Here is a 144,179-nt window from a genome sequence, read left to right as displayed (position 1 = left end):
TGATTGTGTACAGTCGGGTATTTTAACCTTTTCTTACCCGCTTTTTACCAACTATGGTCAGACATTTACACCTTCTTACAGCGGAACACCTCCGCTCCCTCTTTTGATGGTCTATGTTCAGGCATTCGAACCTTTTCTTACCCGCTTTTTACAAACAATGGTCGGACATTCAAACTTTCTTGTAGCCGAACACATCCACTCCTGCTTTTGATGATGTATGGTTGGGCATTTTCACCTTTTCTTACCCATTTTTCAGTAATTATGGGTGGACATTCACACCTTCTTGCAGCTGAACAACTCCTCTCCCGCTTATGATCATGTGCGGTTTGATATTCGAAAATTTTCTTTCATGTTTTAAAGCAATTATTGATGGACATTCAAATCTTCTTGTAGCCGAACACATCCACTCCTGCTTTTGATGATGTATGGTAACCTTTTCTTACCCGCTTTTTACAAACTATGGTCGGACATTCAAACCTTCTTGTAGCCAAAACCCTCCGCTCCCTCTTTTGATCTTACATTGTCGGGCATTCGCACCTTATCTTACCCGCTTTTTACAAACTATAGTCAGACATTCACACCTTGCAGCTGAACCACCTCCGCTCCCTGTTTTGATCATGTATGGTCTGGCAATACTACCTTTTCTTACCCGTTTGTGAGTAATTAATCCCAAAATATTGAGCATAAAATAAGTCTTTATGCTGATGATGTATTACTTTTCCTTCACAACTCACAGACGTCTCTCAGTCACACGATCACACTCATAAATAAATTCTCAGCACTTTCTGACTACTCTATCAACTGGTCTAAGACCACAGTTCTGCCCATTAACTGTAGGGTCCATAATATACCTGCGATCACTTTACAGTCAGGAAATATTAGATATTTAGGCATAAACATTTCCTCCAGGCTCTCAGAGCTAACAAAGCTAAATTATGTGCAATTATTAAAGACAGTAGAGGACAATCTCTCGTTGGAAGTCCTTACCTATATCACTTATGGGGAGAGTTACATCCATTAAAATGATGATACTACCAAAAGTTAACTATTTGTTCTCAATGATCCCCATAAAACCATCTGCTACTTGGTTTAAGTCACTAGATTCATGCATCTCCAAATTTCTGTGGAAAAACAAACCACCACGTATTAGTTTAAAAACCCTACAGAAGACCAAGGACAGTGGTGGATTAGATTTACCTCATTTTCAGCACTATTCCTTAGACAATAGGTTACAATATATATCAAAATGGTTTAAACCTTGTTGTTGTCACAGTTCCCAGAGACGTTGTAATCGTTGAGGATTCTATATTCACCCCCTCATTAGAGGCACGTAATGCAGATTGATGACACTGAATCTTCTTCTCTGTTCATTGCTGGCATCATTCCCAGCATCGTAAGTGTTCGTGGCATTGTTAGCCTCTTCTTCTGGATCTTGATATCGAGAATCCTTTTGTATTTCTGGTTTGTCAGTCCTCTGTCTTCGTTCACCGGAGTCTTTGTCTTTTTGTCTTTGAGTTTGGTGATTTTTTCTTCTTTTGATGCCTTGACACAATGTGACAGGTGATACCACGTGGGAGATCCTGTAACTTGGACTGCTGTCCCTGTGCTGCGAAATGGCTGTGCTGCTCAAATGGTCTGTCCTTCATCATGGTTACATGCTGCCATTCCGACATCTCGCCATTCCGACATGGGTCTCCAATTGTCGGAATGGCGACACTTAATTTTTTATCAAACGTCCCACCATTCCGACACTTTTTTCCTCCTATGGTCGGAATGGCGGTATGTTTTTTGTTTTTTTTAACATACCGCCATTCCGACAGTTCCTTTTAATAGCCTATTTTTTACCCAAAACATTTTGCACTAATGATATGCCGGCGCAAATACACCCTAAAGTTTGGCGCACAAGCTTTGCACATGCAGAGGCCACAGCCTCGCAAACAAACTTTAATAATCTATTATCAAAATCCCCTGAATTTCAAATATAAAAATACAGATATTAATGTAACTCTGGCGAGACTGAAACTGATTAAGCAGAAATACAGTGTCAGTGAGCTGTCACAGCAGCCAACTGGAGCGGAGCTCTCCACAGAGCCCATGCGTCTTTTGCACGCTGTCATCATATGCAAAAGTAATAATTGCAATTACAGATATCACGGCTACTGCACAGGACACAGTTGCGAGCACTCTGCCTTGCCTTGCCAATAGGAGAAGAGAGAAATGACAGCATAGAACGTATAAAACACAACAAAATGCAGTAAAAACGTTTATTCATGTTATTCACGTGATTTATGAGTACTCACTCCAATTTTGGGAAGCGCGGATGTGTTTTGCGCATTTGGCACAAACACACAGCCGCAACGGTTGTAGCTTTATACAGCCTGTTGATATCTTAAGGACCTAACTGGTCACACCTGGGCCTAAATGTCATGTAGAGATTGTTTTTACATGACATTACAGCTGAACATATAGCTTTCATCCACAAACCAACGTGGGAGAGCCCGAAGACGCATGTGCCAGACGCACATAGGCATGCGTAAAACCAATTTTGACCACTTCATACTGTTTATTTGCTTTCTTTTAGTTAACTTTCGTTTCTTTTGGATTCTTGTGCGTGTTATGGAGCCGTTTTGGTCCATGTTTGTAAGCCTTTTTTTTTCTGGATTAAATTTTCGGAAGTTGAAACAAGTGGCATTGGAGTGTGTGATTGAAAACCACCGCGGACTGCTTCTCCTCCTCCAGTTGCCGAGACTTTGTGTTTTTAATAACGCTTGTCTATAAACATGTTAAACATATAAATTGCATGAACAGAAAGAAGGGACTCACCTGTTGAGTAACACACATTTCCTTATACGGAAAGCCTTGTCGGAATGGTGGGACATTTGAACGTCAGAATAGCGGGATGTCGCAATGGTGGGATGTCGAAATGGTGGGACGTTTGCATGTCGGAATGGTGGTATGTCGGAATGGTGGTATGTCGGAATGGTGGGATGTCGGAATAGCGGGATGTCGGAATGGCGGGATTTCGGAATGGGTGTTGCAACCCCCTTCATCATATACACAGTTATTTATACATCACCTTCCACCATGAAGCGTTGTCCCTTTTTGTTTCTCTCTTTGATCTTAAAATGCTGTTATACATGTCTAAACCAATCCATTAAATTAGATCATTTTGGCAGTAAAGCGATCTACAATGTGCTTGGTCGCAAAGCTGCTCATCTGTGGTAAACAGCTCTTCAGAAAGGCATTCTTCAATTGATTTCACTAATTCTATGTAATAATTTTGTGATTTCCTACAAAACTACACTTCTTCTCCCATCTGTCTGAGTATTTAATATTGTCTGGGTCCCGTTAAAACATGTATTTTTCCCATCTAATTCCTTGTTTGCTTTAAAACAAGTATTCCCCATTTTCTATCCCTTCAGTAGCCAACCAGTTTGTATGGAGTACACTGGAGCAACTTGACTGATCAGTAAAACACTGCTTTTGTTGTCACCGCAAGGCTTCCCCCGTCGGTTGTTTCACTGAGACACTACTGAGTAACTATAACTCAACACAGTTTATACACATAACATTCATATACATACTAACAAACAAACAAACAATTATTTATCGCAATTTTCTCATCTCTGTTTGAACGTACACCCAGGTAAATATTCCTGTAGTCTTCTCATACCGACTATGGACCCATTCATTGTTTAACTTCACTGTTTTGCAAATCCTAATTGAATATTACACATTGACATTGAACTTTACTTGATAAGCAGGTCTTCATTGCATTCAGCAGCCTATATGTGAGCATCTATGTGTAAGCTGTTCTTCTTTGCATTTATCAGCAGCAAGCAATTCTTCATTGCACATGCATATGAAAATAGTAAAACAATTCCAATGCGTTAGCGAAACCTTCTATATCAGGAGTGTCCATCATGATGCTGGGAATAGAACCTCTTTCCCAGAATAGTTCAACCTTCATTACTCAACTGATCATAACTCCGCAATGAGCACATTTCAAAGTATCATTCCTCTACATATATTCAAAAATCTATGTGTAAATGTTTAATATTTCTTATATTTGTTGATGTCATTCTGTGTGCATGTGGCCTAAACCCAATCTCTGTGTGGCAATTTTAATTTAAACAAGTTGAACTCTGCCTCTGATCATTTAAAAAAGGTGTGTACCAATATCAACCTTTCTCAGGTAATTACTGATCCTACAAAACCAAAGAGATCCTTCAAGGTTGTCCCTGATTGGCTCAATCTTAACAAATCAAAGGTAGAAAATCCGCAGTATCTGAACTTGGTGTTAGTTATCACTGCTCAATAGCCTGTATCAGAATTGCAAAAATGAAAACATTAGGTCCACGCTTGGTATCCAGATCCTGAAACATCTCCATGAGCAGGCTTTTTTTTAACTGATCTGTTGAATAGTTATATGACACTGTTAAAATCCCAGATGAAGATCTAGCACTTGACCATTTTTGTAAATCTTCTAATTCCATAGTTGATAAACACGCCCCTTTTAAAAAGTATAGAACTTAGAACAGGTCTAGTCCCTGGCTTTCGGCAGAACTGTCTTATTTACTTTTTTTTCCCCTTGTCCTGTTCAGCATTATGTCAGAAGAATTGTAGTCTGAATACCTTTGATGCCAAACAGATTTGTTTTGCCAAGGGAAGTTTTATAAATGTAAAGCTCCCCTTGATGCCCATTTATTTATTTCTGTTTACAATATATGACATGAACTGAACTGAACCGGACCGGGGGACAAGGAAAGAAGAAGAGGAAAGAAGAGGAAACAGAAAAAAAATAGAAACAAAAACCAGACAACCAGCTGCTACACCTGTAAAAAACAAAACAGACAACAATCCATGGCCTATGAAGGGAATCCAGCCTTAGCGCCAAGAGGAGCACCTGAAAGCAGACAAGCAGAGAAAAAACAAACACACAAACAAACAAAAACAAGCACAAGAAGCGGCAATCGCATACAACACAGCTGTGGATATAGATGACCTGAGACGACATGATAATACATCAACTGCTTAGTGACCATGCTACTGGACTAATGAATGTGTGTGTGTGTGTGTGAGAACATGCAACACCCATGGCACAGGACCTACATGATAACCGTGCTTAGTTATGAGTGTATAAGCGTACAGGGCCACAATCCACAGCCCCCCCCCAAGCAATCAGAAGCAGGCAGAGAGGGCCACAAGACCCAGGCCACCAGCAGCCCCCACAGAGCACAGAACCCAGGCAGCCCACCGCAGGGACAACCACGCATCCACCCAGAAGACTGCAGAGGAAGCCCCCGGAAAGAGCCCCCATAAGCATAGGGCAGAGGCACTCCGGGAACCAGGGGCAACAGCCCACCGACCCCGCCAGGCCCCAGCCGCCCAGACATGGGCCGTGCACTGGACCTGGGCCCCAGGAGCCCGAGCGCCCCCAAACCCCCCGGCAGAGGCCCCACCCAATACCCAGGAGGGCCAAGCGCCCCAGACAGCCACAAAGTGGGTCAGCGCCTGCCCCAGCGCCCCTGGCCAAGTGCCCTGGGAGTCAAGACGTGCCCACAGGTGGGTGAAGTCGCGAGCAGTGGGGAGAGGCAACGCTGATGCCCCATCGGGAGAAACACAGGCAGGCCAGGCGACAGCAAGTCCCAGATCCAGGCCCAATCATTACCACACACACTTTCACGTCCCATACATTCACACATCCACACATCCTACCTCCCTCGACTCTGCTGGGGTGTAGTGCAGCGGGCACACCAGGAGGCCAGCAACCCCCCAGCCACCACAGACCCCGAACCAGCAGAACAATTAATTAATCCTCCTGGCCCCTCCTGCCCCGAGCAGACACCAGGAAGCAGGGGTGTGCGAAGAAGACCCCTCCCCTCACCCTTCTGGCTCTTCAATATTTTGTAATAGTGAGCAATTAAAATTGAGGGGCAGCCAAACTTGTAGAACTGGGAGCGCGGCACTCTGGGCAGCCTACATACCCAAAGAGCCCCGCCCACCAGATGCCACTCAGTGTAACCACCCCCCAAGACCTAATGTGTGTGTGTGAGTGTGTTTGATAAGTAGTAATGTCTAAGGTGTAATTAAAACAGGGGCAGGGAACTGCAGAGTGCAACCAAAGGGGACCACCTACGTGGCCCCATCCACTACACCCCACCGAACACACACGCCCCCAAAACCCTTCATGTGTGAGTGTGTGCTGTGTACAGGAGCCAGAAGGGAGAGGGGTATGGGGATATATACCGGGGGAGCTACTCTCCCCCAGAGAGGGCAGCCAGGGACTGGCTGTAATAGGCATCCCCGCTACCTGGGAGCCAACAATGGGCAGGAAGGCCTGATGTCCACCAGGCTCGGGGCCTGCAGCGACCATATTCCGGGAGCTACTGTACCCCCAGAAGGTACCCATCCCGCCCCACCCCACTCAACCCAACCCCACCCCGGAGGACCTTGGGCGAACTCCCATGCACACTCCAGGATCCTGCCGAGGGTATAGAGCTGGTCCACTGTTCCACGGCCAGGACGAAAGCCACACTGCATCTCCTGAATCCGAGGCTCGATTATCCGACGGATCCTCCTCTCCAATACCCCCGAATAGACCTTACCAGGGAGGCTGAGGAGTGTGATACCCCTATAGTTGGAACACACCCTCCGGTCCCCCTTTTTAAAGAGGGGGACCACCACCCCAATCTGCCAGTCCAGAGGCACTGTCCCCGATGTCCACGCGATACTGCAGAGGCGTGTCAGCCAAGACAGCCCTACAACATCCAGAGCCTTGAGAAACTCAGGACGGACCTCATCCACCCCCGGGGCCTTGCCACCGAGGAACTTTTTAACCACCTCGGCAACCTCAGCCCCAGAAATGGGAGGCCCCGTCTCCGAGCTCTCCGACTCTGCCTCTTCCGAGCACGTGTTGGTAGGATTGAGGAGTTCCTCGAAGTACTCCCCCCACCGACTCACAACATCCCTAGTTGAGGTCAGCAAAGCCCCGTCCGCACTGTAAACAGTGTTGACTGTGAGCCGCTTCCCCCCCCTGAGACGCCGGATGGTGGACCAGAATCTTTTCGAGGCCGTCCGGAAATCGTTCTCCATGGTCTCACCGAACTCCTCCCAGGCCCGAGTTTTTGCCTCAGCAACCGCCGAAGCCGTGGCCCGTCTGGCCCGTCGGTACCTATCAGCTTCTTCCAGGGTCCCACTGGCCAAAAAGGCCCGATAGGACTCCTTCTTCAGCTTGACGGCTTCCCTCACCACTGGTGTCCACCAGCAGGTTCGAGGGTTGCCGCCACGACAGGCACCGACCACCTTACGGCCACAACTCCGACCAGCTGCCTCGGCAATGGAGTCACGGAACATGGCCCATTCAATGTCCCCCACCTCAAATATGGTTGAAGCTCTGCCGGAGGTGGGAGTTAAAGCTCCTTCTGACGGGGGATTCTGACAAACGCTCCCAGCAGACCCTCACAATACGTTTGGGCCTGCCAGGTCTGATCGGCATCCTCCCCCACCAGCGGAGCCAACTCACCACCAGGTGGTGATCAGTTGACAGCTCCGCCCCTCTCTTCACCCGAGTGTCCAGGACATACGGCCGCAAGTCCGATGATACAACCACAAAGTCGATCATCGAACTGCGGCCAAGGGTGTCCTGGTGCCAAGTGCACATATGGACACCCTTATGCCTGAACATGGTGTTCGTTATGGACAGTCTATGACTGGCACAGAAGTCCAACAACATAACACCACTCTGATTCAGATCGGGGGGGTCGTTCCTCCCAATCACACCCCTCCAGGTCTCACTGTCATTGCCCACGTGAGCATTGAAGTCCCCCAGCAGAATGAGGGAGTCTCCGGTAGGAGCATTCTCCAGTGCCTCCCCCAGAGACTCCAAAAAGGGTAGGTACTCTGAACTGCTGTTTGGCGCATAGGCACAAACAACAGTCAGGACTCGTCCCCCCACCCAAGGCGGAGGGAGGCTACCCTCTCGTTCACTGGGGTAAACCCCAATGTACTGGCACACAGCCGGGGGGCAATAAGTATGCCCACACCTGCTCTGCACCTCTCACGACGGGCAACTCCAGAGTGTGAGAGAGTCCAACCCCTCTCAAGAGTACTGGTTCCAGATCCCAAGCCGTGCGTCGAGGTGAGTCCGACTATATATAACGGTCTGATGAAGTTTCAACAATAAACAACAAACTTTGTATTATGAGAAAGAACCAGACTCATTCTTTAGGAATCCGAAAATAAGCTCTATTTTACGAGTTATGCACGAATTCGGATTCTCCTATAAAACGAATTCCTTAACTCAAACCAAGTTAAGACTGCTTTGTCCTTCATATTTATTCATGTCTAATCAAGTTTCAATGATAAACAACGTTGTACTTTGTAGAATGAGAAAGAACTTCTTCAGCAATAAGCATCTCTCGACAAATGACGAAATACAGATTTTGCTATAAAATTAATTGCTATCAGCCTGACTTAAAACTGTTTGTCTTCCTTATTTATCCACTTCAAATCAAGTTTCAACAATTAAAAAAATTTTGTAGTTTGAGAAAGAACAACTTAATCTTGAGCAATCAGTATAAAAAGAAGGTAAGCAAAGGTGCGAATGTCAAACCATACATGATCAAAACAGGGAGCGGAGGTGTTTGGCTGAGACAAGGTGTGAATGTCCACCCATAATTAATGAAAAGCGGGCAACAAGTAGGTTCGAATGCCCAACCATACATCATCAAAAGCAGTAGTGGATATGTTCGGCTACAAGAAGGTTTGAATGTCCGAGCATAGTTTGTAAAAAGCGGGTAAGAAAAGGTTCGAATGCCCAAACATACACCATCAAAAGAGGGAGCGGAGGTGTTCCGCTGTAAGAAGGTGTGAATGTCCGACCATAGTTGGTAAAAAGTGGGTAAGAAAAGGTTAAAATACCCGACTGTACACAATCAATAGGGGGAGCGGAGTTGTTCGGCTACAAGAAGGTGTGAAAGTCCAACCATGGTTTGTAAAAAGCTGGTAAGAAAAGGTTCGAATGCCCGAATATATACCATCAAAAGCGGAAGCGGAGGTGTTCGGCTGCAAGAAGGTGTGAACGTACGACCAAAGTTTGTAAAAAGCAGTTAAGAAAAGGTTCGAATATCCAACCAAACAAAATCAAAAGCGGGAGCAGAGCTGTTCGACTGCAAGTAGGTGTGAATGTCCAGCCATAATTACTCACAAACGGGTAAGAAAAGGTAGTATTGCCAGACCATACATGATCAAAACAGGGAGCTGAGGTGGTTCAGCACCAAGGTGTGAATGTCTGACTATAGTTTGTAAAAAGCGGGTACGATAAGGTGCGAATGCCCGACAATGTATAATCAAAAGAGGGAGCAGAGGTTTTCGGCTACAAGAAGGTTTGAATGTCCGACCATAGTTTGTAAAAAGCGGGTAAGAAAAGGTTCAAATGCCTGACTATACACCATCAAAAGCGGGAGCGGAGATGTTCCGCTGTAAGACGGTGTGAATGTCCGACCATAGTTGGTAAAAAGCGGGTAAGAAAAGGTTAAAATACCCGACTGTACACAATCAATAGCGGGAGCGGAGTTGTTCGGCTACAAGAAGGTGTGAAAGTCCAACCATCGTTTGTAAAAAGCTGGTAAGAAAAGGTTCGAATGCCCGAATATATACCATCAAAAGCGGAAGTGGAGGTGTTCGGCTGCAAGAAGGTGTGAACGTCCGATAAAAGTTTGTAAAAAGCATTTAAAAGGTTCCAATATCCAACCAAACATAATCAAAAGCGGGAGCAGAGCTGTTCGACTGCAAGTAGGTGTGAATGTCAGATCATAATTTGCAAAAAGCTGATGAAAAAGGGTGAGAATGCCCGACTATACACCATCAAAAGCAAGAGCGGAGGTGTTCAGCTGCAAGAATGTCTGAATGTCCACCAATAATTACTGAAAAATGGTTAAGAAAAGGTGCGAATGCCCAACCATACGTCATCAAAAGCAGGAGTGGAGTTGTTCGGCTACAAGAAGGTTTGAATGTCCGACCATAGTTTGTAAAAGGGGGGTAAGAAAAGCTTCGAATGCCTTAACATACACCATCAAAAGAGGAAGCGGAGGTGTTCCGCTTTTAAGAAGGTGTGAATGTCCGACCATAGTTTGTAAGAGCGGGTAAGAAAAGGTTCGAATGCCCGAACATACACCATCAAAAGAGGGAGCGGAGGTGTTCCGCTGTAAGAAGGTGTGAATGTCAGACCATAGTTGGTAAAAAGCGGGTAAGAAAAGGTTAAAATACCCAACTGTACACAATCAATACCGGGAGCGGAGTTTTTAGGCTACTAAAAGATGTGAAAGTCCGACCCTGGTTTGTAAAAAGCAGGTAAGAAAACCTGCGAAGGCCCGACAATGTATGATTAAAAGAGGGAGCGGAGGTTTTCGGCTGCAAGAAGGTCTGAATGTCCAACCATAATTTGTAAAAACCGGGGAAGAAAAGGCTCGAAAGCCTGACTATACACCATCAAAAGCGGAAGCGGAAGTGTTCAGCTGAAAGAAGGTCTGAATGTCCATCAATAATTGCTAGAAAACATGAAATAAAATTTTCGAATATCAAACCACACATGATCAAAAGCGGAAGAGGAGGTGTTCGGCTGCAAGAAGGTGTGAATGTCGGACCATAGTTGGTAAAAAGCGGGTAAGAAAAGGTTAAAATACCCAACTGTACACAATCAATAGCGGGAGCGGAGTTGTTCGGCTACAAGAAGGTGTGAAAGTCCGACCATGGTTTGTAAAAGGCGTGTAAGAAAAGGTTCGAATGCCCAAATATATACCATCAAAAGTGGAAGAGGAGGTGTTCGGCTGCAAGAAGGTGTGAACGTCCGACCAAAGTTTGTAAAAAGCAGTTAAGAAAAGGTTCGAATATCCAACCAAACATAATCAAAAGCGGGAGCAGAGCTGTTCGACTGCAAGTAGGTGTGAATGTCAGATCATAATTTGCAAAAAGCTCATGAGAAAGGGTGAGAATGCCCGACTAAACACAATCAAATGCGGGAGCAGAGGTGTTCGTCTGTGAGTAGGTGTGAATGTCTGACCATAAATGCTGAAAAATGTTTTAGAAAAGGTAAGAATGCCGGACCATACATCATCAAAAGCGGGAGCAGAGCTGTTCGACTGCAAGTAGGTGTGAATGTCAGATCATTATTTGCAAAAAGCTGATGAGAAAGGGTGAGAATGCCCGACTATACACCATCAAATGCAGGAGCGGTACTGTTCGGCTGTGAGTAGGTTTGAATGTCCGACCATAATTGCTGAAAAATGTGTTAGAAAAGGTAGTATTGCCAGACCATACATTATCAAAACAGGGAGCGGAGGTGGTTCAGCTGCAAGGTTTGAATGTCTGACTAAAGTTTGTAAAAAGCGGGTAAGACAAGGTGCGAATGCGCGACAATGTATGATCAAAAGCGGGAGCGGAGGTTTTCGGCTGCAAGGTCTGAATGTCCAACCATAATTTGTAAAAACCGGGGAAGAAAAGGCTCGAAAGCCCGACTATACACCATCAAAAGAGGGAGCGGTGGTTTTCGGCTGCAAGAAAGTCTGAATGACCACCGATAATTCCTGAAAAATGGATAAAAAAAAGGGTGCGATTACCAACCATACATCATCAAAAGCAGGAGTGGATGTGTTCGGCTACAAGTTTTGAATGTCCGAGCATAGTTTGTAAAAGGCGGGTAAGAAAAGGTTCAAATGCCTGAACATACACCATCAAAAGAGGGAGCGGAGGCGTTCCGCTGTAAGAAGGTGTGAATGTCCGACCATAGTTGGTAAAAAGTGGGTAAGAAGAGGTGAAAATACCCGAGTGTACACAATCAAAAGAGGGAGCGGAGTTGTTCAGCTACAAGAAGGTGTGAAAGTCCGACCATGGTTTGTAAAAAGCGGTTTAGAAAAGGTGCCAATTCCCGACAATGTATGATCAAAAGAGGGAGCGAAGGATTTCGGCTACAAGAAGGTTTGAATGTCCGACCATAGTTTGTAAAAAGCGGGTAAGAAAAAGGTTCGAATACCTGAAAATACACCATCAAAAGCGGGAGCGGAGGTGTTCCGCTGTAAGACGGTGTGAATGTCCGACCATAGATGGTAAAAAGCGGGTAAGAAAAGGTTAAAATACCCGACTGTACACAATCAATAGCGGGAGCGGAGTTGTTCGGCTACAAGGTGTGAACGTCCGACCAAAGTTTGTAAAAAGCAGTTAAGAAAAGGTTAGATCGCCTTCAACAAAGAACACCATTGGACTTTGCAGTAGAAGAAGTTGAAATCGATCTAGATATTGATAAATATGAAGGACAAAGCAGTTTCCACTTGGTTTGAGTGAAGAAATGAATTTTATAGCAAAATCAGAAATCACGCATAACTCCTTCAAAGGAACGTATTGCTCAACCAAAGGGATGCTTCTTTCTCATTCAGGGTAATTCGAGGAACTTTATGCTTGATACATTTTTAGACATGGATAACTATGAAGGACAAAGCAATTTTAACTTGGTTTGAGCAAAGCAATTCATTTTATAGGAAAATCCGAAATCGTGCAGAACTCATGAAAATAAGCTTATTCTCGGATTCCTGATCCTTCAGTGTATCTCTTTCTTCTACTGCAAAATCCAATGTTGTTCTTTGTTGAAGTCGATCTAGACATTGATAAATATGAAGGACAAAGCAGTTTTAACTTGGTTTGAGTGAAGGAATTCATTTTATACATAAAATCCCAAATCATGCAGAACGTATGAAAAGAAGCTTATTCTCGGATTCCTGATCCTTCAGTGTTAGTCTTTCTTCTACTGCAAAATCCAATGTTGTTCTTTGTTGAAAGTCGATCTAGACATTGATAAATATGAAGGACAAAGCAGTTTTAACATAGTTTGAGTGAAGGAAATCATTTTATAGCAAAATCCCAAATCATGTAGAACGTATGAAAAGAAGCTTATTCTCGGATTCCTGATCCTTCAGTGTTTCTCTTTCTTCTACTGCAAAATCCAATGTTGTTCTTTGTTGAAGTCGATCTAGACATTGATAAATATGAAGTTAAAAGTAGTTTTAACATGGTTTGAGTGAAGGAATTCATTTTATACATAAAATCCCAAATCATGCAGAACTCATGAAAATAAGCTTATTCTCGGATTCCTAAAACTTTTGATTTGCTCTTTCTTTTACTGCAAAGTACAACGTTGTTTTTTTTTGTTTAAATCTATCTAGACAATGATAAATATGAACGTAAAAGCCGTTTTAACATAGTTTGAGTGAAGGAATTAATTTTATAGATAAAATCCCAAATCATGCAGAACTCCTCAAAAGGGGCTTATAGCTTAATCACAAGTGTGGTTCTTTCTCATCCAGGGTAATATGAGGAAGTTTATGATTGAAATATATGTAGAAATGGGTACATATGAAGGACAAAGCTGTTTTAACATAGTTTGAGTGAAGGAATTCATTTTAAAACAAAATCCCAACTAATGCAGAACTCATGAAAAGCTTATTCTCGGATTCCTGAAACTTTACATTTGCTCTTTCTTTTACTGCAATGTACAACGTTGTTTTTTGTTGAAATCTATCTAGACATTGATAAATACCGGCCGAACATCTCTGCTGCCGCTTTTGACAATTTATGGTTTGGCATTCTTACCTTTTCTTACCCGCTTTTTACAAATTTTGATCTGACATTCACACCTACTTGCAGTCGAACACCTTCTCTCCCGCTTATGATCATGAGCGGTTTGACATTCGAAAATTTTCTTTCATGTTTTCTAGCAATTACTGATGGACATTCAGACCTTCTTGCAGCCGAACACCTCCGCTCCCGCTTTTGATGGTGTATATTCGGGCATACAAAACTTTTCTTACCCGCTTTTTACAAACCATGCTCGGACATTCACACTTTGTTGCTGAACTACTCCGCTCCCTCTTTTGATTGTGTACAGTCGGGTATTTTCACATTATCTTACCAGCTTTTTACCAACTACGGTCGGACATTCACACCTTCTTACAGCGGAACACCTCCGCTCCCTCTTTTGATGGTGTATGTTCAGGCATTCGACCCTTTTCTTACCTGCCTTTTACAAACTATAGTCGGACATTCAAACCTTCTTGTATCCAAACACACCCCCTCCTGCTTTTTATGATGTATGGTTGGGCTTTCGCACCTTTTCTTAACCATTTTTCAGTAATTATTGGTGGACATTCAGACCTTCTTGCAGCTGAACACCTCCGCTCCCGCTTTTGATGGTGTATAGTCGGGCTTTCGAGCCTTTTCTTCCCTGGTTTTTACAAATTATGGTTGGACATTCAGACCTTGCAGCCGAAAACCTATGCTCCCTCTTTTGATCATACATTGTCAGGCATTCGCACCTTGTCTTACCCGCTTTTTACAAACTTTAGTCAGACATTCACACCTTGCAGCTGAACCATCTCCGTTCCCTGTTTTGATCATGTATGGTCTGGCAATACTGCCTTTTCTTACCCGTTTGTGAGTAATTATGGCTTGACATTCACACCTACTTGCAGCCGAACACCACTTCTCCCGCTTTTGATGATGTATGGTCCGGCATTCTAGTCTTTTCTAACACATTTTTCAGTAGTTATGGGTGGACATTAACACCTGCTTAAAGCTGAATAACTCCTCTCCCGCTTATGATCATATGCAGTTTGACATTCGAAAATTTTCTTTCATGTTTTCTAGAAATTACTGATGGACATTCAGACCTTCTTGCAGCTGAACACCTCCACTCCCGCTTTTGATCGTGTATAGTCGGGCTTTCGAGTCTTTTCTTCCCCGGTTGTTACATATTATGGTTGGACATTCAGACCTTCTTGCAGCCGAAAACCTCCTCTCCCTCTTTTGATCATACAATGTCGGGTTTTCACACCTTTTCTTACCCGCTTTTTACAAACCATGGTCGGACTTTCACACCTTTTAGTAGCCGAACAACTCCGCTCCCGCTATTGATTGTGTACAGTCGGGTATTTTAACCTTTTCTTACCCGCTTTTTAAAAACTATGGTCGGACATTCACACCTTCTTGCAGCCGAACACCTCCGCTTCCGCTTTTGATGGTGTATATTTGGGCATACAAACCTTTTGTTACCCGCTTTTTATAAACTTTAGTGGGACATTCACACCTTCTTGCAGCTGAGCCACCTCCGTTCCCTGTTTTGATCATGTATGGTCTGGCAATACTGCCTTTTCTTACCCGTTTGTGAGTAATTATGGCTGGACATTCACACCTACTTGCAGCCGAACACCACCTCTCCCGCTTTTGATGATGTATGGACCGGCATTCTTACATTTTCTAACACATTTTTAAGCAATTATGGTTGGAGATTCACACCTACTCACAGCCGAACAACTCCGCTCCCGCATTTGTTGGTGTATAGTCGGGCATTCTCACCCTTTCTAATCAGCTTTTTGCAAATTATGATCTGACATTCACACCTACTTGCAGTCGAACAGCTCTGCTCCCGCTTTTGATTATGTTTGGTTGAATATTCGAACCTTTTCTTAACTGCTTTTTACAAACCATGGTCGGACTTTCACACCTTCTTGTAGCTGAACTACTCCGCTCCCTCTTTTGATTGTGTACAGTTGGGTATTTTAACCTTTTCTTACCCGCTTTTTATAAACTATGGTCGAACATTCACACCTTCTTACAGCGGAACACCTCCGCTCCCTCTTTTGATGGTGTATGTTCGAGCATTCGAACCTTTTCTTACCCGCCTTTTAGAAACTATAGTCGGACATTCAAACCTTCTTGTAGCCAAACACATCCCTTCCTGCTTTTGATGATGTATGGTTGGGCATTCGCACCTTTTCTTAACCATTTTTTAGTAATTATTGGTGGACATTCAGACCTTCTTGCAGCTGAACACCTCCGCTCTTGCTTTTGATGGTGTATAGTCGGGCTTTTGAGCCTTTTCTTCCCCTGTTTTTACAAATTATGGTTGGACATTCAGACCTTCTTGCAGCCGAAAACCTCTGCTCCCTCTTTTGATCATACATTGTCGGGCATTCGCACCTTTTCTTACCCGCTTTTTACAAACCATGGTCGGACTTTCACACCTTTTAGTAGCCGAACAACTCCGCTCCCGTTATTGATTGTGTACAGTTGGGTATTTTAACCTTTTCTTACCCGCTTTTTATCAACTATGGTCGGACATTCACACCTTCTTACAGCGGAACACCTCCGCTCCCTCTTTTGATGGTGTATGTTCGGGCATTCGAACCTTTTCTTTCCCGCTCTTTACAAACTATGGTCAGACATTCAAACCTTCTTGTAGCTGAACACATCCACTGCTGCTTTTGATCATGTATGGTTGGGCATTCGAACCTACTTGTTTCCCGCTTTTCATTAATTATGGGTGGACATTCACACCTTGTCGCAGCCAAACACCTACGCTAACTGTTTTGATCATGTATGGTTTGACATTCGCACCTTTTCTCACCCGCTTTTTACTATGGTTGGCCATTCACAGCTTCCTCTCCACCATACTTGTATGGTGGGATATTCACACCCACTTGCATCCGAAGACCTCCGCCCCCACTTTTGTTGATATTTAGTCGGTCATTCTCACCTTACCCGCTTTTGGCAAACTATGGCCTTCATGCAGCCAAACACCTCTGATCTCGCTTTTGATGATGTAAGGTTGGGCATTCAGACCTTGCTTCACCTGCTTTTCACCAAATATAGTCGGACATTCACACCTTCTTGCAGCCGAACACTTCCGCTCCACCTTTTAGTGTTCTATGGGGTATTCACACCTTTTTTTCACCGTATTTTATAGATTATGGTTGGAAATTCTCACCCACTCTCATCCGAACACCTCTCCTCCCGCTTTTGTTAATATATAGTCGGGCATTCGAACCTTTTCTTACCCGCTTTTTACAAACTATGGTCGAACATTCACACCTACTTGCAGCCGAATACTTCCGCTCCACCTTTTAGTGATGTATGGTTGGCATTTGCATCTTTTCTTACCCTCTTTTTATACTGATTGCTGAAGATTAAGTTGTTCTTTCTCAAACTACAAATTTTTTTTAATTGTTGAAACTTGATTTGAAGTGGATAAGTAAGGAGGACAAACAGTTTTAAGTCAGGCTGATAGAAGGAATTAATTTTATAGCAAAATCTGTATTTCATCATATGTCGAGAGATGCTTATTGCTGAAGAAGTTCTTTCTCATTCTACAAAGTGCAACGATGTTTATCGGTGAAACCTGATTAGACATGAATAAATATGAAGGACAAAGCAGTCTTAACTTGGTTTGAGTTAAGGAATTCGTTTTATAGGAGAATCTGAATTTGTGCATAACTCGTAAAATAGAGCTTATTTTCGGATTCCTGAAGAATGAGTCTGGTTCTTTCTCATGATACAAAGAAGTGAAGAAATAAGGACAAACCGTTTTAAGTCAGTTTGATAGAAGGATTTAATTCTATAGAAAAATCTGTATTCCTTCATATCTCCTCGAGAGAAGCTTATTGCTGAAAATTAGGTCTGGTTCTTTTTCATACTACAAAATACAGTGTTGTTTATTGTTGAAACTAGATTAGAAGTAGATAAATATGAAGGACAAAGCAGTTTGAACTTGGTTTGAGAGAAGGAATTAATTTTATTGCAAAATCCGAATTCATGCATAATTCGTCAAATAGATAGTGATGTGTTGTTCGTGAGCGATTTGTTCGATATGAACTAATTTTTTATATGACTCGGGAGTAACGAGTTGTCTCAGTGAGTGATTCGTTCATTTTCATGCAGTACCCTTCCTCACCCCATGGCAGGCGGCAGCTTCATAAGCTCAGTCAGCAGGACAGGAAACAGTATTGATTCGTTCACGACTCAACTCCTCGGGTGACTTTTTGCTATTTTCATCAAACCTTTAGCAGCTTCTGTCAGACAAGATAGAAATATTAAAGGCATCCAATCCCAAAATATTGAGCATAAAATAAGTCTTTATGCTGATGATGTATTACTTTTCCTTCAGAACTCACAGACGTCTCTCACTCACACGATCACACTCATAAATAAATTCTCAGCACTTTCTGACTACTCTATCAACTGGTCTAAGACCACAGTTCTGCCCATTAACTGCAGGGTCCAGAATATACCTGCGATCACTTTACAGTCAGGAAATATTAGATATTTAGGCATAAACATTTCCTCCAGGCTCTCAGAGTTAACAAAGCTAAATTATGTGCAATTATTAAAGACTTATTAAAGAAAGTAGAGGACGATCTCTCTCGTTGGAAGTCCTTACATATATCACTTATGGGGAGAGTTACAACCATTAAAATGATGATACTACCAAAAGTTAACTATTTGTTCTCAATGATCCCCATAAAACCATCTGCTACTTGGTTTAAGTCACTAGATTCATGCATCTCCAAATTTCTGTGGAAAAACAAACCACCACGTATTAGTTTAAAAACCCTACAGAAGACCAAGGACTGTGGTGGATTAGATTTACCTCATTTTCAGCACTATTCCTTAGCCAATAGGTTACAGTATATATCAAAATGGTTTAAACCTAGCCCAATAGATGAACCATGGATAAATATAGAACAAGCATTGTGTGATAATCTGGAAATCTCTGACCTGCCACTTATTAGTCAAAACGTAAAAAATCACAAATGTTTCAAAAGCATTAACATCATCACCTCTCTGACAGCCTGGTTGGAATTTCTTAAAATAACAAAGTCCTCACTTGTCTCGTGTAAGCTTACACCCATCTGGAACCATCCCCACATACTGCAAAACAAAAAAATGCTAAACTTTCCTCTGTGGAAGATCAAAGGAATCAAACATCTGGAACATATAATCCAAAATGGAAATTTTATTTCATTTGATGAGCTCATATCACAACATGAGATAAGCAGCAATAAATTCCTAGAATATCAACAACTTAAGTCTATAATAACAAAGAAATATATCCTCCACCAACCAGACTTACAACTCCTGACTAGGGTAGCAGAATTTCTAAGCATCTGCACCCCAAAACTACTATCAAAAATATATAAATTATTGTCTAAGATAGATGACACAATGTCTCTTCCATCCTCAAAATGGGAGGCAGATTTATCCATCAGTTCTAGTCGTAGCTTCTGGCCACAAATATGTTTGAACACCTTCAGAATGACTCGAAATCCTAATTTACAGCTCATACAATACAAAATCCTTCATAGAACACACTATACAGGACAAAGGATGTTCAGGATGGGTCTAACACACTCAAACATCTGCTCACATTGCACAGATAACACACCTGATGATTATGCACATGCTTTGTCGTTTTGTGCGCCTGTCCAGTTCTGGAAGTTCTGGCTTGAAGTCTGTGAGGACCTATCAACATGGCTAAAGTGTAGCATCCCTGCATGCCCCACACTGTGCATACTGGGTGACTTAGACAACATCAACATGGAAATGAACTCAGCACACATGGTTCTCACAGTGTTATGTATCGCAAAGAAAACTATTTTCATGAACTGGAAAGCGAAAAACAATATGTGTATTAACCAGTTTAGAAATTTTCTTTTAGATTATATTAGCATGGAAACAATGTCTGCCTCCTCAAAACATCAATTGGCTGAATTTCATTCTCTCTGGTCCCCTCTGATTAGCTTTATCACATAGTGGTGGTGGTGGGTTGCTGTCCCGTCGCTCTGGGCGGTTGGGTGTGTGCTGGGGGGGGCTGTGTGGCTTCGGGCGTCTGGTGGTCTCTCGGGTCGTGGGGACCGGGTTGGTCGTTGCTGGGGGGGACTGTGTGTCGGGCTTGGAGGGCAGTTTTGGGGGCTTGCGGGTGGGGCTGTCTTGCGGTGTGGGGCGGGGTCCCTTAGGGGGCTTTTCGCTTGGGTGATGGTGGGTCTCAGGCCTGGGCTGCTGCGACTGGTGTGACCGGGTGGTTTGTTTGTTTGTTTTTTGTTGTTGTTTGTTTGTTTTTTGTAGAGGTCCTCCAGGGTGGGGTTGGGTTGAGTGGGGTGGGGCGGGATGGGTACCTTCTGGGGATAGAGTAGCTCCCGGAATATGGTCGCTGCAGGCCCCGAGCCTGGTGGACATCAGGCCCTCCTGCCCTGTGTTGGCTCCCAGGTAGCGGGGATGCCTATTGCAGCCAGTCCCTGGCTGCCCTCTCTGGGGGAGAGTAGCTCCCCCGGTGTATATCCCCATACCCCTCTCCCTTCTGGCTCCTGTACACAGCACACACTCACACATGAAGGGTTTTGGGGGCGTGTGTGTTCGGTGGTGTGTAGTGGATGGGGCCACGTAGGTGGTGTCCTTTTGTTGCACTTTGCAGTTCCCCGCCCCTGTGTTAGACATTACTACTTATCAAACACACTCACACACACACATTAGGTCTTGGGGAGTGGTTACACTGAGTGGCATCTGGTGGGCGGGGCTCTTTGGGTATGTAGGCTGCCCAGAGGGCTGCGCTCCCAGTTCTATAAGTTTGGCTGCCCCTCAATTTTAATTGCTCACTATTAGAAAATAACGTCTTGACTCCCAGGGCACTTGGCCAGGGGCGCTGGGGCAGGCGCTGACCCACTGTATGGCTGTCTGGGGCGCTTGGCCCTCCTGGGTATTGGGTGGGGCCTCTGCCGGGGGGTTTGGGGGCGCTCGGGCTCCTGGGGCCCGGGTCCAGTGCACGGCCCATGTCTGGGCGGCCGGGACCTGGCGGGGTCGGTGGGCTGTTGCCCCTGGCTCCCGGAGGGCCTCTGCCCTATGCTTATGGGGGCTCTTTCCGGGGGCTACCTCTGCAGTCTTCTGGGTGGATGCGTGGTTGCCCCTGCGGTGGGCTTCCTGGGTTCTGTGCTCTGTGGGGGCTGCTGGTGGCCTGGGTCTTGTGGCCCTCTCTGTCTGCTTTTGATTGCTTGGGGGGGCTGTGGATTGTGGCCCTGTACGCTTATACACTCATAACTTAGCACGGTTATCATGTAGGTCCTGTGCCATGGGTGTTGCATGTTCTCACACACACACACACACATTCATTAGTCCAGTAGCATGGTCACTAAGCAGTTGATGTATTATCATGTCGTCTCAGGTCATCTATATCCACAGCTGTGTTGTATGCGATTGCCACTTCTTGTGCTTGTTTTTCTTTGTTTGTGTGTTTTTTTTTCTCTGCTTGTCTGCTTTCAGGTGCTCCTGGTGGCGCTAAGGCTGTATTCCCCTCGGAGGCCATGGATTGCTGTCTGTTTTGTTTTTTACAAGTGTAGCAGCTGGTTGTCTGGTTTTTGTTTCTATTTTTTTTCTATTTCTGTTTCCTCTTCTTTCCTCTTCTTCTTTCCTTGTCCCCCGGTCCGGTTCAGTTCTATTACATGTCATATATTGTAAACAGAAATAAATAAATGGGCATCAAAGGGAGCTTTACATTTATAAAACTTCCCTTGGCAAAGCAAATCATTTTGGCATCAAAGGTATTCAAAAAAAAAAAAAAGTAAAGAAGACTGTTCTGCCGAAAGCCAGGGACTAGACCTGTTCTAAGTTCTATACTTTTTAAAAGGGGTGTGTTTATCAACTATGGAATTAGAAGATTTACAAAAATGGTCAAGTGCTAGATCTTCATCTGGGATTTTAACAGTGTCATGAGTATAACTATTCAACAGATCAGTTTAAAAAAAAGCCTGCTCATAGAGATGTTTCAGGATCTGGATACCAAGCGTGGACCTAATGTTTTCATTTTTGCAATTCTGATACAGGCTATTGAGCAGCGATAACTAACACCAAGTTCAGACACTGCGGATTTTCTACCTTTGATTTGTTAAGATTGAGCCAATCAGGGACAACCTTGAAGGATCTCTTAAGTTTGGTTTTGTAGGATCAGTAATTACCTGAGAAAGGTTGATATCGGTACACACCTTTTTTTAAATGATCAGAGGCAGAGTTAAACTTGTTTAAATTAAAATTGCCACACAGAGATTGGGTTTAGGCCACATGCACACAGAATGACATCAACAAATATAAGAAATATTAAACATTTATACATAGATTTTTGAATACATGTAGAGGAATGATACTTTGAAATGTGCTCATTGCGGAGTTATGATCAGTTGAGTAAGAAGGTTGAACTATTCTGGGAAAGAGGTTCTATTCCCAGCATCATGATGGACACTCCTGATATAGAAGGTTTCGCTAACGCATTGGAATTGTTTTACTATTTTCATATCAATTTGCAATGAAGAATTGCTTGCTGGTGATAAATGCAAAGAAGAACAGCTTACACATAGATGCTCACATATAGGCTGCTGAATGCAATGAAGACCTGCTTATCCAGTAAAGTTCAATGTCAATGTGTAATATTCAATTAGAATTTGCAAAACAGTGAAGTTAAACAATGAATGGGTCCATAGTCGGTATGAGAAGACTACAGTAATATTTACCTGGGTGTACGTTCAAACAGAGATGAGAAAATTGCGATAAATAATTGCTTGTTTGTTTGTTAGTATGTATATGAATGTTATGTGTATAAACTGTGTTGAGTTATAGTTACTCAGTAGTGTCTCAGTGAAACAACCGACGGGGGAAGCCTTGCGGTGACAACAAAAGCAGTGTTTTACTGATCAGTCAAGTTGCTCCAGCGTACTCCATACAAACTGGTTGGCTACTGAAGGGATAGAAAATGGGGAATACTTGTTTTAAAGCAAACAAGGAATTAGATGGGAAAAATACATGTTTTAACGGGACCCAGACAATATTAAATACTCAGACAGATGGGAGAAGAAGTGTAGTTTTGTATGAAATCACAAAATTATTACATAAAATTAGTGAAATCAATTGAAGAATGCCTTTCTGAAGAGCTGTTTACCACAGATGAGCAGCTCTGCGACCAAGCACATTGTAGATCGCTTTACTGCCAAAATGATCTAATTTCATGGATTGGTTTAGACATGCATAACAGCATTTTAAGAACAAAGAGAGAAACAAAAAGAGACATAGCTTCATGGTGGAAGGTGATGTATAAATAACTGTGTATATGATGAAGGAGAGACCATTTGAGCAGCACAGCCATTTCGCAGCACAGGGACAGCAGTCCAAGTTAAAGGATCTCCCACGTGGTATCACCTGTCACACTGTGTCAAGGCATCAAAAGAAGAAAAAATCACCAAACTCAAGGACAAAGACACGAAGACTCCGGTGAACGAAGAGAGAGGACTGACAAATCAGAAATACAAAAGAATGCTGTAGCCTATTGGCTAAGGAATAGTGCTGAAAATGAGGTAAATCTAATCCACCACTGTCCTTGGTCTTCTGTAGGATTTTTAAACTAATACGTGGTGGTTTGTTTTTCCACAGAAATTTGGAGATGCATGAATCTAGTGACTTAAACCAAGTAGCAGATGGTTTTATGGGGATCATTGAGAACAAATAGTTAACTTTTGGTAGTATCATCATTTTAATGGTTGTAACTCTCCCCATAAGTGATATAGGTAAGGACTTCCAACGAGAGAGATCGTCCTCTACTCTCTTTAATAATTGCACATAATTTAGCTTTGTTAGCTCTGAGAGCCTGGAGGAAATGTTTATGCCTAAATATCTAATATTTCCTGACTGTAAAGTGATCGCAGGTATATTCTGGACCCTACAGTTAATGGGCAGAACTGTGGTCTTAGACCAGTTGATAGAGTAGTCAGAAAGTGCTGAGAATTTATTTATGAGTGTGATTGTGTGAGTGAGAGACGTCTGTGAGTTCTGAAGGAAAAGTAATACATCATCAGCATAAAGACTTATTTTATGCTCAATACTTTGGGATTGGATGTCTTTGATATTTCTATCTTGTCTGATAGAAGCTGCTAAAGGTTTGATGAAAATAGCAAAAAGTGAGGGAGAAAGTGGGCAACCCTGTCTTATACCTCTCTGCAGACTGAAGGTTGGAGAAGTTTGATCATTTGTCCTGACACTTGCATTTGGGGAGCTATATAATATCCTTATCCGGTTGATGAAGTGTGACCCAAACCCAAATTTGTTTAATGCTGTGAATAAAAATTTCCAGTTCACTCGATCAAATGCTTTTTCTGCATCTAGAGAGTCGATTGTGGTTTCCAAGTTTTTGATGGTAGAATAGTCTATGAGATTAATGATCCGGTTTGTGAACGAACTGTTGTGCCTACTGCTCTTCAGCCTGTCAAATGAAACGTAGAATTTGAAACGTGACAAATGAACGAAGACCCAAGGAGTTGAGTCGTAAACAAATCAATACTTTTTCCTGTGCGAGGACCCGTCAGCCGAGGAGTTGAGTCATGAATGAATCAATACTGTTTCCTGTGCGAGGACCCGTCACCCGAGGAGTTGAGTCGTGAACGAATCAATACTGTTCCCTGTCCTGCTGACTGAGCTTATGAAGCTGCCGCCTGCCATGTGGTGAGTAAGGGTACTGCATGAAAATGAACGAATCACTCACTGAGACAACTCGTTACTCCCGAGTCATATAAAAAATTAGTTCATATCGAACGAATCGCTCACGAACGACACATCACTATCTATTTGACGAGTTATGCATGAATTCGGATTTTGCAATAAAATTAATTCCTTCTCTCAAACCAAGTTCAAACTGCTTTGTCCTTCATATTTATCTACTTCTAATCTAGTTTCAACAATAAACAACACTGTATTTTGTAGTATGAAAAAGAACCACACCTAATTTTCAGCAATAAGCTTCTCTCGAGGAGATATGAAAGAATACAGATTTTGCTATAAAATGAAATCCTTCTATCAAACTTACTTAAAACGGTTTGTCCTTATTTCTTCACTTCTGATGAAGTTTCAACAATAAACAACAAACTTTGTATTATGAGAAAGAACCAGACTCATTCTTCAGGAATCCGAAAATAAGCTCTATTTTACAAGTTATGCACGAATTCGGATTCTCCTATAAAACGAATTCCTTAACTCAAACCAAGTTAAGACTGCTTTTTCCTTCATATTTATTCATGTCTAATCAAGTTTCAACGATAAACAACGTTGTACTTTGTAGAATGAGAAAGAACTTCTTCAGCAATAAGCATCTCTCGACATATGACGAAATACAGATTTTGCTATAAAATTAATTCCTTCTATCAGCCTGACTTAAAACTGTTTGTCCTCCTTATTTATCCACTTCAAATCAAGTTTCAACAATTAAAAAAAAATTGTAGTTTGAGAAAGAACAACTTAATCTTCAGCAATCAGTATAAAAAGAGGGTAAGAAAAGGTGCAAATGCCAACCATACATAACTAAAAGGTGGAGCGGAAGTATTCGGCTGCAAGTAGGTGTGAATGTTCGACCATAATTTGTAAAAAGGGGGTAAGAAAAGGATCGAATGCCCGACTATATATTAACAAAAGTGGGAGGAGAGGTCTTCGGATGAGAGTGGGTGAGAATTTCCAACCATAATCTATAAAATGCGGTGAAAAAAAAGGTGTGAATACCCCATAGAACACTAAAAGGTGAAGCGGAAGTGTTCGGCTGCAAGAAGGTGTGAATGTCCGACTATATTTGGTGAAAAGCAGGTGAAGCAAGGTCTGAATGCCCAACCTTACATCATCAAAAGCGAGATCAGAGGTGTTTTGCTGCAAGAAGGCCATAGTTTGCCAAAAGCGGGTAAGGTGCGAATGACCGATTATACACCATCAACAAAAGTGGGGGCGGAGGTGTTCAGCTGCAAGAAGGTCTGAATGTCCAACAATAATTGCTAGAAAACATGAAAGAGAATTTTCGAATAACAAACCGCACATGATCATAAGCGGGAGAGGAGGTGTGCAGCTGCAAGAAGGTGTGAGTGTCCAACCATAATTACTGAAAAATGGGTAAGAAAAGGGGTGAATGCCCAACCATGCATCATCAAATGCAGGAGTGGATGTGTTCGGCTGCAAGAAGGTCTGAATGTCCAACCATAATTTGTAAAAACCGGGGAAGAAAAGGCTCGAAAGCCCGACTATGCACCATCAAAAGCGGAAGCGGAGGTGTTCAGCTGAAAGAAGGTCTGAATGTCCATCAATAATTGCTAGAAAACATGAAAGGAAATTTTCGAATATCAAACCACACATGATCAAAAGTGGGAGAGGAGGTGTTCAGCTGCAAGAAGGTGTGAATGTCCACCCATAATTACTGAAAAATGGGTAAGAAAAGGGGCGAATGCCCAACCATGCATCATCAAAAGCAGGAGTGGATGTGTTCGGCTACAAGAAGGTTTGAATGTCCGACCATAGTTTGTAAAAAGCGGGTAAGAAAAGTTCGAATGCCCGAACATACACCATCGAAAGAGGGAGCGGAGCTGTTCCGATGTAAGACGGTGTGAATGTCCGACCATAGTTGGTAAAAAGCGGGTAAGAAAAGGTTAAAATACCTGACTGTACACAATCAAAAGAGGGAGCGGAGTTGTTCAGCTACAAGAAGGTGTGAAAGTCCGACCATGGTTTGTAAAAAGCGGGTAAGAAAAGGTTCGTATGCCCGAATATACACATGATCAAAAGCGGAAGAGGAGGCGTTCGGCTGCAAGAAGGTGTGAATGTCGGACCATATTTGGTAAAAAGCGGGTAAGAAAAGGTTAAAATACCCAACTGTACACAATCAATAGCGGGAGCGGAGTTGTTCGGCTACAAGAAGTTGTGAAAGTCCGACCATGGTTTGTAAAAGGCGTGTAAGAAAAGGTTCGAATGCCCAAATATATACCATCAAAAGTGGAAGAGGAGGTGTTCGGCTGCAAGAAGGTGTGAACGTCCGACCAAAGTTTGTAAAAAGCAGTTAAGAAAAGGTTAGAATATCCAACCAAACATAATCAAAAGCGGGAGCAGAGCTGTTCGACTGCAAGTAGGTGTGAATGTCAGATCATAATTTGCAAAAAGCTGATGAGAAAGGGTGAGAATGCCCGACTAAACACAATCAAATGCGGGAGCGGAGGTGTTCGTCTGTGAGTAGGTGTGAATGTCCGACCATAAATGCTGAAAAATGTTTTAGAAAAGGTAAGAATGCCGGACCATACATCATCAAAAGCGGGAGTAGAGCTGTTCGACTGTGAGTAGGTGTGAATGTCAGATCATTATTTGCAAAAAGCTGATGAGAAAGGGTGAGAATGCCCGACTATACACCATCAAATGCGGGAGCGGTACTGTTCGGCTGTGAGTAGGTTTGAATGTCCGACCATAATTGCTGAAAAATGTGTTAGAAAAGACTAGAATGCCGGACAATACATCATCAAGAGCGGGAGAGGTGGTGTTCGGCTGCAAGTAGGTGTGAATGTCCAGCCATAATTACTCACAAACGGGTAAGAAAAGGTAGTATTGCCAGACCTCACATTATCAAAACAGGGAGCGGAGGTGGTTCAGCTGCAAGGTGTGAATGTCTGACTAAAGTTTGTAAAAAGCGGGTAAGACAAGGTGCGAATGCGCGACAATGTATGATCAAAAGAGGGAGCGGAGGTTTTCGGCTGCAAGGTCTGAATGTCCAACCATAATTTGTAAAAACCGGGGAAGAAAAGGCTCGAAAGCCCGACTATACACCATCAAAAGAGGGAGCGGTGGTTTTCGGCTGCAAGAAAGTCTGAATGTCCACCGATAATTCCTGAAAAATGGATAAAAAAAGGGTGCGAATGCCCAACCATACATCATCAAAAGCAGGAGTAGATGTGTTCGGCTACAAGTTTTGAATATCCGAGCATAGTTTGTAAAAGGCGGGTAAGAAAAAGTTCGAATGCCCGAACATACACCATCAAAAGAGGGAGCGGAGGCGTTCCGCTGTAAGAAGGTGTGAATGTCCGACCATAGTTGGTAAAAAGTGGGTAAGAAAAGGATAAAATACCCGACTGTACACAATCAAAAGAGGGAGCGGAATTGTTCAGCTACAAGAAGGTGTGAAAGTTAGACCATGGTTTGTAAAAAGCGGGTAAGAAAAGGTTCGTATGCCCGAATATACACCATCGAAAGCGGAAGCGGAGGTGTTCGGCTGCAAGAAGGTGTGAACGTCCGACCAAAGTTTGTAAAAAGCAGTTAAGAAAAGGTTTTAATATCTAACCAAACATAATCAAAAGCGGGAGCAAAGCTGTTCAACTGCAAATAGGTGTGAATGTCAGATCATAATTTTCTAAAAGCTGAAGAGAAAGGGTGAGAATGCCCGACTATACACCATCAAATGCGGTAGCGGAGTTGTTCGGCTGTGAGTAGGTGTGAATCTCCGACCATAATTGCTGAAAAATGTGTTAGAAAAGGTAAGAATGCCGGTCCATACATCATCAAAAGCGGGAGAGGTGGTGTTCGGCTGCAAGTAGGTGTGAATATCCAGCCATAATTACTCACAAACGGGTAAGACAAGGTAGTATTTCCAGACCATACATATTCAAAACAGGGAGCGGAGGTTGTTCAGCTGCAAGAAGGTGTGAATGTCCGACTAAAGTTTGTAAAAAGCGGGTAAGACAAGGTGAAAAAGCCCGACAATGTATGATCAAAAGAGGGAGCGGAGGTGTTCGGCTTTAAGAAGGTCTGAATGTCCAACCATAATTTGTAAAAACCGGGAAGAAAAGGCTCGAAAGCCCGACTATACACCATCAAAAGTGGGAGAGGAGGTGTTCAGCTGCAAGAAGGTCTAAATGTCCATTAATAATTGCGTTATATCATGAAAGAAAATGTTCGAATATCAAACCGCACATGATCATAAGAGAGGAGGTGTTCAGCTGTAAGAAGGTGTGAATGTCCCTCCATAATTCCTGAAAAAAGGGTAGAAAAGGTAAGAATGCCCAACCATACATTATCAAAAGCAGGTGTGAATGTCAGATCATAATTTGCAAAAAGCTGATTAGAAAGGGTGAGAATGCCCGACTATACACCATCAAATGCGGGAGCGGAGTTGTTCGGCTGTGAGTAGGGGTGAATGTTCGACCATAATTGCTGAAAAATTTGTTAGAAAAGACTAGAATGCCGGACCATTCATCATCAATAGCGGGAGAAGTGGTGTTCGGCTGCAAGTAGGTGTCAATGTCCAGCCATAATTACTCACAAACGGGTAAGAAAAGGTAGTATTGCCAGACCATACATGATCAAAAGAGGGAACGGAGGTGGTTCAGCTGCAAGTTGTGAATTTCTGACTAAAGTTTGTAAAAAGCGGGTAAGACAAGGTGCGAATGCCTGACAATGTATGATGTATGATCAAAAGAGGGAGCGGAGGTGTTCGGCTTTAAGAAGGTCTGAATGTCCAACCATAATTTGTAAAAACTGGGGAAGAAAAGGCTTGAAAGCCCGACTATACACCATCAAAAGCGGGAGCGGAGTTGTTCAGCTGCAAGAAGGTGTGAAAGTCTGACCATGGTTTGTAAAAAGCGGGTAAGAAAAGGTTTGTATGCCCGAATATACACCATCAAAAGCGGAAGCGGAGGTGTTTGGCTACAAGAAGGTGTGAACGTCCGACCAAAGTTTGTAAAATGCAGTTAACAAAAGTTTCGAATATCTAACCAAACAATCAAAAGCGGGAGCAGAGCTGTTCGACTGCAAGTAGGTGTGAATGTCAGATCATAATTTGCAAAAAGCTGAAGAGAAAGGGTGAGAATGCCCGACTATACACCATCAAATGCGGTAGCGGAGTTGTTACATGATTAAAACAGGAAGCAGAGGTGGTTCAGCTGCAAGAAGGTGTGAATGTCCGACTAAAGTTAAAAATATTTTTAAAAAAGCGGGAGGAGAGGTCTTCGGATGAGAGTGGTTGAGAATTTACAACCATAATCTATAAAATGCGATGAAAAAAAAGGTGTGATAGAACACTAAAAGGTGGATCGGAAGTGTTCGGCTGCAAAAAGGTGTGAATGTCCGACCAAAGTTTGTAAAAAGCAGTTAAGAAAAGGTAAGATCGCCTTCAACAAAGAACACAATTGGATTTTGCAGTAGAAGAAGTTGAAATCGATCTCGATATGGATAAATATGAAGGACAAAGCAGTTTCCACTTGGTTTGAGTGAAGAAATTAATTTTATAGCAAAATCCGAAATCGCGTATAACTCCTCCAAAGGAACGTATTGCTCAACCAAAGAGATGCTTCTTTCTCATTCAGGGTAATATGAGGAACTTTATGCTTGATACATTTTTAGACATGGATAACTATGAAGGACAAAGCAATTCATTTTATAGGAAAATCCGAAATCGTGCAGAACTCATGAAAATAAGCTTATTCTCGGATTCCTGATCCTTCAGTGTTTCTCTTTCTTCTACTGCAAAATCCAATGTTGTTCTTTGTTGAAGTCGATCTAGACATTGATAAATATGAAGGACAAAGCAGTTTCCACTTGGTTTGAGTGAAGAAATGAATTTTATAACAAAATCCGAAATCACGCATAGCTCCTCCAAAGGAACATATTGCTCAACCAAAGGGATGCTTCTTTCTCATTCAGGGTAATATGAGGAACTTTATGCTTGATACATTTTTAGACATGGATAACTATGAAGGACAAAGCAATTCATTTTATAGGAAAATCCGAAATCGTGCAGAACTCTTGAAAATAAGCTTATTCTCGGATTCCTGATCCTTCAGTGTTTCTCTTTCTTCTACTTCAAAATCCAATGTTGTTCTTTGTTGAAGTCGATCTAGACATTGATAAATATGAAGGACAACGCAGTTTTAACTTGGTTTGAGTGAAGGAATTCATTTTATACATAAAATCCCAAATCATGCAGAACGTATGAAAAGAAGCTTATTCTCGGATTCCTGATCCTTCAGTGTTAGTCTTTCTTCTACTGCAAAATCCAATGTTGTTCTTTGTTGAAGTCGATCTAGACATTGATAAATATGAAGGACAAAGCAATTTTAACATAGTTTGAGTGAAGGAAATCATTTTATAGCAAAATCCCAAATCATGTAGAACGTATGAAAAGAAGCTTATTCTCGGATTCCTGAACCTTCAGTGTTGCTCTTTCTTCTACTGCAAAATACAATGTTGTTCTTTGTTGAAGTCGATCTAGACATTGATAAATATGAAGTTAAAAGCAGTTTTAACATAGTTTGAGTGAAGGAATTCATTTTATACATAAAATCCCAAATCATGCAGAACGTATGAAAAGAAGCTTATTCTCGGATTCCTGATCCTTCAGTGTTGCTCTTTCTTCTACTGCAAAATACAATGTTGTTCTTTGTTGAAGTCGATCTAGACATTGATAAATATGAAGTTAAAAGTAGTTTTAACATAGTTTGAGTGAAGAAATTCATTTTATAGTAAAATCCGAAATCGTGCAGAACTCATGAAAATAAGCTTATTCTCGGATTCCTACAACTTTTGATTTGCTCTTTCTTTTACTGCAAAGTACAACGTTGTTTTGTTTTTTTTGTTTAAATCTATCTAGACATTGATAAATATGAACGTAAAAGTCGTTTTAACATAGTTTGAGTGAAGGAATTAATTTTATAGATAAAATCCCAAATCATGCAGAACTCCTCAAAAGGGGCTTATGGCTTAATCACAAGTGTGGTTCTTTCTCATCCAGGGTAATATGAGGAAGTTTATGATTGAAATATATGTAGAAATGGGTACATATGAAGGACAAAGCAGTTTTAACATAGTTTGAGTGAAGGAATTCATTTTAAAACAAAATCCCAACAAATGAAGAACTCATGAAAAGCTTATTCTCGGATTCCTGAAACTTTAGATTTGCTCTTCCTTTTACTGCAAAGTACAACGTGGTTTTTTGTTGAAATCTATCTAGACATTGATAAATACCGGCCGAACATCTCTGCTGCCGCTTTTGACATTTTATGGTTTGGCATTCTTACTTTTCTTACCCGCTTTTTACAAATTTTGATCTGACATTCACACCTACTTGCAATCGAACACCTTCTCTCCCGCTTATGATCATGAGCGGTTTGACATTCGAAAATTTTCTTTCATGTTTTCTAGCAATTACTGATGGACATTCAGACCTTCTTGCAGCCGAACACCTCCGCTCCCGCTTTTGATGGTGTATATTCGGGCATACAAAACTTTTCTTACCCGCTTTTTACAAACCATGGTTGGACATTCACACTTTGTTGCTGAACTACTCCGCTCCCTCTTTTGATTGTATACAGTCGGGTATTTTCACCTTTTCTTACCAGCTTTTACCAACTACGGTCGGACATTCACACCTTCTTACAACGGAACACCTCCGCTCCCTCTTTTGATTGTGTATGTTCAGGCATTCGAACCTTTTCTTACCCGCCTTTTACAAACTATAGTCGGACATTCAAACCTTCTTGTATCCAAACACATCCCCTCCTGCTTTTGATGATGTATGGTTGGCCTTTCGCACCTTTTCTTAACCATTTTTCAGTAATTATTGGTGGACATTCAGACCTACTTGCAGTCGAACAGCTCTGCTCCCGCTTTTGATTATGTTTGGTTGGATATTGGAACCTTTTAAATGCTTTTTACAAACTTTTATCGGACGTTCACACCTTCTTGCAGCGGAACACCTCCGCTTCCGCTTTTGATGGTATATATTCGGGCATTCGAACCTTTTCTTACCCGCTTTTTACAAACCATGGTCGGACTTTCACACCTTCTTGTAGCTGAACTACTCCGCTCCCTCTTTTGATTGTTTACGAAAGTGTAAGAAAAGCTTAGAATGCCTTAACATACACCATCAAAAGAGGGAGCGGAGGTGTTCCGCTGTAAGAAGGTGTGAATGTCCGAGCATAGTTGGTAAAAAGCGGGTAAGAAAAGGTGAAAATACCCAAGTGTACACAATCAAAAGAGGGAGCTGAGTTGTTCAGCTAAAAGAAGTTGTGAAAGTCCGACCATGGTTTGTAAAAAGCGGGTAAGAAAATGTTCGTATGCCCGAATATACACTATCAAAAGCGGAAGCGGAGGTGTTCGGCTTCAAGAAGGTGTGAATGTCCGACTATATTTGGTGAAAAGCAGGTGAAGCAAGGTCTGAATGCCCAACCTTACATCATCAAAAGCGAGATCAGAGGTGTTTGGCTGCAAGAAGGCCATAGTTTGCCAAAAGCGGGTAAGGTGCGAATGACCGACTAAATATCAACAAAAGTGGGGACGGAGGTCTTCGGATGCAAGTGGGTGTGAATATCCCAAAATACTTATATGAGAGGAAGCTGTGAATGGCCGACCATAGTTTGCAAAACGCGGGTGAGAAAAGGTGCGAATGTCCAACCCTACATGATCAAAACAAGGAGCTTAGGTGTTTGGCTGCGACAAGGTGTGAATGTCCACCCATAATTAATGAAAAGCGGGCATCAAGTAGGTTCGAATGCCCAACCATACATCATCAAAAGCAGGAGTGGATGTGTTCGGCTACAAGAAGGTTTGAATATCCGACCATAGTTTGTAAAAAGCGGGTAAGAAAAGGTTTGAATGCCCGAACATACACCATCAAAGGAGGGAGCGGAGGTGTTCCGCTGTAAGAAGGTGTGAATGTCCGACCATAGTTGTTAAAAAGCGGGTAAGAAAAGGTTAAAATACCCAACTGTATACAATCAATAGCGGGAAAGGATGTGTTCGGTTACAAGAAGGTGTGAAAGTCCGACCATGGTTTGTAAAAAGCGGGTAAGAAAAGGTGCCAATGCCCGACAATGTATGATCAAAAGAGGGAGCGAAGGTTTTCGGCTTTCAGGTTTCAATGTCCGACCATAGTTTGTAAAAAGCGGGTAAAAAAAGGTTTGAATGCCCGAAAATACAACATCAAAAGCGGGAGCGGAGGTGTTCCGCTGTAAGACGGTGTGAATGTCCGACCATAGATGGTAAAAAGCGGGTAAGAAAAGGTTAAAATACCCGACTGTACACAATCAATAACGGGAGCGGAGTTGTTCGGCTACAAGAAGGTGTGAACGTCCGACCAAAGTTTGTAAAAAGCAGTTAAGAAAAGGTTAGATCGCCTTCAACAAAGAACACAATTGGACTTTGCAGTAGAAGAAGTTGAAATCGATCTCGATATGGATAAATATGAAGGACAAAGCAGTTTCCACTTGGTTTGAGTGAAGAAATTAATTTTATAGCAAAATCCGAAATCACGCATAACTCCTCCAAAGGAACGTATTGCTCAACCAAAGAGATGCTTCTTTCTCATTCAGGGTAATATGAGGAACTTTATGCTTGATACATTTTTAGACATGGATAACTATGAAGGACAAAGCAATTCATTTTATAGGAAAATCCGAAATCGTGCAGAACTCATGAAAATAAGCTTATTCTCGGATTCCTGATCCTTCAGTGTTTCTCTTTCTTCTACTGCAAAATCCAATGTTGTTCTTTGTTGAAGTCGATCTAGACATTGATAAATATGAAGGACAAAGCAATTTCCACTTGGTTTGAGTGAAGAAATGAATTTTATAACAAAATCCGAAATCACGCATAGCTCCTCCAAAGGAACGTATTGCTCAACCAAAGGGATGCTTCTTTCTCATTCAGGGTAATATGAGGAACTTTATGCTTGATACATTTTTAGACATGGATAACTATGAAGGACAAAGCAATTCATTTTATAGGAAAATCCGAAATCGTGCAGAACTCTTGAAAATAAGCTTATTCTCGGATTCCTGATCCTTCAGTGTTTCTCTTTCTTCTACTGCAAAATCCAATGTTGTTCTTTGTTGAAGTCGATCTAGACATTGATAAATATGAAGGACAACGCAGTTTTAACTTGGTTTGAGTGAAGGAATTCATTTTATACATAAAATCCCAAATCATGCAGAACGTATGAAAAGAAGCTTATTCTCGGATTCCTGATCCTTCAGTGTTAGTCTTTCTTCTACTGCAAAATCCAATGTTGTTCTTTGTTGAAGTCGATCTAGACATTGATAAATATGAAGGACAAAGCAGTTTTAACATAGTTTGAGTGAAGGAAATCATTTTATAGCAAAATCCCAAATCATGTAGAACGTATGAAAAGAAGCTTATTCTCGGATTCCTGATCCTTCAGTGTTAGTCTTTCTTCTACTGCAAAATCCAATGTTGTTCTTTGTTGAAGTCGATCTAGACATTGATAAATATGAAGGACAAAGCAGTTTTAACATAGTTTGAGTGAAGGAAATCATTTTATAGCAAAATCCCAAATCATGTAGAACGTATGAAAAGAAGCTTATTCTCGGATTCCTGAACCTTCAGTGTTGCTCTTTCTTCTACTGCAAAATACAATGTTGTTCTTTGTTGAAGTCGATCTAGACATTGATAAATATGAAGTTAAAAGCAGTTTTAACATAGTTTGAGTGAAGGAATTCATTTTATACATAAAATCCCAAATCATGCAGAACGTATGAAAAGAAGCTTATTCTCGGATTCCTGATCCTTCAGTGTTGCTCTTTCTTCTACTGCAAAATACAATGTTGTTCTTTGTTGAAGTCGATCTAGACATTGATAAATATGAAGTTAAAAGTAGTTTTAACATAGTTTGAGTGAAGAAATTCATTTTATAGTAAAATCCGAAATCGTGCAGAACTCATGAAAATAAGCTTATTCTCGGATTCCTACAACTTTTGATTTGCTCTTTCTTTTACTGCAAAGTACAACGTTGTTTTTTTTTTTGTTTAAATCTATCTAGACATTGATAAATATGAACGTAAAAGCCGTTTTAACATAGTTTGAGTGAAGGAATTAATTTTATAGATACAATCCCAAATCATGCAGAACTCCTCAAAAGGGGCTTATGGCTTAATCACAAGTGTGGTTCTTTCTCATCCAGGGTAATATGAGGAAGTTTATGATTGAAATATATGTAGAAATGGGTACATATGAAGGACAAAGCAGTTTTAACATAGTTTGAGTGAAGGAATTCATTTTAAAACAAAATCCCAACAAATGAAGAACTCATGAAAAGCTTATTCTCGGATTCCTGAAACTTTAGATTTGCTCTTCCTTTTACTGCAAAGTACAACGTTGTTTTTTGTTGAAATCTATCTAGACATTGATAAATACCGGCCGAACATCTCTGCTGCCGCTTTTGACATTTTATGGTTTGGCATTCTTACCTTTTCTTACCCGCTTTTTACAAATTTTGATCTGACATTCACACCTACTTGCAATCGAACACCTTCTCTCCCGCTTATGATCATGAGCGGTTTGACATTCGAAAATTTTCTTTCATGTTTTCTAGCAATTACTGATGGACATTCAGACCTTCTTGCAGCCGAACACCTCCGCTCCCGCTTTTGATGGTGTATATTCGGGCATACAAAACTTTTCTTACCCGCTTTTTACAAACCATGGTTGGACATTCACACTTTGTTGCTGAACTACTCCGCTCCCTCTTTTGATTGTATACAGTCGGGTATTTTCACCTTTTCTTACCAGCTTTTACCAACTACGGTCGGACATTCACACCTTCTTACAACGGAACACCTCCGCTCCCTCTTTTGATGGTGTATGTTCAGGCATTCGAACCTTTTCTTACCCGCCTTTTACAAACTATAGTCGGACATTCAAACCTTCTTGTATCCAAACACATCCCCTCCTGCTTTTGATGATGTATGGTTGGCCTTTCGCACCTTTTCTTAACCATTTTTCAGTAATTATTGGTGGACATTCAGACCTTCTTGCAGCTGAACACCTCCGCTCCCGCTTTTGATGGTGTATAGTCGGGCTTTCGAGCCTTTTCTTCCCTGGTTTTTACAAATTATGGTTGGACATTCAGACCTTGCAGCCGAAAACCTATGCTCCCTCTTTTGATCATACATTGTCGGGCATTCGCACCTTGTCTTACCCGCTTTTTATAAACTTTAGTTGGACATTCACACCTTGCAGCTGAACCACCTCCGCTCCCTGTTTTGATCATGTATGGTCTGGCAATACTACCTTTTCTTACCCGTTTGTGAGTAATTATGGCTGGACATTCACACCTACTTGCAGCCGAACACCACTTCTCCCGCTTTTGATGATGTATGGTCCGGCATTCTAGTCTTTTCTAACACATTTTTTAGTAATTATGGGTGGACATTAACACCTGCTTGCAGCTGAAAAACTCTTCTCCCGCTTATGATCATATTCAGTTTGACATTCCAAAATTTTCTTTCATGTTTTCTATAAATTACTGATGGACATTCAGACCTTCTTGCAGCTGAACACCTCCACTCCCGCTTTTGATCGTGTATAGTCGGGCTGTCGAGCCTTTTCTTCCCCGGTTGTTACATATTATGGTTGGACATTCAGACCTTCTTGCAGTCGAACACATCCACTCCTGCTTTTGATGATGTATGGTTGGCTATTCGCAACTTTTCTTAACCATTTTTCAGTAATTATTGGTGGACATTCAGACCTTCTTGCAGCTGAACACCTCCGCTCCCGCTTTTGATAGTGTATAGTCGGGCTTTCGAGCCTTTTCGTCCCCGGTTTTTACAAATTATGGTTGGACATTCAGACCTTGCAGCCGAACACCTCCGCTCCCTCTTTTGATCATACATTGTCGGGCATTCGCACCATGTCTTACCCGCTTTTTATAAACTTTAGTCGGACATTCACACCTTCTTGCAGCTGAACCACCTCCGCTCCCTGTTTTGATCTTGTATGGTCTGGCATTACTACTTTTTCTTACGCGTTTGTGAGTAATTATGGTTTGACATTCACACCTACTCAAAGCCGAAAAACTCCACTCCCGCATTTGATGGTGTATAGTCGGGCATTCTCACCCTTTCTCATCAGCTTTTTTGCAAATTATGATCTGACATTCACACCTACTTGCAGTCGAACAGCTCTGCTCCCGATTTTGATTATGTTTGGTTGAACATTCGAACCTTTTCTTAACTGCTTTTTACAAACTTTGGTCGGATGGTCACGTCTTCTTGAAGCCGAACACTTCCGCTTCCGCTTTTGATGGTTTATATTCGGGCATACGAACCTTTTCTTACCCGCTTTTTATCAACTATGGTCGGACATTCACACCTTCTTACAGCGGAACACCTCCGCTCCCTCTTTTGATGGTGTATGTTCGGGCATTCGAACCTTTTCTTTCCTGCTTTTTACAAACTATGGTCAGACATTCACACCTTCTTGTAGCCGAACACATCCACTGCTGCTTTTGATGATGTATGGTTGGGCATTCGAACCTACTTGTTTCCCGCTTTTCATTAATTATGGGTGGACATTCACACCTTGTCGCAGCCAAACACCTACACTAACTGTTTTGATCATGTATGGTTTGACATTCGCACCTTTTCTCACCCGCTTTTTACTTTGGTTGGCCATTCACAGCTTCCTCTCCACCATACTTGTATGGTGGGATATTCACACCCACTTGCATCCGAAGACCTCCGCCCCCACTTTTGTTGATATTTAGTCGGTCATTCGCACCTTACCCGCTTTTGGCAAACTATGGCCTTCTTGCAGCCAAACACCTCTGATCTCGCTTTTGATGATGTAAGGTTGGGCATTCAGACCTTGCTTCACCTGCTTTTCACCAAATATAGTTGGACATTCACACCTTCTTGCAGCGGAACACTTCCGCTCCACCTTTTAGTGTTCTATGGGGTATTCACACCTTTTTTTCACCGTATTTTATAGATTATGGTTGGAAATTCTCACCCACTCTCATCCGAACACCTCTCCTCCCGCTTTTGTTAATATATAGTCGGGCATTCGAACCTTTTCTTACCCGCTTTTTACAAATTATGGTCGAACATTCACACCTACTTGCAGCCGAATACTTCCGCTCCACCTTTTAGTTATGTATGGTTGGCATTTGCATCTTTTCTTACCCTCTTTTTATACTGATTGCTGAAGATTAAGTTGTTCTTTCTCAAACTACAAAATTTTTTTAATTGTTGAAACTTGATTTGAAGTGGATAAGTAAGGAGGACAAACAGTTTTAAGTCAGGCTGATAGAATGAATTAATTTTATAGCAAAATCTGTATTTCATCATATGTCGAGAGATGCTTATTGCTGAAGAAGTTCTTTCTCATTCTACAAAGTGCAACGTTGTTTATCGTTGAAACTTGATTAGACATGAATAAATATGAAGGACAAAGCCGTCTTAACTTGGTTTGAGTTAAGGAATTAGTTTTATATGGAGAATCTGAAATTGTGCATAACTCGTAAAATAGAGCTTATTTTCGGATTCCTGAAGAATGAGTCTGGTTCTTTCTCATAATACAAAGAAGTGAAGAAATAAGGACAAACCGTTTTAAGTCAGTTTGATAGAAGGATTTCATTTTATAGCAAAATCTGTATTCCTTCATATCTCCTCGAGAGAAGCTTATTGCTGAAAATTAGGTCTGGTTCTTTTTCATACTACAAAATACAGTGTTGTTTATTTTTTAAACTAGATTAGTAGATAAATATGAAGGACAAAGCAGTTTGAACTTGGTTTGAGAGAAGGAATTAATTTTATTGCAAAATCCAAATTCATGCATAACTCGTCAAATAGATAATGATGTGTCGTTCGTGAGCGATTCGTTCGATATGAACTAATTTTTTATATGACTCGGGAGTAACGAGTTGTCTCAGTGAGTGATTCGTTCATTTTCATGCAGTACCCTTCCTCACCCCATGGCAGGCGGCAGCTTCATAAGCTCAGTCAGCAGGACAGGAAACAGTATTGATTCGTTCACGACTCAACTCCTCGGGTGACGGGTCCTCGCACAGGAAACAGTATTGATTCGTTCATGACTCAACTCCTCGGCTAACGGGTCCTCGCACAGGAAACAGTATTGATTCGTTTACGACTAAACTCCTTGGGTCTTTGTTCATTTGTCACGTTTCAAATTCTACGTTTCATTTGACAGGCTGAAGAGCAGTAGGCACAACAGTTTGTCCACAAACCGGATCATTAATCTCATAGACTATTCTAGCATCAACAACTTGGAAACCACAATCGACTCTCTAGATGCAGAAAAAGCATTTGATCGAGTGAACTGGAAATTTTTATTCGCAGCATTAAACAAATTCGGGTTTGGGTCACACTTCATCAACTGGATAAGGATATTACATAGCTCCCCAAATGCAAGTGTCAGGACAAATGATCAAACTTCTCCAAGCTTCAGTCTGCAGAGAGGTACAAGACAGGGTTGCCCACTTTCTCCCTCACTTTTTGCTATTTTCATCAAACCTTTAGCAGCTTCTATCAGACAAGATAGAAATATTAAAGGCATCCAATCCCAAAATATTAAGCATGAAATAAGTCTTTATGCTGATGATGTATTACTTTTCCTTCAGAACTCACACACGTCTCTCACTCACACGATCACACTCATAAATAACTTCTCAGCACTTTCTGACTACTCTATCAACTGGTCTAAGACCACAGTTCTGCCCATTAACTGCAGGGTCCAGAATATACCTGCGATCACTTTACAGTCAGGAAATATTAGATATTTAAGCATAAACATTTCCTCCAGGCTCTCAGAGTTAACAAAGCTAAATTATGTGCAATTATTAAAGACTTATTAAAGAAAGTAGAGGACGATCTCTCTCGTTGGAAGTCCTTACCTATATCACTTATGGGGAGAGTTACAACCATTAAAATGATGATACTACCAAAAGTTAACTATTTGTTCTCAATGATCCCCATAAAACCATCTGCTACTTGGTTTAAGTCACTAGATTCATGCATCTCCAAATTTCTGTGGAAAAACAAACCACCACGTATTAGTTTAAAAACCCTACAGAAGACCAAGGACTGTGGTGGATTAGATTTACCTCATTTTCAGCACTATTCCTTAGCCAATAGGTTACAGTATATATCAAAATGGTTTAAACCTAGCCCAATAGATGAACCATGGATAAATATAGAACAAGCATTGTGTGATAATCTGGAAATCTCTGACCTGCCACTTATTAGTCAAAACGTAAAAAATCACAAATGTTTCAAAAGCATTAACATCATCACCTCTCTGACAGCCTGGTTGGAATTTCTTAAAATAACAAAGTCCTCACTTGTCCCGTGTAAGCTTACACCCATCTGGAACAATCCTCACATCCTGCAAAACAAAAAAATGCTAAACTTTCCTCTGTGGAAGATCAAAGGAATCAAACATCTGGAACATATAATCCAAAATGGAAATTTTATTTCATTTGATGAGCTCATATCACAACATGAGATAAGCAGCAATAAATTCCTAGAATATCAACAACTTAATTCTATAATAACAAAAAATATATCCTCCACCAACCAGACTTACAACTCCCGACTAGGGTAGCAGAATTTCTAAGCATCTGCACCCCAAAACTACTATCAAAAATATATAAATTATTGTCTAAGATAGATGACACAATGTCTCTTCCATCCTCAAAATGGGAGGCAGATTTATCCATCAGTTCTAGTCATAGCTTCTGGCCACAAATATGTTTGAACACCTTCAGAATGACTCGAAATCCTAATTTACAGCTCATACAATACAAAATCCTTCATAGAACACACTATACAGGACAAAGGATGTTCAGGATGGGTCTAACACACTCAAACATCTGCTCACATTGCACAGATAACACACCTGATGATTATGCACACGCTTTGTGGTTTTGTGCGCCTGTCCAGAAGTTCTGGCTTGAAGTCTGTGAGGACCTATCAACATGGCTAAAGTGTAGCATCCCTGCATGCCCCACACTGTGCATACTGGGTGACTTAGACAACATCAACATGGAAATGAACTCAGCACACATGGTTCTCACAGTGTTATGTATCGCAAAGAAAACTATTCTCATGAACTGGAAAGCGAAAAACAATATGTGTATTAACCAGTTTAGAAATTTTCTTTTAGATTATATTAGCATGGAAACAATGTCTGCCTCCTCAAAACATCAATTGGCTGAATTTCATTCTCTCTGGTCCCCTCTGATTAGCTTTATCACATAGTGGTGGTGGTGGGTTGCTGTCCCGTCGCTCTGGGCGGTTGGGTGTGTGCTGGGGGGGGGCTGTGTGGCTTCGGGCGTCTGGTGGTCTCTCGGGTCGTGGGGACCGGGTTGGTCATTGCTGGGGGGGACTGTGTGTCGGGCTTGGAGGGCAGTTTTGGGGGCTTGCGGGTGGGGCTGTCTTGCGGTGTGGGGCGGGGTCCCTTAGGGGCCTTGAGGTGGTGGCCGGGCCGCTCTGGCGTGCGTGGTGGTGGTGGGCCTGGGCCCTGGGGGCTGGGCGCTCCAAGGTGTCCGCAGATGGCCCGGGCTGCTGGGGTGGGGTGGGGTTGGGTTGAGTGGGGTGGGGCGGGATGGGTACCTTCTGGGGGTAGAGTAGCTCCCGGAATATGGTCGCTGCAGGCCCCGAGCCTGGTGGACATCAGGCCCTCCTGCCCTGTGTTGGCTCCCAGGTAGCGGGGATGCCTATTGCAGCCAGTCCCTGGCTGCCCTCTCTGGGGGAGAGTAGCTCCCCCGGTGTATATCCCCATACCCCTCTCCCTTCTGGCTCCTGTACACAGCACACACTCACACATGAAGGGTTTTGGGGGCGTGTGTGTTCGGTGGTGTGTAGTGGGTGGGGCCACGTAGGTGGTGCCCTTTTGTTGCACTTTGCAGTTCCCGCCCCTGTGTTAGACATTACTACTTATCAAACACACTCACACACACACATTAGGTCTTGGGGGGTGGTTACACTGAGTGGCATCTGGTGGGCGGGGCTCTTTGGGTATGTAGGCTGCCCAGAGGGCTGCGCTCCCAGTTCTATAAGTTTGGCTGCCCCTCAATTTTAATTGCTCACTATTAGAAAATATTGAAGAGCCAGAAGGGTGGGGGGAGGGGTCTTCTTCGCACACCCCTGCTTCCTTGTTGCTGCTCGGGGCGGGAGGGGCCAGGAGGATTAATTAATTGTTCTGCTGGTTAGGTCTCTGTGGTGGCTGGGGGGCTGCTGGCCCCCTGGTGTGCCCGCTGCACTACACCCCAGTGGAGTCGAGGGAGGGAGGACGTGTGGATGTGTGGTAATGATTGGGCCTGGATCTGGGACTTTCTGTCGCCTGGCCTGCCTGTGCTTCTACCGATGGGGGGGCAGCGTTGCCTCTCCCCGCTGCTCGCGACTTCACCCACCTGTGGGCACGTCTTGACTCCCAGGGCACTTGGCCAGGGGCGCTGGGGCAGGCGCTGACCCACTGTGTGGCTGTCTGGGGCGCTTGGCCCTCCTGGGTATTGGGTGGGGCCTCTGCCGGGGGGTTTGGGGGCGCTCGGGCTCCTGGGGCCCGGGTCCAGTGCACGGCCCATGTCTGGGCGGCCGGGGCCTGGCGGGGTCTGTGGGCTGTTGCCCCTGGCTCCCGGAGGGCCTCTGCCCTATGCTTATGGGGGCTATTTCCGGGGGCTTCCTCTGCAGTCTTCTGGGTGGATGCGTGGTTGCCCCTGCGGTGGGCTTCCTGGGTTCTGTGCTCTGTGGGGGCTGCTGGTGGCCTGGGTCTTGTGGCCCTCTCTGTCTTCTTCTGATTGCTTGGGGGGGCTGTGGATTGTGGCCCTGTACGCTTATACACTCATAACTAAGCACGGTTATCATGTAGGTCCTGTGCCATGGGTGTTGCATGTTCTCACACAAACACACATTCATTAGTCCAGTAGCATGGTCACTAAGCAGTTGATGTATTATCATGTATTCTCAGGTCATCTATATCCACAGCTGTGTTGTATGCGATTGCCACTTCTTGTGCTTGTTTTTCTTTGTTTGTGTGTTTGTTTTTTCTCTGCTTGTCTGCTTTCAGGTGCTCCTGGTGGCGCTAAGGCTGTATTCCCCTCAGAGGCCATAGATTGCTGTCTGTTTTGTTTTTTACAGGTGTAGCAGCTGGTTGTCTGGTTTTTGTTTCTATTTTTGTTCTGTTTCCTCTTCTTTCCTCTTCTTCTTTCCTTGTCCCCCGGTCCGGTTCAGTTCTATTACATGTCATATATTGTAAACAGAAATAAATAAATGGGCATCAAAGGGAGCTTTACATTTATAAAACTTCCCTTGGCAAAGCAAATCATTTTGGCATCAAAGGTATTCAGACTACAATTCTGCTGCCATAATGCTGAACAGGACAAGGGGAAAAAAAAAAAAAAAGTGAAGTAAAGAAGACAGTTCTGCCGAAAGCCAGGGACTAGACCTGTTCTAAGTTCTATACTTTTTAAAAGGGGTGTGTTTATCAACTATGGAATTAGAAGATTTACAAAAATGGTCAAGTGCTAGATCTTCATCTGGGATTTTAACAGTGTCATGAGTATAACTATTCAACAGATCAGTTTTAAAAAAAGCCTGCTCATGGAGATGTTTCAGGATCTGGATACCAAGCGTGGACCTAATGTTTTCATTTTTGCAATTCTGATACAGGCTATTGAGCAGCGATAACTAACACCAAGTTCAGACACTGCGGATTTTCTACCTTTGATTTGTTAAGATTGAGCCAATCAGGGACAACCTTGAAGGATCTCTTAAGTTTGGTTTTGTAGGATCAGTAATTACCTGAGAAAGGTTGATATCGGTGCACACCTTTTTTTAAATGATCAGAGGCAGAGTTCAACTTGTTTAAATTAAAATTGCCACACAGAGATTGGGTTTAGGCCACATGCACACAGAATGACATCAACAAATACAAGAAATATTAAACATTTACACATAGATTTTTGAATACATGTAGAGGAATGATACTTTGAAATGTGCTCATTGCGGAGTTATGATCAGTTGAGTAAGAAGGTTGAACTATTCTGGGAAAGAGGTTCTATTCCCAGCATCATGATGGACACTCCTGATATAGAAGGTTTCGCTAACGCATTGGAATTGTTTTACTATTTTCATATGCATGTGCAATGAAGAATTGCTTGCTGGTGATAAATGCAAAGAAGAACAGCTTACACATAGATGCTCACATATAGGCTGCTGAATGCAATGAAGACCTGCTTATCCAGTAAAGTTCAATGTCAATGTGTAATATTCAATTAGAATTTGCAAAACAGTGAAGTTAAACAATGAATGGGTCCATAGTCGGTATGAGAAGACTACAGGAATATTTACCTGGGTGTACGTTCAAACAGAGATGAGAAAATTGCGATAAATAATTGCTTGTTTGTTTGTTAGTATGTATATGAATGTTATGTGTATAAACTGTGTTGAGTTATAGTTACTCAGTAGTGTCTCAGTGAAACAACCGACGGGGGAAGCCTTGCGGTGACAACAAAAGCAGTGTTTTACTGATCAGTCAAGTTGCTCCAGTGTACTCCATACAAACTGGTTGGCTACTGAAGGGATAGAAAATGGGGAATACTTGTTTTAAAGCAAACAAGGAATTAGATGGGAAAAATACATGTTTTAACGGGACCCAGACAATATTAAATACTCAGACAGATGGGAGAAGAAGTGTAGTTTTGTATGAAATCACAAAATTATTACATAAAATTAGTGAAATCAATTGAAGAATGCCTTTCTGAAGAGCTGTTTACCACAGATGAGCAGCTCTGCGACCAAGCACATTGTAGATCGCTTTACTGCCAAAATGATCTAATTTAATGGATTGGTTTAGACATGCATAACAGCATTTTAAGAACAAAGAGAGAAACAAAAAGAGACAACGCTTCATGGTGGAAGGTGATGTATAAATAACTGTGTATATGATGAAGGAGAGACCATTTGAGCAGCACAGCCATTTCGCAGCACAGGGACAGCAGTCCAAGTTAAAGGATCTCCCACGTGGTATCACCTGTCACACTGTGTCAAGGCATCAAAAGAAGAAAAAATCACCAAACTCAAGGACAAAGACACGAAGACTCCGGTGAACGAAGAGAGAGGACTGACAAATCAGAAATACAAAAGGATGCTGTAGCCTATTGGCTAAGGAATAGTGCTGAAAATTAGGTAAATCTAATCCACCACTGTCCTTGGTCTTCTGTAGGATTTTTAAACTAATACGTGGTGGTTTGTTTTTCCACAGAAATTTGGAGATGCATGAATCTAGTGACTTAAACCAAGTAGCAGATGGTTTTATGGGGATCGTTGAGAACAAATAGTTAACTTTTGGTAGTATCATCATTTTAATGGTTGTAACTCTCCCCATAAGTGATATAGGTAAGGACTTCCAACGAGAGAGATCGTCCTCTACTCTCTTTAATAATTGCACATAATTTAGCTTTGTTAGCTCTGAGAGCCTGGAGGAAATGTTTATGCCTAAATATCTAATATTTCCTGACTGTAAAGTGATCGCAGGTATATTCTGGACCCTACAGTTAATGGGCAGAACTGTGGTCTTAGACCAGTTGATAGAGTAGTCAGAAAGTGCTGAGAATTTATTTATGAGTGTGATTGTGTGAGTGAGAGACGTCTGTGAGTTCTGAAGGAAAAGTAATACATCATCAGCATAAAGACTTATTTTATGCTCAATACTTTGGGATTGGATGTCTTTGATATTTCTATCTTGTCTGATAGAAGCTGCTAAAGGTTTGATGAAAATAGCAAAAAGTGAGGGAGAAAGTGGGCAACCCTGTCTTATACCTCTCTGCAGACTGAAGCTTGGAGAAGTTTGATCATTTGTCCTGACACTTGCATTTGGGGAGCTATATAATATCCTTATCCGGTTGATGAAGTGTGACCCAAACCCAAATTTGTTTAATGCTGCGAATAAAAATTTCCAGTTCACTCCATCAAATGCTTTTTCTGCATCTAGAGAGTCGATTGTGGTTTCCAAGTTTTTGATGGTAGAATAGTCTATGAGATTAATGATCCGGTTTGTGAACGAACTGTTGTGCCTACTGCTCTTCAGCCTGTCAAATGAAACGTAGAATTTGAAACGTGACAAATGAACGAAGACCCAAGGAGTTGAGTCGTAAACAAATCAATACTTTTTCCTGTGCGAGGACCCGTCAGCCGAGGAGTTGAGTCATGAATGAATCAATACTGTTTCCTGTGCGAGGACCCGTCACCCGAGGAGTTGAGTCGTGAACGAATCAATACTGTTCCCTGTCCTGCTGACTGAGGTTATGAAGCTGCCGCCTGCCATGTGGTGAGTAAGGGTACTGCATGAAAATGAACGAATCACTCACTGAGACAACTCGTTACTCCCGAGTCATATAAAAAATTAGTTCATGTCGAACGAATCGCTCACGAACGACACATCACTATCTATTTGACGAGTTATGCATGAATTCGGATTTTGCAATAAAATTAATTCCTTCTCTCAAACCAAGTTCAAACTGCTTTGTCCTTCATATTTATCTACTTCTAATCTAGTTTCAACAATAAACAACACTGTATTTTGTAGTATGAAAAAGAACCACACCTAATTTTCAGCAATAAGCTTCTCTCGAGGAGATATGAAAGAATACAGATTTTGCTATAAAATGAAATCCTTCTATCAAACTTACTTAAAACGGTTTGTCCTTATTTCTTCACTTCTGATGAAGTTTCAACAATAAACAACAAACTTTGTATTATGAGAAAGAACCAGACTCATTCTTCAGGAATCCAAAAATAAGCTCTATTTTACAAGTTATGCACGAATTCGGATTCTCCTATAAAACGAATTCCTTAACTCAAACCAAGTTAAGACTGCTTTGTCCTTCATATTTATTCATGTCTAATCAAGTTTCAACGATAAACAATGTTGTACTTTGTAGAATGAGAAAGAACTTCTTCAGCAATAAGCATCTCTCGACATATGACGAAATACAGATTTTGCTATAAAATTAATTCCTTCTATCAGCCTGACTTAAAACTGTTTGTCCTCCTTATTTATCCACTTCAAATCAAGTTTCAACAATTAAAAAAAAATTGTAGTTTGAGAAAGAACAACTTAATCTTCAGCAATCAGTATAAAAAGAGGGTAAGAAAAGGTGCAAATGCCAACCATACATAACTAAAAGGTGGAGCGGAAGTATTCGGCTGCAAGTAGGTGTGAATGTTCGACCATAATTTGTAATAAGCGGGTAAGAAAAGGTTCGAATGCCCGACTATATATTAACAAAAGTGGGAGGAGAGGTCTTCGCATGAGAGTGGGTGAGAATTTCCAACCATAATCTATAAAATGCGGTGAAAAAAAAGGTGTGAATACCCCATAGAACACTAAAAGGTGAAGCGGAAGTGTTCGGCTGCAAGAAGGTGTGAATGTCCGACTATATTTGGTGAAAAGCAGGTGAAGCAAGGTTTGAATGCCCAACCTTACATCATCAAAAGCGAGATCAGAGGTGTTTGGCTGCAAGAAGGCCATAGTTTGCCAAAAGCGGGTAAGGTGCGAATGACCGATTATACACCATCAACAAAAGTGGGGGCGGAGGTGTTCAGCTGCAAGAAGGTCTGAATGTCCAACAATAATTGCTAGAAAACATGAAAGAGAATTTTCGAATACCAAACCGCACATGATCATAAGCGGGAGAGGAGGTGTGCAGCTGCAAGAAGGTGTGAGTGTCCAACCATAATTACTGAAAAATGGGTAAGAAAAGGGGCGAATGCCCAACCATGCATCATCAAATGCAGGAGTGGATGTGTTCGGCTGCAAGAAGGTCTGAATGTCCAACCATAATTTGTAAAAACCGGGGAAGAAAAGGCTCGAAAGCCCGACTATGCACCATCAAAAGCGGAAGCGGAGGTGTTCAGCTGAAAGAAGGTCTGAATGTCCATCAATAATTGCTAGAAAACATGAAAGGAAATTTTCGAATATCAAACCACACATGATCAAAAGTGGGAGAGGAGGTGTTCAGCTGCAAGAAGGTGTGAATGTCCACCCATAATTACTGAAAAATGGGTAAGAAAAGGGGCGAATGCCCAACCATGCATCATCAAAAGCAGGAGTGGATGTGTTCGGCTACAAGAAGGTTTGAATGTCCGACCATAGTTTGTAAAAAGCGGGTAAGAAAAGGTTCGAATGCCCGAACATACACCATCAAAAGAGGGAGCGGAGCTGTTCCGATGTAAGACGGTGTGAATGTCCGACCATAGTTGGTAAAAAGCGGGTAAGAAAAGGTTAAAATACCTGACTGTACACAATCAAAAGAGGGAGCGGAGTTGTTCAGCTACAAGAAGGTGTGAAAGTCCGACCATGGTTTGTAAAAAGCGGGTAAGAAAAGGTTCGTATGCCCGAATATACACCATCAAAAGCGGAAGAGGAGGCGTTCGGCTGCAAGAAGGTGTGAATGTCGGACCATATTTGGTAAAAAGCGGGTAAGAAAAGGTTAAAATACCCAACTGTACACAATCAATAGCGGGAGCGGAGTTGTTCGGCTACAAGAAGTTGTGAAAGTCCGACCATGGTTTGTAAAAGGCGTGTAAGAAAAGGTTCGAATGCCCAAATATATACCATCAAAAGTGGAAGAGGAGGTGTTCGGCTGCAAGAAGGTGTGAACGTCCGACCAAAGTTTGTAAAAAGCAGTTAAGAAAAGGTTAGAATATCCAACCAAACATAATCAAAAGCGGGAGCAGAGCTGTTCGACTGCAAGTAGGTGTGAATGTCAGATCATAATTTGCAAAAAGCTGATGAGAAAGGGTGAGAATGCCCGACTAAACACAATCAAATGCGGGAGCGGAGGTGTTCGTCTGTGAGTAGGTGTGAATGTCCGACCATAATTGCTGAAAAATGTGTTAGAAAAGACTAGAATGCCGGACAATACATCATCAAGAGCGGGAGAGGTGGTGTTCGGCTGCAAGTAGGTGTGAATGTCCAGCCATAATTACTCACAAACGGGTAAGAAAAGGTAGTATTGCCAGACCATACATTATCAAAACAGGGAGCGGAGGTGGTTCAGCTGCAAGGTGTGAATGTCTGACTAAAGTTTGTAAAAAGCGGGTAAGACAAGGTGCGAATGCGCGACAATGTATGATCAAAAGAGGGAGCGGAGGTTTTCGGCTGCAAGGTCTGAATGTCCAACCATAATTTGTAAAAACCGGGGAAGAAAAGGCTCGAAAGCCCGACTATACACCATCAAAAGAGGGAGCGGTGGTTTTCGGCTGCAAGAAAGTCTGAATGTCCACCGATAATTCCTGAAAAATGGATAAAAAAAGGGTGCGAATGCCCAACCATACATCATCAAAAGCAGGAGTAGATGTGTTTGGCTACAAGTTTTGAATGTCCGAGCATAGTTTGTAAAAGGCGGGTAAGAAAAAGTTCGAATGCCCGAACATACACCATCGAAAGCGGAAGCGGAGGTGTTCGGCTGCAAGAAGGTGTGAACGTCCGACCAAAGTTTGTAAAAAGCAGTTAAGAAAAGGTTTGAATATCTAACCAAACATAATCAAAAGCGGGAGCAAAGCTGTTCAACTGCAAATAGGTGTGAATGTCAGATCATAATTTTCTAAAAGCTGAAGAGAAAGGGTGAGAATGCCGGTCCATACATCATCAAAAGCGGGAGAGGTGGTGTTCGGCTGCAAGTAGGTGTGAATATCCAGCCATAATTACTCACAAACGGATAAGAAAAGGTAGTATTTCCAGACCATACATGTTTAAAACAGGGAGCGGAGGTTGTTCAGCTGCAAGAAGGTGTGAATGTCCGACTAAAGTTTGTAAAAAGCAGGTAAGACAAGGTGAAAAAGCCCGACAATGTATGATCAAAAGAGGGAGCGGAGGTGTTCGGCTTTAAGAAGGTCTGAATGTCCAACCATAATTTGTAAAAACCGGGAAGAAAAGGCTCGAAAGCCCGACTATACACCATCAAAAGTGGGAGCGGAGGTGTTCAGCTGCAAGAAGGTCTGAATGTCCATCAATAATTGCGTTATATCATGAAAGAAAATGTTCGAATATCAAACCGCACATGATCATAAGAGAGGAGGTGTTCAGCTGTAAGAAGGTGTGAATGTCCCTTCATAATTCCTGAAAAAAGGGTAGAAAAGGTAAGAATGCCCAACCATACATTATCAAAAGCAGGTGTGAATGTCAGATCATAATTTGCAAAAAGCTGATTAGAAAGGGTGAGAATGCCCGACTATACACCATCAAATGCGGGAGCGGAGTTGTTCGGCTGTGAGTAGGGGTGAATGTTCGACCATAATTGCTGAAAAATTTGTTAGAAAAGACTAGAATGCCGGACCATTCATCATCAATAGCGGGAGAAGTGGTGTTCGGCTGCAAGTAGGTGTCAATGTCCAGCCATAATTACTCACAAACGGGTAAGAAAAGGTAGTATTGCCAGACCATACATGATCTATGAAATATGAAGGACAAAGCAGTTTCCACTTGGTTTGAGTGAAGAAATTAATTTTATAGCAAAATCCGAAATCACGCATAACTCCTCCAAAGGAACGTATTGCTCAACCAAAGAGATGCTTCTTTCTCATTCAGGGTAATATGAGGAACTTTATGCTTGATACATTTTTGGACATGGATAACTATGAAGGACAAAGCAATTCATTTTATAGGAAAATCCGAAATCGTGCAGAACTCATGAAAATAAGCTTATTCTCGGATTCCTGATCCTTCAGTGTTTCTCTTTCTTCTACTGCAAAATCCAATGTTGTTCTTTGTTGAAGTCGATCTAGACATTGATAAATATGAAGGACAAAGCAGTTTCCACTTGGTTTGAGTGAAGAAATTAATTTTATAACATAATCCGAAATCACGCATAGCTCCTCCAAAGGAACGTATTGCTCAACCAAAGGGATGCTTCTTTCTCATTCAGGGTAATATGAGGAACTTTATGCTTGATACATTTTTAGACATGGATAACTATGAAGGACAAAGCAATTCATTTTATAGGAAAATCCGAAATCGTGCAGAACTCTTGAAAATAAGCTTATTCTCGGATTCCTGATCCTTCAGTGTTTCTCTTTCTTCTACTTCAAAATCCAATGTTGTTCTTTGTTGAAGTCGATCTAGACATTGATAAATATGAAGGACAACGCAGTTTTAACTTGGTTTGAGTGAAGGAATTCATTTTATACATAAAATCCCAAATCATGCAGAACGTATGAAAAGAAGCTTATTTTCGGATTCCTGATCCTTCAGTGTTAGTCTTTCTTCTACTGCAAAATCCAATGTTGTTCTTTGTTGAAGTCGATCTAGACATTGATAAATATGAAGGACAAAGCAGTTTTAACATAGTTTGAGTGAAGGAAATCATTTTATAGCAAAATCCCAAATCATGTAGAACGTATGAAAAGAAGCTTATTCTCGGATTCCTGAACCTTCAGTGTTGCTCTTTCTTCTACTGCAAAATACAATGTTGTTCTTTGTTGAAGTTGATCTAGACATTGATAAATATGAAGTTAAAAGTAGTTTTAACATAGTTTGAGTGAAGAAATTCATTTTATAGTAAAATCCGAAATCGTGCAGAACTCATGAAAATAAGCTTATTCTCGGATTCCTACAACTTTTGATTTGCTCTTTCTTTTACTGCAAAGTACAACGTTGTTTTTTTTTGTTTGTTTAAATCTATCTAGACAATGATAAATATGAACGTAAAAGCCGTTTTAACATAGTTTGAGTGAAGGAATTAATTTTATAGATAAAATCCCAAATCATGCAGAACTCCTCAAAAGGGGCTTATGGCTTAATCACAAGTGTGGTTCTTTCTCATCCAGGGTAATATGAGGAAGTTTATGATTGAAATATATGTAGAAATGGGTACATATGAAGGACAAAGCAGTTTTAACATAGTTTGAGTGAAGGAATTCATTTTAAAACAAAATCCCAACAAATGAAGAACTCATGAAAAGCTTATTCTCGGATTCCTGAAACTTTAGATTTGCTCTTCCTTTTACTGCAAAGTACAACGTTGTTTTTTGTTGAAATCTATCTAGACATTGATAAATACCGGCCGAACATCTCTGCTGCCGCTTTTGACATTTTATGGTTTGGCATTCTTACCTTTTCTTACCCGCTTTTTACAAATTTTGATCTGACATTCACACCTACTTGCAATCGAACACCTTCTCTCCCGCTTATGATCATGAGCGGTTTGACATTCGAAAATTTTCTTTCATGTTTTCTAGCAATTACTGATGGACATTCAGACCTTCTTGCAGCCAAACACCTCCGCTCCCGCTTTTGATGGTGTATATTCGGGCATACAAAACTTTTCTTACCCGCTTTTTACAAGCCATGGTTGGACATTCACACTTTGTTGCTGAACTACTCCGCTCCCTCTTTTGATTGTATACAGTCAGGTATTTTCACCTTTTCTTACCAGCTTTTACCAACTACGGTCGGACATTCACACCTTCTTACAAGGGAACACCTCCGCTCCCTCTTTTGATGGTGTATGTTCAGGCATTCGAACCTTTTCTTACCCGCCTTTTACAAACTATAGTCGGACATTCAAACCTTCTTGTATCCAAACACATCCCCTCCTGCTTTTGATGATGTATGGTTGGCCTTTCACACCTTTTCTTAACCATTTTTCAGTAATTATTGGTGGACATTCAGACCTACTTGCAGTCGAACAGCTCTGCTCCCGCTTTTGATTATGTTTGGTTGGATATTGGAACCTTTTAAATGCTTTTTACAAACTTTTATCGGACGTTCACACCTTCTTGCAGCGGAACACCTCCGCTTCCGCTTTTGATGGTATATATTCGGGCATTCGAACCTTTTCTTACCCGCTTTTTACAAACCATGGTCGGACTTTCACACCTTCTTGTAGCTGAACTACTCCGCTCCCTCTTTTGATTGTTTACGAAAGTGTAAGAAAAGCTTAGAATGCCTTAACATACACCATCAAAAGAGGGAGCGGAGGTGTTCCGCTGTAAGAAGGTGTGAATGTCCGACTATATTTGATGAAAAGCAGGTGAAGCAAGGTCTGAATGCCCAACCTTACATCATCAAAAGTGAGATCAGAGGTGTTTGGCTGCAAGAAGGCCATAGTTTGCCAAAAGCGGGTAAGGTGCGAATGACCGACTAAATATCAACAAAAGTGGGGGCGGAGGTCTTCGGATGCAAGTGGGTGTGAATATCCCACCATACAAGTATGGTGGAGAGGAAGCTGTGAATGGCCAACCATAGTAAAAAGCGGGTGAGAAAAGGTGCGAATGTCAAACCATACATGATCAAAACAGTTAGCGTAGGTGTTTGGCTGCGACAAGGTGTGAATGTCCACCCATAATTATTGAAAAGCGGGAAACAAGTAGGTTCGAATGCCCAACCATACATCATCAAAAGCAGCAGTGGATGTGTTCGGCTACAAGAAGGTGTGAATGTCTGACCATAGTTTGTAAAAAGCAGGAAAGAAAAGGTTCGAATGCCCGAACATACACCATCAAAAGAGGGAGCGGAGGTGTTCCGCTGTAAGAAGGTGTGAATGTCCGACCATAGTTGATAAAAAGCGGGTAAGAAAAGGTTAAAATACCCAACTGTACACAATCAATAACGGGAGCGGAGTTGTTCGCTTACTAAAAGGTGTGAAAGTCCGACCATGGCTTGTAAAAAGCGGGTAAGAAAAGGTGCGAATGCCCGACAATGTATGATCAAAAGAGGGAGCAGAGGTTTTCGGCTGCAAGAATGTCCGACTATTGTTTCTAAAAGGCGGGTAAGAAAAGCTTCGAATGCTCGAACATACACCATCAAAAGAGGGAGCGGAGGTGTTCCGCTGTAAGAAGGTGTGAATGTCCGACCATAGTTGGTAAAAAGTGGGTAAGAAAAGGTTAAAACTCCCGACTGTACACAATCAAAAGAGGGAGCGGAGTAGTTCAGCTACAAGAAGGTGTGAAAGTCCGACCATGGTTTGTAAAAAGCGGGTAAGAAAAGGTTCGTATGCCCGAATATAAACCATCAAAAGCGGAAGCGGAGGTGTTCGGCTTCAAGAAGACGTGAAAATCCGACCAAAGTTTGTAAAAAGCAGTTAAGAAAAGGTTCGAATATTCAACCAAACATAATCAAAAGCGGGAGCAGAGCTGTTCGACTGCAAGTAGGTGTGAATGTCAGATCATAATTTTCAAAAAAGCTGATGAGAAAGGATGAGAATGCCCGACTATACACCATCAAATGCGGGAGTGGAGTTCTTCGGCTTTGAGTAGGTGTGAATGTCAAACCATAATTACTCACAAACGCATAAGAAAAGGTAGTATTGCCAGACCATACATGATCAAAACAGGGAGCGGAGGTGGTTCAGCTGCAAGAAGGTGTGAATGTCCGACTAAAGTTTATAAAAAGCGGGTAAGACAAGGTGCGAATGCCCGACAATGTATGATCAAAAAGGGAGCGGAGGTTTTCGGCTGTAAGGTCTGAATGTCCAACCATAATTTGTAAAAACCGGGGAAGAAAAGGCTCGAAAGCCCGACTATACACCATAAAAAGCAAGAGCGGAGGTGTTCAGCTGCAAGAAGGTCTGAATGTCCACCAATAATTACTGAAAAATGGTTAAGAAAAGGTGCGAATGCCCAACCATACATCATCAAAAGCAGGAGGGGATGTGTTTGGCTACAAGAAGGTTTGAATGTCCGACTATAGTTTCTAAAAGGCGGGTAAGAAAAGCCTCGAATGCTCGAACATACACCATCAAAAGAGGGAGCGGAGGTGTTCCGCTGGAATAAGGTGTGAATGTCCGACCATAGTTGGTAAAAAGTGGGTAAGAAAAGGTTAAAATTCCCGACTGTACACAATCAAAAGAGGGAGCGGAGTTGTTCAGCTACAGGAAGGTGTGAAAGTCCGACCATGTTTTGTAAAAAGCAGTTAAGAAAAGGTTCGAATATCGAACCAAACATAATCAAAAGCGGGAGCAGAGCTGTTCGACTGCAAGTAGGTGTGAATGTCAGATCATAATTTGCAAAAAGCTAATGAGAAAGGGTGAGAATGCCCGACTATACACCATCAAAACAGGGAGCGGAGGTGGTTCAGCTGCAAGAAGGTGTGAATGTCCGACTAAAGTTTATAAAAAGCGGGTAAGACAAGGTGCGAATGCCCGACAATGTATGATCAAAAGAGGGAGCGGAGGTTTTTGGCTGTAAGGTCTGAATGTCCAACCATAATTTGTAAAAACCGGGGACAAAAAGGCTCGAAAGCCTGACTATACACTATCAAAAGCGGGAGCAGAGGTGTTCAGCTGCAAGAAGGTCTGAATGTCCAACTATAATTACTGAAAAATGGTTAAGAAAAGGTGCGAATAGCCAACCATACATCATCAAAAGCAGGAGCGGATGTGTTCGGCTACAAGAAGGTTTGAATGTCCGACCATAGTTTGTAAAAGGCGGGTAAGAAAAGGTTTGAATGCCCGAACATACACCATCAAAAGAGGGAGCGGAGGTGTTATGTACGTGTTATGTATGTGTATATGTACACCATATACACACAATTTTATCTATAAAATTAATTCCTTCACTCAAACTATGTTAAAACGGCTTTTACGGCTTTTACGTTCAAATTTATCAATGTCTAGATAGATTTAAACAAAAAAAAAACAACGTTGTACTTTGCAGTAAAAGAAAGAGCAAATCAAAAGTTGTAGGAATCCGAGAATAAGCTTATTTTCATGAGTTCTGCACGATTTCGGATTTTACTATAAAGGTTTGAATGTCCGACCATAGTTTGTAAAAGGTGGGTAAGAAAAGGTTTGAATGCCCGAACATACACCATCAAAAGAGGGAGCGGAGGTGTTCCGCTGTAAGAAAGTGGGAATGTCCGACCATAGTTGGTAAAAAGCTGGTAAGAAGAGGTGAAAATACCCAACTGTACTCAATAAAAAGAGGGAGCGGAGTAGTTCAGCAACAAAGTGTGAATGTCCGAGCATGGTTTGTAAAAAGCGGGTAAGAAAAGGTTCGTATGCCTGAATATACACCATAAAAAGCGGAAGCGGAGGTGTTCGGCTTCAAGAAGACGTGAACATCCGTCCAAAGTTTGTAAAAAGCAGATAAGAAAAGGTTTGAATATCCAACCAAACATAATCAAAAGCAGGAGAAGAGCTGTTCGACTGCAAGTAGGTGTGAATGTCAGATCATAATTTGCAAGCTGATTAGAAACGGTGAGAATTCCCGACTATACACCATCAAATGCGGGAGCGGAGTTGTTCGGCTGTGAGTAGGTGTGAATCTCCAACCATAATTGCTGAAAAATGTGTTAGAAAAGGTAAGAATGCCGGTCCATACATCATCAAAAGCGAGAGAGGTGGTGTTCGGCTGCAAGTAGGTGTGAATGTCAGATCATTATTTGCAAAAAGCTGATGAGAAAGGGTGAGAATGCCCGACTATACACCATCAAATGCGGTAGCGGTACTGTTCGGCTGTGAGTAGGTGTGAATGTCCAGCCATAATTACTCACAAACGGGTAAGAAAAGGCAGTATTGCCAGACCATACATGATCAAAACAGGGAACGGAGGTGGTTCAGCTGCAAGAAGGTGTGAATGTCCCACTAAAGTTTATAAAAAGCGGGTAAGAAAACGTTTGTATGCCCAAATATACACCATCAAAAGCGGAAGCGGAGGTGTTCGGCTGCAAGAAGGTGTGAACGTCCGACCAAAGTTTGTAAAAAGCAGTTAAGAAAAGTTTCGAATATCTAACCAAACATAATCAAACGCGGGAGCAGAGCTGTTCGACTGCAAGTAGGTGTGAATGTCAGATCATAATTTTAAAAAAGCTGATGAGAAAGGGTGAGAATGCCCGACTATACACCAACAAATGCGGGAGCGGAGTTGTTCGTCTGTGAGTAGGTGTGAATCTCCGAGAATAGTTTGTAAAAAGGGGGTAAGAATAGGTTCGAAAGCCCGAACATACACCATCAAAAGAGGGAGCGGAGGTGTTCCGCTGTAAGAAGGTGTGAATGTCCGACCATAGTTTTTAAAAAGCAGGTAAGAAAAGGTTAAAATACCCGACTTTACACAATCAATAGCGGGGGCGGAGTTGTTCGGCTACTAAAAGGTGTGAAAGTCCGACCATGGTTTGTAAAAAGCGGGTAAGAAAAGGTGTGAATGCCCGACAATGTATGATCAAAAAAGGGAGAGGAGGTTTTCGGCTGCAAAAAGGTCTGAATGTCCAACCATAATATGTAACAACCGGGGAAGAAAAGACTCGAAAGCCCGACTATACACGATCAAAAGCGGGAGTGGAGGTGATCAGCTGCAAGAAGGTCTGAATGTCCAACAATAATTGCTAGAAAACATGAAAGGAAATTTTCGAATGTCAAACTGCATATGATCATAAGCGGGAGAGGAGTTATTCAGCTTTAAGCAGGTGTTAAAGTCCACCCATAATTTCTGAAAAATGTGTTGGAAAAGACTAGAATGCCGGACCATACATCATCAAAAGCGGGAGAAGTGGTGTTCGGCTGCAAGTAGGTGTGACTGTCAAGCCATAATTACTCACAAACGGGTAAGAAAACGTAGTATTGCCAGACCATACATGATCAAAACAGGGAGCGGAGGTGGTTCAGCTGCAAGGTGTGAATGTCTGACTAAAGTTTGTAAAAAGCGGGTAAGACAAGGTGCGAATGCCTGACAATGTATGATCAAAAGAGGGAGCATAGGTTTTCGGCTGCAAGGTCTGAATGTCCAACCATAATTTGTAAAAACCAGGGAAGAAAACGCTCGAAATCCCGACTATACACCATCAAAAGCGGGAGCGGAGGTGTTCAGCTGCAAGAAGGTCTGAATGTCCACCAATAATTACTGAAAAATGGTTAAGAAAAGGTGCGAAAGCCCAACCATACATCATCAAAAGCAGGAGGGGATGTGTTTGGATACAAGAAGGTTTGAATGTCCGACTATAGTTTGTAAAAGGCGGGTAAGAAAAGGTTCGAATGCCTGAACATACACCATCAAAAGAGGGAGCGGAGGTGTTCCGCTGTAAGAAGGTGTGAATGTCCGACCGTAGTTGGTAAAAGCTGGTAAGAAAAGGTGAAAATACCCGACTGTATACAATCAAAAGAGGGAGCGGAGTAGTTCAGCAACAAAGTGTGAATGTCCAACCATGGTTTGTAAAAAGCGGGTAAGAAAAGTTTTGTATGCCCGAATATACACCATCAAAAGTGGGAGCGGAGGTGTTCGGCTGCAAGAAGGTCTGAATATCCATCAGTAATTGCTAGAAAACATGAAAGAAAATTTTCGAATGTCAAACCGCTCATGATCATAAGCGGGAGAGAAGGTGTTCGACTGCAAGTAGGTGTGAATGTCAGATCAAAATTTGTAAAAAGCGGGTAAGAAAAGGTAAGAATGCCAAACCATAAAATGTCAAAAGCGGCAGCAGAGATGTTCGGCCGGTATTTATCAATGTCTAGATAGATTTCAACAAAAAACAACGTTGTACTTTGCAGTAAAAGGAAGAGCAAATCTAAAGTTTCAGGAATCCAAGAATAAGCTTTTCATGAGTTCTTCATTTGTTGGGATTTTGTTTTAAAATGAATTCCTTCACTCAAACTATGTTAAAACTGCTTTGTCCTTCATATGTACCCATTTCTACATATATTTCAATCAGAAACTTCCTCATATTACCCTGGATGAGAAAGAACCACACTTGTGATTAAGCCATAAGCCCCTTTTGAGGAGTTCTGCATGATTTGGGATTTTATCTATAAAATTAATTCCTTCACTCAAACTATGTTAAAACGGCTTTTACGTTCAAATTTATCAATGTCTAGATAGATTTAAACAAAAAAAAAACAACGTTGTACTTTGCAGTAAAAGAAAGAGCAAATCAAAAGTTGTAGGAATCCGAGAATAAGCTTATTTTCATGAGTTCTGCACGATTTCGGATTTTACTATAAAATGAATTTCTTCACTCAAACTATGTTAAAACTACTTTTAACTTCATATTTATCAATGTCTAGATCGACTTCAACAAAGAACAACATTGTATTTTGCAGTAGAAGAAAGAGCAACACTGAAGGTTCAGGAATCCGAGAATAAGCTTCTTTTCATACGTTCTGCATGATTTGGGATTTTATGTATAAAATGAATTCCTTCACTCAAACTATGTTAAAACTGCTTTTAACTTCATATTTATCAATGTCTAGATCGACTTCAACAAAGAACAACATTGTATTTTGCAGTAGAAGAAAGAGAAACACTGAAGGTTCAGGAATCCGAGAATAAGCTTCTTTTCATACGTTCTGCATGATTTGGGATTTTATGTATAAAATGAATTCCTTCACTCAAACCAAGTTAAAACTGCTTTGTCCTTCATATTTATCATTGTCTAGATCGACTTCAACAAAGAACAACATTGGATTTTGCAGTAGAAGAAAGAGAAACACTGAAGGATCAGGAATCCGAGAATAAGCTTATTTTCATGAGTTCTGCACGATTTCGGATTTTGCTATAAAATGTATTGCTTTGTCCTTCATAGTTATCCATGTCTAAAAAATGTATCAAGCATAAAGTTCCTCATATTACCCTGAATGAGAAAGAAGCATCCCTTTGGTTGAGCAATACGTTCCTTTGGAGGAGTTATGCGTGATTTCGGATTTTGCTATAAAATTCATTTCTTCACTCAAACCAAGTGGAAACTGCTTTGTCCTTCATATTTATCAATATCGAGATCGATTTCAACTTCTTCTACTGCAAAGTCCAATGGTGTTCTTTGTTGAAGGCGATCTAACCTTTTCTTAACTGCTTTTTACAAACTTTGGTCGGACGTTCACACCTTCTTGTAGCCGAACAACCCCGCTCCCGCTATTGATTGTGTACAGTCGGGTATTTTAACCTTTTCTTACCCGCTTTTTACCATCTATGGTCGGACATTCACACCGTCTTACAGCGGAAGACCTCCGCTCCCTCCTTTGATGGTGTATGTTCGGGCATTCAAACCTTTTCTTACCCGCTTTTTACAAACTATGGTCGGATATTCAAACCTTCTTGTAGCCGAACACATCCACTCCTGCTTTTGATGATGTATGGTTGGGCATTTGAACCTACTTGTTGCCCGCTTTTCATTAATTATGGGTGGACATTCACACCTTGTCGCAGCCAAACACCTCCGCTCCTTGTTTTGATCATGTAGGGTTGGACATTCGCACCTTTTCTCACCCGCGTTTTGCAAACTATGGTCGGCCATTCACAGCTTCCTCTCATATAAGTATGGTGGGATATTCACACCCACTTGCATCCGAAGACCTCCGCCCCCACTTTTGTTGATATTTAGTCGGTCATTCGCACCTTACCCGCTTTTGGCAAACTATGGCCTTCTTGCAGCCAAACACCTCTGATCTCGCTTTTGATGATGTAAGGTTGGGCATTCAGACCTTGCTTCACCTGCTTTTCACCAAATATAGTCGGACATTCACACCTTCTTGCAGCCAAACACCTCCGCTCTTGCTTTTGATGGTGTATAGTCGGGCATTCTCACCCTTTTTCATCAGCTTTTTGCAAATTATGATCTGACATTCACACCTACTTGCAGTCGAACAGCTCTGCTCCCGCTTTTGATTATGTTTGGTTGGATATTGGAACCTTTTAAATGCTTTTTACAAACTTTTATCGGACGTTCACACCTTTTTGCAGCGGAACACCTCCGCTTCCGCTTTTGATGGTATATATTCGGGCATTCGAACCTTTTCTTACCCGCTTTTTACAAACCATGGTCAGACTTTCACACCTTCTTGTAGCTGAACAACTCCGCTCCCTCTTTTGATTGTGTACACTCGGGTATTTTCACCTCTTCTTACCCGCTTTTTACCAACTATGGTCGGACATTCACACCTTCTTACAGCGGAACACCTCCGCTTCCTCTTTTGATGGTGTATGTTAAGGCATTCGAAGCTTTTCTTACCCGCCTTTTACAAACTATGGTCGGACATTCAAACCTTCTTGTAGCCGAACACATCCACTCCTGCTTTTGATGATGCATGGTTGGGCATTCGCACCTTTTCTTACCCATTTTTCAGTAATTATGGTTGGACACTCACACCTTCTTGCAGCTGCACACCTCTTCTCCCGCTTATGATCATGTGCGGATTGATATTCGAAAATTCTCTTTCATGTTTTCTAGCAATTATATTTGGACATTCAGACCTTCTTGCAGCTGATCACCTCCGCCCCCACTTTTGTTGATGGTGTATAATCGGTCATTCGCACCTTACACGCTTTTGGCAAACTATGGCCTTCTTGCAGCCAAACACCTCTGATCTCGCTTTTGATGATGTAAGGTTGGGCATTCAGACCGTGCTTCACCTGCTTTTCACCAAATATAGTCGGACATTCACACCTTCTTGCAGCCGAACACTTCCGCTTCACCTTTTAGTGTTCTATGGGGTATTCACACCTTTTTTTTCACCGCATTTTATAGATTATGGTTGGAAATTCTCACCCACTCTCATCCGAAGACCTCTCCTCCCACTTTTGTTAATATATAGTCGGGCATTCGAACCTTTTCTTACCCGCTTTTTACAAATTATGGTCGAACATTCACACCTACTTGCAGCCGAATACTTCCACTCCACCTTTTAGTTATGTATGGTTGGCATTTGCACCTTTTCTTACCCTCTTTTTATACTGATTGCTGAAGATTAAGTTGTTCTTTCTCAAACTACAAATTTTTTTTAATTGTTGAAACTTGATTTGAAGTGGATAAATAAGGAGGACAAACAGTTTTAAGTCGGGCTGATAGAAGGAATTAATTTTATAGCAAAATCTGTATTTCGTCATATGTCGAGAGATGCTTATTGCTGAAGAAGTTCTTTCTCATTCTACAAAGTACAACGTTGTTTATCGTTGAAACTTGATTAGACATGAATAAATATGAAGGACAAAGCAGTCTTAACTTGGTTTGAGTTAAGGAATTCGTTTTATAGGAGAATCCGAATTCGTGCATAACTCGTAAAATAGAGCTTATTTTCGGATTCCTGAAGAATGAGTCTGGTTCTTTCTCATAATACAAAGTTTGTTGTTTATTGTTGAAACTTCATCAGAAGTGAAGAAATAAGGACAAACCGTTTTAAGTCAGTTTGATAGAAGGATTTCATTTTATAGCAAAATCTGTATTCCTTCATATCTCCTCGAGAGAAGCTTATTGTTGAAAATTAGGTCTGGTTCTTTTTCATACTACAAAATACAGTGTTGTTTATTGTTGAAACTAGATTAGAAGTAGATAAATATGAAGGACAAAGCAGTTTGAACTTGGTTCTAGAGAAGGAATTAATTTTATTGCAAAATCCGAATTCAAGCATAACTCGTCAAATAGATAGTGATGTGTTGCTCGTGAGCGATTCGTTCGATATGAACACATTTTTTATATGAGTCGGGAGTAACGAGTTGTCTCAGTGAGTGATTCGTTCATTTTCATGCAGTACCCTTCCTCACCACATGGCAGGCGGCAGCTTCATAAGCTCAGTCAGCAGGACTGGAAACAGTATTGATTCGTTCACGACTCAACTCCTCGGGTGACGGGTCCTCACACAGAAAACAATATTGATTCGTTCATGACTCAACTCCTCGGCTGACGGGTCCTCGCACAGGAAACAGTATTGATTCGTTTACGACTCAACTCCTTGGGTCTTCGTTCATTTGTCACGTTTCAAATTCTACGTTTCATTTGACAGGCTGAAGAGCAGTAGGCACAACAGTTCGTTCACAAACCGGATCATTAATCTCATAGACTATTCTAGCATCAACAACTTGGAAACCACAATCGACTCTCTAGATGCAGAAAAAGCATTTGATCGAGTGAACTGGAAATTTTTATTCGCAGCATTAAACAAATTCGGGTTTGGGTCACACTTCATCAACTGGATAAGGATATTATATAGCTCCCCAAATGCAAGTGTCAGGACAAATGATCAAACTTCTCCAAGCTTCAGTCTGCAGAGAGGTACAAGACAGGGTTGCCCACTTTCTCCCTCACTTTTTGCTATTTTCAGCAAACCTTTAGCAGCTTCTATCAGACAAGATAGAAGTCTTTATGCTGATGATGTATTACTTTTCCTTCAGAACTCACAGACGTCTCTCACTCACACGATCACACTCATAAATAACTTCTCGGCACTTTCTGACTACTCTATCAACTGGTCTAAGACCACAGTTCTGCCCATTAACTGTAGGGTCCAGAATATACCTGCAATCACTTTACAGTCAGGAAATATTAGATATTTAGGCATAAACATTTCCTCCAGGCTCTCAGAGCTAACAAAGCTAAATTATGTGCAATTATTAAAGAGAGTAGGGGACGATCTCTCTCGTTGGAAGCCCTTACCTATATCACTTATGGGGAGAGCTACAACCATTAAAATGATGATACTACCAAAAGTTAACTATTTGTTCTCAATGATCCCCATAAAACCATCTGCTACTTGGTTTAAGTCACTAGATTCATGCATCTCCAAATTCTGTGGAAAAACAAACCACCACGTATTAGTTTAAAAACCCTACAGAAGACCAAGGACAGTGGTGGATTAGATTTACCTAATTTTCAGCACTATTCCTTAGCCAATAGGTTACAATATATATCAAAATGGTTAAAACCTTGTTGTTGTCACAGTTCCCAGAGACGTTGTAATCGTTGAGGATTCTATATTCACCCCCTCATTAGAGGCACGTGTTGCAGATTGATGACACTGAATCTTCTTCTCTGTTCATTGCTGGCATCATTCCCAGCATCGTAAGTGTTCATGGCATTGTTAGCCTCTTTATCTGGATCTTGATATTGAGCATCCTTTTGTATTTCTGGTTTGTCAGTCCTCTCTCTTTGTTCACCGGAGTCTTCGTCTCTTTGTCCTTGAGTTTGGTGATTTTTCCTTCTTTTGATGCCTTGACACAGTGTGACAGGTGATACCACGTGGGAGATCCTTTAACTTGGACTGCTGTCCCTGTGCTGCGAAATGGCTGTGCTGCTCAAATGGTCTCTCCTTCATCAGTTACACAGTTATTTATACATCACCTTCCACCATGAAGCGTTGTCCCTTTTTGTTTCTCTCTTTGTTCTTAAAATGCTGTTATGCATGTCTAAACCAATCCATTAAATTAGATCATTTTGGCAGTAAAGCGATCTACAATGTGCTTGGTCGCAAAGCTGCTCATCTGTGGTAAACAGCTCTTCAGAAAGGCATTCTTCAATTGATTTCACTAATTTTATGTAATAATTTTGTGATTTCCTACAAAACTACACTTCTTCTCCCATCTGTCTGAGTATTTAATATTGTCTGGGTCCCGTTAAAACATGTATTTTTCCCATCTAATTCCTTGTTTGCTTTAAAACAAGTATTCCCCATTTTCTATCCCTTCAGTAGCCAACCAGTTTGTATGGAGTACACTGGAGCAAATTGACTGATCAGTAAAACACTGCTTTTGTTGTCACCGCAAGGCTTCCCCCGTCGGTTGTTTCACTGAGACACTACTGAGTAACTATGACTCAACACAGTTTATACACATAACATTCATATACATACTAAAAAACAAACAAACAATTATTTATCGCAATTTTCTCATCTCTGTTTGAACGTACACCCAGGTAAATATTTCTGTAGTCTTCTCATACCGACTATGGACCCATTCATTGTTTAACTTCACTGTTTTGCAAATCCTAATTGAATATTACACATTGACATTGAACTTTACTGGATAAGCAGGTCTTCATTAAATTCAGCAGCCTATATGTGAGCATCTATGTGTACGCTGTTCTTCTTTGCATTTATCAGCAGCAAGCAATTCTTCATTGCACACATGCATATGAAAATAGTAAAACAATTCCAATGCGTTAGCGAAACCTTCTATATCAGGAGTGTCCATCATGATGCTGGGAATAGAACCTCTTTCCCAGAATAGTTCAACCTTCATTACTCAACTGATCATAACTCCGCAATGAGCACATTTCAAAGTATCATTCCTCTACATGTATTCAAAAATCTATGTGTAAATGTTTAATATTTCTTATATTTGTTGATGTCATTCTGTGTGCATGTGGCCTAAACCCAATCTCCGTGTGGCAATTTTAATTTAAACAAGTTGAACTCTGCCTCTGATCATTTAAAAAAAGTGTGTACCGATATCAACCTTTCTCAGGTAATTACTGATCCTACAAAACCAAACTTAAGAGATCCTTCAAGGTTGTCCCTGATTGGCTCAATCTTAACAAATCAAAGGTAGAAAATCCGCAGTATCTGAACTTGGTGTTAGTTATCACTGCTCAATAGCCTGTATCAGAATTGCAAAAATGAAAACATTAGGTCCACGCTTGGTATCCAGATCCTGAAACATCTCCATGAGCAGGCTTTTTTTTAAACTGATCTGTTGAATAGTTATACTCATGACACTGTTAAAATCCCAGATGAAGATCTAGCACCAGAGAGGGGGGAGAGTAGCATGACAACATGTCCGTCACTGCGGGAGCAGGACATCAGGCTAGTTGGTATAGCCACCTTCCCCATGGTGAGCTTTGCTTGGTTGAGACGCTTGCTCCCCCCCTTGCTCCTCAGCTGACCAAGTAGGAACAATCGGGGCCCTATTCGATGGCTGCCTTGTCTTTTACTCTATGCAAAAGACAAGGCAGCCACAAACACCACGGGAACACTGTATTGAGGCTTTGTTCTGACCGCTCATTCGGTGTCGCGTTTCTTTCAAGCAATTTTCCCGGTTAGCCCGCACTCGGCTCGCTCCCAGAGCCGTGTTAAAGTCTACTTCGCATTCACTCTCTTTTCTCAGCAGACTAAAAGAAAGTTTCATCTTGGGCTCCATGAAACTTCCATCCTGCACCGCTGTTTACTTTTTCACAAGAGCAGAGAAGAGCGCACCGTTCCCAGCGGCACTGCAGTACCGGGTCGATGCTTGGAGTGAACGGAGCAAGCTCCTTTTTCAACTCCTATTGCTAAAAATCTATTTAATATGTAGTTCTTGTATAAAGGACATATCAGATATTAAACTGATAAGAACAGATACTACACTTGATCTTAGCCAAAAGGCTGAGAAGCGATAACTGTCCACTGGTTCACGTCCGAGGGCCCTTCCTGGCACAATGCGCACTTGTAGCGGTGTTCTTTTTATGGCCATAGGTGGCCAGAGTGTCACTTTGCACCTCTTCCCACCCGCTGCACTGAGCACTCTTCAGCCCTTTTAAATGGTATAACTTTGCACGCTCCCGCACACTCCAACGAGCACAATTCAAGCAACAACTTTGCACTCCAGCGTGCATCAGTGAACGGCTTTCTTTTCTCTCTTTTCTCTACACTCTGCACTGTGAGCACACACACCAAATCAGAAAGGCTTTTTTCTCTCTTTTCTACATTATGGACTGTGGGGACACAAAACTGCTCTTTTTTTTTTTAAGATTGTGTACCAGGGCGTTGTCTCACGTATTAGATTATGCTTAAGATACGAATGGTTTTATCAGTCACATCAAAATTCATACATACTGATCCTCCCGTAATAAAATAGTCGGATCTTATGAAACACATTTAGTTTCTTGTGACAATCAAGTCAGCGAAACAGCGTATACACGTCAAGACACTGAATCAAGAACTCATAAGTTTGGCAGTATTGCTCTGCCGTCAGCAATCATACACCTATTTTTTTTTCGTGAGACATGTGCAGGCACCTGTTCATCTACTGTTCTATCACTATGAATTAGTTTATCTATTATCAATGAGGATACTTCTACAACTACTATCAAAGTATGTCCAGACTTCTTATGTTGTCAGTTGCTATATATGAATAAGTGGGTAGCTACTGACAAGCATTAAGCATGTCACACAGCCCAAACATATAACATTTCAGGACACACCACACAGTTAACAACCACAGTGAAGCGTGTCAAAGCCCAAACATGTAACATTCAACAGGAGACTTACACAACTCATTCAAATCAAACAGTCAGACAACATACAAGAACATATATCCCAGCCGGCATTGCTCCCTGCCTATTTTCCTACAGTTCACTATGTGTGCGCACTATGTGTGGCAAGCGTCACAACTTTATTCACAAACTCTTCAACTTATACTCTTTTACCGAAGCTGCTACAGCTCGATTGGCCGAATACCCTTAGATCCTATTTCGGTGAATTTGACATATGCCTTACATGTAACAGATTAGCGGTTTAGCAGTTTTAATTTAGTTTGAGTGAAGGAATTAATTTTATAGCAAAATCCGAAATCGTGAAGAACTCATGAAAGTAAGCTTATTCTCGGATTCCGGAAACTTTAGATTTGCTCTTTCTTTTACTGCAAACTTTCTTTTTTTGTTTAAATCTATCTAGACATGGTAAATATGAAGGACAAAGCAGTTTTAACATAGTTTGAGTGAAGGAATTCATTTTATAGATAAAATCCCAAGAGTCTGCTGAGAAAAGAGAGTGAATGCGAAGTAGACTTTAACACGGCTCTGGGAGCGAGCCGAGTGCAGTCTAACCGGGAGAAGTGCTTGAAAGAAACGCGACACCGAATGAGCGGTCAGAACAAAGCCTCAATACAGTGTTCCCGTGGTGTTTTTGTTGCTGCCTTGTCTTTTACACAGAGTAAAAGACAAGGCAGCCATCGAATAGGGCCCGATTGTTCCTACTTGGTCAGCCGAGGAGCAAGGGGGGGGGGAGCAAGCGTCTCAACCAAGCAAAGCTCACCATGGGGAAGGTGGCTATGCCAACTAGCCTGATGCCCTGCTCCCGCAGTGACGGATAATCGTACTCTGGTTTCTCTTCATAACGTACAAGTCTTTCGCCTTTTACTAAAGACTTCCGTGGAGAGCACCACTAATGAGTTGTTTCTATTTTTGGCAGGCTTTACCTTTGCGGGTGAAGCCCTTTCTGTCTGTGCAAAAGAAATCTTGTTACTGTGCAGAGTGACTTCTCTGAGTAGAGTCGCCTTACTTGTTGTGACTGCACTCCAGCTTCAAACATCGGCACAAAGTTGTTGCTTGAATGGTGCTTGCTGGAGCGTGAAAGAGTGCAAAGTTATACCATTTAAAAGGGATGAAGAGTGCTCATTGCAGCGGGTGGGCGGAGGTGCAAAGTGACACTCTGGCCACCTATTGCCATAAAAAGAACACCGCTACAAGAGCGCATTGTACCAGGAAGGACCCTCAGACGTGAACCAGTGGACAGTTATCGCTTCTCGTCCTTTTGGCTAAGATCAAGTGTAGTATCTGTTCTTATCAGTTTAATATCTGATATGTCCTCTATACGAGGTCTACATATTAAATGGATTTTTAGCAATAGGAGTTGAAAAAGGAGCTTGCTCCGTTCACTCCAAAAATCGACCCGGTACTGCAGTCTTAGACCAGTTGATAGAGTAGTCAGAAAGTGCTGAGAATTTATTCATGAGTGTGATCATGTGAGTGAGAGACGTCTGTGAGTTCTGAAGGAAAAGTAATACATCATCAGCATAAAGACTTATTTTATGCTCAATATTTTGGGATTGGATGCCTTTAATATTTCTATCTTGTCTGATAGAAGCTGCTAAAGGTTTGATGAAAATAGCAAAAAGTGAGGAAGAAAGTGGGCAACCCTGTCTTGTACCTCTCTGCAGACTGAAGCTTGGAGAAGTTTGATCATTTGTCCTGACACTTGCATTTGGGGAGCTATATAATATCCTTATCCAGTTGATGAAGTGTGACCCAAACCCGAATTTGTTTAATGCTGCGAATAAAAATTTCCAGTTCACTCCATCAAATGCTTTTTCTGCATCTAGAGAGTCGATTGTGGTTTCCAAGTTGTTGATGGTAGAATAGTCTATGAGATTAATGATCCGGTTTGTGAACGAACTGTTGTGCCTACTGCTCTTCAGCCTGTCAAATGAAACGTAGAATTTGAAACGTGACAAATGAACGAAGACCCAAGGAGTTGAGTCGTAAACGAATCAACACTGTTTCCTGTGCGAGGACCCGTCAGCCGAGGAGTTGAGTCGTGAACGAATCAATACTGTTTCCTGTCCTGCTGACTGAGCTTATGAAGCTGTCGCCTGCCATGTGGTGAGGAAGGGTACTGCATGAAATTGAACGAATCACTCACTGAGACAACTCGTTACTCCCGAGTCATATAAAAAATTAGTTCATATCGAACGAATCGCTCACGAACGACACATCACTATCTATTTGACGAGTTATGCATGAATTCGGATTTTGCAATAAAATTAATTCCTTCTCTCAAACCAAGTTCAAACTGCTTTGTCCTTAATATTTATCTACTTCTAATCTAGTTTCAACAATAAACAACACTGTATTTTGTAGTATGAAAAAGAACCAGACCTAATTTTCTGCAATAAGCTTCTCTCGAGGAGATATGAAGGAATACAGATTTTGCTATAAAATTAATTCCTTCTATCAGCCTGACTTAAAACGGTTTGTCCTTCTTATTTATCCATTTCAAATCAAGTTTCAACAATTAAAAAAAAATTGTAGTTTGAGAAAGAACAACTTAATCTTCAGCAATCAGTATAAAAAGAGGGTAAGAAAAGGTGCAAATGCCAACAATACATCACTAAAAGGTGGAGCGGAAGTATTCGGCTGCAAGAAGGTGTGAAAGTCCGACCATAGTTTGTAAAAAGAGGTTAAGAAAAGGTTCGAATGCCCGACTATACACCATCAAAAGCGGGAGCAGAGTTGTTCGGCTACTAAAAGGTGTGAAAGTCCAACCCTGGTTTGTAAAAAGCGTGTAAGAAAAGGTGCTAATTCCCGACAATGTATGATCAAAAGAGGGAGCGGAGGATTTCAGCTGCAAGAAGGTCTGAATGTCCAACCATAATTTGTAAAAACCGGGGAAGAAAGGGCTCGAGAGCCCGACTATACACCATCAAAAGCGGGAGCGGAGGTGTTCAGCTGCAAGAAGGTCTGAATGTCCATCAATAATTGCTAGAAAACATGAAAGAAAATTTTCGAATATCAAACCATACATGATCATAAGCTGGAGAGGAGGTGTTCAGCTGCAAGAAGGTGTGAATGTCCACCCATAATTACTGAAAAATGGGTAAGAAATGGTGCGAATTCCCAACCATGCATCATCAAAAGCAGGAGTGGATGTGTTCGGCAACAAGAAGGTTTGAATGTCCGACCATAGTTTGTAAAAAGCGGTTAAGAAAAGGTTCGAATGCCCGAACATACACCATCAAAAGAGGGAGCGGAGGTGTTCCGCTGTAAGACGGTGTGAATGTCCGACCCTAGTTGGTAAAAATCGGGTAAGCAAAGTTTAAAATACCCGACTGTACACAATCAATAGCGGTAGAGGAGTTGTTCGGCTACAAGAAGGTGTGAAAGTCCGGCCATGGTTTGTAAAAAGCGGGTAAGAAAAGGTTTGAATGCCCGAATATATACCATCAAAAGCTGGAGAGGTGGTGTTCGGCTGCAAGAAAGTGTGAATGTCCAGCCATAATTAAGTTTATGTGTCCTGTCAGAGGGAGCATCGGGCCCAGTATTCATTGTAAATGCCTTGTGATACGTCTTCGTAACACGTTTTATATAGAACAACCTCTCACTAAAGGAGCTCCACAGTTTGTCTGTCGTACTGCTTTGGTGGAGGTTGTGGGCCTTATAAATAAATTATATTCATATGTTTATAAACTCTAAAGATATGGTGATTAAAAGAGGTTGACAACGCCACCTAAGTTTGAGAGCCCAAGACTCTAAAGATACGTTCAGGTTCTTAATCAAAACCAGGTTTGAGCAGACTTAAAAAAACAGGAGTCTAACCGGTATTTTACAAGATTTATTGTCATAAAATAGGTAACCCAGCCCAAAGTCTCCGCCAAGGATCCCACAGCCTCTGGATCATCTCACTCTCCAACTGGGGCAAGTGACAGACCTTCAACTCTGGTGGTGGAACAAGCCCTCAGTCACTCCAAAACACAAGAGTGAGGAAATATCAGTACTCACTGGTAGTCCACCTCCACCTCCACGGCCCTTGAAGAAGGCTCCGTACCCCCCATGCTCCCCGGGCGCTGTAATTGGCTGCCCCACCGCTCCAGTGTATGGCATCTGTCTCCATGAGTGTGTGACCCTGTGCATGTGTGTGTTCAACAGGTCCCAACCTGGATAGGTCAAATGCGGAGGAGTAATATTAAAATAAATAATTTTAGTTATTTACATTCATCCTCTATCATTCAAATGGTTATTAGTATGCCATGAGACTAAAGTGAAAGAAAGTTTACCAGTTTTGACAATAATTAAAACCAGATTCATTCTGCGGGAGGCTCCCTGGGTTTATAATTGCAAGACAGTTTCTCCTGAAATGCCTCAAGTCAAGATGAAGCACAGGTCTGCTACTCAGGCTTTGTGGACTCTTCTTTTATAACGAACCTTTACACAGAAAACTGTGAAAATGTGGTTCCTCCTCTCCAGTACCCCCGAATAGACCTTACCAGGGAGGCTGAGGAGTGTGATCCCGTTATTCCTGTCTTACAATTTCAATTTATTGAAGTCTGTTAAAAATGAGAAATGTTTTTTTATGTCCAACAACGTTCTTTTAAATATTTGATGCTAATGATAAAAGCTCCATGATGTCAGATTTTATGTTCAAAGCAGAACATGTGAAACAGCATAAAAAGTGAACGTTGACTTAACAGCATACATGTGTAACTGTACTGTCGACACAGTGATGTAAACACCAGATAAAGAGAGAGAATGAGCTTTTACTGTCGGACTGTGTTGATTAAAGTGAGGACAGAAAACAACAGACTGAGCGAACAAAGAGAAAATCAGGAGCCTGCAGGGAAATCTTGCCCCACAGCTGAAAGTTTCTCCTTTAAACAGAGAAGTTTCAGTATTTTTCTGTTTTCACCACACTGCTGAATGAGTTCAGGTGTTGATGCTGATCAGTGTTTCCTGAATCTTTCTGTTCTGTTGAAGAGTACTTTTTGTTGTAAATGATGTTGTCAGATTGGTAAATAAAATCTACTCTTTGTTCCACTGTCTTTATATAGAAAGTCCAAGATCTTTAATCCTTCCGCAGGCAAGAGGTAACATGGCTGTGATGAGGCTAAAGAACACGAGCAACAATTTACTAAAAGTTTATTGAACTTTTTGCATCGTTTCATTCCAACAAATACTCCTGCAGTTAAAGTGTTCCACACATACGTTATCTAACTTTTTAAACAAAATCACATGTAGACATATATTTAATTTCTATTGAGAAATGCAGCAGAGCACCAGAGTTTCCTCATGTGTAAGAGGATGGAGGTGTGTTTGATGGGTCAAACACACAAAAAACACCTGGGCAGTCAGATCAAGCAGCTTTAAGCAGCTTGGTGGTTTTACTCTCTTTGGCTCCACTTTCTCAAGATGTCCTCTGCTGCGTCCAGAGTGGAGTCCTCCTGTTAGACACTAATTCATATGCTAATGTACATTCCAGCTGCTGTGACACTAAACAGGGAAACTCATCTTTTAACACCAGTAAAATCTATTCATGGTTCAAATATTTTGACCTGTTTTGACTCCACCTGCAAGCATGTAGTGTTCTAACCCTTCACACTGTGCGGTCAATGCTTGTTCCTTTCAAAAAGGAGTGCATCAACTCTATTTAAGCACAGTGCATAAATATGTACCATAAAAGGGGATATCAAACCCTCAACAATATCAAAAATACCTTATTTGTCTTTGGAAGAATAACTTTTGAAGAAAATAACCTTTTAATTGTTTCTTATTTTGATAAAAGAATCCAAACAAGTGCGTATTTTTTTGTTCACGTTTTATTTTATTTAAACACATAAATCAATCTAATAATAATTTGTGTAGGATCTTATTCATATTCTTATTTGAATGACACAATAATGCTCTGAACAGTTGTGAGAACAATGCACTGATACTTTCAGTCAGTGCAGTTGTTCAGGATGAAAAGATAGAGTCGTACAAAAGATAGATACATTTGAAGTATTTTTATTGATGTTACTGTAACAGGAGGTATAGAGATTTCATTGGTTGACTAGTCTTGTGAGCAAAACTAAACGCTGCTGCTACTTTCTCTCTTGATGTTGTTGTCTTTGTATTGTCTACGATGTTTAGGCGTCATATTTTTTTGAAGTGCCTCCACATTGAAGGCAGCTCTGGTCTTTCTTCTGAGGGGTTAAACTTGTCCACTGCTTGTTCTGGTACTGCAAGTTGAAGAGACAAGTCTTCTGTGGCATGTAAGGGGTTTGATGTTGGAGAGTCCTCTGACTGTTTAGAGGCTGGTTCCATTTCGATGACAGTGAAAGTTCTTTCTTGATTTTGCTTTGGAAGTGGTTCCTGGACAACGATCAGTGATGAAATTTCCTCCGTGTCTTGAGGTTCCTGCATGACTTCAGGCTGGTCGTTCTTTATAATGGTCTCCACCGTCTTTTTGCTTTTGCGCCAATGCTTTTTAGAGGAAACTTTCTCCTTTGGTGGCTCTGAGACATCTTTTGGTTGTGGGACTAATTCCATTTCGATGTCACTCACCAGCTCTGGGACCACGTCTGGTTGTGGCACTCCAGCCTGATGAGCCAAATCTGATGGAATCATTTCCTTAGAGTCTTCAGAAGCCCTTTCTATTTCCTTTTCTTCCACGGGTTCGAAAATCTTCTCTGGTTCCTGGACAACGAAAGGTGATGAAATGTCCTCCGTGTCTTGAGGTTCCTGCATGACTTCAGGCTGGTCGTTCTTTAAAATAGTTTCTACCGTCTTTTTGCTTTTGCGCAGACGCTTTTTAGAAGAAACTTTCTCTTTTGGTGGCTCTGAGACATCTTTTGGTTGGGGGACTAATTCCATTTCGATGTCACTCACCAGCTCTGGGACTACGTCTGGTTGTGGCACTCCAGCCTGATGAGCCAAATCTGATGTAATCACTTCCTGTGAGTCTTCAGAAGCCCTTTCTATTTCCTTTTCTTCCACAGGTTCAGAAATCTTCTCTGGTTCCTGGATATAGATTGGTGATGAAATGTCTTCCGTGTCTTGAGGTTGTTGTTTTGCTCTCTTGTTCAGTTTTATGATTATACATTTTTAAACTTTTTTCTGTGAAATCTCAAAATATTATTGTCCAGGTCAGTTTTAATGCATTCATTGTATGTTATGGTACTCACGACTGCTTTCTTCATGCCTCCACTGGAAAATTGGACCTCATTCTGTGATGATCTGCAGGTTTGAAGGCCTCTGTTCTGTCTCTCTTCTGGTCTGTGATTCCAACCACAGATTCTGAATGGAATTGAAGTCCGGATTCCAGAATGTTGATTTTTGTTCTCTGTTAATCACTTGACGACTTCAGCTGAATATTTCATGTCACAGAAGGTCCACTTCTGCCAGTTTTTCAGCAACCAGTGTAATGTTTCCCACTAGCAGTGTTTTCCAAGACAGAATAATGTCAGTTTTTAAAATGTTTCCAAAATAAACCTTTTTCCACATTCAAACTGAAGCAGACACCCTTTCCACTTTTAAGATTAGGCTTAAAACTTTCCTTTTTGATAAAGCTTATAGTTAGGGATGGCTCAGGTAATCAATGACAAATTAAATCAATTTGAGAAGAACATGTCAGCAGTCGCTGTTAAAAAGCCTTATGGCTGTGGGGAAAAAGGACCTCCTGAACCTCTCACTCCTGCAGCTCAGCGAGATGAGCCTCTCACTGCAGCTGCTCCTCTGTCCTGCCAGGATGCTGTGGAGAGGATGTTTATTGTTCTCCAAAACAGAATACGATTTCCTCCTCATCCTTTGCCCCAACACAGCACCGAGAGGATCTAGCCTTCTGCCTACCACAGAACAAGCCTTTTTCACCAGTTTGTCCAGGCACCTACAGTTTTGTCTTAAGTGCAACTCCCCCAGCAGACAACAGCATTGAACAGTGCATTGGAGTGATCAAACATGCATATCATATCTCTACAGACATGAGCCGTCTCAGAAAGAAGAGACGGCTCAGGCCCATCTGAACACTGAACGCTAAGGACAAACTTTTTCCTTTGCGCCTTTGATTATGAGCGAATATATCCAACTAACGTGTGAGTCACTAATTATCACCCATCTTGCATAGGTACTGTACTTTTCAGCAGCATTAGATTTCTAAGATAATGTGTCATTTGGCAGGTCAGACATGATAGTTTGTAGTATATTGGGTCCAAACTCTCTATCAAGGCAGACAGCATGAAGGTATGTTTACAGACTGTGTTTGGATCTAAATGTGTCTTTATTCTGTATGAATCTGCCATTGTCTCACTGCTCTTTGTATCAATAATGCAGATCAGGACCACTGAGCTCCTGCACGGAATCCCTCATTGTTCAGCAAACATTTAAAGTCAGAGTGAACATACCCGGTTTCCCCAATTGTCACTGTCAAGTACAGTCAAATGTGCTAAAGTTTATGTTTTCTTGGCACGTTTACTTTTCACCAGAGGAGAGGTGCTGCTGAGCAGAATTTTTACTTCCATAAAGATTCAAGTTACATACACATAATTAACCTCTTGGTGACTGAATGATTAATAGAGGTCCACAATTCATGCATTACTTCAGAAAATTCCTAAGATTGCTGCAGAGCAGCATGATTCTCCAGAGAAACCTCATCTGAGCTGCACTGTCACCACTCCTGCAGATTCCTGCCCGAGCACCAGAGACATCACAGTTAAAGGTCTCAGATGATAAGGAGTTGTTGGTGAAAATATAATGAAGCATCTCAAAAATGTTTTAACCACATTTTCACATTTTTCTGTGTAAAGGTTCATTATAAAAGAAGAGTCCACAAAGCCTGAGTAGCAGACCTGTGCTTCATCTTGACTTGAGGGATTTCAGGAGAAACTGTCTTGCAATTACAACCCCAGGGAGCTTCCCGCAGAATAAATCTGGTTTTAATTACTGTCAAAACAGGTCAACTTCCTTTCACTTTAAAAGACCACTGTAATATACACAGTCTCATGGAATACTAATGACCATTTGAATGATAAAGAATCAATGTAAGTAACTAAGATGACTTTATTAAGATTACTTTATTGTCATGTAGTCACACGGAATGACTCTCCGCATCTGACTCATCCAGGTTGACACCTGTTGAACACACACATGCACGGGGTTACACACTCATGGAGACAGATGCCATACACTGGAGCGGTGGGGCAGCCACTTCCAGCGCCCGGGGAGCATGGGGGGTACGGAGTGGCGAGAGTAGGAATGGAAGTTATTGGAGGAGCCACTCTAACCGCAGAGCCTGATAGGTTGTGGGTACAGTGGGACACGTTACCCCGGCGGCTTTCGATTTGCTACCAAACATAGAACTGGTTGCAGAATAGTCGATAGAAAAGGTTTCCAACTTGGTTGTAAAGGACGGGGCCAAAGCCTGAAGAAAGAGATATATATGCACACCGTGTTCTGAAGACATGGCAGCAGTATGTCTGAGTTACCAACGATCTGTTGGTAAACACACTCGTCCCTGGGTGGGCTCGAACCACCAAACTTTCGGTCAACAGCCGAATGCGCTGGCCGATTGCACCACAGAGACTTTATGGACAGTGTAATAAATGTGTCTGAAAATCATAAACCTTCCAGTTAATTTTTGTCCTCTGTGCCGTACATGAGTCAGGCATAACTTATAAAATCTATCTGAGTCCTACTCTCCCTCTCAGAGGACATCCTGGGCTCTGTTTTGATGCCCCAGTTGTGGGGATGTTGCCAACACATCACATGCACTGTCTTTTGAAAATGGCGGGAATTTCAACGTCCATGTTTTACAGCAACAAGAGAGGTTAGTCGACAATGTTTTGCAGATATCATGTTTCTATTGTTAAAAATCTATTTTTTCTTTAATATCAAAGTCTTTACTTCAATTTAGTAACATTTTTATGAAGACACAGTATTTTTAACCCTTTCAAAACATAATTTTATGTAATGTCCTTTGTAGTGGACATCAGGACTTACTAACCCCCATTTTTAATACATCAGGGAGCAGAGGGCTAAGTGAGGCAGAGAAGATTTTGCTAAGAGTTGTGGATGGAGATTCAGATTTGATGAGATGGATGAGGCCCAGAGAGAGGAGGAAGATGAAAGTTCAGAGGAGGATACTGCAGCTGTTGAGGAGCCTGAGCCTGAGCCCGAAAACACCCATCGTGTGTTATGGATCAGGAGCAATGTGTAAGCTCGTGTTTTGAAGTTTATTACGGTGTGTAGCAATGGAAATGAGAGCAGTTTTAGTTCACACTCTTGTTCTAACACACACACAGGCACAGTGCACAATCAGTTAAAAACTTGATATGGCAAACTACTGACCATATTAATTTAAATATTCAATAATACATCTGCTGAAAGAGCATTGAACTTATACCTCTCCTTTCTTTATCACTTAAGTTTCAACCCTATTGTGGAAGACAACAATTCTAATGACAACACTGGACACAACAGCACATTGATGACCAAGTTTTTAAAGAAATGTCAGAACGAACAAAAAATCGGGAGGTGTTGATCACTGGAGGAAGTCTAAAAACCACACCAGAGGAGCTGAAAACCTTCTTTGGCATGTCTATGTACATGGCATGCCTCGGACACCCTAGGATCCGGATGTACTGGGCGGCGAAGACAAGGGTCCCAGTTATAGCTGATGCAATGAGTCGAGACAGATTCTTCAAGATCAGGCAGTCCATCAAAGTCACAAATGATATTGATGTCTCTGATGAGGAGAAGAAGCGTGATCCCCTCTGGAAGGTGAGACCTCTCTTAAACAGAGTGTCTGTTTAATCTGCCTAGGCCAGATGAGCAGATAATTCCATTCACAGGCCGGTGTCCTGTACGACAGTTTGTGCCCGGAAAACCAAACCCCACAGGACTGAAAGTATTTCTCCTTGCCAGTGCCAATGGTCTGGTACTGGAGTTTGAAGTGTTCAAAGGAAAGAATACGTTCACTGTTGACCAACAACTTGGAATCGGAGGGAATGCAGTCTCCAGGTTGGCACAGTCTCTTTCAACAGGAACACACCTGTATTTTGACAGGTATTTCACCTCCATCAAGCTACAGGATAGCTTGAAAACAAATGGTGTCCTGGGTACGGGGTGTCACAGCCGACCACGCTATTGAGTTCTCCACACTGGCGACGGAGAGCTGCTGGGATAATGCTGCGTTGATGGGAATATTTCTTCGCTCCCTGAATTACAATCTGAGGGATGAGCTGGCGGCTCGGGATGAGTCAGAATCCCTGGCCGATTTAATAGACCTTGCGAGGCGGTTGGACAGCCGCGTGCGAGAGAGACGCCGAGAGCGTGACCGGAGCTGCATCGCTTCCGCCTGTACCCCGTTGTTTGGTTCTGCCTCTGGCCAACAGGTGGAGGTGTCCACTCCAGCAGGTGCTCACACTCCTGTTGGCCTGCCCCCTCCTGAACCCATGCAGCTTGGACGGGCCAGAATGACTCCGACTGAGCGTCAACGAAGACTTCAGGCGAGGCTTTGTTTTTATTGCGGCCAACCCGGCCACGTTCGAGAGAACTGCACCAATCTGCCAAAAGCCTAGGCTCACCTGAGGAGGGGGGGACCCAGGTGAGCCAAGATTCAGGTTTTTTCCCTTCCACACGTACTCAGTTGTCTACCGTTTTGTTTTGTGACTCTAAGGAGGTGGCTATAAACCCGTTTGTGGATTCTGGGGCAGATGAGAATTTTATTGCAGCAGATTTTGTTAAACTACATAATATTCCTGTTGTGTCACTTACAGCACCTCGTAAGGTAAATGCTCTAGACGGTAGGTTGTTGTCTGTAATTTCTCACCAGACTGTACCTTTATCTCTACTTATCTCTGGTAAACACCATGAGCCTATCAGTTTTTTTATCATGCCTGCTCCTCATACTCCTGTGGTTTTAGGTCTCCCCTGGCTTAGACTGCACAATCCCAACATTGACTGGACACAGAGCACAATCATTAGCTGGAGTGTAGCATGCCACAATAATTGTCTTAGATCTACTGTTCCAGCCTTGAATCCTCCTGCCATAGTTCCTTCCGTCTCTCCTGATCTTTCTGGGGTTCCTCCTTGTTATCATAATTTGGCTGAGGTATTTAGCTAACATCAAGCTCTCTCTCTCCCACCACACCGTCCCTATGACTGCCACATAAACTTACTGCCTGGGTCCCCTCTCCCGTCCAGCCGCCTTTACAACCTCTCCCGTCCCGAGAGAGAGACTATGGAGAGGTACATACAGGAGTCATTGGGAGCAGGTATCATTCGCCCCTCTTCCTCCCCTGTAGGTGCTGGGGGTTTTTTTGTGTCTAAGAAAGACAAGACCTTGCGCCCCTGCATTGACTACCGTGGTCTGAACGCTATCACTGTCAAGAATAAATATCCCCTGCCACTATTGGATTCAGCTTTTCACTCCCTTCATCAAGCCACTGTCTTCTCCAAACTAGATCTTCGGAATGCATACCATCTTGTCCGTATTCGTGAGGGGGATGAGTGGAAAATGGCGTTCAACACACCTCTTGGCCATTTTGAGTACTTGGTCATGCCTTTTGGGTTAACTAATGCACTGGCAGTTTTTCAATCCTTAGTTAATGATGTACTCCGTGACATGCTCAACCGTTTTGTTGTTGTTTATCTGGACGACATTTTAGTTTTTTCTAGCACACTGGAGGAACATAGCAAGCATGTCAGATTAGTTCTCCAAAGATTGCTTGAGAACAGATTATTTGTCAAGGCTGAGAAATGCGAGTTTCATGTCCAGTCAGTCTCTTTTTTGGGCTTTGTCATTGAAAGAGGTCAGATTAGCTCTGATCCAGCCAAGGTAAGGGCGGTGGTTGAGTGGCCAGTACCTGAGAACCGCAAGCAACTTCAGCGTTTCCTTTGTTTTGCTAATTTTTACCGGCGCTTTATTAGGAATTTTAGTAAGGTGGCTGCTCCACTCACCCAACTTACCTCCACCTCCAGCCCTTTTACCTGGACCTCTGAAGCTGCCCAGGCATTTTCAAGACATAGGGAGCTGTTTTCCTCTGCGCCTGTTCTCATCCACCCTGATACCTCTAAGCAGTTCGTAGTGGAGGTGGATGCCTCTGACAGTGGTGTGGGAGCAGTGCTTTCGCAGATCTCACAACAGAAGTTGCATCCGTGTGCTTATTTTTCTCGCCGACTGTCTCCAGCTGAGCGCAACTATGATGTGGGTAACCGGGAGCTTTTAGCAGTCGTTCTGGCATTAGAGGAGTGGAGACAATGGCTGGAGGAAGCAGAAATTCCATTTGTGGTTTGGATGGACCATAAGAACTTGGCCTACCTTCAGCAAGCCAAATGTCTCAATTCTCGACAGGCCAGATGGGCACTTTTTTTAGGCAGATTTAATTTTACTCTCTCTTATAGACCTGGTTCCCGTAATTTAAAGCCTGATGCCCTTTCCCGTCAGACAGAGAGACAGCCATTGACTGATCCCTCTGAGCCTGTGCTCCCTCCAAGCTGTTTTGTGGGAGCGGTCCATTGGGAGGTTGAGCAGCAGGTTAAGAGGGCCCTTTCCCGTTGTCCCCGTCCAGAGATCGGACCACTTAACTCTTTGTTCGTTCCCGAGAACGTTAGGTCTCAGGTGCTGCAGTGGGGGCACTCCTCCAGATTGGCCTGCCACCCTGGGGAGGCACGCACACTTGAGCTTATTCGACAGCCGTTCTGGTGGCCCATGCTGGTCCGTGACACCAATCAGTTTGTGGCAGCGTGCTCTGTCTGTGCCCGAGGGAAGGCCTCGCACCTACTGGCTTGCTGAACCCTCTCCATATTCCCTCAAGGCCGTGGTCTCACATCGCTGTGGATTTTGTCTCTGGTCTACCTCCTTCTGCAGGTAACTCTGTCATCCTTACTATTGTCGATCGTTTTTCTAAGGCTGTGCATTTTGTACCACTGTCGAAGCTCCCTTCTGCTCTGGAGACTGCTGAGCTCTTGGTTCATCATGTTTTTCGTCTCCATGGTATCTCCATGGACATCGTTTCTGATCGGGGCCCCAGTTTTCTTCCCAGGTTTGGCGAGCGTTCTGTGGCGCATTGGGGGCGAGGGTTAGTCTATCGTCTGGGTACCATCCTCAGTCGAACGGCCAGACAGAACGGGCCAACCAGGACCTGGAGGCCGCTTTAAGATGTGCGTGTGCACGTAACCCATCCTCCTGGAGTGTTCAACTACCGTGGGTGGAGTATGCTCATAACAGTCTCTCCACATCTGCTACTGGTATGTCGCCATTCATGGTAATGTATGGTTTTCAACCCTCTTTGTTCCCTTCCCAGGAGGATGATGTGTCCGTCCCTTCTGTTCAGGAACACTTGCGACGAGTTCGCAGAGTGTGGCGGGAGGCTCGGGCTGCTTTAGTTAGGTCCGTTGCCCGGAACAGACTGTTGGTGGACCGTCGGCATTCGCCCGCTCCTAATTATCAGCCTGGGCAGATGGTGTGGTTATCCACCAGGGACCTGCCTTTGCAGGTAGATTCCCATAAGCTGTCCCCTCGTTTCATTGGTCCTTTTCCAGTGGTCAGAATCATTAATCCCTCGGCTGTGCGCCTTAAGCTCCCAGACTCCCTTAAGGTACACCCCACGTTTCATGTGTCCCTCTTAAAGCCAGTCACCTCTTGTGCACTTGGTCCTCCAGCTGAACCTCCTCCTCCCCCCCTGGTCGTGGATGGCCATCCTGCTTACTCAGTTAATCAGATTCTGAATGTCAGACGTCGTGGCAGGGGTTTCCAGTATTTGGTTTACTGGGAGGGTTATGGGCCGGAGGAGCGTTCTTGGGTTCCACGTCGATTTATTCTGGACCATGCCCTCATCACCGACTTCTACAGAACCCACCCTAACAAGCCTGGTGGGCCGCCTAAAGGCGGTCGTCGGAGGGGGGGTACTGTCACAGCCACAGCTGTGACACCTGGTTCGTAACTCACCTGTGTTCCATCTTCCCTTGATTGCCCCGTTAGTTTAAATACCTGGTCTTCTCCGCCTTTCTTTGCTCGTGTGTTAATGTATTTGTTATGCCTGTTTGGTTCACGACCTGGATCCTGACCCTTGGTGTTTTGTGGATTATTTTCAGTTCTTGGATTACCTTGGTTTTTTGTTCTGTTCCTGCAGGCCGACTTCCCTGCTCACCAGGCCAGGTTTTTCCTCTGTGTGAGATTTTCTGTTAACCAATAAACTTTTGTTTGAACTAAGAGTTCTTGTTCTCCTGACTCTGTGACCGCACCGGGGCCCACACTTCATTACAGTGTGACACCGGGTTTAGATGGGCTTCCTGCAGAATTCTAACTGACCTTTTGGGACCTTTTATCATCAGACATTTAAGATGTTTTTAAAGATTTTGAAAAACTCGCCCGACTGCCTGACAGTTTTAGAGTGGGAATAGTGACTCTACTTTATAAAAAAAAATTATAAGACTGACCTAAAGAATTGGAGGCCCATCACACTTTTAAACTTTGACTGTAAACTTTTTAGCAAGGTTTTAGCGACACGGATGTCCTCTGTTTTAGAGGAGGTAATTCACCCAGACCAGGCTTGTGCAATCTCAGGGAGACAACTCACCGACAGCCTCGTACTGATTCGAGACATTGATTACGCTAGAGACAGAAACACCCGGCTTGTCATCTTAAATTAGACTTTGAAAAAGCTTTTGATCGGGTCTCGCATCAATATCTCTTTCAGGTGTTGCAGCCATCGAATAGGGCCCGATTGTTCCTACTTGGTCAGCTGAGGAGCAAGGGGGGGGGGGAGCAAGCATCTCAACCAAGCAAAGCTCACCATGGGGAAGGTGGCTATGCCAACTAGCCTGATGCCCTGCTCCCGCAGAGACGGATATTCGTACTCTGGTTTCTCTTCATAACGTACAATTCTGTCGCCTTTTACTAAAGACTTCCGTGGAGAGCAGCACTAATGAGTTTCTGTCTGTGCAAAACAAATCTTGTTGCTGTGCAGTGTGACTTCTCTGAGTAGAGTCGCCTTACTTGTTGCGACTGTGCCGATGTTCGAAGCTGGAGTGCAAAGTTGTTGCACCAGCGAGCACCATTCAAGCTACAAAGGGCTTCACCCGCAAAGGTAAAGCCTGCCAAAAATATGATCATAAGTGGGAAAGGTGTTCAGCTGCAAGAAGGTCTGAATGTCCACCCATAATTCCTAAAAAATTGGTAAAAAAAAGGTGCGAATGCCCAACCATACATCATCAAAAGCAGGAGTGGATGTGTTCGGCAACAAGAAGGTGTGAACGTCCAACCAAAGTTTGTAAAAAGCAGTTAAGAAAAGGTTCGAATATCCAACCAAACATAATCAAAAGCGGGAGCAGAGCTGTTTGACTGCAAGTAGGTGTGAATGTCAGATCATAATTTGCAAAAAGTTGATCAGAAAGGTTGAGAATGCCCAACTATACACCATCAAATGCGGGAGCGGAGTTGTTCGGCTGTGAGAAGGTGTGAATCTCCGACCACAATTGCTGAAAAATGTGTTAGAAAAGGTAAGAATGCCGGTCCATTCATCATCAAAAGCGAGAGAGGTGGTGTTCGGCTGCAAGTAGTTGTGAATGTCCAGCCATAATTACTCACAAACGGGTAAGAAAAGGTAGTATTGCCAGACCATACATTATCAAAAACAGGGAGCGGAGTAGGTTCAGCTGCAAGAAGGTGTGAATGTCCGACTAAAGTTCAAATATATTAACAAAAGTGGGAGGAGAGGTCTTCGGATGAGAGTGGTTGAGAATTTCCAACCATAATCTATAAAATGCGGTGAAAAAAAAGGTGTGAATGCCACATACAACACTAAAACGTGGAGCGGAAGTGTTCGGCTGCAAGAAGGTGTGAATGTCCGACTATATTTGGTGAAAAGCAGGTGAAGCGAGGTCTGAATGCCAAACCTTACATCATCAAAAGCGAGGTGAGAGGTGTTTGGCTGCAAGAAGGCCATAGTTTGCCAAAAGCGGGTAAGGTGCGAATGACCGACTAAATATCAACAAAAGTGGGGGCGGAGGTCTTCGGATGCAAGTGGGTGTGAATATCCCACCATACAAGTATGGTGGAGAGGAAGCTGTGAATGGCCGACCATAGTAAAAAGCGGATGAGAAAAGTTGCGAATGTAAAACCATAAATGATCAAAACAGGGAGCGGAGGTGTTTGGCTGCGACAAGGTGTGAATGTCCACCCATAATTATTGAAAAGCGGGCAACAAGTAGGTTCGAATGCCCAACCATACTTCATCAAAAGCAGGAGTAGATGTGTTCGGCTACAAGAAGGTTTGAATATCTGACCGTAGTTTGTAAAAAGCGGGTAAGAAAAGGTTCGAATGCCCGAACATACACCATCAAAACAGGGAGCGGAGGCATTCTCACCCTTTCTCATCAGCTTTTTGCAAATTATGATCTGACATTCACACCTACTTGCAGTCTAACAGCTCTGCTCCCGCTTTTGATTCTGTTTGGTTGGATATTCGAACCTTTTCTTAACTGCTTTTTACAAACTTTGGTCAGACGTTCACACCTTCTTGCAGCCGAACACCTCCGCTTCCGTTTTTGATGGTGTATATTCGGGCATACGAACCTTTTCTTACCCGAGTTTTACAAACCAATGTCGTACTTTCACACCTTCTCTTAGCTGATCAACTCCGCTCCCTCTTTTGATTGTGTACAGTCGGGTATTTTAACCTTTTCTTACCCGCTTTTTACCAACTATGGTCGGATATTCACACCTTCTTACAGCGGAACACCTCCGCTCCCTCTTTTGATGGTGTATGTTCGGGCATTCGAACCTTTTCTTACCCGCCTTTTACAAACTATGGTCGGACATTCAAACCTTCTTGTAGCCGAACACATCCACTCCTGCTTTTGATGATGTATGGTTGGGCATTCGCACCTTTTCTTAACCATTTTTCAGTAATTATTGGTGGACATTCAGACCTTCTTGCAGCTGAACACCTCCACTCCCGCTTTTGATGGTGTATAGTCGGGCTTTCGAGCCTTTTCTTCCCCGTTTTTTTCAAATTATGGTTGGACATTCAGACCTTGCAGCCGAAAACCTCCGCTCGCTCTTTTGAGCATACATTTTCGGGCATTCGCACCTTGTCTTACCCGCTTTTTACAAACTTTAGTCAGAAATTCAAACCTTGCAGCTGAACCACCTCCGCTCCCTGTTTTGATCATGTATGGTCTGGCAATACTACCTTTTCTTACCCGTTTGTGAGTAATTATGGCTGGACATTCACACCTACTTGCAGCCGAACACCACTTCTCCCGCTTTTGATGATGTATGGTCCGGCATTCTAGTCTTTTCTAACACATTTTTCAGCAATTAAGGTTTGACATTCACACCTACTCACAGCCGAACACTTCCGCTCCCGCATTTGATGGTGTATATTCGGGCATTCTCACCCTTTCTGATCAGCTTTTTGCAAATTATGATCTGACATTTACACCTACTTGCAGTCGAACAGCTCTGCTCCCGCTTTTGATTATGTTTGGTTGGATATTCGAACCTTTTCTTAACTCCTTTTTAAAAACTTTGGTCGGATGTTCACACCTTCTTGCAGCCGAACACCTCCGCTTCCGCTTTTGATGGTATATATTCGGGCAATCGAACCTTTTCTTACCCGCTTTTTACAAACTATGGTCGGACATTCAAACCTTCTTGTAGCCGAACACATCCACTCCTGCTTTTGATTATGTATGGTTGGGCATTCGCACCTTTTCTTACCCATTTTTCAGTAATTATGGGTGGACATTCACACCTTCTTGCAGCTGAACACCTCCTCTCCTGCTTATGATCATGTGCGGTTTGATATTCTGAAATTTTCTTTCATGTTTTAAAGCAATTATTGATGGACATTCAAACCTTCTGGTAGCCGAACACATCCACTCCTGCTTTTGATGATGTATGGTTGGGCATTCTCACCCTTTTTTTACCCATTTTTCAGGAATTATGGGTGGACATTCAGACCTTCTTGCAGCTGAAAACCTCCGCTCCCTCTTTTGATCATACATTGTCGGGCATTCGCACCTTGTCTTACCCGCTTTTTACAAACTTTAGTCGGACATTCACACCTTCTTGCAGCTTAACCACCTCAGCTCCCTGTTTTAATCATGTATGGTCTGGCAATACTACCTTTTCTTACCCATTTGTGAGTAATTATGGCTGGACATTCACACCTACTTGCAGTTGAATAGCTCTGCTCCCGCTTTTGATTATGTTTGGTTGGATATTCGAACCTTTTCTTAACTGCTTTTTACAAACTTTGGTCATACGTTCACACCTTCTTGCAGCCGAACACCTCCGCTTCCGCTTTTGATGGTGTATATTCGGGCATACGAACCTTTTCTTACCCGAGTTTTACAAACCAATGTCGGACTTTCACACCTTCTCTTAGCTGAACAACTCCGCTCCCTCTTTTGATTGTGTACAGTCGGGTATTTTAACCTTTTCTTACCCGCTTTTTACCAACTATGGTCGGATATTCACACCTTCTTGCAGCGGAACACCTCCGCTCCCTCATTTGATGGTGTATGTTCGGGCATTCGAACCTTTTCTTACCCGCCTTTTACAAACTATGGTCGGACATTCAAACCTTCTTGTAGCCGAACACATCCACTCCTGCTTTTGATGATGTATGGTTGGGCATTCGCACCTTTTCTTAACCATTTTTCAGTAATTATTGGTGGACATTCAGACCTTCTTGCAGCTGAACACCTCCGCTCCCGCTTTTGATGGTGTATAGTCGGGCTTTCGAGCCTTTTCTTCCCCGTTTTTTTCAAATTATGGTTGGACATTCAGACCTTGCAGCCGAAAACCTCCGCTCGCTCTTTTGAGCATACATTTTCGGGCATTCGCACCTTGTCTTACCCGCTTTTTACAAACTTTAGTTAGAAATTCACACCTTGCAGCTGAACCACCTCCGCTCCCTGTTTTGATCATGTATGGTCTGGCAATACTACCTTTTCTTACCCGTTTGTGAGTAATTATGGCTGGACATTCACACCTACTTGCAGCCGAACACCACTTCTCCCGCTTTTGATGATGTATGGTCCGGCATTCTAGTCTTTTCTAACACATTTTTCAGCAATTATGGTTTGACATTCACACCTACTCACAGCCGAACACTTCCGCTCCCGCATTTGATGGTGTATATTCGGGCATTCTCACCCTTTCTGATCAGCTTTTTGCAAATTATGATCTGACATTCACTTGCAGTCGAACAGCTCTGCTCCCGCTTTTGATTATGTTTGGTTGGATATTCGAACCTTTTCTTAACTGCTTTTTAAAAACTTTGGTCGGATGTTCACACCTTCTTGCAGCCGAACACCTCCGCTTCCGCTTTTGATGGTATATATTCGGGCAATCAAACCTTTTCTTACCCGCTTTTTACAAACTATGGTTGGACATTCAAACCTTCTTGTAGCCGAACACATCCACTCCTGCTTTTGATGATGTATGGTTGGGCATTCGCACCTTTTCTTACCCATTTTTCAGTAATTATGGGTGGACATTCACACCTTCTTGCAGCTGAACACCTCCTCTCCTGCTTATGATCATGTGCGGTTTGATATACAGTCGGGTATTTTAACCTTTTCTTACTCGCTTTTTGCACAGATACTACACTTGATCTTAGCCAAAATGCCGAGAAGCGATAACTGTCCACTGGTTCACGTCCGAGGGCCCTTCCTGGCACAATGCGCACTTGTAGCGGTGTTCTTTTTATGGCCATAGGTGGCCAGAGTTTCACTTTGCACCTCCGCCCACCCGCTGCAATGAGCACTCCTCAGCCCTTTTAAATGGTATAACTTCGCACTCCCGCACGCTCCAGCAAGCACCATTCAAGCAACATCGGCACAGTCGCAACAAGTAAGGCGACTCTACTCAGAGAAGTCACTCTGCACAGTAACAAGATTTCTTTTGCACAGACAGAAAGGGCTTCACCCGCAAAGGTAAGGCCTGCCAAAAATAGAAACAACTCATTAGTGCTGCTCTCCACGGAAGTCTTTAGTAAAAGGCGAAAGACTTGTACGTTATGAAGAGAAACCAGAGTACGATTATCCGTCACTGCGGGAGCAGGGCATCAGGCTAGTTGGCATAGCCACCTTCCCCATGGTGAGCTTTGCTTGGTTGAGACGCTTGCTCCCCCCCCCCTTGCTCCTCGGCTGACCAAGTAGGAACAATCGGGCCCTATTCGATGGCTGCCTTGTCTTTTACTCTGTGTAAAAGACAAGGCAGCAACAAAAACACCACGGGAACACTGTATTGAGGCTTTGTTCTGACCGCTCATTCGGTGTCGCGTTTCTTTCAAGCACTTCTCCCGGTTAGACTGCACTCGGCTCGCTCCCAGAGCCGTGTTAAAGTCTACTTCGCATTCACTCTCTTTTCTCAGCAGACTCTTGGGATTTTATCTATAAAATGAATTCCTTCACTCAAACTATGTTAAAACTGCTTTGTCCTTCATATTTACCATGTCTAGAAAGATTTAAACAAAAAAAACAAAGTTGTACTTTGCAATAAAAGAAAGAGCAAATCTAAAGTTTCCGGAATCCGAGAATAAGCTTACTTTCATGAGTTCTTCACGATTTCGGATTTTGCTATAAAATGAATTCCTTCACTCAAACTAAATTAAAACTGCTAAACCGCTAATCTGTTACATGTAAGGCAGATGTCAAATTCACTGAAATAGGATCTAAGGTTATTCGGCCAATCGAGCTGTAGCAGCTTCGGTAAAAGAGTATTAGTTGAAGAGTTTGTGAATAAAGGTGTGCGCACACATAGTGAGCTGTAGGAAAATATGCAGGGAGCAATACCGGCTGGGGTATATGTTCTTGTATGTTGTCTGACTGTTTGATTTGAATGTGTTATGTAAGTCTCCTGTTGAATGTTACATGTTTGGGCTTTGACACGCTTCACTGTGGTTGTTAACTGTGTGGTGTGTCCTGAAATGTTATATGTTTGGGCTGTGTGACATGCTTAATGCTTGTCAGAAGCTACCCAATTATTCATATATAGCAACTGACAACATAAGAAGTCCGGACATACTTTGATAGTAGTTGTAGAAGTATCCTTATTGATAATAGATAAACTAATTCATAGTGATAGAACAGTAGATGAACAGGTGCCTGCACATGTCTCACGAAAATAAAATGGGTGTATGATTGCTGACGGCAGAGCAATACTGCCAAACTTATGAGTTCTTGATTCAGTGCCTTGACGTGTATACGCTGTTTCGCTGACTTGATTGTCACAAGAAACAAAGTGTGTTTGATAAGATCCGACCATTTTATTACGGGAGGATCAGTATGTATGGATTCTGATGTGACTGATAAACCCATTCGTATCTTAAGCATAATCTAATACGTGAGACAACGCCCTAGTACACAATCTTAAAAAAAAAAAGAGAGAGCAGTTTTGTGTCCCCACAGTCCATAATGTAGAAAAGAGAGAAAAAAGCCTTTCTGATTTGGTGTGTGTGCTCACAGTGCAGAGTGTAGAGAAAAGATAGCCGTTTTGGTGTCGCGGGTGTTGTGACTTACACATACACATTTCTGAATTGAGAAAATAAATTATTTTAGAGGAAGCACTAGAGTTTAGAACCCACATTTGTTGATAGGCATTCATTTATTTTTTCTTTTAATCAGTTTTAAAGTGAATACTAACTGAGAAATGAAAAAGGTGAAGAGTTTAGAAGATGGTTCAAGAGCAAAACTTGGTTTATGATCAGCCTAGTCTCTAAACAGAACAGCAAAGGGCTTCATCGAACATTTAAAAAAGATTCAGATTGTTAGAATATCCAGAATTTATAGGAATGGTGGTGATTACTCTTATTTTCTAGAATGGAAATAACTGCACCATATCTGTTTTATGAATTTAAGGGGCTTAAAAATTTTGTTCTCGTTTTTCTATGATTAACCGAATGTATGTGAGAGTCCAAACAGACAGAAGGGTTACGGCCGAGCGCTGGACCTTCCAAAAAAGATGAGACAGGCTGGAGCCGTGCCATACTAGTTAAGACCTGCCTGTGGATAACAGGTTCTTTAAACTCTCACACACAAAAACTCACACACATGTTCGCACACATACACCCATACACACACACATTCTTGAGCTTGCTGCAAGATTAAACCTTTGCATTAACTGACTCCAGCAACTCTGAGTCTCATTGAGAGAATTTTCTCAACAATTGGGTCCTCAAACCAGATCTCGACGTTTTTTCTGCCGTCCAGGGTCGGAGCTGAAACCGTGCACGGGGGAGTCCAGTACTCCTAATGAAAGACCCCCTGCTGAATTGCGGTAATTAGGGGCCAGTGTCCACTGAAAGGGGGAAAAAGTGACGAGATCGTATTTTTGAATCAATGGCCACAAGCCATTGGCAGTGCAGGCATCAACAATTATGGTGTTATTTCACCCATTAACACTTAAGGTACCTCATGCAGTGGCTGTGATATTGGTTACTTAACAAAATATCTTTACCAGACATCTCTCCTACATAACTGTTCTTCTTTCACAGCCACACCTTGTTGTCGAGAGATGTGCTACACTTAATCCATCCACACTGCTACCTACTCCACAGATGGAAAGCCTCATGATTGCATGTCAGAAATAACCATCAGTGTTTTACCCAGGCCAGACTTAACTGATATACGTTATGAAAATGCAGAAATAACTATATTTATTCGACAGGTCAAGCAAAAAACCCTGATGGCACAAATGCTACCGGATTTGCAGTAGTAACAGAAACTGAAGTTTTCTTAAAACAACCACAACCAAAAAATTACTCCGTTCAAGCAGTGGAATTGGTAGCTTTAACTGAAGCTTGTAAATTAAATAACAAAAAGGTTGTTAACGTTTACACTGACAGTCAGTATGCCTTCTCAACTGTACATGTGTTAACACAGCATTGGAAAAACAGGTATGTTGACATCCACAGCTAAATGTATAAACTACAAATATTTTAGCATTATTAGATGTTATTCAATTGCCATCTACAATAGACTCGTATGAATGACCGGAAGGAAAACCATACTGCCAAAGAATTTGTTTAAATATGCTGCAGTATTGAGCCATGGACCATGTCATGTCTCAACAGGAGGGATGGAAGCAATAATGAACAAGGTTTTTACAGCATATGGTTTTACTAATTATTGAAATATTTTTTTTAGAATAAATAAATTAATAGAGTTTTGTCTAGCAGGTCAAATATGTGCAAAATACAATCCACAGGGCAATCTAAGACCAAAACGAAGATAATTCCCTAAGCCAGTATATCTTTTTCAACATATTTGTTTGGATTTCATTATTTCATTATTGTGTAGATTTCATTGAACTAAATTAATGTTAAGGGAAACGATTCTGCTCAGTGACAACAGAGGTTTTTACCAAATGGACTGAAATATTTCCATGTGCACAAGCAGATGCACTCTCAGTAGCAAAAGCACGGGTAAAATAAATCATTTCTAGATTTGAAATTCCTGAAAAGATCTTCAGTGATAATTTGACCCACTTTGTAAACAATGTCATCTCACTGATGGCAAAGAACTTAAAATAGACCTTAGAAACCACTGTGCATATTATCCACAATCAGCAGGTTTCGTGGAGAGACACAATGGAGTAATGAAGTCAAGACTGAAAAAAATCATGGAAGAAATGGGAAATATTGGGTTTACTGTTTACCATCCTAAAAATGCATCCTCCAACTAGCACAAGATGAACTCCATTTGAGAAAAGGTATGGAAGACCATTTGTACTCCCACAGTCAAAACACAGTCATCAACTGACATGATGAAGAAAAAAAAGAAAAAGAGAAGAAACCTTAGCAGAATACAAATATTAACAAGTAGAAAGATCTCTTCTGTTTAGTCTGTTAACTATCACTATCTATTTGTATCTATTTGCTCAGCCTGTTACAACTCCAGACAAAGAGGTGTAGCCATTCTGATAAATAGAAGAGTAAATTTCACCGTAAACAACACAGTTATAGATCCAGAAGGTAGATTTCTAATAGTTAATTTATCTATTCAAAATATGAATTTATGCATTGCAAATATATATGGTCCAAATGTGGATGACCCCTCATTTTTTCACTCCTTTTTCACTTCACTCTCTATTCACTCAGATAACACACTCATCATAGGAGGGGACTTTAACATGGTATTAGACTCAGGAGTAGACAGACTCAATATTTCAGGAAGTCAGCGGAACTGGCAGTCCACGAATATTGATAAACAGTATATGAAAGATTTTGGTCTTTGTGATGCTTGGCACTCCCACCACCCCACTCTTAGAGAATACACCTTCTTCTCACCGGTACACCACTCATATTCAAGAATAGATTTTTTCTTAGTTAGCAGTTCCTTGATGAGGGATATTTCAGACACCAAAATCCACCCCATCACTATCAGTTATCACGCTCCAGTTTCTATCACACTGAAGAATAACAGAGTTACATCACCAGCTAGGAATTGGAGATTTAATACATCATTACTAAAAGACCCTGATTTTATTAATTATTTCAAAAGGGAATGGTCTGTATATTTAGAAAATAATGACCTGTCAGGAATGTCAGCTTGTACTCTCTGGGAAGCCGGAAAAGCAGTTATGAGAGGCAAAATAATCTCTTTTTCATCAAATAAGAAAAAGAGGGAAAGATCAAGGATATCAGATTTAGAACTCAGGATTAAATCATTAGAAATTGTCTACAGTACCCCCAAAGAGGATCACATACTGAATGAACTAAGAAAAGCTAAACTTGAATGAAACAAAATTATTGATAAACAAACACAGTTTCTGATACAAAGACTTCGCTTGGAGAACTTTGAGCACGGCAATAAATCTGGAAGGTTCCTAGCTAACCAACTAAAGAGAAACTCAAAAACTCAAAAGGAAATGTCACCCATGACCCCGATGTAATCAACAATGCTTTTAGCGACTTCTATAAAACCTTATATTCATCACAAAATGATCCATCAGACAGTAACATAGATCAGTTTATTAGTAATATCAACCTTCCAAAATTACAAACCGAACAGGCAATGGCTCTGGATTCACCTCTTTCAATAGGAGAACTCCATGAAGCCCTTCAACATATGCTTAGTAACAAAGCCCCGGGACCAGATGGTTTTCCAGCAGAGTTCTACAAAGAATTTTGGACTGTTTTGCCACCTGCATTTCACAAAATGGTATTACAAGTTAAGCAGAATGGCAGATTATCCCCACACATGAACTCTGCTAACATTATCTTGCTACAGAAACCAGGAAAAGACCCCATACTTCCATCCAGCTACCGCCCAATATCTCTAATAAATGCAGACCTCACAATAATTTGTAAAGCCCTTGCCAAAAGAATGGAAAAAATAACTCCACTTATAATACATCCTGACCAGACAGGTTTTATAAAGGGTAGACACTCATCCACTAACACTCGCAGGCTAATTATTCTCATAGACTATTCTGCCATCAACAACCTGGAAACCACAATAGTCTCTCTAGATGCAGAAAAAGCATTTGATCGAGTGAAATGGAAATTTTTATTCGCAGCATTAAACAAATTTGGGTTTGGGTCACACTTCATCAACTGGATAAGGATATTATATAGCTCCCCAAATGCGTGTGTCAGGACAAATGATCAAACTTCTCCAAGCTCCAGTCTGCAGAGAGGTACAAGACAGGGTTGCCCACTTTCTCCCTCACTTTTTGCTATTTTCGTCGAACCTTTAGCAGCTGCTATCAGACAAGATAGAAATATTAAAGGCATCCAACCCCAAAATATTGAGCATAACATAAGTCTTTATGCTGATGATGTTTTACTTTTCCTTCAGAACTTTTCCTTCAGAACTTTCCTTCAATTGGTCTAAGACCACAGTTCTGCCCATTAACTGTAGAGTCCAGAATATACCTGTGATCACTTTACAGTCAGGAAATATTAAATATTTAGGCATAAACATTTCCTCCAGGCTCTCAGAGCTAACAAAGCTAAATTATGTGCAATTATTAAAGAGAGTAGAGGACGATCTCTCTCGTTGGAAGTCCTTACCTATATCACTTATGGGGAGAGTTACAACCATTAAAATGATGATACTGCTAAGTTAATTATTTGTTCTCAATGATCCCCACAAAACCATCTGCTACTTGGTTTAAGTCACTAGATTCATGCACCTCCAAATTTCTGTGGAAAAACAAACCACCACGTATTAGTTTAAAAACCCTACAGAAGACCAAGGACAGTGGTGGATTAAATTTACCTAATTTTCAGCACTATTCCTTAGCCAATAGGTTACAGTATATATCAAAATGGTTTAAACATAGCCCAATAGATGAACCATGGATAAATATTGAACAAGCATTGTGTGATAATCTGGAAGTCTCTGACTTGCCACTTATTAGTCAAAACGTAAAAAATCACAAATGTTTCAAAAGCATTAACATCAGCACCTCTCTGACAGCCTGGTGGGAATTTCTTAAAATAACAAAGTCCTCACTTGTCCCGTGTAAGCTTACACCCATCTGGAACAATCCTGACATACTGCAAAACAAAAAAATGCTAAACTTTACTTTGTGGAAGATCAAAGGAATCAAACATCTGGAACACATAATCCAAAATGGAAATTTTATTTCATTTGATGAGCTCATATCACAACATGAGATAAGCAGCAATAAATTCCTAGAATATCAACAACTTAAGTCTATAATAACAAAGAAATATATCCTCCACCAACCAGACTTACAACTCCCGACTAGGGCAGCAGAATTTCTAAGCATCTGCACCCCAAAACTACTATCAAAAATATATAAATTATTGTCTAAGATAGATGACACAATGTCTCTTCCATCCTCAATGGGAGGCAGATTTATCCATCAGTTCTAGTCATAGCTTCTGGCCAAAAATATGTTTGAACACCTTCAGAATGACTCGAAATCCTAATTTACAGCTCATACAATACAAAATCCTTCATAGAACACACTATACAGGACAAAGGATGTTCAGGATGGGTCTAACACACTCAAACATCTGCTCACATTGCACAGATAACACACCTGATGATTATGCACACGCTTTGTGGTATTGTGCGCCTGTCCAGAAGTTCTGGCTTGAAGTCTGTGAGGACCTATCAACATGGCTAAAGTGTAGCATCCCTGCATGCCCCACACTGTGCATACTGGGTGACTTAGACAACATCAACATGGAAATTAACTCAGCACACATGGTTCTCACAGGGTTATGTATCGCAAAGAAAACTATTCTCATGAACTGGAAAGCGAAGAACAATCTGTGTATTAACCAGTTTAGAAATTTTCTTTTAGATTATATTAGCATGGAAACAATGTCTGCCTCCTCAAAACATCAATTGGCTGAATTTCATTCTCTCTGGTCCCCTCTGATTAGCTTTATCACATAGTGGTGGTGGTGGGTTGCTGTCCCGTCGTTCTGGGCAGTTGGGTGTGTGCTGGGGGGGCTGTGTGGCTTCGGGCGTCTGGTGATCTCTCGGGTCGTGGGGACCGGGTTGGTCATTGCTGGGGGGGATTTTGTGTCGGGCTTGGAGGGCAGTTTTGGGGGCTTGCGGGTGGGGCTGTCTTGCGGTGTGGGGCGGGGTCCCTTAGGGGCCTTGGGGTGGTGGCTGCTGGCTCTATGCCGGGTGGCCGGGCCGCTCTGGCATGGGTGGTGGTGCTGGGCCATGGCCCTGGTGGCTGGGCGCTGCCTTGCGCCCGGGGGTGGGCCCTGCCTGTGCCTGGGGGGAATGGGTTGCCATGGACGCGCCACAGTATGGGTGGGTTGGTGCAGGTCCTGGTGCCGGGATTGTTGCTCTGGGACCTCCAAGGTGTACGCAGATGGTTGTTTTTTTTTCAGGGTGTTGGGGCGTGCGGTGGGTGTTGGGGCGTGCGGTGAGGTGGGGGGGTGCTTTTCCCCTGTTGGGGGGGGGCTGGGGGGGCCTGGGTGATGGTGGGTCTCAGGCCCGGGCTGCTGCGACTGGTGTGACCGGGTGGTTTGTTTGTTTGTTTTTGTTGTTGTTTGTTTGTTTTTTGTAGAGGTCCTCCGGGGTGCGGTTGGGTTGAGTGGGGTGGGGCGGGATGGGTACCTTCTGGGGGTACAGTAGCTCCCGGAATATGGTCGCTGAAGGCCCCGAGCCTGGTGGATATCAGGCCCTCCTTCCCTGTGTTGGCTCCCAGGTAGCGGGGATGCCTATTGCAGCCAGTCCCTGGCTGCCCTCTTTGGGGGAGAGTAGCTCCCCCGGTGTATATCCCCATACCCCTCTCCCTTCTGGCTCCTGTACAAAGCACACACTCACACATGAAGGGTTTTCGGGGCGTGTGTGTTTGGTGGGGTGTAGTGGATGGGGTCACGTAGGTGGTCCCCTTTGGTTGCACTCTGCAGTTCTCCGCCCCTGTTTTAATTACACCTTAGACATTACTACTTATCAAACACACTCACACACACACATTAGGTCTTGGGGGGTGGTTACACTCTTTGGGTATGTAGGCTGCCCAGAGGGCCGCGCTCCCAGTTCTACAAGTTTGGCTGCCCCTCAATTTTAATTGCTCACTATTAGAAAATATTGAAGAGCCAGAAGGGTGAGGGGAGGGGTCTTCTTCGCATACCCCTGCTTCCTGGTTGCTGCTCGGGGCGGGAGGGGCCAAGAGGATTAATTAATTGTTCTGCTGGTTCGGGGTCTGTAGTGGCTGGGGGGCTGCTGGCCCCCTGGTGTGCCCGCTGCACTACACCCCAGCGGAGTCGAGGGAGGGAGGACGTGTGGATGTATGGGACGTGAAAGTGTGTGTGGTAATGATTGGGCCTGGATCTGGGACTTGCTGTCGCCTGGCCTTGCTTCTCCCCGCTGCTCGCGACTTCACCCACCTCTTGGCACGTCTTGACTTCCAGGGCACTTGGCCAGGGGCGCTGGGGCAGGCGCTGACCCACTGTGTGGCTGTCTGGGGCGCTTGGCCCTCCTGGGTATTGGGTGGTCTCTGCTGGGTGGGTTGGGGGCGCTCGGGCTCCTGGGGCCCGGGTCCAGTGCACGGCCCATGTCTGGGCGACTGGGGCCTGGCGGGGTCGGTGGGCTTTTGCCCCTGGCTCCCGGAGGGCCTCTGTCCTATGCTTATGGGGGCTCTTTCCGGGGACTTCCTCTGCAGTCTTCTGGGTGGATGCGTGGTTGCCCCTGCGGTGGGCTTCCTGGGTTCTGTGCTCTGTGGGACTCGGTGCACTCGGAATGAGTCAGAATCCCTGGCCGATTTAATAGACCTTGCGAGGCGGTTGGACAACCGCGTGCGAAAGAGACGCCGAGAGTGTGACCGGAGCTGCATCGCTTCTGCCTGTACCCCGTTGTTTGGTTCTGCCTCTGGCCAACAGGTGGAGGTGTCCACTCCAGCAGGTGCTCACACTCCTGTTGTCCTGCCCCCTCCTGAACCCATGCAGCTTGGACGGGCCAGAATGACTCCGACTGAGCGTCAACGAAGACTTCAGGCGAGGCTGTGTTTTTATTGCGGCCAACCCGGACACGTTCGAGAGAACTGCCCCAATCTGCCAAAAGCCTAGGCTCACCTGAGGAGGGGGGGACCCAGGTGAGCCAAGATTAAGGTTTTTTCCCTTCCACACGTACTCAGTTGTCGGCCGTTTTGTTTTGTGACTCTAAGGAGGTGGCTATAAACCCGTTTGTGGATTCTGGGGCAGATGAGAATTTTATTGCCGCAGATTTTGTTAAACTACATAATATTCCTGTTGTGTCACTTACAGCACCTCGTAAGGTAAATGCTCTAGACGGTAGGTTGTTGTCTGTAATTTCTAACCAGACTGTACTTTTATCTCTACTTATCTCTGGTAACCACCATGAGCTTATCAGTTTTTTTATTATGCCTGCTCCTCATACTCCTGTGGTTTTAGGTCTCCCCTGGCAGCACAATCCCAACATTGACTGGACAGAGAGCACAATCCTTAGCTGGAGTGTAGCATGCCACAATAATTGTCTTAGATCTGCTGTTCCAGCCTTGAATCCTCCTGCCATAGTTCCTCCCGTCTCTCCTGATCTTTCTGGGGTTCCTCCTTGTTATCATAACTTGGCTGAGGTATTTAGCAAACATCAAGCTCTCTCTCTCCCACCACACCATCCCTATGACTGCCACATAGACTTACTGCCTGGGTCCCCTCTCCCCTCCAGCCGCCTTTACAACCTCTCCCGTCCCGAGAGAGAGACTATGGAGAGGTACGTACAGGAGTCATTGGCAGCAGGTATCATTCACCCCTCTTCTTCCCCTGTAGGTGCTGGGGTTTTTTTTGTGTCTAAGAAAGACAAGACCTTGCGCCCCTGCATTGACTATCGTGGTCTGAACGCTATCACTGTCAAGAATAAATATCCCCTGCCACTACTGGATTCAGCTTTTCACTCCCTTCATCAAGCCACTGTCTTCTCCAAACTAGATCTTCGGAATGCATACCATCTTGTCCGTATTCGTGAGGGGGATGAGTGGAAAACGGCGTTCAACACTCCTCTTGGCCATTTTGAGTACTTGGTCATGCCTTTTTGGTTAACTAATGCACCGGCACTTTTTCAATCCTTAGTTAATGATGTACTCCGTGACATGCTCAACCGTTTTGTTTTTGTTTATCTGGACGACATTTTAGTTTTTTCTAGCACACTGGAGGAACATAGCAAGCATGTCAGATTAGTTCTCCAAAGATTGCTTGAGAACAGATTATTTGTCAAGGCTGAGAAATGCGAGTTTCATGTCCAGTCAGTCTCTTTTTTGGGCTTTGTCATTGAAAGAGGTCAGATTCGCTGTGATCCAGCCAAGGTAAGGGCGGTGGTTGAGTGGCCAGTACCTGAGAACCGCAAGCAACTTCAGCGTTTCCTTGGTTTTGCAAATTTTTACTGGCGCTTTATTAGGAATTTTAGTAAGGTGGCTGCTCCACTCACCCAACTTACCTCCACCTCCAGCCCTTTTACCTGGACCTCTGAAGCTGCCCAGGCATTTTCAAGACATAGGGAGCTGTTTTCCTCTGCGCCTGTTCTCATCCACCTTGATACCTCTAAGCAGTTCGTAGTGGAGGTGGATGCCTCTGACAGTGGTGTGGGAGCAGTGCTTTCGCAGATCTCACAACAGAAGTTGCATCCGTGTGCTTATTTTTCTCGCCGACTGTCTCCAGCTGAGCGCAACTATGATGTGGGTAACCGGGAGCTTTTAGCAGTCGTTCTGGCATTAGAGGAGTGGAGACACTGGCTGGAGGGAGCAGAAATTCCATTTGTGGTTTCGACGGACCATAAGAACTTGGCCTACCTTCAGCAAGCCAAACGTCTCAATTCTCGACAGGCCAGATGGGCACTTTTTTTAGGCAGATTTAATTTTACTCTCTCTTATAGACCTGGTTCCCGTAATTTAAAGCCTGATGCCCTTTCCCGTCAGACAGAGAGACAGCCATTGACTGATCCCTCGGAGCCTTTGCTCCCTCCAAGCTGTTTTGTGGGAGCGGTCCATTGGGAGGTTGAGCAGCAGGTTAAGAGGGCCCTTTCCCGTTGTCCCCGTCCAGAGATCGGACCACTTAACTCTTTGTTCGTTCCCGAGAACGTTAGGTCTCAGGTGCTGCAGTGGGGGCACTCCTCCAGATTGGCCTGCCATCCTGGGGCTGCACGCACACTTGAGCTCATTCGACAGCGGTTCTGGTGGCCCACGCTGGTCCGTGACACCAATCAGTTTGTGGCAGCCTGCTCTGTCTGTGCCCGAGGGAAGGCCTCGCACCAACTGGCTTGCTGAACCCTCTCCATATTCCCTCAAGGCCGTGGTCTCACATCGCTGTGGATTTTGTCTCTGGTCTACCTCCTTCTGCAGGTAACTCTGTCATCCTTACTATTGTCGATCGTTTTTCTAAGGCTGTGCATTTTGTACCACTATCGAAGCTCCCTTCTGCTCTGGAGACTGCTGAGCTCTTGGTTCATCATGTTTTTTGTCTCCATGGTATCTCCATGGACATCGTTTCTGATCGGGGCCCCAGTTTTCTTCCCAGGTTTGGCGAGCGTTCTGTGGCGCATTGGGGGCGAGGGTTAGTCTATCGTCTGGGTACCATCCTCAGTCGAACGGCCAGACAGAACGGGCCAACCAGGACCTGGAGGCCGCTTTAAGATGTGTGTGTGCACGTAACCCATCCTCCTGGAGTGTTCAGCTACCGTGGGTGGAGTATGCTCATAACAGTCTCTCCACATCTGCTACTGGTATGTCGCCATTCATGGTAATGTATGGTTTTCAACCCTCTTTGTTCCCTTCCCAGGAGGATGATGTGTCCGTCCCTTCTGTTCAGGAACACTTGCGACGAGTTCGCAGAGTGTCGGCGTTCGCCCGCTCCTAATTATCAGCCTGGGCAGATGGTGTGGTTATCCACCACGGACCTGCCTTTGCAGGTAGATTCCCGTAAGCTGTCCCCTCGTTTCATTGGTCCTTTTCCAGTGGTCAGAATCATTAATCCCTCGGCTGTGCGCCTTAAGCTCCCAGACTCCCTTAAGGTACACCCCACGTTTCATGTGTCCCTCTTAAAGCCAGTCACCTCTTGTGCACTTGGTCCTCCAGCTGAACCTCCTCCTCCCCCCCTGGTCGTGGATGGCCATCCTGCTTACTCAGTTAATCAGATTCTGAATGTCAGACGTCGTGACAGGGGTTTCCAGTATTTGGTTGACTGGGAGGGTTATGGGCCGGAGGAGCGTTCTTGGGTTCCACGTCGATTTATTCTGGACCATGCCCTCATCACCGACTTCTACAGAACCCACCCTAACAAGCCTGGTGGGCCGCCTAAAGGCGGTCGTCGGAGGGGGGGGTACTGTCACAGCCACAGCTGTTCCATCCTCCCTTGATTGCCCCGTTAGTTTAAATACCTGGTCTTCTCCGCCTTTCTTTGCTCGTGTGTTAATGTATTTGTTATGCCTGTTTGGTTCACGACCTGGATCCTGAACCTTGGTGTTTTGTGGATTATTTTCAGTTCTTGGATTACCTTGGTTTTTTGTTCCGGTTCTGCAGGCCGACTTCCCTGCTCACCAGGCCAGGTTTTTCCTCTGTGTGAGATTTTCTGTTAACCAATAAACTTTTGTTTGAACTAAGAGTTCTTGTTCTCCTGACTCTGTGACCGCACCGGGGCCCACACTTCATTACGGTGTGACACCGGGTTTAGATGGGCTTCCTGCAGAATTCTAACTGACCTTTTGGGACCTTTTATCATCAGACATTTTAGATGTTTTTAAAGATTTTAAAAAACTCGACCGACTGCCTGACAGTTTTAGAGTGGGAATAGTGACTCTACTTTATAAAAAAAATGATAAGACTGAACTAAAGAATTGGAGGCCCATCACACTTTTAAACTTTGACTGTATACTTTTTAGCAAGGTTTTAGCGACACAGATGTCCTCTGTTTTAGAGGAGGTAATTCACCCAGACCAGGCTTGTGCAATCTCAGGGAGACAACTCACCGACAGCCTCGTACTGATTTGAGACATCATTGATTACGCTAGAGACAGAAACACCCGGCTTGTCATCTTAAATTTAGACTTTGAAAAAGCTTTTGATCGGGTCTCGCATCAATATCTCTTTCAGGTGTTGCAGCCATCGAATAGGGCCCGATTGTTCCTACTTGGTCAGCCGAGGAGCAAGGGGGGGGGGGAGCAAGCGTCTCGACCAAGCAAAGCTCACCATGGGGAAGATGGCTATGCCAATTAGCCTGATGCCCTGCTCCCGCAGTGATGGATAATCGTACTGTGGTTTCTCTTCATAACGTACAAGTCTTTCGCCTTTTACTAAAGACTAAAGACTTCCGAGCAGCACTAATGAGTTGTTTCTATTTTTGGCAGGCTATACCTTTGCAGGTGAAGCCCTTTCTGTGTGTGCAAAAGAAATATTGTTCCTGTGCAGAGTGACTTCTCTGAGTAGAGTCGCCTTACTTGTTGCGACTGTGCCGATGTTCGAAACTGGAGTGCAAAGTTGTTGCTTGAATTGTGCTCGTTGGAGTGTGCGGGAGTGCAAAGTTATACCATTTAAAAGGGTGGGCAGAGGTGCAAAGTGACACTCTGGCCACCTATGGCCATAAAAAGAACACCGCTACAAGTGCGCATTGTGCCAGGAAGGGCCCTCGGACGTGAACCAGTGGACAGTTATCGCTTCTCTGCCTTTTGGCTAAGATCAAGTGTAGTATCTGCTCTTATCAGTTTTATATCTGATATGTCCTCTATATGAGGACTACATATTAAATGGATTTTTAGCAATAGGAGTTGAAAAAGGAGCTTGCTCCGATCACTCCAAGCATCGACCGGGTACTGCAGTGCCGCTGGGAACGGTGCGCTCTTCTCTGCTCTTGTGAAAAAGCAAACAGCGGTGCAGGATGGAAGTTTCAGGAAGCCCAAGATGAAACTTTCTTTTAGTCCGCTGAGAAAAGAGAGTGAATGCGAAGTAGACTTTAACACGGCTCTGGGAGCGAGCCGAGTGCGGGCTAACCGGGAGAATTGCTTGAAAGAAACGCGACACCGAATGAGCGGTCAGAACAAAGCCTCAATACGGTGTTCCCGTGGTTTTTTTGTTGCTGCCTTGTCTTTTGCACAGAGTAAAAGACAAGGCAGCCATCATATAGGGCCCGATTGTTCCTACTTGGTCAGCCGAGGAGCAAGCGTCTCAACCAAGCAAAGCTCACCATGGGGAAGGTGGCTATGCCAACTAGCCTGATGCCCTGCTCCCGCAGAGCAGATATTCGTTCACTGGTTTCTCTTCATAACGTACAAGTCTTTCGCCTTTTACTAAAGACTTCCGTGGAGAGCAGCACTAATCAGTTTCTGTCTGTGCAAAACAAATCTTGTTGCTGTGCAGAGTGACTTCTCTGAATAGAGTCGCCTTACTTGTTGCGACTGTGCCGATGTTCGAAGCTGGAGTGCAAAGTTGTTGCACCAGCGAGCACCATTCAAGCAACAAAGGGCTTCACCCGCAAAGGTAAAGCCTGCCAAAAATATGATCATAAGTGGGAGAGGTGTTCAGCTGCAAGAAGGTGTGAATGTCCACCCATAATTACTGAAAAATTGGTAAAAAAAAGGTGCGAATGCCCAACCATACATCATCAAAAGCAGAAGTGGATGTGTTCGGCTACAAGAAGGTGTGAACGTCCAACCAAAGTTTGTAAAAAGCAGTTAAGAAAAGGTTCGAATATCCAACCAAACATAATCAAAAGCGGGAGCAGAGCTGTTCGACTGCAAGTAGGTGTGAATGTCAGATCATAATTTGCAAAAAGCTGATCAGGAAGGTTGAGAATGCCCAACTATACACCATCAAATGTGGGAGCGGAGGTGTGAATCTCCGACCATAATTGCTGAAAAATGTGTTAGAAAAGGTATGAATGCCAGTCTATACATCATCAAAAGTGAGAGAGGTGGTGTTCGGCTGCAAGTAGTTTTGAATGTCCAGCCATAATTACTCACAAACAGGTAAGAAAAGGTAGTATTGCCAGACCATACATGATCAAAACAGGGAGCGGAGGTGGTTCAGCTGCAAGAAGGTGTGAATGTCCGACTAAAGTTCAAATATATTAACAAAAGCGGGAGGAGAGGTCTTCGGATGAGAGTGGTTGAGAATTTCCAACCATAATCTATAAAATGCGGTGAAAAAAAAGGTGTGAATGTCCCATAGAACACTAAAAGGTGGAGCGGAAGTGTTCGGCTGCAAGAAGGTGTGAATGTCCGACTATATTTGGTGAAAAGCAGGTGAAGCGAGGTCTGAATGCCAAAACTTACATCATCAAAAGCGAGATCAGAGGTGTTTGGCTGCAAGAAGGCCATAGTTTGCCAAAAGCGGGTAAGGTGCGAATGACCAACTAAATATCAACAAAAGTGGGGGCGGAGGTCTTCGGATGCAAGTGGGTGTGAATATCCCACCATACAAGTATGGTGGAGAGGAAGCTGTGAAAGGCCGACCATAGTAAAAAGCGGGTGAGAGAAAGTGCGAATGTCCAACCATACATGATCAAAACAGGGAGCGGAGGTGTTTGGCTGCGACAAGGTGTGAATGTCCACCCATAATTAATGAAAAGCGGGCAACAATTAGGTTCGAATGCCCAACCATACATCATCAAAAGCAGGAGTGGATGTGTTCGGCTACAAGAAGGTTTGAATGTCCAACCATAGTTTGTAAAAAGCGGGTAAGAAAAGGTTTGAATGGCCGAACATACACCATCAAAAGAGGGAGCGGAGGTGATCCGCTGTAAGAAGGTGTGAATGTCCATCAATAATTGCTAGAAAACATGAAAGAAAATTTTCGAATATCAATATCAATAATATCATAAGCGGGAAAGGAGGTGTTCAGCTGTGTGAATGTCCACCCATAATTACTGAAAAATGGGTAAGAAAAGGTGCAAATGCCCAAACATACATCATCAAAAGAGGGAGCGGAGGTGTTCGGCTGCACGAAGGTGTGAACGTCCGACCATAATTGCTGAAAAATGTGTTAGAAAAGACTAGAATGCCGGACCATACATAATCAAAAGCGGGAGAAGTGGTGTTCTACTGCAAGTAGGTGTGAATGTCCAGCCATAATTACTCACAAACGGGTAAGAAAAGGTTGTATTGCCAGACCATACATGATCAAAACAGGGAGCGGAGATGGTTCAGCTGCAGGGTGTGAATTTCTGACTAAAGTTTGTAAAAAGCGGGTAAGACAAGGTGTGAATGCCCGACAATGTATGATAAAAAGAGGTAGCGGAGGTTTTCGGCTGCAAGGTCTGAATGTCCAACCATAATTTGTAAAAACCGGGGAAGAAAAGGCTCGAAAGCCCGACTATACACCATCAAAAGTGGGAGCGGAGGTGTTCAGCTGCAAGAAGGTCTGAATGTCCACCAATAATTACTGAAAAATGGTTAAGAAAAGGTGCGAATGCCCAACCATACATCATCAAAAGCAGGAGTGGATGTGTTCGGCTACAAGAAGGTTTGAATGTCCGACCATAGTTTTTAAAAGGCAGGTAAGAAAAGGTTCGAATGCCTGAACATACACCATCAAAAGAGGGAGCGGAGGTGTTCCGCTGTAAGGTGTGAATGTCCGACCATAGTTGGTAAAAAGCGGGTAAGAAAAGGTTAAAATACCCGACTGTACACAATCAAAAGAGGGAGCGGAGTTGTTCAGCTAAGAGAAGGTGTGAAAGTCCGATCATGGTTTGTAAAAAGCAGGTAAGAAAATGTTCCAATGCCCGAATATACACCATCACGGAAGAGGAGGTGTTCGGCTGCAAGAAGGTGTGAACGTCCGACCAAAGTTTGTAAAAAGCAGTTAAGAAAAGGTTAGAATATCTAACCAAACATAATCATAAGCGGGAGCAGAGCTGTTCGACTGCAAGTAGGTGTGAATATCAGATCATAATTTGCAAAAAGCTGATGAGAAAGGGTGAGAATGCCCGACTATACACCATCAAATGCGGTAGCGGAGTGGTTCGGCTGTGAGTAGGTGTGAATCTCCGACAATAATTGCTGAAAAATGTGTTAGAAAAGGTAAGAATGCTGGTCCATACATCATCAAAAGCGGGACAGGTGGTGTTCGGCTACAAGTAGGTGTGAATGTCCAGCCATAATTACTCACAAACAGGTAAGAAAAGGTAGTATTGCCAGACCATACATGATCAAAACAGGGAGCGGAGGTGGTTCCGTGGAGAGCTTTTCCCCTGTTGGGGGGGGCCTGGGGGGGCCTGACTGATGGTGGGTCTCAGGCCGGGGCTGCTGCTACTGGTGTGACCTGGTGGTTTGTGTGTTTGTTTTTGTTGTTGTTTGTTTGTTTTTTGTAGAGGTCCACCGGGGTGGGGTTCGGTTGAGTGGGGTGTGGCGGGATGGGTACCTTCTGGGGGTACAGTAGCTCCCGGAATATGGTCACTGCAGGCCCCGAGCCTCCTTCCCTGTGTTGGCTCCCAGGTAGCGGGGATACCTATTGCAGCCAGTCCCTGGCTGCCCTCTTTGGGGGAGAGTAGCTCCCCCGGTGTATATCCCCATACCCCTCTCCCTTCTGGCTCCTGTACAAAGCACACACTCACACATGAAGGGTTTTCGGGGCATGTGTGTTTGGTGGGGTGTAGTGGATGGGGTCACGTAGGTGGTCCCCTTTGGTTGCACTCTGCAGTTCTCCGCCCCTGTTTTAATTACACCTTAGACATTACTACTTATCAAACACACTCACACACACACACATTAGGTCTTGGGGGGTGGTTACACTGAGTGGCATCTAGTGGGCGGGGCTCTTTGGGTATGTAGGCTGCCCAGAGGGCCGCGCTCCCAGTTCTACAAGTTTGGCTGTCCCTCAATTTTAATTGCTCACTATTAGAAAATATTGAAGAGCCAGAAGGGTGAGGGGAGGGGTCTTCTTCGCACACCCCTTCTTCCTGGTTGCTGCTCGGGGCGGGAGGGGCCAGGAGGATTAATTAATTGTTCTGCTGGTTCGGGGTCTGTAGTGGCTGGGGGGCTGCTGGCCCCCTGGTGTGCCCACTGCACTACACCCCAGCGGAGTCGAGGGTGGGAGGACGTGTGGATGTATGGGACGTGAAAGTGTGTGTGGTAATGATTCGGCATGGATCTGGGACTTGCTGTCGCCTGGCCTGCCTGTGCTTCTCCCGATGGGGGGGCAGCGTTGCTTCTCCCCGCTGCTCGCGACTTCACCCACCTCTGGGCACGTCTTGACTTCCAGGGCACTTGGCCAGGGGCGCTGGGGCAGGCGCTGACCCACTGTGTGGCTGTCTGGGGCGCTTGGCCCTCCCGGGTATTGGGTGGTCTCTGCTGGGGGGGTTGGGGGCGCTCGGGCTCCTGGGGCCCGGGTCCAGTGCACGGCCCATGTCTGGGCGACTGGGGCCTGGCGGGGTCGATGGGCTTTTGCCCCTGGCTCCCGGAGGGCCTCTGTCCTATGCTTATGGGGGCTCTTTCCGGGGACTTCCTCTGCAGTCTTCTGGGTGGATGCGTGGTTGCCCCTGCGGTGGGCTTCCTGGGTTCTGTGCTCTGTGGGACTCGGTGCACTCGGGATGAGTCAGAATCCCTGGCCGATTTAATAGACCTTGCGAGGCGGTTGGACAACCGCGTGCGAGAGAGACGCCGAGAGTGTGACCGGAGCTGCATCGCTTCTGCCTGTACCCCGTTGTTTGGTTCTGCCTCTGGCCAACAGGTGGAGGTGTCCACTCCAGCAGGTGCTCACACTCCTGTTGTCCTACCCCCTCCTGAACCCATGCAGCTTGGACGGGCCAGAATGACTCCGACTGAGCATCAACGAAGACTTCAGGCGAGGCTGTGTTTTTATTGCGGCCAACCCGGACACATTCGAGAGAACTGCCCCAATCTGCCAAAAGCCTAGGCTCACCTGAGGAGGGGGGGACCCAGGTGAGCCAAGATTAAGGTTTTTTCCCTTCCACACGTACTCAGTTGTCGGCCGTTTTGTTTTGTGACTCTAAGGAGGTGGCTATAAACCCGTTTGTGGATTCTGGGGCAGATGAGAATTTTATTGCAGCAGATTTTGTTAAACTACATAATATTCCTGTTGTGTCACTTACAGCACCTCGTAAGGTAAATGCTCTAGATGGTAGGTTGTTGTCTGTAATTTCTCACCAGACTGTACCTTTATCTCTACTTATCTCTGGTAACCACCATGAGCTTATCAGTTTTTTTATTATGCCTGCTCCTCATACTCCTGTGGTTTTAGGTGTCCCCTGGCTTAGACAGCACAATCCCAACATTGACTGGACACAGAGCACAATCATTAGCTGGAGTGTAGCATGCCACAATAATTGTCTTAGATCTGCTGTTCCAGCCTTGAGTCCTCCTGCCATAGTTCCTCCCGTCTCTCCTGATCTTTCTGGGGTTCCTCCTTGTTATCATAACTTGGCTGAGGTATTTAGCAAACATCAAGCTCTCTCTCTCCCACCACACCATCCCTATGACTGCCACATAGACTTACTGCCTGGGTCCCCTCTCCCCTCCAGCCGCCTTTACAACCTCTCCCGTCCCGAGAGAGAGACTATGGAGAGGTACGTACAGGAGTCATTGGCAGCAGGTATCATTCACCCCTCTTCTTCCCCTGTAGGTGCTGGGGTTTTTTTTGTGTCTAAGAAAGACAAGACCTTGCGCCCCTGCATTGACTATCGTGGTCTGAACGCTATCACTGTCAAGAATAAATATCCCCTGCCACTATTGGATTCAGCTTTTCACTCCCTTCATCAAGCCACTGTCTTCTCCAAACTAGATCTTCGGAATGCATACCATCTTGTCCGTATTCGTGAGGGGGATGAGTGGAAAACGGCGTTCAACACTCCTCTTGGCCATTTTGAGTACTTGGTCATGCCTTTTTGGTTAACTAATGCACCGGCAGTTTTTCAATCCTTAGTTAATGATGTACTCCTTGACATGCTCAACCGTTTTGTTTTTGTTTATCTGGACGACATTTTAGTTTTTTCTAGCACACTGGAGGAACATAGCAAGCATGTCAGATTAGTTCTCCAAAGATTGCTTGAGAACAGATTATTTGTCAAGGCTGAGAAATGCGAGTTTCATGTCCAGTCGGTCTCTTTTTTGGGCTTTGTCATTGAAAGAGGTCAGATTCGCTGTGATCCAGCCAAGGTAAGGGCGGTGGTTGAGTGGCCAGTACCTGAGAACCGCAAGCAACTTCAGCGTTTCCTTGGTTTTGCAAATTTTTACTGGCGCTTTATTAGGAATTTTAGTAAGGTGGCTGCTCCACTCACCCAACTTACCTCCACCTCCAGCCCTTTTACCTGGACCTCTGAAGCTGCCCAGGCATTCTCAAGACTTAAAGAGCTGTTTTCCTCTGCGCTTGTTCTCATCCACCTTGATACCTCTAAGCAGTTCGTAGTGGAGGTGGATGCCTCTGACAGTGGTGTGGGAGCAGTGCTTTCGCAGATCTCACAACAGAAGTTGCATCCGTGTGCTTATTTTTCTCGCCGGCTGTCTCCAGCTGAGCGCAACTATGATGTGGGTAACCGGGAGCTTTTAGCAGTCGTTCTGGCATTAGAGGAGTGGAGACACTGGCTGGAGGGAGCAGAAATTCCATTTGTGGTTTCGACGGACCATAAGAACTTGGCCTACCTTCAGCAAGCCAAACGTCTCAATTCTCGACAGGCCAGATGGGCACTTTTTTTAGGCAGATTTAATTTTACTGTCTCTTATAGACCTGGTTCCCATAATTTAAAGCCTGATGCCCTTTCCCGTCAGACAGAGAGACAGCCATTGACTGATCCCTCGGAGCCTTTGCTCCCTCCAAGCTGTTTTGTGGGAGCGGTCCATTGGGAGGTTGAGCAGCAGGTTAAGAGGGCCCTTTCCCGTTGTCCCCGTCCAGAGATCGGACCACCTAACTCTTTGTTCATTCCTGAGAACGTTAGGTCTCAGGTGCTGCAGTGGGGGCACTCCTCCAGATTGGCCTGCCATCCTGGGGCGGCACGCACACTTGAGCTCATTCGACAGCGGTTCTGGTGGCCCACGCTGGTCCGTGACACCAATCAGTTTGTGGCAGCGTGCTCTGTCTGTGCCCGAGGGAAGGCCTCGCACCAACGGCCCGCTGGCTTGCTGAACCCTCTTCCCATTCCCTCAAGGCCGTGGTCTCACATCGCGGTGGATTTTGTCTCTGGTCTACCTCCTTCTGCAGGTAGTTCTGTCATCCTTACTATTGTCGATCGTTTTTCTAAGGCTGTGCATTTTGTACCACTGTCGAAGCTCCCTTCTGCTCTGGAGACTGCTGAGCTCTTGGTTCATCATGTTTTTCGTCTCCATGGTGTCCCCATGGACATTGTTTCTGATCGGGGACCCCAGTTTTCTTCCCAGGTTTGGCGAGCGTTCTGTGGCGCATTGTCGGCGAGGGTTAGTCTATCGTCTGGGTACCACCCTCAGTCGAACGGCCATGATCATAATTTGCAAAAAGCTGATCAGAAAGGGTGAGAATGCCCGACTATACACCATCAAATGCGAGAGCGGAGTTGTTCGGCTGTGAGTAGGTGTGAATCTCTAACCATAATTGCTGAAAAATGTGTTAGAAAAGGTAAGAATGCCGGTCCATACATCATCAAAAGCGGGAGAGGTGGTGTTCGGCTGCAAGTAGGTGTGAAAGTCCAGCCATAATTACCCACAAATGGGTAAGAAAAGGTAGTATTGCCAGACCATACCTGATCAAAACAGGGAGCGGAGGTGGTTCAGCTGCAAGAAGGTGTGAATGTTCGACTAAAGTTTGTAAAAAGCGGGTAAGACAAGGTGCGAATGTCCGACAATGTATGATCAAAAGAGGGAGCAGAGGTTTTCGGCTGCAAGAAGGTGTGAATGTCCACCCATAATTCCTGAAAATTGGGTAAAAAAAAGGGTGCGAATGCCCAACCATACATCATCAAAAGCAGGAGTGGATGTGTTCGGCAACAAGAAGGTTTGAATGTCCATCAATAATTGCTTTAAAACATGAAAGAAAATTTTCAAATATCAAACAGCACATGATCATAAGCGGGAGAGGAGGTGTTCAGCTGCAAGAAGGTGTGAATGTCCACCCATAATTACTGAAAACAGGGTAAGAAAAGGTGCAAATGCCCAACCATACATCATCAAAAGCAGGAGTGGATGTGTTCGGCTACAAGTTGTAAAAAGCGGGTAAGAAAAGGTTCGAATGCCCGAATATATACCATCAAAAGCGGAAGCGGAGGTGTTCGGCTGTAAGAAGGTGTGAACGTCCGACCATAGTTGGTAAAAAGCTGGTAAGAAACGGTTAAAATTCCCGACTGTACACAATCAAAAGAGGGAGCGGAGTTGTTCAGCTACAAGGTGTGAATGTCCGACCATGGTTTGTAAAAAGCGGGTAAGAAATGGTTCGTATGCCCGAATATACACCATCAAAAGCGGAAGCGGAGGTGTTCGGCTTCAAGAAGGTGTGAACGTCCGACCAAAGAAGAAAAGGTAAGAATGCTGGTCCATACACCATCAAAACAGGGTGCGGAGGTTGTTCAGCTGCAAGAAGGTGTGAATGTCCGACTAAAGTTTGTAAAAGCGGGTAAGACAAGGTGTGAATATCCAACCAAACATAATCAAAAGCGGGAGCAGAGCTGTATGGCTGCAAGAAGGTCTGAATGTCCAACCATAATTTGTAAAAACCGGGAAGAAAAGGCTCGAAGGCCCGACTATATACAATCAAAAGAGGGAGCAGAGGGGTTCAGCTTCAAGAAGGTATGAATGTCCATCAATAATTGCTTTAAAACATGAAAGAAACTTTTCAAATATCAAACCGCACATGATCATAAGCGGGAGAGGAGGTGTTCGACTGCAAGTAGGTGTGAATGTCAGATCATAATTTGTATAAAGCGAGTAAGAAAAGTAAGAATGCCCAACCATAAATTATCAAAAGCGGCAGCAGAGATGTTCGGCTGGTATTTATCAATGTCTAGATAGATTTCAACAAAAAACAACGTTATACTTTGCAGTAAAAGAAAGATCAAATCTAAAGTTTCAGGAATCCGATTTTAAGCTTGCTTTCATGAGTTCTGCATGTGTTGGGATTATGTTTTAAAATGAATTCCTTCACTCAAACTATGTTAAAACTGCTTTTTCCTTCATATGTACCCATTTCTACATATATTTCAAGCATAAACTTCCTCATATTACCCTGAATGAGAAAGAACCAAACTTCTGATTAAGCCATACTCCCCTTTTGAGGAGTTCTGCATGATTTGGGATTTTATCTATAAAATGAATTCCTTCACTCAAACTATGTTAAAACTGCTTTGTCCTTCATATTTATCAATGTCTAGATCGACTTCAACAAAGAACAACATTGGATTTTGCAGTAGAAGAAAAAGCAACACTGAAGGATCAGGAATCCGAGAATAAGCTTCTTTTCATACGTTCTGCGTGATTTGGGATTTTATGTATAAAATGAATTCCTTCACTCAAACCAAGTTAAAACTGCTTTGTCCTTCATATTTATCAATGTCTAGATCGACTTCAACAAAGAACAACATTGTATTTTGGAGTAGAAGAAAGAGCAACACTGAAGGATCAGGAATCCGAGAATAAGGTTCTTTTCATACGTTCTGCGTGATTTGGGATTTTATGTATAAAATGAATTCCTTCACGCAAACTATGTTAAAACGGCTTTTACCTTCATATTTATCAATGTCTAGATAGATTTAAACAAAAAAACCAACGTTGTACTTTGCAGTAAAAGAAAGAGCAAATCAAAAGTTTTAGGAATCAGAGAATTAGCTTATTTTCATGAGTTCTGCACGATTTCAGATTTTACTATAAAATGAATTCCTTCACTCAAACTATGTTAAAACTGCTTTTAACATCATATTTATCAATGTCTAGATCGACTTCAACAAAGAACAACATTGGATTTTGCAGTAGAAGAAAGAGCAACACTGAAGGATCAGGAATCCGATAATAAGCTTATTTTCATATGTTCTGTATGATTTGGGATTTTGCTATAAAATGAATTCCTTCACTCAAACTATGTTAAAACTGCTTTTAACTTCATATTTATCAATGTCTAGATCGACTTCAACAAAGAACAACATTGTATTTTGCAGTAGAAGAAAGAGCAACACTGAAGGATCAGGAATTCGAGAATAAGCTTCTTTTCATACGTTCTGCATGATTTGGGATTTTATGTATAAAATGAATTCCTTCACTCAAACTATGTTAAAACTGATTTGTCCTTCATATGTACCCATTTCTACATATATTTAAAGCATAAACCTCCTCATATTACCCTGAATGAGGAAGAACCACACTTGTGATTAAGCCATACTCCCCTTTTGAGGAGTTCTGCATGATTTGGGATTTTATGTATAAAATGAATTCCTTCACGCAAACTATGTTAAAACAGCTTTTACCTTCATATTTATCAATGTCTAGATAGATTTAAACAAAAAAAAAAATAAAGTTGTACTTTGCAGTAAAAGAAAGAGCAAATCAAAAGTTTTAGGAATCAGATAATAAGCTTATTTTCATGAGTTCTGCACGATTTCGGATTCCTTTACTCAAACTATGTTAAAACTGCTTTGTCCTTCATATAAGCAAGGCATTCAGACCTTGCTTCACCTGCTTTTCACCAAATATAGTCGGATATTCACACCTTCTTGCAGCCGAACACTTCCGCTCCACCTTTAAGTGTTCTATCACACCTTTTTTTTCACCGCATTTTATAGATTATGGTTGGAAATTCTCAACCACTCTCATCCGAAGACCTCTCCTCCCGCTTTTGTTAATATATTTGAACTTTAGTCGGACATTCACACCTTCTTGCAGCTGAATCACCTCCGCTCCCTTTTTTGATCATGTATTGTCTGGCAATATTACCTTTTCTTACCCGTTTGTGAGTAATTATGGCTGGACATTCACACCTACTTGCAGCTGAACACCACTTATCCCACTTTTGATGATGTATGGTCCGTCATTCTAGTCTTTTCTAACACATTTTTCAGCAATTATGGTTTGACATTCACACCTACTCACATCCGAACACTTCCGCTCCCGCATTTGATGGTGTATAGTCGGGCATTCTCACCCTTTCTCATCAGCTTTTTGCAAATTATGATCTCACATTCACACCTACTTGCAGTCGAACAGCTCTGCTCCCACTTTTGGATATTCGAACCTTTTCTTAACTGCTTTTTCAAAACTTTGGTCGGACGTTCACACCTTCTTTCAGCCGAACACCTCCGCTTCCGCTTTTGATGATATATATTCGGGAATTCGAACCTTTTCTTACCCGCTTTTTACAAACCATGGTCGGACTTTCACACATTCTTGTAGCTGAACTACACCGCTCCATCTTTTGATTGTGTACAGTCAGGTATTTTAACCTTTTCTTACCCGCTTTTTACCAACTATGGTCGGACATTCACACCGTCTTACAGCTACACCTTACAGCTCCGCTCTCTCTTTTGATCGTGTATATTCGGGCATACAAACCTTTTCTTACCAGCTTTTTACAAACCATGGTCGGACTTTCACATCTTCTTGTAGTTGAACAACTCCGCTCCCGCTATTGATTGTGTACAGTCGGGTATTTTAACCTTTTCTTACCCGCTTTTTGCCAACTATGGTCGGACATTCACACCGTCTTACAGCGGAAAACCTCTTTTTATGGTGTATGTTCGGGCATTCGAACCTTTTCTTACCCGCTTTTTACAAACTATGGTAAGGCATTCAAACCTTGTAGCCGAACGCATCCACTCCTGCTTTTGATGAAGTATGGTTGGGCATTTGCACCTTTTCTTAACCATTTTTCAGTAATTATTGGTGGACATTCAGACCTTCTTGCAGCTGAACACCTCGGCTCCCGCTTTTGATGGTGTATAGTCGGGCTTTCGAGCCTTTTCTTCCCCGGTTTTTACAAATTATGGTTGGACATTCAGACTTTGCAGCCGAAAACCTCCGCTCTCCTGCGGATTCCTGTGGTGTTTTTGTTGCTGCCTTGTCTTTTGCACAGAGTAAAAGACAAGGCAGCCATCGAATAGGGCCCGATTGTTCCTACTTGGTCAGCCGAGGAGCAAGGGGGGGAGCAAGCATCTCAACCAAGCAAAGCTCACCATTGGGAAGGTGGCTATGCCAACTAGCCTGATGCCCTCCTCCCGCAGTGACGGATAATCGTACTCTGGTTTCTCTTCATAACGTACAAGTCTTTCGCCTTTTACTAAAGACTTCCGTGGAGAGCAGCACTAATGAGTTGTTTCTATTTTTGGCAGGCTTTACCTTTGCGGGTGAAGCCCTTTCTGTCTGTGCAAAAGAAATCTTATTACTGTGCAGAGTGACTTCTCTGAGTAGAGTCGCCTTACTTGTTGTGACTGTGCCGATGTTCGAAGCTGGAGTGCAAAGTTGTTGTTTGAATGGTGCTCGCTGAAGCGTGCGAGAGTGCAAAGTTATACCATTTAAAAGGGCTGAAGAGTGCTCAGTGCAGCGGGTGGGCGGAGGTGCAAAGTGACACTCTGGCCATCTATGGCCATAAAAAGAACACCGCTACAAGTGCGCATTATGCCAGGAAGGGACCTTGTCCATGTTTAAGCAGGTTTCAAACATAAACTTCTTTTTATAACCTTGTATGAGAAACAACCACACTTATGTTTGAGCAATACACTCCTTATGAGGAGTTATGCACGATTCAGGATTTTGCTGTAAAATGAATTCCTTCACTTAAACCAAGTTAAAACTGCTTTGTCCTTCTTATTTATCCATGTCTATGCTGGTTTCAAGTACAAACTTCTTTATATTAACTTATATGAGAAAGAACCACACTTGTTCTTCTGGAATCCGAAATTCGCTTTCTTTTAAGGAGATAGTCAATATATTAGATATTGCCATAAAATGAATTGCTTCACTCAAACCAAGTTAAAACTGCTTTGTCCTTCATATTTGTCCATGTTTAAGCTGGTTTCAAACATAAACTTCTTTTTATAACCTTGTATGAGAAAGAACCACACTTATGTTTGAGCAATACACTCCTTATGAGGAGTTATGCACGATTCAGGATTTTGCTGTAAAATGAATTCCTTCACTTAAACCAAGTTAAAACTGGTTTGTCCTTCTTATTTATCCATGTCTAAGCTGGTTTCAAGTATAAACTTATTTTTATAACCTTGTATGAGAAAGAACCACACTTATGTTTGAGCAATACACTCATTATGAGGAGTTATGCATGATTCAGGATTTTGATGTAAAATTAATTAATTCACTTTTTTTTCCCTTGTTCTGTTCAGCATGATGGCAGCAGAATTGTGAATACCTTTTATGCCAAACAGATTTCTTTTTGCCAAGGGAAGTTTTACAAATGTAAAGCTCCCCTTGATGCCCATTTATTTATTTCTGTTTACAATATATAACATGTAATAGAACTGAACCGGAACGGGGGACAAGGAAAGAAGAAGACGAAAGAAGAGGAAACAGAATAAAAATAGAAATAAAAACCAGACAACCAGCTGCTACACCTGTAAAAAAACAAAATAGACAATAACCCATGGTCTCTGTTGCGAATCCAGCCTTAGCGCCACCAGGAGCACCTGAAAGCAGACAAGCAGAGAACAAACAAACACACAAACAAACAAAAACAAGCACAAGTAGTGGCAATCGCATACAACACAACTGTGGATATAGATGACCTGAGGCGACATGGTATTACATCAACTGCTACTGGACTAATGAATGTGTGTTGTGTGTGTGTGTGAGAACATGCAACGCCAATGGCACAGGACCTACATGATAACCGTGCTTAGTAATGAGTGTATAAGTGTACACGGCCACAATCCACAGCCCCCCCAAGCAATCAGAAGCAGGCAGAGAGGGCCACAAGACCCAGGCCACCAGCAGCCCCCACGGAGCACAGAACCCAGGATGCCCACCGCAGGGACAACCACGCATCCACCCCGTAGACAGCAGAGGAAGCCCCCGGACAGAGCCCCCATAAGCATAGGGCAGAGGCCCCCCGGGAGCAAGGTGCAACAGCCCACCGACCCCACCAGGCCCCAGCCGCCCAGACATGGTCCGTGCACCGGGCCCCAGGAGCCCGAGCGCCCCAAAACCCCCCGGCAGAGGCCACACCCAATACCCGGGAAGGCCAAGCGCCCCAGACAGACACGCAGTGGTTCAGCGCCTGCCCCAGCGCCCCTGGCCAAATGCCCTGGGAGTCAAGACGTGCCCACAGGTGGGTGAAGTCGCGAGCAGTGGGGAGAGGCAACGCCGCCCCCCCATTGGGAGAAGCACAGGCAGGCCAGGCGACAGCAAGTCCCAGACCCAGGCCCAATCATCACCACACACACTTTATCATCCCATACATCCACACGTCCTCCCTCCCTTGACTCCGCTGGGGTGTAGTGCAGCGGGCACACCAGGGGGCCAGCAGCCCCCCAAACACCACAGACCCTGAACCAGCAGAATAATTAATTCCTCCTGGCCACTCCTGCCCGAGCAGCAACCAGGAAGCAGGGGTGTGAGAAGACCCCTCCCCTCACCCTTCTGGCTCTTCAATATTTTCTAATAGTGAGCGATTAAAATTGAGGGGCAGCCAACCTTGTAGAACTGGGAGCGCGGCCCTCTGGGCAGCCTACATACCCAAAGAGCCCCGCCCACCAGATGCCATTCACTGCAACCACCCGCCAAGACCTAATGTGTGTGTGTGTGTCTGATAAGTAGTGATGTCTAAGGTGTAATTAAAACAGGGGCGGGGAACTGCAGAGTGCAGCCAAGGGGACCACCTACGTGGCCCCATCCACTACACCCCACAGAACACACACGCCCCCAAATCCCTTCATGTGTGAGTGTTTGCTGTGTACAGGAGCCAAAAGGGAGAGGGGTATGGGGATATACACCGGGGCAGCTACTCTCCCCCAGAGAAGGAAGCCAGGGACTGGCTGCAATAGGCACCCCCGCTACCTGGGACCCAACACAGGGCAGGAGGGCCTGATGTCCACCAGGCTCGGGGAATGCAGCGACCATATTCCGGGAGCTACTGTACAACTGGGTCAGACAAAACATCTCTATTAGGGCAGATAGGTCTGGTACATTAGAAACCTAAAACGGCAGTCACACATACACACACATTGTTTATCATATCCAAAGAACACAACAAGGACAGAAGCTGGTCTGATCATGCCACTCAAAACTGGCCAATTATACTCTGACAAGTGTGAATACAACTTCTGTGAGATAAAGCTGAATATAAATATGACATGTTCCCGGATAACGGGGCTCGTCCTGACGGATTTCCTGCGGGAGCTCTGGCACTCCGAGTCCAGCGCTGCAATATACTCTACTTGTGACCACTAATAAATACTGTTTTAATAAACCATTTTTCCACCTTATTCTTGGGCTTCCAATGAAAAACTCGGGCTAACAATTGGTGCCGTGACCCGGATTGGCTGACTCTGAGACCGTGTCCGATCGAGGACTTCCAGAGCTGGTTGGAGGGGACCCTTCTTCAGACAATTCAAGGCGCCTAAAACACAAGGTGAGCAGAAAACCTCTTGTATCAGGATATGTGAAATTTCTGCACATTGGTCATTCTAAATTCATTCATTGGTCAACTAAATTGTCTGAATTAGGATGTCCTCCGATCACTAAATCAAAAGCACAAAATTTGTGTCTACAGGTTTACTAGGTGGTCACATGTAAAGTATAAACACATAGTCTCACATAGGGAGAGTCATATGTGTCCTAGTTTAGTACAATTTGGCCAAATAAAAGACATAAAATTCATCCTGTCTTCTAAACTGAATAGGAAGTAGATGCCAATGGGCGGGAGTCTGTTAGTCCGCAATTGGCGGCGTGAGTAATGTCTGTGCAATTGGCACTTGGACCGTAAAATCCGCAATCGGCGGTGGGTCTGCATTACTGCACAACAGGCGACGTGAGTAATTTCTGTGCACAAGGGCGCTTAGACCTTTATCTGCAATCAGCGGTGGGTCTGTATTACTTCACAATAGGCGGCGTAAGTAATCTTTGTGCAATTGGCACTTGGACTGTAAAATCCACAATCGGCGGTGTGTCTGGGTTTTTTTTTTTTCCTCTTCCGCAAGCGGCGGTGGTTCTGCAGTTGTTGTGAACAGGCGATACACTAAGTGTTTATTTCTGCATAAGGACACAGGGCTAAGTTGGTTATTTTTCATGAAAATGTGGGGTGGTTTGCTACTTGGTTGATATTTTACTGTGTTAGTGGAAGTGTATCTAGCAGTAGAGACTGCTGGAGAATTTCTACACTGACACAGATCTCAAGTAGTTATGTAAAAGGGGGCATTGGACTAGAAAATAAAGGGGAATTTAGTTAGGGTGTTACAGAGATTGGTGAATTAAAACGAGTGAAGAGACTGGGAGAACCCCCAGCGATCAAGCGCACAGAGTAAAAGATTCTGTGTAGAATCTTCTTGGTCGGGTCCAACACTCGGGCATTGCACCATTCACCCATTCTGATTAACACGTGAAATACCTGAACATGTCACAAACCTTTGTTGATAAGTGGAAAACATGTAAACCCGGCTCATTGGGGTCGGTATTATTTGACACGTTGACGAGATGGCAGAAAAAAGTTCCAAGAGAAGACGAAAAAAGAGAGACAGATAGATTTGTAAATTCGACGAGAGAAATGCAAGGGAAAGGAATGTTTGGAGGGTTTGAAAGTGCGCCACCGCAACTGAGTGATTTCTCTATATTTTCAAAACAACCAACAGGCAGTAGGAATCAAGCAACAGCAAAGCTAAAGGAAGCAGGTTTATTGCAGAGAGCAAGGGCAGAAAAAGACGAAAAAAAAGCAGTAACATTTCTTGCAGACTGTCAGTATTTTTTTTGGAGAAGTTAAATTCTCTATTCAGACGCAGTCCTCTGCACCTCTACCACAGCACGTGCCAGACACAACGTCATCTTTTCCAGGGACACATCCTACTACACTAGCAGATAAGACACATCTTCCTAACATCACACTCAATAACAGAAGCATGCCATTTAGCAAAATAAAAAACTGACCATTTATACAGATTCAGCATAAACAGCTTAGGCTGTACATGTGGACATGTGTAATTAGAAAAAAAAAAAGGTTAGATATCCTTAGCTTTGTCATAAATGCTCTCACCCTAAGATTATCTCATCCCAACCCTGCTTCCTTCTTCCCCCATTCAGCCCTGCGAGTGAGGACAGATTCTGATTGATCATGGGCCTGTACTTAAAGAGTACCAGAGTTACATATAGTTATTTAGTCAAAAAAATTACAATGATAATGGAAGTTTTTACTAGAGCATTTATCATCAATTCAATAATTTATTTATTTTTAAATAAATTTGAATGGGAGAAATACCACAATGAATGGACAATCTGAAAACCGCTTTTCAATGCAAGTATTACAGTGAAGAGATAAGAAGCAATACAATGTCCAAAATAAATCCAGGAACAACAGACTGTTTAAAACTAAACATTAGAACCAGTTTGTTGTTGAATTAAGATTTAACAGCTCTCTTAAAAAGTCAGACAAACAAACATAGCATTTAAATCTTTGATCCTTTAATTGAAAAACTGCCTGAACAAAAGATGTTCTACAAATTGAGACTTTATGATTTCCACCTGAAGCAGGTCTGAGACCGGACAGTCAGACCATATGACATATTAGAAAATATTGGGATTTAACAGCAAGGTCAGGCAGATAGGTGTCAGATAGTTTCTTACCATCTTAAAGCATTAAAGGTTAGCCTTTATTGTGTTAGAGATCACAGTAACATGACTTAAAATTTAGCTGATCTAATTACTTCTCCTCTGCTTATTTTCACCAATTCTGAGTTAATATTTATCATCAGTATTTATAATTGATCTCATTAAACCATTTAACTATTTAACTGCAGCAGATCTATGAATCAATGGATCTGTTATCTTAACAGAGCAGCAACGTGCTTTATATAAAGGTTTAAAGTGAGTTAGATTATTAGGAAATTAACAAAAACACGGCAATAAAAGGCACAACGAGAGTCAGATATCACCAATGAGTTTCTTGAAGAAGAAAACTCTAAAAGAAATTTAAAGACAGCTGCAGTAAGTCTGAGTCTTAACAAGTCAAGTCAAGGTTTGTTTTCATGGCACATTTAAAAACAGCCACAGCAACCAGAGAGCTGTACAGCTGAACACTATATTAATACTATTAGCAAATTCTAACCCTGCAGATAAATATTAATTAATCTAACAATAAACATTGAATAAATTAGTGAAATAAAAACAGTGTTTACAGTTAAAGACATGCCTCTAAACCAGACATGTGTCACTGGAAAAGGAAAGGCTTTTTTACCTCAGCAGGCACCCCGGTTAAACATTTGAATCAATTACTCGAACTATATTATGCCATACTTGAACCAAAACAAGTTGCTAGAGTCGAGTGCAGAGGACATCAAAAGGGAGATTGGAGAGTAGCGAGAGGCAACAATGCGGCAGATAAGGCAGCAAAAACAAAAGCAGGGTATACTGCATTTAACCAGATGTCTCAGAAAACATTGGAGGAAAAATCACAACGAGAATTATGTTTAGAAAACATTAAAGAACTTCACGAAGCAGCGGCACCATCTGAAAAGCAAGCATGGAACGAAAAAAAAAAGATTCCACAGGACGCTGCTGGAATCATGAAGGCAAAATAGTAGCTGCAACTGGACTACTAAATTTGCTATGTCAAGAAGCACACAGTAGAGCTCACTGTGCTAGCTCAAAAGTAACAGCGCTCATTTCACAACACTGGTGGCACCCCCACCTAAAAGACAAAATAAAATATTTTGTGCAATCTTGTGAAATTTTTAAGCTGTTCAATCTCAAAGCAGGACTAGGTAGTTTCCCAGTACCTGATGCCCCTTGGAAACAGATAGTAATTGAGTTTACTGACATGGGAGCAGCGAACAGGACTGAAGGTAAACTATTTCTTCTAGTGTGTGTAGCTCTGTGACGGAGTGACCCCGTCCCTTATTTTCCAGGACCTGATCTGTAGTCTGCAGGCTATTAGGGGTGCACACCTACTAGTCTGTGGGTTTGGGGTTGGATCAGTATGGAGACTGGGACATCCGCCTATTTGGATGACGTTGTAATCTTCAGTCCATCTTGGACCGATCACCTGCACCATCTGAAGAGAGTCCTTGGAGCCATCCAACAGGCTGGCCTCACTTTGAACATTGCCAAATGTGAGTGGGCAAAACTGGAGGTAAAATATCTGGGCTATCGATTGGGACGAGGGGAGGTCCGACCTCAGGTGGATAAGGTGGAGGCTATCCGTAACTGTCCACGCCCTCAGACGAAGAAAGAGGTTCGGTCGTTCTTGGGTCTGGCAGGATGGTACCGCCGCTTCGTGCCCCAGTTTGCCACTATTGCCACACCACTAACTGCCCTCACCATGAAGGACAAAAGAAATCCTGTCCTCTGGAGTGCTGCATGCCAGCAAGCGTTTGACACTCTTAAGGATCACCTGTGCTCATCCCCGGTCTTGCGCAGCCCTGATTTTGACCACCGATTCTTGGTGCAGGTGGATGCATCAGCAGTGGGTATCGGAGCAGTATTAGCCCAAGGAGAGGAGGGCGCTGAACAACCGATCCTGTACCTGAGCCGAAAACTAGTGCCTCGAGAGACCAGGTACTCAACCATAGAGAAGGAGGGGTTGGCCATTAAATGGGCTTTGGAGAGTCTCCGCTACTATTTGTTGGGACGAGAGTTTGATCTGGAAACAGACCATCGGGCCCTGACCTGGATTATTTCCATGAAAGACCATAACAGTCGCCTAACTCGGTGGTATCTTGCGTTACAACCGTTCCGGTTTGTCATTCGACATTGGGCAGGAAAGTTCAACGTGGTGGCCGACTATTTATCCAGGTTGCCACCCAGTGTCAACCTAGGGGAGGTGGTGGATGATGTGACGGAGTGACCCCGTCCCTTATTTTCCAGGACCTGATCTGTAGTCTGCAGGCTATTAGGGGTGCACACCTACTAATCTGTGGGTTTGGGGTTGGATCAGTATCGAGACTGGGACATCACTGGCACTGATGGGTGCTAATCTAAAATCTGTTATGTTGGTGGTTGTGTATGAGTATTTTTGTGTATCGGGGGGAATCTATGTCGGCTGCAGGTGATAAGGAGCACCTGTTACCCGGAGGTTGATGATTATGGGGGAGGAGTTCAATTAAGAGAGGGAGCCCTTTAAATGGAGAAAGACGGGTGGAGAAAGGAGCGAAAAATGGCTAGGAATGATGTAAAAGCTGGAGCTGATGTGGGCTTGATTGGTAAAAAAAAAAGATATGTACAGTCTGTAGTAATTTTTGGGACTGAACACACATGTGGGGAGAAAAGGGGGCACAATAAATAGCTCCACCAAGAAACCAGCAAGAAAAAGTCTGTGAGTTATTCCGGTCACCGGGAGGTGGAGTGGTGGACAGCAAACACATGGGCCCGTGATGAAGAGGGCGATTGCCATTCGCACCTCATAACAAGCTCCCTTTTCTAGATGGGTAGAAGCCACACCTACTAAAACCGAAAAAGGAAAAGAAGTCTTGCGGTGTCGAGCGGGGTCCCTTAGGGGCCTTGGGGTGGTGGCTGCTGGCTCTGTACCGCGAGGCCGGGCCGCTCTGGCGTGGGTGGTGGTGCTGGGCCTGGGCCCTGGTGGCTGGGCGCTGCCTTGCGCCCGGGGGGACTGGGTTGCCCTGGACATGCCACAGTATGGGTGGGTTGGTGCAGGTCCTGGTGCCAGGCTTGTTGCTTTGGGACCTCCAGGGTGTCCGCAGGTGGTTGTTATCTTAAGGGTGTTGGGGCGTGCGGTGGGGGGGGTGCTTTTCCCCTTTTGGGGGGGGCCTGGGTGATGGTGGGTCTCAGGCCCGGGCTGCTGCGTCTGGTGTTACCGGGTGGTTTGTTTGTTGTTGTTTGTTTGTTTGTTTGTAGAGGTCCTCCGGGGCGGGGTGGGGTTGGGTTGAGTGGGGTGGGGCGGGGTGGGTACCTTCTGGGAGTACAGTAGCTCCTGGAATATGGTCGCTGCAGGCCCCGAGCCTGGTGGACATCAGGCCCTCCTGCCCTGTGTTGGGTCCCAGGTAGCGGGGGTGCCTATTGCAGCCAGTCCCTGGCTGCCTTCTCCGGGGAGAGTAGCTGCCCCGGTATATATCCCCATACCCCTCTCCCTTTCGGCTCCTGTACACAGCACACACTCACACATGAAGGGTTTTGGGGGCGTGTGTGTTCTGTGGGGTGTAGATGGGGCCATGTAGGTGGTCCCTTTGGCTGCACTCTGCAGTTCCCCGCCCCTGTTTTAATTACACCTTAGACATCACTACTTATCAAACACACACACACACATTAGGTCTTGCGGGGTGGTTGCACTGAGTGGCATCTGGTGGGCGGGGCTCTTTGGGTATGTAGGCTGCCAAGAGGGCCGCGCTCCCAGTTCTAAAAGGTTGGCTGCCCCTCAATTTTAATCGCTCACTATTAGAAAATATTGAAGAGCCAGAAGGGTGAGGGGAGGGGTCTTCTCACACCCCTGCTTCCTGGTTGCTGCTCGGGCAGGAGTGAAGGGTGAAGTGAAGGGTCTGTGGTGGCTGGGGGGCTGCTGGCCCCCTGGTGTGCCCGCTGCGCTACACCCCAGCGGAGTCAAGGGAGGGAGGATGTGTGGATGTATGGAATGTTAAAATGTGTGTGGTGATGATTGGGCCTGGGTCTGGGGCTTGCTGTCACCTGGCCTACCTGTGCTTCTCCCAATGGGGGGGTGGCGTTGCCTCTCCCCACTGCTCGCGACTTCACCCACCTGTGGGCACATCTTGACTCCCAGGGCACTTGGCCAGGGGCGCTGGGGCAGGCGCTGACCCACTGCGTGGCTGTCTGGGGCGCTTGGTCCTCCCGGGTATTGGGTGGGGCCTCTGCCGGGGGGTTTTGGGGCGCTCGGGCTCCTGGGGTCCGGGTCCGGTGCACGGACCATGTCTGGGCAGGTGGGGCCTGGTGGGGTCGGTTGGCTGTTGCCCCTGGCTCCCGGAGGGCCTCTGCCCTATGCTTATGGGGGCTCTGTCCGGAGGCTTCCTCTGCTGTCTACTGGGTGGATGCGTGGTTGTCCCTGCGGTGGGCATCCTGGGTTCTGTGCTCCGTGGGGGCTGCTGGTGGCCTGGGTCTTGTGGCCCTCTCTGCCTGCTTCTGATTGCTTGGGGGGGCTGTGGATTGTGGCCGTGTACACTTATACACTCATAACTAAGCACGGTTATCATGTAGGTCCTGTGCCATGGGTGTTGCATGTTCTCACACACACACACACACACACACACAACACACATTCATTAGTCCAGTAGCAGTTGATGTATTACCATGTCGCCTCAGGTCATCTATATCCACAGTTGTGTTGTATGTGATTGCCACTACTTGTGCTTGTTTTTGTTTGTTTGTGTGTTTGTTTGTTTCTTTCTCTGCTTGTCTGCTTTCAGGTGCTCCTGGTGGCGCTAAGGCTGGATTCGCAACAGAGACCATGGGTTATTGTCTGTTTTGTTTTTTTACAGGTGTAGCAGCTGGTTGTCTGGTTTTTGTTTCTATTTTTGTTTTGTTTCCTCATCTTTCCTCTTCTTCTTTCCTTGTCCCCCGGTCCGGTTCAGTTCTATTACAGGTTATATATTGTAAACAGAAATAAATAAATGGGCATCAAGGGGAGCTTTACATTTGTAAAACTTCCCTTGGCAAAGCAAATCTGAATTAAACAAAATTATTAACATACAAACACAGTTTCTGATACAAAGACTTCGTGTGGAGAACTTTGAGCATGGCAATAAATCGGAAGGTTCCTAGCTAACCAACTAAAGAGAAATAAAGAGAAAACAACAATCACTTCTGTTAAAGACTGAAAAGGAAATGTCACCCATGAATTCAACAATGCTTTTAGGGACTTCTATAAAACCTTATATTCATCACAAAATGATCCATCAGACAGTAACATTGATCAGTTTCATAGATCATAGACTATTCTACCATCAACAACCTGGAAACCACAATAGTCTCTCTAGATGCAGAAAAATCATTTGATCGAGTGAACTGGACATTTTTATTTGCAGCATTAAACAAATTCGGGTTTGGGTCACATTTCATCAACTGGATAAGGATATTATATAGCTCCCCAAATGCAAGTGTCAGGACTAATGATCAAACTTCTCCAAGCTTCAGTCTGCAGAGAAGTACAAGACAGGGTTGCCCACTTTCTCCCTCACTTTTTGCTATTTTCATCGAACCTTTAGCAGCTGCTATCAGACAAGATAGAAATATTAAAGGCATCCAACCCCAAAATATTGAGCATAAAATAAGTCTTTATGCTGATGATGTATTACTTTTCCTCCAGAACTCACAGACGTCTCTCACTCACACGATCACACTCATAAATAAATTCTCAGCACTTTCTGACTACACTATCAATTGGTCTAAGACCACAGTTCTGCCCATTAACTGTAGGGTCCAGAATATACCTGCGATCACTTTACAGTCAGGAAATATTAGATATTCAGGCATAAACATTTCCTCCAGGCTCTCAAAGCTAACAAAGCTAAATTATGTGCAATTATTAAAGACAGTAGAGGACGATCTCTCTCGTTGGAAGTCCTTACCTATATCACTTATGGGGAGAGTTACAACCATTAAAATGATGATACTACCAAAAGTTAACTATTTGTTCTCAATGATCCCCATAAAACTATCTGCTACTTGGTTTAAGTCACTAGATTCATGCATCTCCAAATTTCTGTGGAAAAACAAACCACCACGTATTAGTTTAAAAACGCTACAGAAAACCAAGGAAAGTGGTGGATTAGATTTACCTCATTTTCAGCACTATTCCTTAGCCAATGGGTTACAGTATACCACCACCCACGCCAGAGCGGCCCGGTCATCCGGTACAGAGCCAGCAGCCACCACCCCAAGGCACGTAAGGGACCCCGCCCCACACCGCAAGACAGCCCCACCCGCAAGCCCCCAAAACTGACCTCCAATTCCGACACACAGTCCCCCCCCAGCAATGACCAACCCGGTCCCCACGACCCGAGAGACCCCCAGACGCCCGAAGCCACACAGCCCCCCCCAGCACACACCCAACCGCCCAGAGCGACGGGAAAGCAACCCACCACCACCACTATGTGATAAAGCTAATCAGTGGGGACCAGAGAGGATGAAATTCAGCCAATTGATGTTTTGAGGAGGCAGACATTGTTTCCATGCTAATATAATCTAAAAGAACATTTCTGAACTGGTTAATACACAGATTGTTCTTCGCTTTCCAGTTCATGAGAATAGTTTTCTTTGCGATACATAACACTGTGAGGACCATGTGTGCTGAGTTCATTTCCATGTTGATGTTGTCTAAGTCACCCAGTATGCACAGTGTGGGGCATACAGGAATGCTACACTTTAGCCATGTTGATAGATCCGTACAGACTTCAAACCAGAACTTCTGGACAGGCGCACAAAACCACAAAGCGTGTGCATAATCATCAGGTGTGTTATTTGTGCAATGTGAGCAGAAGTTTGAGTGTGTTAGACCCATCCTGAACATCCTTTGTCCTGTATACAAGTACAAGTCCATTTACCATTTATAGTGTGTTCTATGAAGAATTTTGTATTGTATGAGCTGTAAATTCATTTTAAATTCTAAAGGTGTTCAAACATGTTTGTGGCCAGAAGCTATGACTAGAACTAATAGGTAATTCTGCCTCCCATTTTGAGGATTGTAGAGACATTGTGTCATCTATCTTAGACAATAATTTATATATTTTTGATAGTAGTTTTGGGGTGCAGATGCTTAGAAATTCTGCTACCCTAATCGGGAGTTGTAAGTCTGGTTGGTGGAGGATATATTTCTTTGTTATTATAGACTTAAGTTGTTGATATTCTAGGAATTTATTGCTGCCTATCTCATGTTGTGATATGAGCTCATCCAATGAAATAAAATTTCCATTTTGGATTATATGTTCCAGATGTTTGATTCCTTTGATCTTCCACGGAATAAAGTTTTGCATTTTTTTGTTTTGCAGGATGTCAGGATTGTTCCAGATGGGTGTAAGCTTACACGGGACAAGTGAAGACTTTGTTATTTTAAGAAATTCCCACCAGGCTGTCAGAGAAGTGCTGATGTTAATGCTTTTAAAACATTTGTGATTTTTTACGTTTTGACTAATAAGAGGCAGGTAAGAGATTTCCAGATTATCACACAATACTTGTTCTATATTTATCCATGGTTCATCTATTGGGCTAGGTGTAAACCATTATGATATATACTGTAACCTATTGGCTAAGGAATAGTGCTGAAAATGAGGTAAATCTAATCCACCACTTTCCTTGGTTTTCTGTAGCATTTTTAAACTAATACGTGGTGGTTTGTTTTTCCACAGAAATTTGGAGATGCATGAATCTAGTGACTTAAACCAAGTAGCAGATGGTTTTATGGGGATCATTGAGAACAAATAGTTAACTTTTGGTAGTATCATCATTTTAATGGTTGTAACTCTCCCCATAAGTGATATAGGTAAGGACTTCCAACGAGAGAGATCGTCCTCTATTGTCTTTAATAATTGCACATAATTTAGCTTTGTTAGCTCTGAGAGCCTGGAGGAAATGTTTATGCCTAAATATCTAATATTTCCTGACTGTAAAGTGATCGCAGGTATATTCTGGACCCTACAGTTAATGTGCAGAACTGTGGTCTTAGACCAATTGATAGAGTAGTCAGAAAGTGCTGAGAATTTATTTATGAGTGTGATCGTGTGAGTGAGAGACGTCTGTGAGTTCTGGAGGAAAAGTAATACATCATCAGCATAAAGACTTATTTTATGCTCAATATTTTGGGGTTGGATGCCTTTAATATTTCTATCTTGTCTGATAGCAGCTGCTAAAGGTTCGATGAAAATAGCAAAAAGTGAGGGAGAAAGTGGGCAACCCTGTCTTGTACCTCTCTGTAGTCTGAAGCTTGGAGAAGTTTGATCATTAGTCCTGACACTTGCATTTGGGGAGCTATATTATATCCTTATCCAGTCGATGAAGTGTGACCCAAACCCGAATTTGTTTAATGCTGCAAATAAAAATGTCCAGTTCACTCGATCAAATACTTTTTCTGCATCTAGAGAGACTATTGTGGTTTCCAGGTTGTTCATGATAGAATAGTCTATGATCTATGAAACTGATCTATGTTACTGTCTGATGGATCATTTTGTGATGAATATAAGGTTTTATAGAAGTCCCTAAAAGCATTGTTGATTTCATGGGTGACATTTCCTTTTCAGTCTTTGTGGAATGAACTCTTCAAATCACCTTTTCATTCAGTTGGGGTGGATCGCTTAGCTTCGCCGTCCACCCTTTTGTATACATGTGGATAAAAATTTGTGATTGTTCCGCCATCATCTTGGCATGATGGGAATTCCAGAATTCCAGAAACCTGGTCAGTTACCTGACTTTGAGTCCTGTAGTGGTTCTGCTGCTGATGCAATTTATCAAACTGTGGACAAATGTTAGCAGGAAGAAGCAACATATCATCTTTACAATGCTCTACATTCAGGAATTGTCTTTTAATAGGTCCAATTCCCATGTTCATTGGTCTTTCATATGAACGCAAAAATAATCATTAAAGAAATCATTGAGAATTGACTCGGGGTCATTCAAAGTACTTTAAATGTTATCTGTATCATCGTTTCCATTATCCATGTGTCGCTCGTTGTCATCATCTCCCTCTACCTGTTGATACATTATGCGGGTACGGATGGTTTCAATCAGTCTTTGGGACAGTCCTCTCAAGCATGTGATACAACATCAAGCACAGGTGGCTACTATGGCTGTGACAACAGACAGAGACCAAACCACTTCTCCATCATGTCAGTGAAGGGATCGTTGATTTTCTATCAGCTCTGCAGAGAGTGATGCGAGTCCCTCTTTGTGATTCTGCCATCTGCGGAAGTATTGTTAGGAATAAAGGAACAGGATAAAGTTCCAAACATTTCAATTGTTCAGCAATGCCTTGTAGATGTAATTTATCCAATAAACATTTTTTTTTATTGTTGCCCACCAGAAAAGAAAAGATTCAAAGTCTGTAGTTACTTGATTTCTAGCTTTAAATTCATCTGGGACTCAGAATTCCAATGCTATCCAGGTACAATGTTGTCAAATGAACCTCCAGACACAGTTAAATGCTTGAGACATTGCAGCTTCTCACCCACGGCCTTAAAGTCCCCCTCAGGGAACAGACGGAAAGGCATCAGTAGTTGGGCTATTGTGCAGCTGCCAGTTAGGCAGAAGGACGGACCTCAGTTTCATATCCCCACACAGCCACCAGAGGTCTGCTCTCATGGAAGTTTGGTTCCGAAACCAAGATGCTGAGTAGTTACCTGCGTCCTGAGTGACAATAGATGGATTCTTGACAATTATGTGACATGAGTGTACCCACATTCTTACCTGTACCCCTGTGGATGAAACATATATAAATTACCCGTATAAGCCAACGCTGAGGGCAGTTGTCTCTTTTCTTAACTGCTGGGAACAACAAAGAGAGAGTTTTACATTGCTCTGTGTTAGGTACAAAAGATTCATTATGCAATTGTAATGCAATTGTAATGCTTCATTTCTAAACTTATATTCTGGCTTTAGCACATTCAATACAATTAGATTGGATATTTTGTCATGCTGTATACATTCTAACAAAATTCCAACTGATACACCGGCGATTCTTCAGAAATCTTGTATTAACATACATTTCACATATGTACTTTTCAGAATACACATGGGCTTTATGGTTGTCTTTACATAAAATAATTGAGCATAAGTCAATGTCAGCCACCCCATCTATTCCTGCAACAAAAAAATAGGTTGACAAGTTGTCTGTTGGACCTGGGGGACCTCCTATCTCTGTGGTCAGTCTGTGTCCGTGTGATTCATTGTAGTGCATTATCTTTTAGTTTTTTATTAATCTGTGCTTAATCCCATAGAATTAGGAATACGATAATAAGAATAATGATTAACAATACACAACTGGTTCCTTTTAACCTACAAATCCTGGTAATTTAAATGGATGCCACGGCTGCTGTCTGTCTATCCCTGTCTTTTTTTAGCCACACCCTATGTTTTCGTTTTAGCCGTTGTTTTCTTCACTGAGGTTGAGACGAACCCCCTCCTGTTGAGAGAATTCCCCTTTGTAGTCAGACTTATGCCTCAGAGAACGGTGGTGGGTAACTAATCTTTCCCTACTTCTGCAGGTCGTGGCCTTACTAGTTTACAGTGTGATAAGTGCATCCAGGATATATTAGTTTAGCTGCTGTGGTTTCTGTAAGCAGTACCTGATATGGACCTTCCCACCTTGGGCTGGAGCAGTTATCTTTCTTTATCACTTTGATGAGTATCCAGTCTCCAGGTTTTAGAGATTCCTCCACAGGGTCACCTGGAACAGACACTAGACAGAAGAGATCTCTCTACTTGTTAACATTTTAACCATGTATCCTGCTAAGGTTTCTTCTCTTTCTTCATCATGTCCGGTGAATAGTTTTAACTGTGGTTGTAAAAATGGTCATACATTATACATTATCTCAAATGGAGTTAATCCTGTGCTAGTTAGAGTACTATGCATGTTTAGGACTACTAGTGGTAAACAGTAAACCCAATTCTTCCCAGTCTCTTCAGTCTTGACCTAATTATTCAATTGTGTCTTTCCAGCAAACCTGCTGATTGTGGATGATATGCACAGTGGTTTCTGAGATCCTTTTTTGTTTTTAAGTTCTTCGCCATCAGGAAGATAATATTGTTTACAAAGTGCGTCCCTGTTATCACTGTAGATTTTTTCAGGAATTCCAAATCTAGGTAATATTTAATTCACCAGTGTTGAGGGTACATCTGCCTGTGCATTTGGAAATACTTCACTTCATTTGGTAAAACATCACTAATCACCAGGGAGACCCCTTTATTTAATTCAATGAAATCCATACAAACGTGTTGAAAAGGGTCCTCCGGCCTCGGGAACTGTCCTCGTCCCGGTCCTAGGCCATATGTATGGATCATATTTGCACATATTTGACATATTAGACAAAAATTCTTTATTATCATATTATGATATTATGATTTTATTATAAATAAAACCAACCTTGTTCATTATTGCTACCAGCCCTCCTGTAGAGACATGCCGTGCTCCATGGCTCGATACTGAAGCATATTTAAACAAGCTCTTTGGCAGTATAAGTTCTACATTTCATAGTAAATGGCACCTTTATTCTTCCAGATCTGTCCTTGTAAGTGTACATTTGGTTTTGCATCCATGGTCCAATTTAATGGACTAGTATATGCATCCAGTTTCTCAGAATACTCTATTCCTGGATCCACCTCCTCCCAATCTGAGGCTTCTTCACATGCAGTCACAAACACACCTAAATGCCTCCAGTGGTCATCTGTGGGTTTGGAGAGTGACATATGGGGTGCATTCCATGATCTTAAAAACTTTCTCATGCTGTGGGAGAGTAAGCAGCTGACTGCACAACAACCCTCTTTATTCCAGTATAAGTGTTTTAACTTTAGCATGTTTTAACTTTCTCATTTGTTTAAAAAATTAAATATGTCCTACCCTTGAGTATATTTGTAATACACAGTACAGTGTACTTCATGTGGTGACCTGAGGGTGAGCTTTCCTGAGATGTGTTCTTTTGCCTTCTTAAGGAGAGGAAGCGTGATAGCGCTGGGGCCTGTAGACACAAGATCCAAACTATACCAGTATGAAGGTGGTCTCATGCTGAATCATTGTTTGAGCGGACTTCATTCGAAGTTAACCCTTTTTATTCTGGAACTATTCTTAGCTTCAATAAATTGAGTAAATCCCTTCCCAGTAAGTTACAGGGACACAGAGTGGACAAGACAACTTGAATATCAGCACTTACTCCACTCCGTGTATCTGTTACTGTCAAGAGTTTTGATAAACGCTCAGGATGGCTCTTACCATTTGCTGATTTGACCCAAATAATTTCTTTGGATTCCTCAACCCCCGGAATGTCATCAGGATGGATTACAGTTCGTTTTGCACCTGTGTCGCATAGAAAAGTTACCTCCGTCCCGGAAACATTCAATCTAATCTCAGGTTTGATGTCATACTATAAGATAAGTTCAATTCCCTCTAAGTTTAACACTTTTTCTGGCTTTTCTGCTTCTATACTGGTTACAGCTCCTGTTTTTTTCTTATCTAGTCATAACTGACTCCCAAAACCTTCCTCTATCTTACTCTTGCTCCTGCAGTCGCCCAATGCCCCCTCCTTCCACACAGCCGACATGTATCTCCTCCTGCTCTGTCTCTCCTTCTCTGTCACTGCTCCTGTTGTGATCTGTGTTTTTGCTTTCCCTCATCACCTAAATAGTTGCTTCTCTCCCTTCCAACAAAAAGTTTAGTCCTTTCTTCCTTTTCTTTTTGTTGTTAGAGTGCTCCTCTGCTTTCCCTCTTTATTCCACTGCTGTGCAAACACATTAAGATGACTGTTTATTGTCATGTTACAAGTCACACAAAATTACTCTCTGCATTTGACCCATCTAGTTTGGCACCTGTTGAACACACATGCACAACCTTTCTGTTTAATTTAATTAATATTTATCTGCAGGCTTAGAAACTGCTTATAGTATTAATATATTACTCCATATATTACGCTGATTTATTGCAGCTGTCTTTAAATTTCTCTTTAAGAAAACTATTGTTTGATATCTGACTCACATAGCATATTTCATTGCTGTGTTGGTTTTTAGAAAATATATATTTTATATATATTTTATATATAAATATATTATATATATATATATATATATATATGTATATATATACTAATACTCTTTTGGTTCCCATTCTGTGAGATAAATGCTTTAATCTCTGATGAATATGATGTCAGTTCCTAAGCTCATAAATTCATAAGTTTTAGGGAAGTTAGTCAAGCAGAAGTAATGAAGCATTACTTAACCATAGCATTACTTAACATTAATATGTTAAATTCTCTATTTCCGGCTGATACACTTATGATTTTTTTTCAGAAGAGCTAATCTCAAATTTAGAAAATGTTTCAGTTTGGCTTGAAAATCATCTGCACCTGAAAGGTCTGACTGTCTGGTCTCAGACCTGCTTCAGGTGGAAAGTATTTCATTTTTAATGCCTTGAACTTTGTCATTAAAGAATATTCCAACTTCATTACCCTTATATGTAGAAATGAGTTCTAAATGCAACCTGGAGGGTTTGTTAATCTGTTTACTGTAGCAAGCAAGACATGAGAGTTGTTACTGCAGTTTTTTTTTTTTTATGATTTCAGAAAAATAACTCTCTCTTAATCTATGCAAAGTCACATGCTGAGTTAGACCAAACATTTCAAGGAAAGCAGTGAGTTCTTTAGCTTGCTTATTATGGGCCACATCCATGTGCACCTTCAAGTCCACTGTTATGACTAAACAGTCAACAGCAGTGCACACAATTTAAAGAAAGTCAGTAAAATCATCAATAAAATCATTCTGCGGTGAGACAAAGTATTTAAGATAATTTTATCTCCATTTTTAAATGACACATGCTCGAATTAAGGACAAAAATAAATGTTTTATCTTGTGAGTGGGTATATTGGCCCTGAATATGGCACAAAGACCCTCCCCACTCTCGTCTTGTCTTGTTGTTTCATCTCTCAGTTAAACACATAAAATCAAGACTATGAGAGGAAAGTATCAAAAGCATTTTTAGACAGGAAGAAGTCAGAAAGCTGTTGGTATACAACTTTTCCTAGGACTTTGCCTAAGAATGGCAGGTTTGATATGGAAATGATAAAAATCTCAGCTTGTAAAACATCTTTTGCTCAGACAGTTTTTCCTGTGAAATGAGTAAAGATTTGAAATGATCTGTTTGTTTGTCTGAGATCTTCTGAACTTTAACTCTTTAAGAGAGCTGCTAAATCTTAATACACAAACTTGTACAAATGTCTAGCTCTAATCCTTGTTGTTCTTTTTTTTGTTGTGTTTTTTTAAACTAGATTTACTTTGTACATTACTTTTGTATTCCCCTTCTCTAGGATTGGGCAATTTTACCATGTTCAATTCTCCCTCAAACCCAAATTTATTTTCTCATCTCTCTAAGTATTCAATATTATCGGGTTTTTTCTGAAACATGATTTTAGCACTCCCACTTAACTCCCGGTTAGCTTTAAAACAGATATTTCCCATACTGTCCTCTTGCAGCTAATCAATTTTCGGTGGAGTTATTGTGAGTACTATTGAATGAAACATTACTTCTGTCGCTATGTCACGAGCAACAACCAGATTCCAATGTTCACTTCAACTCAATTAGTCAGTAACACATTTTTCTGTCGTCACCAGCAGCAACATCGCACACCAGCAGCTGTTTCACTCTTATACATACATAGCAAATAAAACAACACTGCAGCAAAGAAGGAAAAAAAAACAATTTAACAAACAAACAATTCAACAACCAGCCCCTTTAACAAACAAACAAATTAATTTCACAAACAAACGATTCAACAATCAGGCCATTTAACAAACAAACGATCAGACGTATAACACTAACAAAAACTATGGATTTAAAACTTGCGATCTTTCATCGCAAACTCTCTTAAGAAAGATTCTGTTTCTAACACGCAGCGCGGAGTTATTTATTCCTGTAGTCTTCTCACACAGACTATGGACTAACCTTTTCTGACTGCATTTTTGTTGTCCTTGGTTAATCCCACCACTACACATGTTTACCAGTTAAAAGGCTAACCTTTTCTGACCGTTTCATTTGTGGGTTATCCAATACAACATACAGTTACCAGTTAAAAGGCTTTTTTCCTTTGCTTCACCTTTTCTGACTGCTATTATGTTTTCATGGGTAAATCCTATACACAGTTACCAGTTAAAAAGCTGACCTTTACTGACTGCTTCTTTTATAGGTTAATCCAGCACAATTTACACACAGTTACCAGTTAAAAAGATGACCTTTTCTGACCGCTAATTAGGTTTTTATGGGTTAATCCTATACACAGTTACCAGTTAAAAGGATGACCTTTTCTGACTGCTTCTTTTATGGGTTAATCCAACACAACCTACACACGGTTACCAGTTAAAAGGCTTACTTTTTCTGACTGCTTCATTTGTGAGTGATCCAACATAACTTTTACACAGTTACCAGTTAAAAGGCTTCTTTACTAGGTTGCATTCGAAATAGTATATTCTTAGGAAAATAGCAACGACTCAATCTATTTAAAGGCCTCCAGTTTTCCATCAATTGCTAGTTAATTAATCAAAAATTTCCCTAATAATCACACTATTTCCAACCAACAATAGTAATACAAAGGGTTCCTTACCATAAATCCACTGGTAAGTTAAACAACGAAGAATCCAGCGAGTCTGTCCACTGATTCAAAAATAGATCCTGTCACCTTTCCTCCAGCCAGTGGCAGCCGGCCTCTATCAGAAACTGTGCTGAGAGGACTTCAGTTAGGAATCCTGGACTCCCCCGTGCACGGTTTCAGCTCCGATTCTGGAAGGTGGAAAGGACTTAGAATCCGGCTCGAAGGACCATTATGTTAGAAAAATTCTCTTAAAATTAGGCTCAGAGTCGCTGGATACGATAAACACAAAACATTTATTTCTTGCAAGAAAGAGACAAGTCCGCACAAATCCACACAACCTGTCGGGAAGATCGCTCAGAGTTGTCTCCCGACAAAATGGTGCTCCAGCTATTTATGTTGTTTATACTTGCTGATCACACAATGTTATGAGAAAAGGCCCTTTTCTCACCATTCATTATTATGGGAAGGAACATTCAATGTTATGGGAAAAGGTGCTTCTCTCCCCATTCCTTGTTATGGGAAGGAACATAAAAGGTGCTTCTCACCAGTTAATATTATGGGAAAGACTAGTACCAGAGTCAAAACACTTTTGCTTGAATCATAGAAGAGGAAAGATGGAGGGACTCTTTTGAGCTGGTTTCAAGTATAAACTTCTTTATATTACCTTCTATGAGAAAGAACCACACTTGTTCTTCTGGAATCCGAAATTCGTTTTCTTTTAAGGAGATAGTCAAGATTTTAGATATTGCCATAAAATGAATTCCTTCACTCAAACCAAGTTAAAACTGCTTTGTCCTTCATATTTGTCGATGCTTAAGCTCGTTTCAAACCTAAACTTATTTTTATAACCTTGTATGAGAAAGAACCACACTTATGTTTGAGCAATACACTCCTTATGAGGAGTTATGCACGATTCAAGATTTTGCTGTAAAATTAATTCCTTCACTTAAACCAAGTTAAAACTGCTTTGTCCTTCTTATTTATCCATGTCTAAGCTGGTTTACAGTATAAACTTCTTTTTATAACCTTGTATGAGAAAGAACCACACTTATGTTTGAGCAATACACTCCTTATGAGGAGTTATGCACGATTCAAGATTTTGCTGTAAAATTAATTCCTTCACTTAAACCAAGTTAAAACTGCTTTGTCCTTCTTATTTATCCATGTCTAAGCTGGTTTCAAGTATAAACTTCTTTTTATAACCTTGTATGAGAAAGAACCACACTTATGTTTGAGCAATACACTCCTTATGAGGAGTTATGCACGATTCAAGATTTTGCTGTAAAATTAATTCCTTTACTTAAACCAAGTTAAAACTGCTTTGTCCTTCTTATTTATACATGTCTAAGCTGGTTTCAAGTATAAACTTCTTTTTATAACCTTGTATGAGAATCAACCACACTTATGTTTGAGCAATACACTCCTTATGAGGAATTATGCACGATTTAGGAATTTGCTGTAAAATCAATTCCTTCACTTAAACCAAGTTAAAACTGCTTTGTCCTTCTTATTTATCCACGTCTACGCTGGTTTAAAGTATAAACTTATTTATATTACCTTATATGAGAAAGAACCACACTTGTTCTTCTGGAATCCGAAATTCGCTTTATTTTAAGGAGATAGTCAAGATTTCAGATATTGCCATAAAATGAATTGCTTCACTCAAACCAAGTTAAAACTGTTTTGTCCTTCATATTTGTCAATGTTTAAGCTGGTTTCAAACATAAACTTCTTTTTATAACCTTGTATGAGAAAGAACCACACTTATGTTTGAGCAATACACTCCTTATGAGGAGTTATGCACGATTCAAGATTTTGCTGTAAAATTAATTCCTTCACTTAAACCAAGTTAAAACTGCTTTGTCCTTCTTATTTATCCATGTCTAAGCTGGTTTCAAGTATAAACTTCTTTTTATAACCTTGTATGAGAAAGAACCACACTTATGTTTTGAGCAATACACTCCTTATGAGGAGTTATGCACGATTCAGGATTTTGCTGTAAAATGAATTCCTTCACTTTTTTTCCCTTGTTCTGTTCAGCATTATGGCAGCAGAATTGTGAATACCTTTTATGCCAAACAGATTTCCTTTGCCAAGGGAAGTTTTACAAATGTAAAGCTCCCCTTGATGCCCATTTATTTATTTCTGTTTACAATATATAACATGTGATAGAACTGAACCAGAACGGGGGACAAGGAAAGCAGAAGAGGAAAGAAGAGGAAACAGAACAAAAATAGAAACAAAAACCAGACAACCAGCTGCTACACCTGTAAAAAAACAAAACAGACAATAACCCATGGTCTCTGTTGCGAATCCAGCCTTAGCGCCAGCAGGAGAACCTGAAAGCAGACAAGCAGAGAAAAAAAAAAACAAACACACAAACAAAAAAAAACAAGCACAAGTAGTGGCAATCGCATACAACACAACTGTGGATATAGATGACCTGAGGCGACATGGTAATACATCAACTGCTACTGGACTAATGAATGTGTGTTGTGTGTGTGTGTGTATGTGTTAGAACATGCGACACCCATGGCACAGGACCTACATGATAACCATTCTTAGTTATGATTGTATAAGTGTACACGGCCACAATCCACAGCCCCCCCAAGCAATCATAAGCAGGCAGAGAGGGCCACAAGACCCAGGCCACCAGCAGCCCCCACGGAGCACAGAACCCAGGATGCCCACCACAGGGAAAACCACTCATACACCCAGTAGACAGCAGAGGAAGCCCCCGGACAGAGCCCCCATAAGCATAGGGCAGAGGCCCCCCGGGAGCCAGGGGCAATAGCCCACCGACCCCACCAGGCCCCAGCCGCCCAGACATGGGCCGTGCAGAGAGGCCCCAGGAGCCCGAGCGCCCCAAAACCCCCCGTTAGAGGCCACACCCAATACCCAGGAGGGCCAAGCGCCCCAGACAGCCACACAGTGGGTCAGCGCATGCCCCACCGCCCCTGGCCAAGTGCCCTGGGAGTCAAGATGTGCCCACAGGTGGGTGAGGTCGCGAGCAGTGGGGAGAGGCAACACCGCCCCCCCATTGGGAGAAGCACAGGCAGGCCAGGCGACAGCAAGTCCCAGACCCAGGCCCAATCATCACCACACACACTTTCACATCCCATACATCCACACGTCCTCCCTCCCTTGACTCCGCTGGGGTGTAGCGCAGCGGGCACACCAGGGGGCCAGCAGCCCCCCAGCCATCACAGACACTGAACCAGCAGAATAATTAATTCCTCCTGGCCACTCCTGCCCGAGCAGCAACCAGGAAGCAGGGGTGTAAGAAGACCCCTCCTCTCACCCTTCTGGCTCTTCAATATTTTCTAATAGTGAGCGATTAAAATTGAGGGGCAGCCAACCTTGCAGAACTGGGAGCGCGGCCCTCTGGGCAGCCTACATACCCAAAGAGCCCCGCCCACCAGATGCCATTCACTGCAACCACCCGCAAAGACCTAATGTGTGTGTGTGTGTGTTTGATAAGTAGTGATGTCTAAGGTGTAATTAAAACAGGGGCGGGGAACTGCAGAGTGCAGCCAAGGGGACCACCTACGTGGCCCCATCCACTACACCCCACAGAACACACACGCCCCCAAAACCCTTCATGTGTGAGTGTGTGCTGTGTACAGGAGCCAAAAGGGAGAGGGGTATGGGGATATACACCGGGGCAGCTACTCTCCCCGGAGAAGGCAGCCAGGGTATGGCTGCAATAGGCACCCCCGCTACCTGGGACCCAACACAGGGCAGGAGGGCCTGATGTCCACCAGGCTCGGGGCCTGCAGCGACCATATTCCGGGAGCTACTGTACCCCCAGAAGGTACCCACCCCGCCCCACCCCACTCAACCCACCCCGGAGGACCTCTACAAACAAACAACAACAAACAAACCACCCGGTCACACCAGACGCAGCAGCCCTGGCCTGAGACCCACCATCACCCAGCCCCCCCCAACACGGGAAAAGCACATTGTTTCCATGCTAATATAATCTAAAAGAACATTTCTAAACTGGTTAATACACAGATTGTTCTTCGCTTTCCAGTTCATGAGAATAGTTTTCTTTGCGATACATAACACTGTTATAATTGGCTTTGTTCTTAGACATTATAAATTCATATTCTGTATTTTACTAAATAACCTATGTTCCTAGCTGGTACTTTTCCACTCTGCTCATACTGCACAACAGATGACCTTAAATGGTCCAAGACCTTAGAATGACATAAACAACTGGGTCAGACAAAACATCTCTATTAGGGCAGATAGGTCTGGTACATTAGACACCTAAAACAGCAGTCACACATACACACACATTGTTTATCATATCCAAAGAACACAACAAGGACAGAAGCTGGCCTGATCATGCCACTCAAAACTGGCCAATTATACTCTGACAAGTGTGAATACAACTTCTGTGAGATAAAGCCGAATAGAAATATGACATGTTTCCGGATAACGGGGCTCTGCCTGACGGATTTCCTGCGGGAGCTCTGGCACTCCGAGTCCAGCGCTGCAATATACTCTACTTGTGACCACTAATAAATACTGTTTTATTCTGGGCTTCTGTTTTATTCTTGGGCTTCCAATGAAAAAATCGGGCTAACAATTGATGCCGTGACCCGGATTGGCTGACTCTGAGACCGTGTCCGATTGAGAACTTCCAGAGCTGGTTGGAGGGGACCCTTCTTCAGACAATTCAAGGCGCCTAAAACACAAGGTGAGCAGAAAACCTCTTGTATCAGGATATGTGAAATTTCTGCACATTGGTCATTCTAAACTAAATTGTCTGAATTAGGATGTCCTCCGATCACTAAATCAAAATCACAAAATTTGTGTCTACAGGTTTACTAGGTGGTCACATGTAAAGTATAAACACATAGTCTCACATAGGGAGAGTCATATGTGTCCTAGTTTAGTATAATTTGGCCAAATAAAAGACATAAAATTCATCCTGTCTTCTAAACTGAATAGGAAGTAGATGCCAATGGGCGGGGGTCTGTTAGTCCGCAATTGGCGGCATGAGTAATGTCTGTGCAATTGGCACTTGGACCGTAAAATCCGCAATCGGCGGTGGGTCTGCATTACTGCACAACAGGCGACGTGAGTAATTTCTGTGCACAAGGGCGCTTAGACCTTTATATGCAATCGGCGGTGGGTCTGTATTACTTCACAATAGGCGGCGTAAGTAATCTCTGTGCAATTGGCACTTGGACTGTAAAATCCGCAATCGGCGGTGTGTCTGTTATTAATACGCATTTGGTGCTTGGACTGTAAAATCCACAATCGGCGGTGTGTCTTGGTTTTTTTTTTTTTTTTTTTCTCTTCCACAAGCGGCGGTGGTTCTGCAGTTGTTGTGAACAGGCGATACACTAAGTGTTTATCTCTGCATAAGGACACAGGGCTAAGTTGGTTATTTTTCATGAAAATGTGGGGTGGTTTGCTACTTGGTTGATATTTTACTGTGTTAGTGGAAGTGTATCTAGCAATAGAGACTGCTGGAGAATTCCTACACTGACACAGATCTCAAGTAGTTCTGTAAAAGGGGGCATTGGACTAGAAAATAAAGGGGAATTTAGTTAGGGTGTTACAGAGATTGGTGAATTAAAACGAGTGAAGAGACTGGGAGACCCCCCAGCGATCAAGCGCTCAGAGTAAAAGATTCTGTGTAGAAGCTTCTTGGTCGGGTCCAACACTCGGGCATTGCACCATTCACCCACTCTGATTAACACGTGAAATACATGAATATGTCACAAACCTTTGTTGATAAGTGGAAAACATGTAAACCCGGCTCATTGGGGTCGGTATTATTTGACACGTTGACGAGATGGCAGAAAAAAGTTCCAAGAGAAGACGAAAAAAGAGAGACAGATAGATTTGTAAATTGGACGAGAGAAATGCAAGGGAAAGGAATGTTTGGAGGGTTTGAAAGTGCGCCACCGCAACTGAGTGATTTCTCTATGTTTTCAAAACAAGCAACAGGGAGTAGGAATCAAGCAACAGCAAAGCTAAAGGAGGCAGGTTTATTGCAGAGAGCAAGGGCAGAAAAAGACGGAAAAAAAAGCAGTAACATTTCTTGCAGACTGTCAGTATTTTTTTTGGAGAAGTTAAATTCTCAATTCAGACGCAGTTCTCTGCACCTCTACCACAGCACGTGCCAGACACAACGTCATCTTTTCCAGGGACACATCCTACTACACTAGCAGATAAGACACATCTTCCTACAATCACACTCAATAACAGAAGCATGCCATTTAGCAAAATAAAAAACTGACCATTTATACAGATTCAGCATAAACAGCTTAGGCTGTACATGTGGACATGTGTAATTGGAAAAGAAAAGGTTAGATATCCTTAGCTTTGTCATAAATGCTCTCACCCTAAGATTATCTCATCCCAACCCTGCTTCCTTCTTCCCCCATTCAGCCCTGAGAGTGAGGACAGATTCTGATTGATCATGGGCCTGTACTTAAAGAGTACCAGAGTTACATATAGTTATTTAGTCAAAAAAATTACAATGATAATGGAAGTTTTTACTAGAGCATTTATCATCAATTCAATAATTAATTTATTTTTAAATAAATTTGAATGGGAGGAATACCACATTGAATGGACAATCTGAAAACCGCTTTTCAATGCAAGTATTACAGTGAAGAGATAAGAAGCAATACAATGTCCAAAATAAATCCAGGAAGAACAGACTGTTTAAAACTAAACATTAGAACCAGTTTGTTGTTGAATTAAGATTGAACAGCTCTCTTAAAAAGTCAGACAAACAAACATAGCATTTAAATCTTTGATCCTTTAATTGAAAAACTGCCTGAACAAAAGATGTTCTACAAATTGAGACTTTATGATTTCCACCTGAAGCAGGTCTGAGCATATGACATATTAGAAAATATTGTGATTTAAAAGCAAGGTCAGGCAGATAGGTGTCAGACAGTTTCTTACCATCTTAAAGCATTAAAGGTTAGCCTTTATTGTGTTAGAGATCACACTTAAAATTTAGCTGATCTAAATACTTCTCCTCTGCTTATTTTCACCAATTCTGAGTTAATATTTATCATCAGTATTTATAATTGATCTCATTAAACCATTTAACTATTTAACTGCAGCAGATCTATGAATCAATGGATCTGTTATCTTAACAGAGCAGCAACGTGCTTTATATAAAGGTTAAAAGTGAGTTAGATTATTAGGAAATTAACAAAAACACGGCAATAAAAGGCACAACGAGAGTCAGATATCACCAATGAGTTTCTTGAAGAAGAAAACTCTAAAAGAAATTTAAAGACAGCTGCAGTAAGTGTGAGTCATAACAAGTCAAGTCAAGGTTTGTTTTCATGGCACATTTAAAAACAGCCACAGCAACCAGAGAGCTGTACAGCTGAACACTATATTAATACTATTAGCAAATTCTAACCCTGCAGATAAATATTAATTAATCTAACAATAAACATTGAATAAATTAGTGAAATAAAAACAGTGTTTACAGTTAAAGACATGCCTCTAAACCAGACATGTATCACTGGAAAAGGAAAGGCTTTGTGACCTCAGCAGGCACCCCGGTTAAACACTTGAATCAATTACTCGAACTATATTATGCCATACTTGAACCAAAACAAGTTGCTAGAGTCGAGTGCAGAGGACATCAAAAGGGAGATGGGAGAGTAGCTAGAGGCAACAATGCAGCAGATAAGGCAGCAAAAACAAAAGCAGGGTATACTGCATTTAACCAGATGTCTCAGAAAACATTGGAGGAAAAATCACAACGAGAATTATGTTTAGAAAACATTAAAGAACTTCACAAAGCAGCGCCACCATCTGAAAAGAAAGCATGGAACGAACAAAAAAAGATTCCACAGGACGCTGCTGCAATCATGAAGGCAAAATAGTAGCTCCAACTGGACTACTAAATTTGCTATGTCAAGAAACACACAGTAGAGCTCACTGTGCTAGCTCAAAAGTAACAGCGCTCATTTCACAACACTGGTGGCACCCCCACCTAAAAGACACAATAAAATATTTTGTGCAATCTTGTGAAATTTGCAAGCTGTTCAATCTCAAAGCAGGACT

The 144,179-nt window shown here is 42.9% G+C and overlaps 8 non-coding genes and 3 pseudogenes across 8 annotated transcripts; 7 read left to right on the top strand and 4 right to left on the bottom strand.

Annotated features, from left to right (window-relative positions):
• Positions 1-66,326: 66,326 nt before the first annotated feature.
• LOC140267709 (U2 spliceosomal RNA) lies at positions 66,327-66,517 on the bottom strand. The gene has a single exon (XR_011907299.1). It is a non-coding gene; the product is annotated as a U2 spliceosomal RNA (small nuclear RNA).
• A 1,698-nt stretch (positions 66,518-68,215) lies between these two features.
• Positions 68,216-68,329, top strand: LOC140267917 (U5 spliceosomal RNA). Its single transcript, XR_011907447.1, has one exon. It is a non-coding gene; the product is annotated as a U5 spliceosomal RNA (small nuclear RNA).
• A 308-nt stretch (positions 68,330-68,637) lies between these two features.
• LOC140267747 (U2 spliceosomal RNA) lies at positions 68,638-68,824 on the top strand. The gene has a single exon (XR_011907334.1). It is a non-coding gene; the product is annotated as a U2 spliceosomal RNA (small nuclear RNA).
• Positions 68,825-76,874: 8,050 nt separating this feature from the next.
• Positions 76,875-76,948, bottom strand: trnan-guu (transfer RNA asparagine (anticodon GUU)). Its single transcript has one exon. It is a non-coding gene; the product is annotated as a tRNA-Asn (tRNA).
• Positions 76,949-83,222: 6,274 nt separating this feature from the next.
• On the top strand, positions 83,223-83,331 carry LOC140267964 (U5 spliceosomal RNA; annotated as a pseudogene).
• A 4,606-nt stretch (positions 83,332-87,937) lies between these two features.
• Positions 87,938-88,021, bottom strand: LOC140267805 (U2 spliceosomal RNA; annotated as a pseudogene).
• Positions 88,022-88,306: 285 nt separating this feature from the next.
• Positions 88,307-88,420, bottom strand: LOC140267811 (U5 spliceosomal RNA). The gene has a single exon (XR_011907350.1). It is a non-coding gene; the product is annotated as a U5 spliceosomal RNA (small nuclear RNA).
• A 13,662-nt stretch (positions 88,421-102,082) lies between these two features.
• On the top strand, positions 102,083-102,198 carry LOC140267965 (U5 spliceosomal RNA). Its single transcript, XR_011907490.1, has one exon. It is a non-coding gene; the product is annotated as a U5 spliceosomal RNA (small nuclear RNA).
• A 284-nt stretch (positions 102,199-102,482) lies between these two features.
• LOC140267735 (U2 spliceosomal RNA) lies at positions 102,483-102,673 on the top strand. The gene has a single exon (XR_011907323.1). It is a non-coding gene; the product is annotated as a U2 spliceosomal RNA (small nuclear RNA).
• Positions 102,674-103,074: 401 nt separating this feature from the next.
• On the top strand, positions 103,075-103,201 carry LOC140267958 (U5 spliceosomal RNA; annotated as a pseudogene).
• Positions 103,202-114,959: 11,758 nt separating this feature from the next.
• LOC140267819 (U5 spliceosomal RNA) lies at positions 114,960-115,073 on the top strand. Its single transcript, XR_011907357.1, has one exon. It is a non-coding gene; the product is annotated as a U5 spliceosomal RNA (small nuclear RNA).
• Positions 115,074-144,179: the final 29,106 nt, after the last annotated feature.

The sequence above is a fragment of the Leuresthes tenuis genome, unplaced genomic scaffold (assembly GCF_036924035.1).
Source record: "Leuresthes tenuis unplaced genomic scaffold, fLeuTen1.0.hap1 SCAF_13, whole genome shotgun sequence".
NCBI lineage: Eukaryota > Metazoa > Chordata > Actinopteri > Atheriniformes > Atherinopsidae > Leuresthes > Leuresthes tenuis.
This window is presented reverse-complemented; position numbering and strand designations above follow the sequence as displayed.